The sequence below is a fragment of the Salvelinus fontinalis genome, chromosome 5, assembly GCF_029448725.1.
Source record: "Salvelinus fontinalis isolate EN_2023a chromosome 5, ASM2944872v1, whole genome shotgun sequence".
In the NCBI taxonomy this organism is placed as follows: domain Eukaryota; kingdom Metazoa; phylum Chordata; class Actinopteri; order Salmoniformes; family Salmonidae; genus Salvelinus; species Salvelinus fontinalis.
Window position 1 is genome coordinate 24224914 of NC_074669.1, and position 121310 is coordinate 24346223.

At 44.0% G+C, this 121310-nt stretch overlaps 3 protein-coding genes across 5 annotated transcripts; 1 reads left to right on the forward strand and 2 right to left on the reverse strand.

Moving 5' to 3' along the window:
* Positions 1-45650: 45650 nt before the first annotated feature.
* On the reverse strand, positions 45651-53405 carry bloc1s2 (biogenesis of lysosomal organelles complex-1, subunit 2). Its single transcript, XM_055922928.1, has 5 exons — positions 53191-53405; positions 47750-47857; positions 47389-47508; positions 47170-47274; positions 45651-46344 (listed from the first exon to the last, which is right to left on the reverse strand). Exons 1-5 carry the CDS (start codon positions 53360-53362, stop codon positions 46313-46315), a joined length of 537 nt encoding a protein of 178 aa, XP_055778903.1. The 5' UTR covers positions 53363-53405; the 3' UTR covers positions 45651-46312.
* Positions 53406-53912: 507 nt separating this feature from the next.
* LOC129855357 (ubiquitin carboxyl-terminal hydrolase 24-like) lies at positions 53913-102006 on the forward strand. Of its 3 annotated transcripts, none has more exons than XM_055922925.1 (55): positions 53913-54497; positions 58229-58397; positions 58536-58603; positions 58810-58953; positions 59064-59186; positions 59289-59324; positions 64418-64483; positions 64756-64821; positions 64926-65000; positions 65203-65361; positions 65549-65663; positions 65777-65988; positions 66887-67144; positions 67273-67371; positions 68199-68306; positions 68489-68641; positions 71052-71183; positions 71331-71442; positions 73268-73344; positions 75975-76115; positions 78240-78476; positions 78630-78839; positions 79017-79190; positions 79282-79367; positions 79447-79555; positions 79744-79899; positions 80010-80203; positions 81016-81238; positions 81337-81499; positions 81682-81843; positions 83668-83738; positions 83809-83969; positions 84838-84899; positions 84986-85177; positions 87876-88135; positions 89627-89872; positions 89987-90085; positions 90196-90278; positions 90436-90577; positions 90697-91025; positions 91134-91258; positions 91431-91572; positions 91659-91809; positions 92166-92261; positions 92367-92584; positions 96912-97209; positions 97360-97462; positions 97547-97665; positions 97970-98083; positions 98204-98269; positions 98404-98470; positions 98595-98673; positions 98867-98942; positions 99020-99217; positions 99413-102006. In XM_055922925.1, exons 1-55 carry the CDS (start codon positions 54225-54227, stop codon positions 99473-99475), a joined length of 7860 nt encoding a protein of 2619 aa, XP_055778900.1. In that variant the 5' UTR covers positions 53913-54224; the 3' UTR covers positions 99476-102006. The 3 variants fall into 3 exon arrangements, with proteins under 3 accessions (XP_055778900.1, XP_055778901.1, XP_055778902.1); XM_055922926.1 differs by having other exon boundaries at positions 53914-54497; positions 68492-68641; XM_055922927.1 differs by lacking the exon at positions 67273-67371 and having other exon boundaries at positions 53914-54497.
* Positions 102007-102087: 81 nt separating this feature from the next.
* bsnd (barttin CLCNK type accessory subunit beta) lies at positions 102088-103586 on the reverse strand. Its single transcript, XM_055921980.1, has 3 exons — positions 103410-103586; positions 102341-102420; positions 102088-102196 (listed from the first exon to the last, which is right to left on the reverse strand). The coding sequence occupies exons 1-3, from the start codon at positions 103584-103586 to the stop codon at positions 102088-102090; spliced, it is 366 nt and encodes a 121-aa protein (XP_055777955.1).
* Positions 103587-121310: the final 17724 nt, after the last annotated feature.

Here is a 121310-nt window from a genome sequence, read left to right on the forward strand (position 1 = left end):
TGCACTAATCTTTTGGTAAACTTCCCCATATCAGTGCCTCGACACAATCCTGTCTCAGAGCTCTATGGACAATTCCTAGGACCTTATGGCTTAGTTTTTGCTCTGACATGCACTGTAAACTGTGTGACCTCATATAGACAGGTGTGTGCCTTTCCAAATCATGTCCAATCAATTGAATTTACCACATGTGGACTCAAATCAAGTTTAAGAAACATCTCAAGGATGATCAATGGAAACTCAATTTCAAGTCTCACAGCAAACAGTCTGAATACTTATGTAAACAAGGTTTCTGCTTTTTATTTGTAATAAATTAGCAAAAATGTCTAAAACATGTTTTCACTTTGTCTTTATTGGGTATTGTGTGTAGATTGATGAAAACAATGATTTAATCAATTTTAGAAGAAGGCTGTAATGTAACAAAATGTTGAAAAAGGGAAGGGCTCTGAATACTTCCCAAATGCACTGTATGTGTGTGTGTGCGTTACATACAGCGCAGTGGCTTTATTTTGAGAATAATATACCCCTGGAATTTAATTTGGTGATTTAATTACTGGCTGCATCATGTGGGATCCCTGAGCACACCAACCATCAGACTTTTATAGGTGAACTGCTAAGTGGAATTATTTAATGCTTATGCACACGTGTTACTGACATCACGTTGCTTGTTTAGCGATTACCACTTGCCCCTGATTTGGCTCATACCTGGCTCGAACTCGGGACCTCTGCTTTGCTAACACACGTGATCGCCCTCCTTGACAAGCTATCCCATACTTTTTCATTTGTATAGAAGTTTTGCACAATTCCTAGATTGTTTTGGAAAATGTGACCATATGTTACTTTCTTCGTATGTATTGGCTGTTGAAATCAAATTGACCCATCTTAATCTTAACTTAAAAAAGACTGATACACTTGCAGTAAAAATACATTTAATATGAAGCGGTATCATGTTTATTGAAATCAAAGGGACACAGTAGATATCATTATTAATTCCTTGTTAATGTTCTGATAATAGAAAAAAACATTAAATGTGGGCAATACCTAGCCCAGCACAACCTGTTCTGAAATGTATAGAATACATTTAGCCATGCTTTAAAAACATTTTACTCTACTCAGAATCTTCTTTTCAGAATGTGGCTTTTCTATAATCGACGTGTTGACGTTAGTGTTTACATTAGTTTTGACCCTCGACACTGCTAGAACTCCTCCTGTCCCTCCTGACGCCACAGCTCCTACTACTCCACGTATTGCTCTACAGGTGTGAAAGCTAAGGCTGTTGCTGCTCCAGTAGCAATACCAGCTCCTGCGACTATAGCCCCTTTCTTTGCCATCGCCAATATCTCTTTTTTTTTATTTGTTGTACCTCTCTCTGGCTCTTCTTAAACACCTCACTGTTGTAGCCTTTTCTTCAATCATCTGCTCCATCATCCTCTACAGATTTGTAACCTGATCATGGTCTTCCATATTATCATTAGAATGCCTGATATCTATCCCCAAAGCACTTGTTGAGGGCTTTTAGAGTTAGATTGTTTTCCCAGAAAATCATCTATTGTTTGATCCTTAATCAGCTTCTTGATATGCCACACCTGTCAGGTGGATGGATTATGTTAGGCAAATGAGAATTGCTCACTAACAGGTATGTAAACACATTTGTGCAAAAAAACTTGAGAGAAATACGCTTTTTGTGCATATGGAACATTTCTGTAATATTTTATTTCAGTTCACTTTACATGTTGCATTTATATTTTTCTTATATTAAAATACCAGAACACAGTTATGAGGAGCACAAATAAAACATCACAAATCACCCAGAAAAACAGTTACATTCCTCCACAAATAAATCCCCAATCAATACCCGAATGGCAGCAGAATATCAAGATGAAATGCATTGTGAATTTTGTTCCAGCAATACGGTGCAATAAAACTAAAAGCAGATTTATCTAGCTTGGTGGAGACGCTAGGAACCTCAAGAATTAACCAATCCTGTGAACAGGTTAGGCAGTTCAGGTGTCTATGCTTCAACAGCAAAGTTAGATAAGATGGAAGTTATGAAGTAGGGCCTTGTAAACAAAAAAGAGAGTAGTGCAGAGATCTACGAGTCTTTAGCAAAGTCCAGCCAACCTTTTGGTACATGATGCAGTGATGAGTATCAAAATTGTAACAAAACGAAGGGCACTATTGTAGGTGGTATCCAAAGGTTTAAGAGTAGTAGCAGCTGCACTTTGATAAATAATATCACCACTTCATTCATACTGGCTATGTTTAGTATGAAGGAGTTAGCATGAAGGAGTGTTGCTAGCAGAGAGAGGAGTGGTCATTTACTCTTTTGTCTCATATTTTTATTTCGATTTAGGTCGTTAGCTTGATTACATTTATTTACGGTTAGAGATCCGTTTTAGGCTGGGGTTCAAAGCAATTTTGATAAACGACAAACTTATCAGATATACAGGAAACCACCGTAAGTCAACTCGATGTAGCCTACTCACCTGTACCACATGTCATTTCACTTCCCTCCAACATTAAATGAGCTGTTGAGAAAACATTTATAAGATTTACCCACATTGTCCCCCACTATTTCCATGGCAGAGCCAGTACATTCACAGGTCACACTTTATTTGGATAGTCCGGATTTTCCATCTATAGATCCTTTACAAATGGTCATATTATCAACAAACTATCCGTTGATAAGCAACTGCTTGCTAAGGTTACGGTTAGGTTAAGAATAAGGGTTATGGTTAGGCATACAAATAAACTTGCTTTTAATAATTTGTTGTTCAATGGCTCTGTTTCTGTGATTCAGTGACTACTTACTCACTTTTCATTCTGAGGATGAACACAATCAAATAAAATCTCATTTTATTAGTGACATGCGCCAAATACAACAGGTGTAGGTAGACCTTACGGTTAAATGCTTACTTACGAGCCCCTAACCAACAATGCAGTTTAAAAAATATATGAGTAAGAATAAGAAATAAAAGTAAAAAGTAGCAGAGTAAAATATCAATAGCGAGACTATACACAGGGGTACAGAATCAATGTGAGGAGACATCGGTTAGTTGAGGTAAAATGTACATGTAGGTAGAGTTATTAAAGTGACTATGCATAGATGATAACAACAGAAAGTGGCAGCGGTGTAAAAGAGGGGGGGGGGGGGCAATGCAAATAGCCTGGGTAGCCATTTGATTAAGTGTTCAGGAGTCTTATGGCTTGGGGGTAGAAGCTGTTAATAAGCCTCTTCGACCTAGGCTTCGCGCTCCGATACCGCTTGCCGTGTGGGAGCAGAGAGAACGGTCTATGACAAGGGTGGCTGGAGTCTTTGACAATTTTTAGGGCCTTCTTCTGACACCGCCTGGTGTAGAGATACTGGACGGCAGGAAGCTTGGCCCCAGTGATGTACTGGGCCGTACGCACTACCCTCTGTAGTGCCTTGCAGTGATGCAACCAGCCAGGATGCTCTCGATGGTGCAGCTGTAGAACCTTTTGAGGATCTGAGGACCAGTGCCAAATCTTTTCAGTCTCCTGAGGGAGAATAGGTTTTGTCGTGCACTCTTCAAGACTGTCTTGGTGTGCTTGGACCATGTTAGTTTGCTGGTGATGTGGACACCGAGGAAGCTCTCAACCTGCTCCACTACAGCCCCGTCGTGCTCGGTCCTCTTTTTCATGTAGTCCACAATCATCTCCTTTGTCTTGATCACTTGAGGGAGAGGTTGTTGTCCTGGCACCACACGGCCAGTTCTCTGACCTCCTCCCTATAGGCTGTCTCGTCGTTGTCGATAATCAGGACTACCACTGTTGTGTCATCGGCAAACTTAATGATGGTGTTGGAGTTGTGCCTGGCCATGCAGTCATGGGTGAACAGAGTGAACGCCGCCTCTAGGTGAGTGTTTTCCTGTTTACTTATGGCGGAATACAGCTCATTCATTGCTGTCTTAGTGCCAGCATCAGTCTGTGGTGGTATGTAGACAGCTACGAAAAATACAGATAAACTCTCTAGGTAGGTAGTGTGGTCTACAGCTTATCATGAGATACTCTACCTCAGGCGAGCAAAACCTTGAGACTTCCTTAGATATCGTGCATCAGCTGTTATTTACAAAAATACATAGTCCACCGCCCATTGTCTTACCAGACACCGCTGTTCTGTCCTGCCGATACAGCGTATAACCAGCCAGCTGTATGTTGATAATGTCTTCATTCAGCCACGACTCCGTGAAGCATAAGATATTACAGTTTTGAATATCCCGTCGGAAGTTTAATCTTCCGCATAGGTCATTGATTTTATTTTCCAAAGATTGCCTGTTTGCTAGCAGAATGGAAGGAAGTGGGGGTTTATTCGATCACCTACGAATTCTCAGAAGACAGCCATCTGGCCCCTTTTTCTCTGCCTTCTCTTCACACAAATGGCAGGGATCTGGGCCTGTTCCCAGTGAACCAGTATATCATTCACGTCGGGCTCGTCGGTCTCGTTAAAGGAAAAAAAAGATTCTGCCAGTCCGTGGTGAGTAATCTAAGTTAAATTTTTTGGGGTCATAAGAGATGGTAGCAGCAAAATGATGTACAAAATAAGTTTAAAAAATAAGTAACAAACAACGCAAAGAAACAAACAAAAAAACACAATTGGTTAGGAGTACGTAAAATGTCAGCCTTGTTCTCCGGCGCCATCAACAACATGTTTGGGAAATATATGTCAATGGAATCAGATCCACATGTGATCGTGAATCAAACCACCATTTACACTGATAGGAACACAACCCAGCTCTTTGGTTCTGCCTCCCCTCCCCTCCCCTCCCCTCCCCTCCCCTCGGCATTACAGTAATGAGTTTATCCATACTGTGGCCTCTAATTCAATACAGATGGACTAATGTCCATGTTTGCTTTATATATACTCTGTCCAAAGAAGACCTGAGGTGTGTGTGTGTGTGTGTGTGTGTGTGTGTGTGTGTGTGTGTGTGTGTGTGTGTGTGTGTGTGTGTGTGTGTGTGTGTGTGTGTGTGTGTGTGTGTGTGTGTGTGTGTGTGTGTGTGTGTGTGTGTGTGTGTGTGTGTGAGCGTGAATGCGTGTGTTTGTGTCTAACTTCTGACATTCTAAAAGAACTCTAAGAAGCTGACCTGCAAATGTAATTTAATTGAAAACCTTTCAGACATTCATTTATGGAGACAAATACAACACAGTCCCACTGCAACTTCATTCCCTGTCCCCCAAAGGCAGTAGTTGGAGTCCAAGCCAAGCTTTAACAGGATGTGCATGCGTGCATTTGTACTCTCAATATGTGTTTGGGAGATCTCTTTCAATTATTATTTTTCGATATCTCACAGTTGGATTAACCAGAATATGTAAGCAGCTCGAAGAATCAATCCCACACGTCTGTCAGAGACAGACAGGTTGAGTGGCAAATGAGGGAGCCCCTCCTCTCATACTAACCAGCCATTTGCCCGCCCTTTGATAATTCTCACCTCTCTTCCTCACAGAAAAGTTCTACTGAGCTCTCCTCAGCACGACTTGATCTGTTTCCTGTTCAACTGTTCACAGGTGTGCTGCGAGGTTACGCCCCGAGCACAGGCTTTTCAGCACTTGATTTTGGTGTTGGATGACTTTACCGAAAGAAAACTTTTTGCATCTGACATAGAACATGTGGACAACTATAAATACCTAGGTGTCTAGTTAGACTCTAAACTCTCCTTCCAGACTCACACTAAGCAACTCCAATCCTAAATCACATCTAGAATTGGCTTCCTATTTCGCAACAAAGCCTCCTTCACTCATGCTGCCAAACATACCCTCGTAAAACTGACTATGATACCGATCCTTGACTTTGGCGTTTTCATTTACAAAATAGCCTCCAACACTCTACTCAGCAAACTGGATGTAGTCTATCACAGTGCCATCCGTTTTGTCACCAAAGCCCCATATACTACCCATCTTTGCGACCTGTACAGGCGTGGCCAAAAGTTTTGAGAATGACAAAAATATAAATTTTTCACAAAGTTTGCTGCCTCAGTTTGTATGATGTCAATTTGCATATACTCCAGAATGTTATGAAGAGTGATCAGATGAATTGAAATTAATTGCAAAGTCCCTCGTTGTCATGCAAATGAACTGAATCCCCAAAAAACATTTCCACTGCATTTCAGCCCTGCCACAAAAGGACCAGCTGACATCATGTCAATGATTCTCTCGCTAACACAGGTGTGAGTGTTGACGAGGACAAGGCTGGAGATCACTCTGTCATGCTGATTGAGTTCGAATAACAGACTGGAAGCTTCAAAAGGAGGGTGGTGCTTGGAATCATTTTTCTTCCTCTGTCAACCATGGTTACCTGCAAGGACATACGTGCCGTCATCATTGCTTTGCACAAAAAGAGCTTCACAGGCAAGGATATTGCTGTGGTCAATCCTCAAGAGGCGGGTGGAAAAACAAAACCCCACAAATTCTGACAAACTCCAAGCATTGATTATGCAAGAATGGGCTGCCATCAGTCAGGATTTGGCCCAGAAGTTAATCGACAGCATGCCAGGGTGGATTGCAGAGGTCTTGAAAAAGAAGGGTCAACACTGCAAATATTGACTCTTTGCATCAACTTCATGTAATTGTCAATAAAAGCCTTTGATACTTATGAAAGGCTTGTAATTATACTTCAGTATTCCATAGTAACATCTGACAAAAATATCTAAAGACACTGAAGCAGCAAACTTTGTGGAAATTAATATTTGTGTCATTCTCAAAACTTTTGGCCAGCTCTCGTTGGCTGGCCCTCGCTACATATTTGTCACCAGACCCACTGGCTCCAGGTCATCTATGTCTTTGCTAGGTAAAGCCCCGCCTTATCTCAGCTCACTGGTCACCATAGCAACACCCACCCGTAGCACGCACTCCTTACAGTTCTATGCTGCCAATGACTGGAACGAATTGAAAAATTCACTGAAGCTGGAGACTTATATCTCCCTCTCTAACATTAAGCATCAGCTGTCAGAGAAGCTGACACTGATCACTGTACCTGTACACAGCCAATCTGTAAATAGCACACCCAACTACCTCATCCCCATATTGTCATTTATCATTTTACTATTTTGCACCCCAGTATCTCTACTTGCACATCATCATCTGCACATCTATCACTCCAGTGTTAATGCTAAATTGTAATTATTTCACCTCTATGGCCTACTTATTGCCTTACCTCCCTACTCTTCTACATTTGCATACACTGTACATAGATGTTTCTATTGTGTTATTGACTGTATGTTTGTTTATGTGTAACTCTGTGTTGTGGTTTTTGTTGCACTGCTTTGCTTTATCTTGGGCAGGTTGCAGTTGTAAATGAGAATTTGTTCTCAACTGGCCTACCTGGTTAAATAAAGTTGAAATAAATCAAATAAATAAAAAGTATCAGCTTTTCCACTTTTCCTCCGTTTGTCTTCTGTGGTTAGTTACTGGGACTTGGCTAGCTTACCTGCAAGACTTAGCTAACCTGGCTAGCTCGCCAAAAGACTAACTATCCTACTCAGTAGTTTTTATTCCTGGAAGGGTGTAATTACTAGGTCGCTCTTTCGTTTAGCTCAACCTATTGCAGTTCCACGTTGACTAGACTGACCATCCTAGCTTCACTGCTTTTCAGTCGAGAGCTACGCTTTTGTTCATCACCAGACCAACATAGTGCTAGCTTCCTTTGGCTAACATTGTGCTAACTAGCTAGGCTACTAGCCTGGGTCTCGAATGTGACGAAGGACCCCCCACATCTATGCTGCAATAGTCTATGTGCCGGGGGGCTAGAGTCAGTCTGTCCTGTCAGGTGTAATTCTCCGGTCTTATCTGGTGTCCTGTGTGATCTTAGGTATGCGCCCTCTAATTATTCCCTCTCCCCCTCCTCCCGAAGTACCTGAGCCCTACGATCATGCCTCGGGACTACCTGGCCTGACGATTCCTGGCTGTCCCCATCCCCAATCCGCTTGGTCATGCTGCTGATCCAGTTTCCACTGTTTTGCCTGTGCCAATGGAACCACATCTGCATTGCTTGCTCTTTGGGGTTTTAGGCTGGGTTTCTGTATAAGCACTTTCTGACAACTGCTGATGTAAAAAGGGCTTTAGAAATACATTTGAGAGATTAATTGATTGACTGAAGTAACGTTCGACGATCCCCAGTCGTCCATTATAGGGATTTTTCTGCTAACACTCTGTCTGAAAGTGCACAAGGCAGCCCAAAGGTTTGTCTTCTGTTCTGCCTTCAAGCGGGAGACTGCCTCACCTACCCAGCCATCATGGGTAGATGTTACCGAGGACCTTCACCCACTTTTCCAGGGCTTTGCCTCAGAGGAGGGGAAAGGGGACCTCGTCATCGACAACGTTTATGGCGAGGGCATGACAGACCACCTCCAGGAAGCGAAGGAGGAAGAGGACGAGGAGGCACAAACTGTTGCCCCTAGTCCCAGTTCCGCCCTTAGCGTGGCATCTGTGGCAGATTACAGATATTTGTTCATCGACGTTTTCATACAGGAAGCGGCCAGACTCAGAATCAAGCCAGTGGTGGTCGAGCAGTCACTGGCTAACCACCTCAACCCCAGTGCCTCGTCACTGACAGACAAACCGTTTCTCTGAGTCCATCTACCAAAAGGTTTACATGTCTGTCACAAATTCTGTATGGGCGTTGAACTGCCGGCTTACCAGGCTGATTTAAGGCTAGAGACACACAATCGCTTAGCTATCGACATGTCTAACCTAGACCTTTGGGATGAGATCTTTATAATCACAGACCTCCGAGCATCCAGGGGCACCATTCAAGGCTGTGGCTGTTCCATGAGCCTTGCGGTGGTTGGGGAGAGAGCCCTGTGGTCATGTTGTCCAGCCTGTCGGATAAGGAGAAAGCAGATTTCCTTGACGCTCCCGTCGAGCCAAAGGAATTGTTTCGGACAGCTGTCACCGCCATGCGGCAGAAAGGTGGACTTTGAAAATAAGAGAGTGAAGCCTTCAACTTCTACCTGCTCTGTAGACCCAGGAATCGTGGATACCCGGCCTAGCTCTCCATGAGTCAAGGCTTCGTGGCAGGGAGAAGGCAATTCGATGGCACCAGGGCTTTCCAGCAGGAATCCCCCAGCAACGCAGCAGGCATCAATCCCACGGATTGGATCCCCAAACAGAGGCCGACAGTGGGGAAAACGGTCCTTTGCTGCAGGCACATTGAGTTGCCTGATGAAGACCTAAGGGTCGAAATGTTGTTATAAATAAAATCACCTGGGAGCATGAGCAGCAGCGTGCAGCGTTTTCTTTTCTGTTTTGCATTGAGGTCCCACCCATTTCATCCCACTGCAGAGAAGAAGGAGCGCCCGACCTAGGGGTACGCCCCCTGTGGCAGAGAGGGGCAGCCAACAGTTCACCCCATCTTCTGGCCTGCCACCTCTCGGGTGGAGCACAGATCCCCACAATGGGGGAGACGCACGTTTGTGCACCTCCTAAAACCCTTCCCTTTGTGCAGCAATGCATTCTCATGTGTTCACTCTCAAGGAAGACGGAGGTGGTGTGGTGTGGGGGCTGTGCTTTGGCAAAGTGGGTGGGGTTGGGTGGGGTATCGTCGGATGGGGCCACAGTGTCTCCCGACCCCTCCTGTCTCAGCCTCCAGTATTTATGCTGCAGTAGTAATGTGTCGGGGGCTAGGGTCAGTCTATTATATCTGGAGTATTTCTCCTGTCTTATCCGGTGTCCTATGTGAATTTAAGTATGATCTCTATAATTCTTTCTCTCTCTCTCTCTCTCTTTCTTTCTTTCTTTCTTTCTTTCTTTCTTTCTTTCTTTCTTTCTTTCTCTCTCTCGGAGGACCTAGGACCATGTCTCAGGACTACCTGGCCTGATGACTCTTTGCTGTCCACCTGGCCGTGCTGCTGTTCCAGTTTCAACTGTTCTGCCTGCGGCTATGGAATTCTGACCTGTTCACCGGACGTGCTACCTGTCCCAGACCTGCTGTTTTCAACTCTCTAGAGACAGCAGGAGCGGCAGAGACACTGAATGATCGGCTATGAAAAGCCAACTGACATTTACTCCTGAGGTGCTGACCTGTTGCACCCTCGACATCCACTGTGATTATTATTATTTGACCCTGCTGGTCATCTATGAACATTTGAACATCTTGGCCATGTTCTGTTATAATCTCAACCCCGGCACAGCCAGAAGAGGCCTGGCCACCCCTCATAGTCTGGTTCCTTTCTAGGTTTCTTCCTAGGTTCTGGCCTTTCTAGGGAATTTTTCCTAGCCACCGTGCTTCTACACCTGCATTGCTTGCTGTTTGGGGTTTTAGGCTGGGTTTCTGTACAGCACTTTGAGATATCAGCTAATGTAAGAAGAGCTTTATAAATACATTTGATTTGATTTGAGGTAATCTACCCCCTATTGTCCTCCGTGCCATGGCTCTCCCTCTGGCTCTAGTTCAAGCAGCCTGGGCATGAAGACTAATTGTCAGTCGTCACCATGCACTGTCCCCATGTTCCAATGTGTCAACACTGCCCTTTTCAATAACAAAGTACTGCTGTATCCAGGCGTTTTGCTAAGGTCACAGAGCAAAATATAAATTGAAAAGGACACTTGCTCCATTGCCACCAGAGGATTCTCCAGCACTAACGGTGAGCGAGAGTCTACTGACCTGTGGACTACTCTCCACCAGAGCAGGGAACTTGCACGCACGCGTAGTCCAGCCCTGGGTCTGGTCCACAGTTACGAAGGGGTACAGACTGCAGTTCGTTCTGAGACCACACGTTTTTAACTTCATTTTGGAATCAGAAGCAACTGGCGACTCAGCATGCATACTAAAGCATCCTCTCTATTAAGCAAAGGGGCTATCAGGGCAATACCAGCGGACGAGAGCCACCTCGGCTTCTACTCCCCGTACTCTCTGGTTCCCAAGAAATGGGAAGTGTTCATCCCATTCCGGACCTACGGGGCTTAAACAGCTATCTGAAGAAGTTCACGTTCATCATGCTTAAGTTCAACGTGCTGTCTTGCTCTATTTGTTGAGGCGTCTGGTTCACAACAGTCGACCTGCAGGACACTTATTTTCACATAAGCATCCTGCCAGCACAAAGGAGGTTTCTAAAGTTTGCTTTTCAAGGCACAACCTATGAATACCTCACCGTCCCTTTCAGGCCAGCGCTAGCTCCCACACCTAAGCAAGTGTGTAGAGGCAAAATTCTCGAGCGACCGCATCACCAAATTCATAGGTAGAAATACATTCAACATGAAACATTGGCTTCAGAAACCACTAGAAGCTTCTGTTTACCACATAGAGTTTGATTCTATCTGTTTCCTGGCTGGCAAAGTACAAGGGTGTTGTCCCATGGTTTTGAATCTGAATTAGAGAACTACATTTTAAAACTGAATCTGAGTGCATCTGATAAACTTGAAATATTAGTTTATTGGTGCCTTTAGTAGTGGTTTATTTGCAGCAATTCGACCATGAAGGCCTGATTCACACAGTCTCCTCTTAACAGTTGATGTTGAATTGTCTGTTACTTGAACTCTGTGAAGCATTTATTTGGGCTGCAATCTGAAGTGCAGTTAACTCTGGGTCTTCCATTCCTGTGGTGGTCCACATGAGAGCCAGTTTCATCACAGCGCTTGATGTTTTTGCACTTGGAAGAAACTTTCAAAGTTCTTGAAATGTTCCGTATTGACTGACATCGTGTCTTAAAGTAACGATGGACTGTCGATTCTCTTTGCTTATTTGAGCTTTTCTTGATATAATATGTACTTTGTCTTTTACCAAATAAGGCTGTCTTCTGTATACCACCCCTACCTTGTCACAAAACAACTGATTGGCTCAAATGCATTAAGAAAGAAATACATTCTACAAATTAACTTTTAACAAGGCACACCTGTTAATTGAAATGCATTCCAGGGGACTACCTCATGAAGCTGGTTGAGAGAATGCCAATAATGTGCAAAGTGTGGCTACTTTGAAGAATCTCAAATCTCAAATATATTTGATTTGTTTAACACTTTCAGTTAGTACATGATTCCATATGTGTTTTTTCATAGTTTTGATGGCTTCACTGTTATTCCACAATGTAGAAAATAGTAACAATAAAGAAAACCCCTTGAATGAGTAGGTGTGTTCAAACTTTTGATTGGTACTGTATATTCAAATTTTGCCTCTCTATATTCCTTCTGCTCCCCTCCATCTCTCTTCCTCCCCCTCTCCCACACTCGGTCTCTCCCTCTCATCCTTCTCCTCCCTCTGTACTCTGAGTCATCTGCTGACCTGATTACTCCACATGCTGTTGGCAGTTTTAATGAGCCCTTCAAGAAACCTCCACATTACTACTTACTGTTGGAGATCATGACCACAGATCAACCACTCAATGGCCACACACACTGACCAACATCGACCACATCCTGGGGAGTGATGAGAGAATATGGACCGCATGGTCATCTGTGTAACTTCATCCAAAAAAATAAAACAGGGGAAAAAACTAGGTGAAACTTGTCCAATAAGAAACACTCTCTTTTTTTCTACATCGTGTCCTGCTGAACACACCCAGGTCACACAGCACAGTTGAGGAGGAGGAGATTCTCAAGGGAACAAGCATGTCTTCTTGCTCTGTGGTGTGGTTTTCAAGAGGTCAGGGGCCTTGAGGATTTAAAAGACACTCAACTTGAGCAGTTCAAGAATTGCCTTCATTTATGAGCACAACCCACTGGGCACAGACAACAACTCAAAGTCTATTCCACATTGGTTCAACGTAATTTAATTGAAGTGCCCTGGAAACAACATTGATTCAACCAGTGTTGGTCCAGCGAGAAGCATCTCACTCTGGAGAAAGCTGCAATCGTTGCAGATGAGTTTATGTTGACACAAAACTACAAACAAAGCACACAGTAGCTATCCCTACACAAAAAGCAATCCAGAGGTGTCACTTCCTACTACGAGGTTTCAGTCTTGTTCCGCAGTGCCCAAAGATAAGGATTGGCAAAAACAGTTTTTTTGTATCTGCCAGTTTGTCATTACTTACGTGAGAAAAGACACATTGTCTCTGTGTCCTAAGTTGAAACAGAAAAATTTGGGAGAAAAAAGCTATTTCTTCTTGTGGGAGCCCTCCAGACAGTTAAGGCTCTGGTTGGGAATGGATTATCTCCTAAACAAGAGTTTGGATCAGATGTGTATGAAGCCTTTGTTTCAGACGGGTTCGTGTCTCTGCAGAGTGGTGATGCTGTTGAACAGCCTGTGAAGATACTGCAAGACACTTGGGCAGCCCAATCCTTGATTTTGTTTATCCTTTGTCTGACACTTCAGCAACTGGTTACAGTGTGTTAGTTCAAGGCGTGGAGATGGGTTGCATGGAAGTTCCTTTCTATAATGTCAAACTCAAATCTGGTCTTGCTACTGGGTCGGTCCGTCGTCGTTGGAGTGAGCGAAGGGAGTCTCTTTAATTTTAGGCAACGATTTGGCTGGTGGGAAGGTCGTGCCAAGTCCTGTTACTTGTAAGGAACCCAGAGTAGAGGAACCTGATGTGTTATCAGAAAGGTACCCTAGAGTGTTCCCTGCGTGTGAGGTTACACATGCTGTCTAAGTAGAGCAAGTCTAGAGTTGAGGAGGACGTCAGCGATCCCACCATGTTCGATCTGTCTGAGACATTTATGTGTGGTTCTGATTTCAGTAGACCTCCTGAGTTGACCTCTCCTTTGAAAACACCAAATGTCAGCGAGTTTCTAGGACCTCTAAAAGAAGAGAGGGTCCCTACAGTTAACACTTCAATGTCTAGGAAGCAGCTGATTGCTGAACAGAGTAAATATGCTTCCCTCTCCCCTCTTTTTGCTGAGATGTGTCCAGAGGAGAAGTTTGATGAAATTCGTGTGGGTTACTTTGACAGAGATGGTGTTCTGATGAGGTGTTGGGGAACAGCAGGACAGTCTGCGGCTCTGCTGGTAATGTAAACATGACGTCATACACTGGACATTACAACAGCACAGCAGACAGGCTGGAGAATGGGTTATTGATAGACATGTGGCTCGCTCATGTGTTTCTGAATGGTGAGGAGAGATTGCCCAGGAAATTAAGCGATCAAGGGAGGGAGGGAGGGAGCGAGAGATGACAAAGAGGGGCAGATAACTCAGCCTTTAGTGTGGAGGAGAGAGAGAAGGGGGGATGGAGGCGGAGGGAGAAGGGAAGGTTAAATGAAAACCACATGCAGGTTGAATCTCTCTTATTGTCTTCAACTCAAACCAGCTGGCTGCTCCTGGCTTATCCTTCAATATAAACATCCCTGCAGTCTCCCTTGCACAAACACACATATACACACACACACTTACAGTATACATACACACACGAATGCACTCAGTGTTCTCAAGACCAGTGAACTTAAACAGCCAAGATCATATACTGCCTCATGTACCTGCATCCCCCTACACACTCTCTCTCTCATACACACACATACGCACGTTGGTGGGGGGGGGGGGTGGGGGGGGGAGGCAGGAAATAGCCTCTCCAGCTCCTCTCCTCTGCTGTTGATCTTGGCATGCTGCAAAGCATGCTGGGGGATGAACTGCAGCTGAGTGGACTAACAGGCCTGCCCTGGCTAACACACACACAGAGAATGTGGAGTGTGTTTTATGGATTATTGCTGAGTCACATATCGCTATTCTCCATTTCCTCCTCTTCGTCTCTGTTTCATCGTTCTCCTTCTTAGTGTTGCTCTCTCTCCCCCTCTCTCTCTTTATCGCTCTGTTTCGTAGACCTGACATCAGTTTATCGAGCCCTGACATACATCCGCATGCACACACACACAAATATGCATGTGTGTTATAACTTGTGTGTGGCAGGATTGTGGCCAGAGAGTTGATTGCTGTTTTCTCCCTCCAACAATAATGGCTAGTAGACCGACAGGTCGGAACAACTGAGAATAGAAAGAAAGGGTTGCAGCATGTTTTTGTTGTTGAGTCATTAGTCTGCCTGTTGTTTGTCCAAACATCAGACGCTTTCTGTTTATGACTGCTGGGGAGTGTGTGTGTGTGTGTGTGTGTGTGTGTGTGTGTGTGTGTGTGTGTGTGTGTGTGTGTGTGTGTGTGTGTGTGTGTGTGTGTGTGTGTGTGTGTGTGTGTGTGTGTGTGTGTGTGTGTGTGTGTGTGTGTGTGTGTGTGTGTGTGTGTGTGTGTGTGTGTGTGTGTGTGTGTGTGTGTGTGTACTGGACCCTATCCTCCTACCAGATGCTATTGATCTGAAGGTAACTACTAGTACAACTCTCTGTTCCTGAGCCAGGTACACATGCCAGCTCTCATTCTCTCTCTCTCTGTGTATGAGAGTGTTGTGCGTGCTTATGTGTGTGTTGGCAGGAGATGTGACAGCAGGAACAGTCATCAGCAGGACAGACTAAGGGGCCGGAGAGGGTCTACAGTTCATAGTTCAACATCGCAGATCTGTGATAGGCCAACGGTCCATAATGACCAGTAGGCTGGTAAGTATAACGGGACGGAACTATCATGGCCAACTCAGCTGTAGACACATCAAGGGTGTTCTCATTTCCTATATATGATGATGCCCCTATGAGAGAGTGGGTCAGTTAATGGCAGTGGGTGAGGAGGAAGAGGATGGTTGGGGAGGGATGAGGCTGACACAGACACAGATGTGTGTGTCTGTGGTCTGGTGCCACTCTGGCTCCTGGCACTCTCTAATGAGCTATTTCAGAACTGCTTCCGCACGCGCGCACACACACACACACACACACACACACACAATGGGTGGACTGTAAATAGCGCTGATGGACTCTTGATGATCTTTTTCCTGGAGAGAGAAGCAGGAAGAGGAGAGGAGATGAGACAGTAGGAGTTTGCTGCCATCTTGTTACTGCTACTGTGCACCTGAACACATACACACACACATACACTGTTTGAGTAATCAGTTTGAGTTTCTGCTTGAGTAATCAGCGTTTCCAGAGAGATTCCCGTCAGGCCCCAGGGTTATCCCTGGGGGAAGGATATCAGCACTCTGACCCACCCGGAGCTCTGAAGCACCGACTCTCTCTCTTCCTCTCTCTCTCTCTCACATCGTTGTTCTACTACTGGCTCCGAGTGTTTACTGGAAGCTTCATATTTACCTGGCTGAGTGAGGCAATTTCCACTGAGGAGAAAAGCATCTGTGTTTCCTCCGTTGAAAATCTGTGTGTGCAGTCTAGCACCTAAAAGGGTTCTTCGGTTGTTCCCATAGGAAAACCCTTTGAAGAACCCTTTTTCATTCCAAGTAAATGGAATCCAAAAGTATTTGACCTGTAACCAAGAAGGGTTCTCCTATGGGGACAGCTGAAGAACCCTTTTAGAACCCTTTTTTCTATACTGTACAATTCATTCACTACAACGCTTTACCAATATAACCTTTCACAGGATAGGGACAACTGCAGTGTTTTCATAATGTAACTGCAACCATTACATAATAGTTTCTTATTGACTGATACACTGACAGCTGAAACGCAGTGAGAACATGTCGCTAACGACCCCCAAGGAAAAATCTATCCCATAATGCTTATGGTGGTCTGGGGAAGAGTTTACTCTGTACAAGAGGTCAATCCTACATGAGCTGTACACCAGCAGAGAGGTGTGTGTAAGCATGCATGCGTAAAGGAAGTCACGCTGCTTGCTTAGCGAGTACCACTTCCTTCTGAATCAGCTCACACCGAGGCTCAAACCCAGGACCTCTGCCTTGCTAGCAAACATGACCACCCTCCTGGAGCATCTTACCAGTCGGCACCACGAAGAAAAGATAGACCACGCTTCTCTAAGATCTCTGAAATATGTGGGTCCTTTGCACCTGTAATGTCTAGAGCCAGGTGTTTTGGTTGTTTTTTGTGAGTTTTCTTTGACTGTTATTTCCAGCACTGGGTGTGCTGCAGTCCAAAAATCCTAGGAAACGCTCTTTAATTGACACAATTAGTCTCCTATCAATTATTTAATGTCTGGTTGTGCATGAGTGTTTGGTGGTGGGGGATTGCCTAAACTAGGGGAGGAATACTATTTGTAGATCAGTGATTCTGCACCTCACTTTGCTCAAGCTGATCCTCTCCAATAGACTCAATCCCTGATCATTGGAGGTTATAAGAATGGGCAATTAGGACAGTAAATGGGGAGAGACTAGGAATCCAACCAGAACCCAGCTAGCACAGAACATTCCTGTAACGTTTCCTAAAGGTTCTCTTTTGGTTCTTAGAAAAATAACTTTCACAGGGACCTTTGCTATTTTGGTAAGTTAGAAACACATTGTTCTGAGAACGTTCAAATAAAATAATGTTATTTTTTGGTCAATTAGAACTTTCACTTAACGTTCCCTGTGGTTCCCGTTTGGTTGATGGAAGAGAAAAAGTTCTGGGAACGGAGCATATCTAAGGGCCATATTGGATCAAACTGCTGAAAGAGGAGAGAAAGTGTGTGTGTGGAGGTGAGTGCACATCATTTTGTAAATAACTTGTTTTTTCTTCCACCCAAAAAAATTGGAAGAAAGTGGAGCATATTAAACATTACACATGCCTTCTGAAAGATCTGGTGAAGGTGATGGACAAGAAAAAAAGGAGAACAGAGGAAATGTTTATGAAGAAATATGGAATGAGGAACTTCACAGAACTTTTGGAAGAACTGAAGGAAATTGAGAGTGAGGCTGAATTAGATGTGAATCAGATTGCAGATTTCTCCGAACCAGTGATATACAACAAATTGATAACTGCAATTATAATTGTGTTAATAGTTCATATGTAATTGTGTAATCCCGGGTGTGTGTGTGTTCCCAACTTTGTAACTTTCCCAGAACGTTAAGAAAACCAAAATATGTTATCTGTGACAATAACAAAAATGTAAATTCACAATATCGAAGAAAAAAAAAGAGCGCTAATACCCCACTGGGACGCATTACAGACGAGAATATATTCTGCAAAACCTGCAATTTACTCTGAACAAAAATATAAACACAACATGTAAAGTGTTGGTCCTATTAGTCCTGAAATAAAAGATCACAGAAATGTTCCATACACACAAAAATAGTATTGTTCACAAAATTGTTTACATTGCTGTTAGTGAGCATTTCTCCTTTGCCAAGATAATCCATCCACCTGATAGGTGTAGCGTATCAAGAAGCTGATTAAACCGCATGATCATTACACAGGTGTACCTTGCACTGGGGACAATAAAAGGCCACTCTAAAATATGCAGTTTTGTCACACAACACAATGCCACAGATGTCTCAAGTTTTGAGGAAGCGTGCCAATGTCATGACGAATGCAGGAATGTCCGCCAGAGCTGTTGCCAGAGAATTTAATGTTACCTAATTTCTTTACCATAAGCCGCCTCCAGAGTCGTTTTAGAGATTTTGGCAGTTTGTCCTACCGGCCTCAAAACCGCAGACCACGTGTATGGCATCGTGTGGCTGAGAGGTTTGCTGATGCCAACGTTGTGAATAGAGTGCCCCATGGTGGCAGTGGGGTTATGGTATGGGCAGGCATAAGTTACAGACATTTTGAATGCAGGCAATTTGAATGCACAGAGCTACCGTGACAAGATCATGAAGCTCATTGTCGTGCTATTCATCTGCCGCCATCACCTCATGTTTCAGCATTATAATGAAAGGCCCCATGTTGCAAGGATCTGTACACAATTCCTGGAAGCTGAAATTGTCCCAATTCTTCCATGGCTTGCATACTCACCAGACCTGTCACCCATTGAGCGTGTTTGGGATGCTCTGGATCGACGTGTACGACAGCATGTTCCAATTCCCGCCAATATCCAGAAACTTCGCACTGAAGAGGAGTGAGATAACATTCCACAGGCCACAATCAACAGCCAGATCAATTCTGCGAAGGAGATGTGTCACACTGCATTAGGCAAATGGTGATCACACCAGATACTGACTGGTTTTCTGATCCACACCCTACTTCTTTTTATAAAGGTATCTGTGACCAATATCTTTATTCCCAGTCATGTGACATCCATAGATTAGGGCCTAATTTATTTATTTCAGTTGACTGATTTCCTTATATGAACTGTAACTCAGTGAAATCTTTTAAATTGTTGCATGTTGCTTTTACATTTTTGTTCAGTATATTTCCTCCCTTAGTTTCTGGCAATGGTTTTATCTAACGGACTGCTCAAATAAATCCAATCAGACCTCCTTAGATGGAATAATATCCCAGTTGATTTAAAATCGACAGAATATCTATTGTCAAAATTAATATATTACCATGGCTGAATTTCTGGCTATTGGGATAAAATTCATAGTGCAGTTTCAAAATGTATATGGCAAGGTAAACGATAACGAATACAATGTAACATACAAAGAGGAGAAGATGTAGGAGAACTATCCGTACCAAACTTGAAGTTGTATTTCCAGGCACTAGTATTTTGCCACATCTTGATACTCAGCCAGGGGCAGACGAATCATGTCTAAACCAATTATTGAAAAACATTGTAACTGGGAATCAAAATGACATGCTCATACTCCAATGTTTCACAATAATGCCTTGCGATCTGGAGCGCGGCTGTTTGCATCCCACCAGCGGTCAAAATGTGGAATCCGTACGCTTGCCAAAATTACGGACAGTAATGGGTTAAGAACATTCCAAGTTTTGAAAGATACATACACATTACCAGGCAACTCCTTTTTTCAGCATCACTGGCTTCTGGAGTCCTTTGGGTAACCCAACTACTGAACCATCCAATGATGGGATTTATAAATAAATTATCTGCGCTCCCAAAAGGTCTGATCGCTATAATATTTAAACAACCTTTTGAAAGTTTGTAATCTGAGCTAGCCATTAAAAGTACAACCCTTTAACTGGAACAGTATATGGAAAAATATGATCATGGCATCCCATAATCTGAAGCGTCAATTTATAAATTTTAAGTTTGTTCACAGATTGTATTTAACACAAAGGAAGATGTTACGATTAAATTGGCCCCAACTCCCAATTGTTCATATATGATTTTGATTTAAAAAAATATATATATATATTTATTTAACCAGGTAGGCTAGTTGAGAACAAGTTCTCATTTGCAACTGCGACCTGGCCAAGATAATGCATAGCAATTCGACACATACAACACAGAGTTACATATGGAATAAACAAAACATACAATCAATAATACAGTAGAGAGAAAAAAAAAAAAAAGTCTATATACAGTGAGTGCAAATGAGGTAAGGGAGTTAAGGCAATAAATAGGCCATGGTGGCAAAGTAATTACAATATACCAATTAAACACTGGAATGGTAGATGTGCAGAAGATGAATGTGCAAGTGGAGATACTTAGGTGCAAAAGAGCAAGATAAATAAATAAATACAGTATGGGGATGAGGTAGATATATGGGCTGTATACAGATGGACTATGTACAGGTGCAGTGATCAGTGAGCTGCTCTGACAGCTGGTGAGGGAGATATGAGTCTCCAGCTTCAGTGACTTTTTGCAGTTCGCTTCAGTCATTGGCAGCAGAGAACTGGAAGGAAAGGCGACCAAAGCAGGAATTGGCTTTGTGGGTGACCAGTGAGATATACCTGCTGGAGCGCATGCTACGAGTGGGTGCTGCTATGGTGACCAGTGAGCTGAGATAAGGCGGGGCTTTACCTAGCAGAGACTTGTAGATAACCTATAGCCAGTGGGTTTGGTGACGAGTATGAAGCCAGGGCCAACCAACGAGAGTGTACAGGTCACAGTGGTGGGTAGTGAATGGGGCTTTGGTGACAAAACGGATGGCAATGTGATAGACTGCATCCAATTTGTTGAGTAGAGTGTTGGATGCTATTTTATAGATGACATCGCCGAAGTCAAGGATCGGTAGGATGGCCAGATTTACGAGGGTATGTTTGGCAGCATGAGTGAAGGATGGAAGCCAATTCTAGATTAAATTTTGGATTGTAGATGCTAAATGTGAGTTTGGAAGGAGAGTTTAAAGTCTAACCAGACACTTAGAATATGTGGACAACTACAAATACCTAAGTCAGAGCCGTCCAGAGTAGTGATGCTGGACGGGCGGGCAGGTGCAGGCAGTGATCGATTGAATAGCATGCATTTAGTTTTACTTGCATTTAAGAACAGTTGGAGGCCACGGAAGGAGAGTACGGCATTAACGCTCGTTTGGAGGTTAGTTAACACAGTGTCCAAAGAGGGGCCAGAAGTATACAGAATGGTGTCATCTGCGTAGAGGTGGATCAGAGAATCACCAGCAGCAAGAGCAACATCATTGATGTATACAGAGAAGAGAGTCGGCCCGAGAATTGAACCCTGTGGCACCCCCCATAGAGACTGCCAGAGGTCCGGACAACAGGCCCTCCGATTTAACACACTGAACTCTATCTGAGAAGTAGTTGGTAAACCAAGCGAGGCAGTCATTTGAGAAACCAAGGCTGTCGAGTCTGCCAATAAGAATGCAGTGATTGACAGAGTCGAAAGAATTGGCCAGGTCGATGAAGACGGCTGCACAGTAATGTCTCTTATCGATGGCGGTTATGATGTCATTTAGGACCTTGAGCGTGGCTGAGGTGCACCCATGACCAGCTCTGAAACCAGATTGCATAGCGGAGAAGGTACGGTGGGATTCGAAATGGTCGGTAATCTGTTTGTTAACTTGGCTTTCGAAGACCTTAGAAAGGCAGGGTAGGATAGATATAGGTCTGTAGCAGTTTGGGTCTAGAGTGTCACCCCCTTTGAAGAGGGGGATGACCGCAGCAGCTTTCCAATCTTTGGGAATCTCAGAAGATACGAAAGAGAGGTTAAACAGTAATAGGGGTTGCAAAAATTTCGGCAGATCATTTTAGAAAGAGAGGGTCCAGATTGTCTGGCCCGGCTGATTTGTAGGGGTCCAGATTTTGCAGCTCTTTCAGAACATCAGCTATCGGGATTTGGGTGAAGGAGAAATGGTGGGGGCTTGGTCGGGTTGCTGTGGAGGGTGCCGGGCAGTTGACCGGGGAAGGGGTAGCCAGGTGGAAAGCATGGCCAGCCGTAGAGAAATGCTTATTGAAATTCTCAATTATAGTGGATTTATCGGTGGTAACAGTGTTTCCTAGCCTCAGAGCAGTGGGCAGCTGGGAGGAGGTGCTCTTATTCTCCATGGACTTTACAGTGTCCCAGAACTTTTTTGAGTTTGTACTACAGGATGCAAATTTCTGTTTGAAAAATCTAGCCTTAGCTTTCCTAACTGCCTGTGTATATTTGTTCCTAACTTCCCTGAAAAGTTGCATATCACGGGGGCTATTCGATGCTAATGCAGAACCCCACAGAATGTTTTTGTGCTGGTCAAGGGCAGACAGGTCTGGAGTGAACCAAGGACTATCTATTTCTGGTTCTACATTTTTTGAATGGAGCATGCTTGTTTAAGATGGTGAGGAAGGCACTTTTAAAGAATAACCAGGTATCCTCTACTGACGGGATGAGGTCAATGTCATTCCAGGATACCCCGGCCAGGTTGATTAGAAAGGCCTGCTCGCAGAAGTGTTTTAGGGAGTGTTTGACAGTGATGAGGGGTGGTCGTTTGATCGCAGACCCATTACGGATACAGGCAATGAGGCAGTGATCGCTGAGATCTTGATTGAAAACAGCAGAGGTTTATTTGGAGGGCGAGTTAGTTAGGATGATATCTATGATGGTGCCTGTGTTTATGGATTTGTGGTTGTACCTTGTAGGTTCATTGATAATTTGTGTGAGATTGAGGGCATCAAGCTTAGATTGTAGGTTGGCCGGGGTGTTAAGCATGTCCCAGTTTAGGTCTTCTAGTAGTACGAGCTCAGAAGATAGATGGGGGGCAATCAATTCACATATGGTGTTGAGGGGACAGCTGGGGGCAGAGGGTAGTCTATAGCAAGTGGTAACGGTGAGAGACTTGTTTCTGGAAAGGTGCGTTTTTAAAAGTAGAAGCTCAAATTGTTTGGGTACATTCCTGGGTAGTAAGACAGAACTCTGCAGGTTATCTTTGCAGTAGATTGCAACACCGCCCCCTTTGGCAGTTCTATCTTGGCGGAAAATGTTATAGTTAGGAATGGAGATTTCAGGGTTTTTGGTGGTTTTCCTAAGCCAGCATTCAGACACGGCTAAGACATCCTGGTTGGCAGAGTGTGCTAAAGCAGTGAGTAAAACAAACTTAGGGAGTAGGCTTCTAATGTTAACATGCATGAAACCAAGGCTTTTAAGGTTACATAAGTCAACAAATGAGAGCACCTGGGGAGTGGGAGTGGAGCTAGGCACTGCAAGACCTGGATTAACCTCTACATCACCAGAGGAACAGAGGAGAAGTAGGATAAGGGTACGGCTAAAGGCTATACGAACTGGCCTTCTAGCACATTCAGAACAGAGAGTGAAAGGAGCAGGTTTCTGGGCAGGATAGCATAGATTCAAGGCATAGTGTAGAGACAAAGGTAAGGTAGGATGTGAGTACATTGGAGGTAAACCTAGGCATTGAGTAATGATGAGAGAGATAGTCTCTAGAGACATTTAAACCAGGTGATGTCATCGCATATGTAAGAGGTGGAACAACATGGTTGGTGAAGGCATATTGAGCAGGGCTAGAGGCTCTACAGTGAAATAAGACAGTAATCACTAACCAGGACAGTAATGCATGAGGCATATGGATATTAGAGAGAGGCATGCATAGCCAAGTGATCATATGGGCCCAGTGAGTGGTTGGGCTGGCTGGGGACACGGCGATTCAGACAGTTAGCAGGCCGGGGCTAACAAGCCAGCAGTTAGTAGGCCGGGGCTAACAAGCTAGCAGTTAGCAGACCGGGGTTAGCAAGCAAGCTAGCAGTTAGCAGACCGGGGCTAGCAAGCAAGCTAGCAGTTAGCAGACCGGGGCTAGCAAGCAAGCTAGCAGTTAGCAGACCGGGGCTAGCAGGCTAGCAGAAGGGCCTTTGGGGGATGTCGCGATGGAGGAAAGTCTGTTTTTGCCTCCTCGTGCGGTGGCGTCGATAGACCAGTCGTGGATTAGTAGGGTTCCAAGTAGCTCTAGATAGCTAGCAGGCCGCGGTTAGCAGAATGGGCCTTCAGCGGACGTCGCGTCTGAGGGGCCTGTTGGAATCTTCGGGCAGAATATGTCGGTATTCCAGTCGTAGAGGATCGGCGGGGTTCCGTGCCCCGTACCGGCAGTAGAAGGGGTCCGGATATTGTAGCCCAGTAGTGGGCTTCGGTGGTAGCTTCAGGCAAATTGGTGCTTGCTCCGGGATGGAAACGATCGCCAGGAGTAGTCACCCGGGATTGCGGTTAGCTAGTTGTTAAGATCCAGATGAAAGTTTGCGGTTCAGAGTTTGCGGTAGGAATCCAGGGATATGGAGAGAAAAATAGATCGGTTATGCTCTGGTTTGAGTCAAATTGTACGAACTGGCGAGAGCTTTCCGAGCTATAGGTTAGCTGATGATCGCTAGCAGTGGTTTGCTGACTGATAGCTGGTAGCTTGTTAGCTGGCTAGCTTCAGTTGAGGGATTCCAGATCCTAAGTAAATAGAAATACTTTCTGGAGAAAAAAAGCAGATCCACGCCACATTGGGTGAGGCGGGTAGCAGGAGAGTATTTAGAAGTTGAGGTTTAGGAAAATATTTTTAAAAGATATGCGAAGAAAAATATGTAAAAATATATATACAAGGGACACGACAGGACACAGATGTCTGACTGCTACGCCATTTTGGATGCTTGGATGATATGGGAGTGTCCTAATGTTAAATGCTTCTAGAGCAAAGTTAGAAAATTATGTTACTTAACTATGATAGCTTCTTTACTCTCTCAATTAAAATCTGAGAATATTATTGCTGGCAGGCAGGACTGCCACAAAAAAAAAAACATGTTGGCTCTTAGATGGCACGTCAATCTCTCCAAATTCGCCATTGTATACAAATATTATTTGAAGTTATAACAAAATAATTTACAGCAAGAATGAATGGTGCTAGTCAAGGAACACTTGAGGACTGGAGAAATATACTTGATTCTGTAAAGAATAATCTCAGCTAAAGCCCAACACATACAAATAAACAATCCATAAATCCCAACACATACAACAAAAATATATATACCCATTTTAATATTTTGTATTTTATTTGTTTTCAGGCCCACAGAGAAAGGGTGGTATGGGGAAGGTTCTCTCTGGTCACCAGGATGGGGATGACTGGGAAACATGGTTTCTAGGGGTGGGTGAGGGGGAGTTGATGGAGACATGGGTGATGGGTGGGGTTGTGGGATGGGAGGTTGTGGGTGGAGACCCACTTATTATTGTTTTTCTTTTCCTGTTCATTCTTAATTTATTATTATTTAAACTCTGCATTTTAGTTTATTTATTTTGAGTGTACATGTTTTATAAATGTACACATTTAAATGGATAATGTAAATAGTAACCCCCCAACAAAAAATGACAAAACAAATAAAAACTTAGTCAAAAAGAACATAAATGGCTAGTCTATTTTCATTCGCTATAGAAATAACAACTTCTCTAACTCCGTTAACACCGCAGTATTTGGAGAGATACGCTTCTACGCCTCCACAATGCTCATGTAAAAGTGCAGGTACTCCGAATTATATTCTGACATTTGAATAGATCTCTGCCTGTAAATACACTCAGCCAGAACAACGGTAACGTCTTCACCCAGCTCTCCCACAAAATACAGTTTGAATAACATATTGGTATTGTGTGCAGCGGTGACCCACAGCCCAACCTGTTTAGCAAAAAAACGAAACATGTTATTTTATGTAAAAAATGCATTCCTGTTTTGAATGTTATTTTGGCATTAATACATGTCACATATCAGTTTTCAAACAATATTTAAAAAAAAATTATAATGATAATTGTTAGTTTGTTTTTTGCTTTCTTGAGTAAGGCAGCTCCAAAATGCAGGTGTTTCAACCTAGCTCGGTGCTCTCTGTGGTGGTGGTTCAGCCAGTAGAAAATATGGAGCGTAGGGGTAGGGAATCTTCTCTAGTTGCGCCGTGATTAGTTCAGTGTTCTGTCACTCATGGCGACACTACATCACCGCAAAATCTACAGGGAATAGCTTGAAAATTCAAGCCCCTTGGGTGCTGCCATAGAGTTACAATAGAAGTGCCCATCCAAGAAGGCTCAAGGTCATTGGGCACAGATAGAATGACATCAAATCACATTGTCAGCATCATACTTTTAAAATCTTAGCTAGCAAGCTAGCAGTCATCATCATGGATCAAGTCGACAATCTACTGGCAAATCCTTTTCAATCCTTGTCATATGAAGAGACATTATAGATAAAACGTATCGGTGCTCATCGGCCATAAACATTACACAACAAGTTGGAAATCGCAAATTCTACAATGAGCGGTTTGGAAGGAAACAGTGGGTAATTGCAAGCACTGCAAAGCAATCACTAGGTGTGTGGTCCAAGTCTGGGTTTAAGGGTCTCTTTCCCAAGCTTAAAAGGATAAACATTGGCCATGCTGTCAATCCAGAACTGGGAAATCTCAGACTTCAGTGAGTTCAAGACAACTGAGAACTCGGGAAAAAACTAGATCTGACTAGGAAATAAGTTTTGAACAGTCATCCAACTCGAAATTCCAAGTCGGGAACTTGGGCCTCTTTCAAGAGCTCCGACCTGAAGATCACTGATGTCATGATTTGACCTTGTTTTTTTCAGAGTTTCCAGTTGTCTTAAAAGCACCCTAATTCAGAGAATGCCAGGCATTGATAACAACATTTGCCCATGAAGGACCACCGCCACCTTCCTGATCAAGTGAGCACAGCACAACAAAGTGAGTCCAAAAATGTATTGTATGTTGCTTCATAAATTATGTAATATGCCTAGGAGATATGCATACTGTAGCTAAGAAAGTAATACCAAGTGTATTTTCTGTGGTAAACTGTTGGTAGCCCAAGTGCTTAACCCTAATAATTTGGTCCCTTTTCCCCATACCTTAGCCTACTGTTCAGACTTGGTTGTGCACATTTAGCCTATAGTCTGTCTTAAATGTAATCATTGGATATTGTAAGAGCTTTCATTGTCTGTATTTGCCACGTTTATTTATCCTACGGTTCTGACTTGGTGTACAGGGAGAATACTGTAAGAACGGCCCATGTTCTGAATTCTGTCGCTGTACATTTCAAAAGTGCTGACCAAATAGTTATATTGACTCAGTCCGTTCCGTTCATTAATGTCTAAATCGAAATGACCTATCCGTTCGTCGTCCCCTTATGCCATAGTTTGTACATCTCAATTGTCAGTAGAAACCACATTTGTTTAAGCAAGTCAGCCATATCAGCTCTATTTTTTTAAACGGCAGTAAATGAGGCTGAATGAATTGTTTTGCTGCCAGTCAGGTGTAGCAGTGGTAAGATGTTGGGACTGCTGTTGGGACAGCTTTATGTAGGCTCTAAGAGTTTTTGGGCACCGTTTGTCACTGTTATAGTGCAATTAATGTATTGTTTAGTGTTGTGGCTTTGCTGGCATGCATTTTTTTTTTTTTATTGAGTTTGCCCTTGTGCTAAAAATCACCACTGCTTGTGTATCAGTGGATTCATCTGTTATTATGGAGATGCTTTTAGTTTCTTTGACCAGACTGCACCTCTATTCTTTACATGGGTGTTAATGAATGCGCAGATTTTGGGATTGTCAATTTTTTCAGTATTTTCGTTTTTAAATATATATTTCTATAGCGAATGATAATTTCAATTTTATTTTGGAAATAGGCAAACTTTTCTTAGATAAAATGCATCTTAGTCCCATATGTTGATAACAGACAATTCAGAAATGCAATATTTATGTTGATAGTGTCCTTAAGATAGCGTAAATCACACAATTATTAGCCTAAAGCATAGACTGCTGATGAGAATAATTTTCGGCAAACAAGTCAATCCACATAGTTTGGAATTTATTTTGGACTAATTGGATAATTATGTTAGAAGATCATGGTATGCACACGTGACAATTAATTCACACATGGCATGAGAAGGTGCTATATCGGCCTCTCGAAGTCCAATGATTGAAATGCTGGGTAGGAAAAAAATATAAAAAACGCCTGGAACTATTAATGCCTGACTCTGGATCTAATTAAAAGGGACATTGAATTATGAAACATGATCCCAATGTTTAAATACCATATATACAGTGGGGAGAACAAGTATTACTGGTTGGTAGGTTGATACTGGTTAGTAGGTGATCAAATACGTATGTCATGCAATAAAATGCTAATTAATTACATAAAAAACATACAATGTGATTTTCTGGATTTTTGTTTTAGATTTCGTCTCTCACAGTTGAAGTGTACCTATGATAAAAATGACAGACCTCTACATGCTTTGTAAGTAGGAAAACCTGCAAAAATCGGCAGTGTATCAAATACTTCTTCTCCCCACTGTATATATAAAATATAAATAATATCAGAGGGGAAGACTCACACCCTTCCACATCCTTGCCTATTTCCATTTCCGTTCCTGTTTTCAGGACATACTTTATAGAGTATCAATTACACACATGCACACACACAGCCCGACGCCAGAGGAAACAGGGCTGTTGTGAACGTTGAAACAAAAAGACAATTTTAGAAAGTTCCTCCTGAGCGTGGAAACAAAGGGGGGAAGAGAGATGACGTCGCAACATCGAGAACTAGTGTCAACTTGTGGCATGTTTGACACACCCTGGGAACTCACAGTACAAGGTCTACACACACACACATTTTAATTACAAATGAAAAGCTGACATGTCTTGAGTCAATAAATATTCAACCCCTTTGTCAAGTCTAAAAAGTTCAGGAGTGAACATTTCCTTATCAAGTCACGTAATAAGTTGCATGGACTCACTAAAAGTACAATAATGCAATAACAGTGTTTAACATGATTTTTGAGCAACTACCTCTGTACCCCACACATACAATTATCTGTAAGGTCCCTCAGTAGAGCAGTGAATTTCAAACCAAGTTTCAAAGACAAGGGAGATTTTCCAAAGCCACGCAAAAGGCACCTATTGGTAGATGGGTTCAAAATTATTATGATTCTTTTTTAAATTAAGCAGACATTGAATATCACTTTGAACATGGTGAAGTTATTAATTACACTTTGGATGGTGTATCAATAAACCCAGTCACTACAAAGATACAGGTATCCTTCCTAAATCAGATGGTGGAGAGGAAGGAAACCACTCAGGGATTTTACCTTTAGAAAAGTTAGAGTTTAATGGCTGTGATAGGAGAACACTGAGGATGGATCAACAACATTGTAGTTACTCCACAAAACTAACCTAATTGACAGAGTGAAAAGATGGAAGCCTGTACAGAATAGAAATATTCAAAATCCTGCATCCTGATTACAACAAGGCACTAAAGTAATACTGCAAAAAATGTGGGAAAATAGTGGTGGCTGCATCATGTCATGGGTATGCTTGCATCCCTAAGACCGGGTGTGGTAACTCGTATGTCTAAAGTTTAGTAAAGATGTTCGGTACAGTGTGACTTTTAGGAAAGGGGCTTTATAAATGAAAACATAGCAATGTATCAACCTACGTGACATCAAAGAGGGCCAACCAACTTTCTGGTAGAGAATGCAGCCATGAGTACTAACATAGTCGTCTGTAATAAAGTGCAGTGCGCTATGATAAACTGAATCTGACAGCTTTAATGAAGTGGCAGCTGTGTTCATATAGATGTCACCGTAGACTAGGACCGATAGGAACATCGACTGAATTTGCTTTCTACTATTTAGCGAAGAAGCCCATTTTATTCTCAGTTTAACTAACTCATCAATATGATTTTTAAAAGACAGCTTTTCATCTATCCAGATATTTGTAAGCAGGGACACAACCAATATATACACTATCCAAAGTACATATGCCTAAATCAGAGTTATTTTATGCGCTCTAGAAAACATTCAATACTAATTTCAGGTCAATAAAGTTTTTCTGTAATACAATGAAGGCAGACTGTAGTTCAGTAGAGCCTGGTCAACCGTGGGGGCAATTGCATAGCCAACAGTATCATCAGCATGCAAGTGCAGGTTACAATTTTCTACAGGAAAGTTGATATTGTTCATGTAAACAGTAAAGCCCAGAATCGACCCCGGCGGGACACTTTTCGTGATATCCACGAAAACTGATTTAACACCATCAGTAGATACACATAGAGTTCTACAGTGTATTGCAAAAGTATTCACCCCCTTGTCATTTTTCCTATTTTGTTGCATTACAACCTGTAATTTAAAATTATTTTTATTTGGATTTCATGTAATGGACATACACAAGAGTCCAAATTGGTGAAGTAAAAAAATTTAATAAAACTTATATTCACCCCCTTTGCTATGGAGCCCCTAAATAAGATCTGGTGCAACCAATTACCTTCAGAAGTCACATAATTAGTTAAATAAAGTCCACCTGTGTGCAATCTAAGTGTCACATGATCTGTCACATGATCTCAGTATATATACACCTGTTCTGAAAGGCCCCAGAGTCCGCAACACCGCTAAGCAAGGGGCACCACCAAGCAAGCAGAACTATGAAGACCAAGGAGCTCTCCAAACAGGTCAGGGACAAAGTTGTGGAGAAGTACAGATCAGGGTTGGGTTATTAAAAAATATCTTAAACTTTGAACATCCCACAGAGCACCATTAAATCCATTATTAAAAAATGGAAAGAATATGGCACCACAACAAACCTGCCAAGAGAGGGCCGCCCACCAACACTCACAGACCAGGCAAGAAGGACATTAAATCAGAGACAACAAAGAGACCAAAGATGACCATGAAAGAGCTGCAAAGATCGACAGCAGAGATTGGAGTATGTCTCCATAGGACCACTTTAAGCCATACACTCCACAGAGCTGGGATTTATGGAAGAGTGGCCAGGAAAAAGCCATTGCTTAAAGAAAAAAATAAGCAAACATGTTTGGTGTTCGCCAAAAGGCATGTGGGAGACTCCCCAAACAAATGGAAGAAGGTACACTGGTCAGATGAGACTAAAATTGAGCTTTTTGGCCATCAAGGAAAACGCTATATCTGGCGCAAACCCAACACCTATCATCACCCCGAGAACCTCATCCCCACAGTGAAGAATGGTGGTGGCAGCATCATGCTGTGGGGATGTTTTTCCATCGTCAGGGACTGGGAAACTGGTCAGAATTGAAGCAATGATGGATGGCGCTAAACACAGGGAAATTCGAGGGAATTCTGTTTCAGTCTTCCAGAGATGTGAGATTGGGACAGAGGTTCACCTTTCAGCAGGACAATGACCCTAAGCATACTGCTAAAGCAGCACTTGAGTGGTTTAAGGGGAAACATTGAAATGTCTTGGAATGGCCTAGTCAAAGCCCAGATCTCAATCCAATTGAGAATCTGTAATATGACTTAAAGATTTCTGGAACCCATCCAACTTGAAGGAGCTGGAGCAGTTTTGCCTTGAAGAATGGGCAAAAATCCCAGTGGCTAGATGTGCCAAGATTATAGAGACATACCCCAAGAGACTTGCACCTGAAATTGCTACAAAAGGTGGCTCTACAAAGTATTGACTTTGGGGGGGGGGGGGGGGGGGGGGATAGTTATGCACGTTCAAGTTTTCTGTTTTGTCTTATTTCTGTTTTGTTTCACAAAAAAAATTATTTTGCATCTTCAAAGTGGTTGTGTAAATCAAATGATACAAACCCCTCAACATTCTATTTTAATTCCAGGTTGTAAGGCAACAAAATAGGAAAAATGCCAAGGGGGTGAATACTTTCGCAAGCTACTGTATTTGCAAGTCATTTTTTAAAAACATTTACGTGCAGCCCGGTCTAGGCCAATTGAGGAAAGCCTCTGAATTAGCAGTAAGTTATCAACACTATCAAAAACTTTTGACAGGTCAATGAAGAAGGCAGCACAATGTTGCCTTTTATCCTTACAGTTAAACACATAATGTATAAATAGGGATGCAGCAGAGATAGTAATATGACCTGGTCTAAAACCCGAATAATGTACATTTAGAATAAATTTCAAGGATAAGAAATATCTTAGCTGGGAATTAATCAAGGATTCTAATATTTTAGCTAGGCAAGAAAGTTTAGAAATAGGGCAATGATTATTTAGGTCTCTAGGGTCACCACCTTTGTGAAGGGGAAGTACATGGGCCACCTTCCAAACCTTGGGGATAGTACCATATATAATCGTCAGGTTAAAAATATGGGCTAATGATTCAGCAATCAGGGGGGCAGCGGGCTATCAATCAATCAAGTTTATTTTCTATAGCCCTTCATACATCAGCTAATATCTCGAAGTGCTGTACAGAGACCCAGCCTAAAACCCCAAACAGCTAGAATGCAGGTGAAGAAGCACTACAGCAAAAATGAATAAAGCATATCAGCCCCAGTGGATTTTTGAAATAATGCATGGCCCCATGTCGCAAGGATCTGTACACAATTTCTGGAAGCTGAAAATGTCCCAGTTCCATGGCCTGCATACTCACCATACATGTCACCCATTGAGCATGTTTGGGATGCTCTGTATCAACGTATATGACAGCGTGTTCCAGTTCCCACCAATATCCAGCAACTTCACACAGCCATTGAAGAGGAATAGGACAACGTTCCAAATGCCACAATCAACCGCCTGATCAACACTATGCAAAGGAGATGTGTTGTGCTGCATGAGGCAAATGGTAGCCCCTACTTTTAAAAAAAGGTCTTTGTGACCAACAGATGCATAGCTGTATTCCCAGTCATGTGAAATCCATAGATTAGGGTCTAATTCATTAATTTGAATGTAACGATTTCCTTATATGAACTGTAACTACGCAAAATATTTGCAATTGTTGTAGGTTGCGATTTATATTTATATATACGTATACACACTACCGATCAAAAGTGTTAGAACACCTATTCATTCAAGGGGTTTTATTTATACTATTTTCGACATTGTAGAATAATAGTGAATACATCAAAACTATGAAATAACACATATGGAAACATGTAGTAAACAAAAAAAGTATTAAACAAATCAAAATATAATTTATCTTTTAGATTCTACAAATAGCCACCCTTTACCTTGATGACATCTTTGCACACTCTTAGCATTCTCTCAAAAAGCTTTATGACGTAGTCACCTGGAATGCATTTCAATTAACAGGTGTGCCTTGTTAAAAGTGAATTAGTTTCCTTCTTAATGCGTTTGAGCCAATCAGTTGTGTTGTGACAAGGTAGGTGTGGTATACAGAAGATAGCTCTATTTGGTAAAAGACCACACTCATATTATGGCAAGAACAGCTCAAATAAGCAAAGGGAAACAACAGTCCATCATTACTTTAAGACAGGAAGGTCAGTCAATACGGAACATTTCAAGAACTTTGAAAGTTTTTTCAAGTGCAGTCGCAAAAAACATCAAGCGCTATGATGAAACTGGCTCTCATGAGGACCACCACAGGAATGGAAGACCCAGAGTTACCTCTGCTGCAGAGGATAAGTTCATTAGAGTTACGAGCCTCAGAAATTGCAGCCCAAATAAATGCTTCAGAGTTCAAGTAACAGACACATCAACATCAACTGTTCATTAGAGACTGGTGGGTGGCTATTTGAGACTGCGTGAAATCAGTCATTCATGGTCAAATTGCTGCAAAGAAAACACTACTAAAAGGACACCAATAAGAAGAAGAGACTTGCTTGGGCCAAGAAACACAAGCAATGGACATTAGACCGGTGGAAATGTGTCCTTTGGTCTGGAGCCCAAATTGGACATTTTTGGTTCCAACCGCCATGTCTTTGTGAGACGCGGTGTGGCTGAACGGATGATCTCTGCATGTGTATTTCCCACCGTAAAGCATGGAGGAGGTGGTGTTATGGTGTGGGGGTGCTTTGCGGGTGACACTGTCTGTGATTTATTTAGAATTCAAGGCACACTTAACCAGCATGGCTACCACAGCATTCTACAGCGATACATAGCACGCGCTCCAGCAGGTATATCTCACTAGTCACCCCCAAAGCCAATTCCTCATTTGGCCGCCTTTACTTTCACTTCTCTGCTGCCAATGACTGGAACAAACTGCAAAAATCACTGAAGCTGGAGACTCAGATCTCCCTCACTAGATTTAAGCACCAGCTGTCAGAGCAGCTCACAGATCACTGCACCTCTACAGTCATTGCCAAAAGTTTTGAGAATGACACACATATAAATTTCCACAAAAGTTTGCTGCTTCAGTGTCTTTAGATATTTTTGTCAGATGTTGCTATGGAATACTGAAGTATAATTACAAGCATTTCATAAGTGTCAAAGGCTTTTATTGACAATTACATGAAGTTGATGCAAAGAGACAATATTTACAGTGTTGACCCTTCTTTTTCAAGACCTTTGCAATCCGCCCTGGCATGTTGTCAATTAACTTCTGGGCCACATCCTGACTCATGGCAGCCCATTCTTGCATAATCAATGCTTGGAGTTTGTCAGAAATTGTTAGATTTTGTTTGTCCACCCGCCTCTTGAGGATTGACCACAAGTTCTCAATTGGATTAAGGTCTGGGGAGTTTCCTGGTCATGGACCCAAAATATCGATGTTTTGTTCCCCGAACCACTTAGTTGTCACTTTTGCCTAATGGCAAGGTGCTCCATCATGCTGGAAAAGGCATTGTTCGTCACCAAACTGTTCCTGGATGGTTGGGAGAAGTTGTTCTCGGAGGATGTGTTGGTACCATTCTTTATTCATGGCTGTGTTCTCAGGCAAAATTGTGAGTGAGCCCACTCCCTTGGCTGAGAAGCAACCCCACACATGAATGGTCTCAGTATGCTTTACTGTTTGCATGACACAGGACTGATGGTAGAGCTCACCTTATCTTCTTTGGACAAGCTTTTTTCCGGATGCCCCAAACAATCGGAAAGGGGATTCATCAGAGAAAATGACTTTACCCTAGTCCTCAGCAGTCCAATCCCTGTACCTTTTGCAGAATATCAGTCTGATGTTTTTCCTGGAGAGAAGTAGTTCTTTGCTGCCCTTCTTGACACCAGGCCATCCTCCAAAAGTCTTCACCTCACTGTGCATGCAGATGCACTCACACCTGCCTGCTGCCATTCCTGAGCAAGCTCTGTACTGGTGGTGCCCCGATCCCGCAGCTGAATCAACTTTAGGAGATGTTCCTGGCGCTTGCTGGACTTAGTTGGACGCTCTGAAGCCTTCTTCACAACATTTGAAACGCTCTCCTTGAAGTTCTTGATGATCTGATAAATGGTTGATTTAGGTGCAATCTTACTGGCAGCAATATCCTTGCCTGTGAAGCTCTTTTTGAGCAAAGCAATGATAACGGCTGTTTCATTGCAATGATGACGTGTTTCCTTGCAAGTAAACATGGTTAACAGAGGAAGAACAATGATTCCAAGCACCACCCTCCTTTTGAACCTTCCAGTCTGTTATTCGAACTCAATCAGCATGACAGAGTGATCTCCAGCCATGTCCTTGTCAACACTCACACCTGTGTTAATGAGAGAATCACCGACATGTCAGCTGGTCCTTTTGTGGCAGGGCTGAAATGCATTGGAAATGTTTTTGGGGGATTCAGTTCATTTGCATGGCAAAGAGGGACTTTGCAATTAATTGCAATTTATCTGATCACTCTTCATAACATTCTGGAGTATATGCAAATTGCCATCATTCAAACTGAGGCAGAAGACTTTGTGAAAATGTATATGTGTCATTCTCAAATTTTTGGGCCACAACTGTACATAACCCATCTGTAAATAGCCCATCCAACTACCTCATCCCCATACTGTAATTCTTTATTTATCTTTCTCCTTTGCACCCCAGTATTTCTACAGTATTTATATTTCTACATTCTCCTTCCGCACATCAATCACTCTCGTGTTTCTAATTGATATATTGTAATTACTTCGCCACCCTGGTCTATTTATTGCCTTACCTCCCTTATCTTACCTCATTTGCACACACTCGATGTAGACTTTTTCTACTGTATTATTGACTGTATGTTTGTTATTCCATGTGTAACTCTGTGTTGTTATTTGTGTCGAACTGCTTTGCTTTATTCTTGGCCAGATCGCAGTTGTAAATGATAACTTGTTCTCAACTAGTCTACCTGGTTAAATAAAGGTGAAATAAAATGTTAAAAAAATAAAAAACACCATCCCATCTGATTTGGGCTTAGTGGGACTATCATTTGTTTTTCAAAAGGACAATGACCCAACACACCTGCAGGCTGTGTAAGGTCTATTTTACCAAGAAGGAGAGTGATGGAGTGCTGCATCAGATGACCTGGCATCCACAATCCCCTGACCTCAACCAAATTGAGATGGTTTGGGATGAGTCGGACCGCAGAGTGAAGGAAAAGCAGCCAACAAGTGCTCAGCATATGTGAGAACTACTTCAAGACTGTTGGAAAAGCATTCCAGGTGAAGCTGGTTGAGAGAATGGCAAGAGTTGGCAAAGCTGTCATCAAGGCAAAGGGTGACTATTTGAAAAGTATAAAATATATTGATTTGTTTAAAAAAAAATGATTACATGATTTCATGTGTTATTTCATAGTTTTGATGTCTTCACTATTATTCTACAATGTTGAAAATAGTAAAAAAAAAAAAAGAAGAAAAACCCTTGAATGAGTAGGTGTTCTACACACGACAGTATTTGCGGACTGATATAGCTGTCTGGAGTGTTAACAACAACAAAAAATCGTGCCTGCCAGTGATAGGAGTGGAAACAGGTGTGGTCGGCTGCTGCAATTTCCCATCCGTGACAAGGACAGACGAGTTTAGCATTGTGTGCTCCGAGATGCTGTTCTGTACTACGCCTTTATTTGCCCGTTTGTGGCGGACCTGTTAGCTTGCACGATTCTTGCCATTCTCCTTCAACCTCTCATCAATGAGCTGTTTTCACCACAGAACTGCCGCTGACTGGATGCTTTTTGTTTGTCGCACCATTCTCGGTAAACCTTAGACACTGTCATGTGTGAAAAGCCCAGCAGGCCGGCCGTTTGAGACCTTGACGATAATACTTTTTTTGCCCATTCTAACGTTCAATAGAACAGTAACAGAATACCTCGTTGCCGGGATGTCTGATTCATATAGCAAACCATAGCCACGTGACTCTGTAGGAGCGAACCTTTTTTGTGAACTGGGTGCTGTACCCAATAAGTGTATATATATATATAGGGCTATATTTTAACAAACCTAATGCATTGGTAAATCTAAGATCAGGCTGTGCCTTACAGGTTCTAACGGCGAGTTGACGTTCTCTCTTTCTATTTATATTGGATCAATGTCCAGCAACTGTGAACAGTTTGGAGGCGCATAAACCCCCCATAGTCAGCTTTGTTTTAATATTATATGCCCACAGGGGGAAATTATGGTGCCTGTAAATCTGACATCGCCTATTTAAAGCAAGTTGTTTTGTTTAGCATTTGATTATAATTATTCATTCTATTTTTTTAGCCTTATCAATTATTAATTTAACCTTGCTTATTGACAATGTTTGTCATGTCCATGCTCAGCCATAATGCAATTTACAGTAGGTCTGGCCCCTATATCAGTGTGAATGCTATTGAAGCCATGCAATTACTTGGAACAATGTGGACTACAAATGCGTTAAAGATAGGTCTACATTTTGTTATTTCGTTTCTGTAAGCGATTTAACAAACTATAACGGACTAACATCGGAATTTGAGTTTATTCCGAGGCAAAGCATAAAAGACAGTTAATACACAGCTTGATGCAACCACATATTTCGCCATGGAGGACGTTCTGATTGGCCATTGAGGGGGCAAGCCTCTTCACACCCACAACTTGTTAATTCATCAAAACCCAGCCCTTTTGCGACAACGCTAGCAAGTGCGCCTATAATTGTGACAGGGACAGAGAGAGGAGGCATGGAGGTCTACAGTTAGTCAACCCCCCCCCCCCCCCCACCACACAAAACGTGGGTTCAGGAGTCACCCCATGGAGGTGGATGTTTTTGTGGTACACATACACACATCACTTATCTATCACAGCCACAATGTGAACCACATGGATGTAGTTGCTGGTAATGCCATCCAGCCTGGAGGAGGGCTGTGAAATGAGCAGAGCAGGGGTCCGGACTAGGGGAGGACACACACAGCAGGCATCTGGACCAGGTTAGATGTGCTCTATTTATTGTGTGTAAATATCTCTGAAGCTGGGGGCCCATGCCATCAATCAGAAGCATAGTGGTACACACACACATGCACGTACACACATACCCTGCTGTGGCCTGCAGGTAGGGGGAAGTATTTACCCCTAGCTAGCAGAGATAGAGTTAACAGCCTAACGCACAAAATTGGTTGGTTTATGACGTCATAGTCAGGTTGTATGACATTTTATTAACGTATTTAAAAAGAAAAATCAACAGAAATACCTAAATATTTAATCGCCATGAAAAAGATGCCTTTACCAATAGTTGTAATCTAGTTATGCCATCTTCTCAACCAGAAAACATATTTACAACCAGAAAATGTGCTCATTATGACACACACCAACTCTAAACTATGATCAATCGCCAAACTACTCAGATATTTTTATTCTCTTAGACAGGAAATTTGTGACTTGTTAATTTAACAAAGAAGTGCTCTGTCTCTCTCGGTCACCCATATGAAGTGTCAACCACAACGATGACCACTGACTGACCAGCACTCTATCGGGACAGAAGATAGCTGCTAGGTTCTGCAGGCCAAGTAAGGCACTATGCTGTTTACTCTGAAGTTAGTGGTGTTCAGTATTTATGTTGCGGTTTGTTGGTCTCTTTGCATGAGACAGTGTTTGGGGGTATTTATACTGAACAAAAATATAAACGCAACATGTAATTCATTGGTAACATGTTTCATGAGCTGAAATAAAAGATCCCAGAAATGTTCTTATTTCTCTCAAATTTTGTGCACAAATTAGTTTACATCCCGATAGGGAGAATTTCTCCTTTGTCAAGATAAGCCATCCACCTGACAGGTGTGGCATATGAAGAAAGGTGCACCTTGTGCTGGTGACCATAAAAGGCCACTAAAATGTGCAGTTCTGTCACACAACACAATGCCACAGATGTCTCAAGTTGAGGGAGTGTTCAATCGTCATGCTGACTGCAGGAATGTCCACCAGAGCTGTTGCCAGATGATTAAAAATGTATGTCTCTACCATAAGCCGCCTCCGACGTAATTTTAGAGAATTTGTCAACTGGCTTCACAATGGCAGACCACGTGTAACCACGCAGGCCCAGGACCTCAACATCTGGCTTGTTCACCTGCAGGATCATCTGAGACCTGTAAAATCTGAGATCTGTAAAATCATTGAAATTGTTGCATTTATATTTTTGATCAGCGTAGTTTCAAATCAAATCTTATTGGTCACATACACATGGTTAGCATATGTTAATGCGAGTATAGCGAAATGCTTGTGCTTCTAGTTCCGACTATGCAGTAATATCTAACAAGTAATCTAACAATTTCACAACTACCTTATACACACAAGTGTAAGGAATGAATAAGAATATGTACATGTAAATATATGGATGAGCGATGGCCGAACGGCATAGGCAAGATGCAGTAGATGGTATAGAGTACAGTATATACATATGAGATGAGTAATGTAGGGTATGTAAACATTATATAAAGTGGCATTGTTTAAGTGACTAGTGATACATTAATTACATCAAATTTTTAATTATTAAAGTGGCTAGAGATTTGAGTCAGTGTGTTGGCAGCAGCCACTCAATGTTAGTGATGGCTGTTTAACAGTCTGATGGCCTTGAGATAGAAGCTGTTTTACAGTCTCTCGGTCCCAGCTTTGATGCACCTATACTGACCTCGCCTTCTGGATGATAGCGGGGTGAACAGGCAGAGGCTCGGGTGGTTGTTGTCCTTGATGATCTTTTTGGCCTTCCTGTGACATCGGGTGGTGTAGGTGTCTTGGAGCACAGGTAGTTTTCCCCCAGTGATGCGTTGTGCAGACCTCACTACCCTCTGGAGAGCCTTGTGGTTGTGGGCGGAGCAGTTGCCGTACCAGGCGGTGATACAGCCCGACAGGATGCTCTCGATTGTGCATCTCTAAAAGTTTGTGAGTGTTTTTGGTGACAAGCCAAATTTCTTCAGCCTCCTGAGGTTGAAGAGGTGCTGTTGTGCCTTCTTCACCACGCTGTCTGTGTGGGTGGACCATTTCAGTTTGTCCGTGATGTGTACACCGAGGAACTTAAAACTTTCCACCTTCTCCACTACTGTGCCAACAATGTGGAGAGGGGGGTGCTGCCTCTGCTGTTTCCTGAAGTCCATGATCATCTCCTTTGTTTTGTTGATGTTGAGTGAGAGGTTGTTTTCCTGACACCACACTCCGAGGGCCCTCACCTCCTCCCTGTAGGCCGTCTCGTTGTTGGTAATCAAGCCTACCACTGTAGTGTCGTCTGCAAACTTGATTGAGTTGGAGGCGTGCATGGCCACGCAGTCATGGGTGAACAGGGAGTACAGGAGAAGGCTGAGATGCACCCTTGTGGGGCCCAAGTGATGAGGATCAGCGGGGTGGAGATGTTGTTTCCTTCCCTCACCATCTGGGGGCGGCCCATCAGAAAGTCCAGGACCCAGTTGCACAGGGCGGGATCGAGACCCAGGGTCTCGAGCTTAATGACGAGTTTGGAGGGTACTTTGGTGTTAAATGCTGAGCTGTAGTCGATGAACAGCATTCTTACATAGGTATTCCTCTTGTGCAGATGGGTTAGGGCAGTGTGCAGTGTGATTGCGATTGCGTCGTCTGTGAATCTATTGGGGCAGTAAGCAAATTGGAGTGGGTCTAGGGTCGAGGTGATATGATCCTTGACTAGTCTCTCAAAGCACTTCATGATGACGGAAGTGAGTGCTACGTCATTTAGCTCAGTTACCTTAGCTTTCTTGGGAACAGGAACAATGGTGGCCCTCTTGAAGCATGTGGGAACAGCAGACTGGGATAGGTATTGATTGAATATGTCCGTAAACACACCAGCCAGCGGGTCTGCGCATGCTCTGAGGACGCGGCTAGGAATGCCGTCTGGGCCGGCAGCCTTGCGAGGGTTAACCTCTATGGGATATGTGGGATGGTAGTGTCCCACCTAGCCAACATCCAGTGAAAATGCAGAGCGCCAAATTCAAATAAATTAAACTTTCATGAAATCACACATTCAATATACCAAATTAAAGCTACACTTGTTGTGAATCCAGCCAACGTGTCAGATTTCAAAAATGCTTTACGGCAAAAGCAAACAATGCTATTATCTAAGGATAGCACCCCAGCTAACAATCACAGACCATCATATTTCAACATTCGCGAAACAAAACGCAGAAATAACGATATAATTCATGCCTTACCTTTGACGAGCTTCTTCTGTTGGCACTCCAATATGTCCCATAAATATCACAAATGGTCATTTGTTCGATTAATTCCGTCGATATATATCCAAAATGTCCATTTATTTGGCGTGTTTGATTAAAAAAAAAACCACTAGTTCCAACTTCCACAACGGGACTACAAAATATCTCAAAAGTTACCTGTAAGCTTTGTCCAAACATTTCAAACTACTTTTGTAATACAACTTTAGGTATTTTTTAACGTAAATAATCGATAAAATTGAAGACGGGATGATCTGTGTTCAATACCGGAGGAAAACAATGTGTAGCATGCTTTCTGGTCACGCGCCTCTAACAAACAGTTACACTTCACTGGAGCCTCATTCTGAACATGACTACTTCATTTCTCAAAGGAAAAACCTCAACCAATTTCTAAAGACGGTTGACATCCAGTGGAAGCGATAGGAAATGCAGGAAGGTCCCTTAGAAATCTGGATTCCCAATGAAAACACATTGAAAAGAGTGACCTAAAAAAAAAGAAAATCTGAATGGTTTGTCCTCGGGGTTTTGCCTGCCAAATAAGTTCTGTTATAGTCACAGACATGATTCAAACAGTTTTAGAAACTTCAGAGTGTTTACTATCCAATACTAATAATAATATGCATATATTAGCATCTGGGACTGAGTAGGAGGCAGTTTACTCTGTACACACTTTTCATACAAACGTGAAAATACTGCTCCCTATCCTAGAGAAGTTAACACGTTTAAATGTTTTACTCAGGTTGGCTGCGTTGAAGGAGAGTCCACAGGTTTTGGTAGCGGGCCGTGTCGGTGGCACTGTATTGTCCTCAAAGCGAGCAAAGAATTTGTTTAGTTTGTCTGAGAGCAAGACATCGGGGTCCAAGACGGGGCTGGTTTTCTTTTTGTAGTCCGTGATTGACTGTAGACCCTGCCACACTCCTCTCGTGTCTGAGCCATTGAATTGCGACTCTACTTTGTCTCTATATTGACGTTTAGCTTGTTTGATTGCCTTGCGGAGGGAATAGCTACACTGTTAGTATTCGGTCATGATTCTGGTCGCCTTGCCCTGATTAAAAGCAGTGGTTCGCATTTTCAGTTTTGCGCGAATGCTGCCATCAATCCACGGTTTCTGGTGGGGGAAGGTTTAAATAGTCGTTGTTGGTACAACATCACCGATGCACTTGCTAATGAACTCGCTCAGCGTATACATCAATGTTGTTGTTCGACACTATCCGGAACATATCCCAGTCCATGTGATTGAAGCAATCTTGAAGCGTGGAATCATATTGGTCAGACCAGCATTGAACAGACCTCAGCACGGGCGTTTCCTGTTTTAGTTTCTGTCTATAGGCTGGGAGCAACAAAATGTAGTTGTGGTCAGATTTGCGGAAAGGAGGGCGAGGGATGGTTTTGCATGCATCTCGGAAGTTAGCGTAACAATGATCCACAATTTTCCCAGCCCGGGACGGACATTCGATATGCTGATTAAATTTAGGGAGCCTTGTTTTTAGATTAGCCTTGTTAAAATCCCCAGCTACAATAAATGCAGCCTCAGGATATGTGGTTTCAGGTTTACATAGAGTCCAATTAAGTTCTTTCAGGGCCGTCGAGGTGTCTGCTTGGGGGGGGGGGGTGTACACAACTTTGATTATAATCGAAGAGAATTCTCTTGGTCGATAATGCGGTCAGTTTCTGATAAGGAATTGTAGGTCAGGTCAACAAAAGGACTTCAGTTCCTGTATGTTGTTATGATTAACGAGTCGTGGTGTGATCATAAGACATACACCCCCGCCCTTCTTATCAGAGAGATGTTTGTCTCTGTCGGCCCGATACGTGGAAAAACGAGGTGGCTGTACCGACTCTGATAACGTATCCTGAGTGAGCCATGTTTCCGTGAAACAGAGAATGTTACAATCTCTGATGTCTCTCTGGAAGGCAACCCTTGCTCAGATTTCGTCTACCTTGTTGTCAAGAGACTGGACGTTGGCTAGTAGTATACTCGGGAGCGATGGGCGATGTACCCGTCTACAGAGCCTGACAAGAAGACCACTCCGTCTGCCCCTTCTGCGGCGCCGCTGTTTTGAGTCACCTGCTGGGATCCGATCCATTGTCCTGGGTGGTGGACCAAACAGAGGATCCGCTTCGGGAAAGTCGTATTCCTGGTCATAATGTTGGTAAGTTGACGTTGTTCTTATATCCAATAGTTCCTCCCAGCTGTATGTAATGAGACTTAATATTCCCTGGGGGGACAGTGTAAGAAATAATACATTAAAAAAACAATATACTGTGTAGTTTCCTAAGAACGCGAAGCGAAGATCTCTGTCGGCGGCGAAGATAAGATACATTGTCGTTCCTCTGACCCCTCACCAGTCTCCCCCATAGGGACTCGGGTGCCTGTAGGTCTGGGAGACAGTGGGACCGGCAGTGACCTGGTACCAGTTACACATGGTGCTGAGAACAGAGATGTACCACATATCAAAGGAGAAAATTGAAAAACACATACGCACTTCATGAATACAACTGAGCTTTTCCAGAACCCCTCACTTACTCAACAGTGTGGTGTGGCATCCTGCCCTGCTATTGTAATTGGCCATCTTGATTGATGTTTGATATTTCTCATATCATATTTCTCAAGGACTTTTGTGGTCAGTACCAGTAAGAACAGTCTGTGTGTACGCATAATATGTTTATGTGCCAATACTGGCTAGTGTCCCATCTATCTTTCTATCCATCTAGAGCAGGGGTTTTCAAACCTCTGCTCGGGGACCCCCAGCTGTTCCATGTATTTTAACTTATCGACAGCTAGCACATCTGATCAACTTGAACTAATCATCAAGCCCTTGAATAGGTGAATCAGGTGAGCTGGTTTAGGGCTACAACAAAATTGTCAAACATCTTGGGGTCCCAGAGGAGAGGTGGGAAAACCCCTGATCTAGAGTGTGTGATTGTCAGGCTTTATGTCGGTCTTTCAGTGGTTACAGATTCATATAATAAATCAGAGTAAACTGTATTGGCACTTGAAGGGACATCCTCAGGGAGCCTACAAATAGACTGTAGCAGGCCTCGATCACGCCTCCCTTTAAGACTCTTTGGGCCTCCTGAGTGGCGCGGCGGTCTAAGGAACTGCATCGCAGAGCTTGAGGCGTCACTACAGGCTGGGTTCGATCCCAGGCTGTGTCATAGCCGGCCGTGAGCAGGAGACCCATGAGGCGGTGCACAATTGGCCCAGCATCGTCCGGGCTAGGGGAAGGTTTGGCCGGCCGGGATGTCCTTGTCCCATCGCACTCTAGCAACTCCTTGTGGCGGGTCGGCGCCTGCAAGCTGACTTCGGGTTGCCAGTTGTACAATGTTTCCTCTGACACATTGGTGCGGGTTAAGCGAGCAGTGTGCTTCCGGGTTAAGCGAGCAGTGTGTCAAGAAGCAGTGTGGCTTAGCAGGGTCGTGTTTCGGAGGACACATGGCTCTCGACCTTCACCTCTCCCGAGTCCGTACGGGAGTTGCAGCAATGGGACAAGACTAACTACCAATTGGAGAGAAAAATGGGTAAAAGTACAAACATAAAAATAAGACTCTTTCTTTAGCAATAAAGAGTTGGATGATGGGGGAAAGAAACCAGAGCCTCATTTAATTCTCCCTCCCTTGTCCCATTCCCCTACGTATCGGATTTAACCCTACGTATCGGATTTAACACCGCATATGCAGCGTTACACCCATGATGCTGTCTCAGCGAGTTGACCGTCCTGTGGCGTGCAGACAACCTGAGTTCAAACCGAGTTTGTCATATATTGTACCCCCTGAAGATTGTAAGTTGTAGCAACAAGAGAAAACACCATGTTGAAGCATTTATCGACTAGGGGAGAAAGAGAGGGAGGAAGAGGTAAATAATGTTACATTATGAATAATGAGCTGGGCCTTCACTGGCCTAATGACAGAGACCTGCTTTAGATTAAGCCCCTACAAACAAACACACACACACACTCACAACCCCCATGCAGCCACTTACACACAGGAGAGCAGTGCAGGAGGCCGTATCGGCATCCGCTCTGATAATCTATTGCCCCTGGCAATGGGATCAGATTTGCTTTGCTCCAGGACAAAAGAGGGAGAGAAGGGAAGGGGATAAAGAGAACGACAGAGGGAGAATTGGGCCTGTAACCGAAAGTTACTGGTTCAAATCCCTGAGATGACTAGGTAAAAAATCTGTCAATGTGCCATTGAGCAAGGCTATTAACCCTAATTGCTCCTGTAAGTTGCTCTGGGTATGAGGGGGTTTGTGGTTAGTTAGGATGCAGAGGGGGTCTGTGTGTGTGTGGTTGGGGTCCGGGAGAATGTTTCAGTGGAAATGTGAATCAACAATGTTGACTGGGAGATCACACCCTAGTCTCACATACACAGCCAGCACTTCATTATGAACATGGAGTACCGCTTCCATCTGCTGGCCAAATGACAACACATCAGTTTCCTTCACAGATGTATTATTAGTTCAAAGTGAATGTTTTCAGAAGATACATTTTACACATGCTGCAATCAAACATGTATGGCAATGCTTTTAAGGGACATTAGTATACACAAGCAAAAAAGTATTATAAAGATTATAAAAAAGGTTTGAATTCAGTTCATGATTCCAGCAGAGGAAAACATTTAAAGACGCTAAAGTCCATCAGTAGAAAAGTGAATTTAGTTGTCATCTTCTTAGCTGTGTAACTTCAAGGTTAGAAGGAGGTTGGTGATTCTAGGGTAGTGTGCACCAAGGTAGGGGTCAATTCACTAAATCCAGGAAGTAAATTGTCATTGTGACAGGACGACACAGAGCGGCCTGGAATGTTGCTAACAGGAATATGGCCTCAATAAACAACCCAAAGCCCCATCTACAAGCAACTTTAATGAGCCAACAAAAATTATAATACTAGGTCTAACATCTGGGATATCCCTCCAACCAACCCCAGGCTACCTCACACCTCTCTATATAAGGCTGGTGTTGTAAAGATGTGGGTCTTGCTTCCTCAGATCAAATGGGTTAGTCTACAGACGGGGAGAAGGAGGACCAGTACCCCCTCAGGCCTCCTCCATCAACCCCTCTTCCTCCTTTCCTTATATTCTTCTTCCATATTTACTCTTCATCATCGCTTCTCCAGTTTCTTGAACTTGGCCTCTGCAGAGAGACAGACAGATTGACTGTGCAGGAAGGTTAGTTAGTCTCACACACACACACTTAGGAGTAGTGTCCAAGGGAAGTTAATTTTTAGCTGTTCATTTGGGACAGTGTGCTAGCGCTCTCTGCTGTTGGAGCTCAGGGTGTAGAGGTGAACTTAAACAGCAGAGGGCACCACAAGTACATTTTTAATATGACACTATGAGGTTGAAATAACACAGCCTGTTCAGGTGGGATGGAGTTTTCGGCCCAGATCATGACATCACAATCTGATCTGATTATAAAAGACCAATAACCGTTCATCAGGGTAAGCAGGTGGGCTCTAGATCATCCTATCAGCCAATCAGGGCTGTGTATGTGAATATCTTCAAATTTCTTTCCTAACGCCCACACGATCAGACTGAGCATTTCAATGGCTAAAAGAGGAACAGGGTAATAAATAACACAAATATATATTTAGGAGTTGTTTAAATAAACAGTGATTTATTACATATACAGTGAAGATGAAAAGAAATACATTAAAAACACTGCATGGGGCTTTAATGTTGAGCTGAACACTGCAGCACGGCTATTCTTAGCACATCTGCCATAGAGACTGCTAGCAGATTCTAATAGAGAAGCCTTAGTGACCGAGCTAACAGATATTTATTTCTATCTACCACTTTTCTCCCCCTGTCAGTCTGGTGAGGGTTAAGGTTACACACTGGAACTCAGTAGGCTCTTTTCCACTTACAGCCCTGGTATAAATATAGACTTGCAATATGAAGCTACGGTATGTGTTTCCACAGGCATGCCACTCTGTCTGTGTGTGTGTTTCTGTCTTACCAAGCTTCTTGGAGTAGGTGTCCAGTTTATAAGCAGCCTGCTCCAGAGACGACACTTGTTCCTCAATCTGGTTTATCTGGTCTAGATAGGGCTGGAGGCTGGCGTCTGTAACACACAAAACAATATATTTTTCAGTTAAATGAAGGTAAAAAACAACAACATAATTTTCATAAAGGGTCGCAAGCGTTCCCTTCATGTTTGAAAGGCTAATAAACATACACTTGAGGTTGAGGTCCTGCAGGTTCCTGCTGATATTAATGCTGATGTCTTTCATCTCCATGTACTTCAGACTGGTCAGCTTGTTCATATTCTCCAGCAGACGGTAGTCCTCACAGGTGCCTGGGAGAAGAGGGAAACGGGGGAGCATGAAACTTTCTCCACAACAGAAGATTATGACATTGTTGTTATGCTGAAGACATGACAGTATTCACTGAGTGTAATAAAACAACTCAATATTTGGAAGGTGTTCGTAATGTTTTGTACACTCAGCGTATACTAGTATGCAACTGTATAGACAATGTAGAGGGAGAGACAAAAGACAGTCAGGCATGCAGGAATACAGACAGATAGACAGGCACACCTGTGAGTTCTCCTTGTAGGAAGACCGCCATCTTATTGAACATGTCTGTACAGAGCTCATTGATGTCTGGTTCTACAGCCTCCTCTGCAGTCTCCACCCCACCGTCACCTACACACAGCAGTTACACACCATTGACATGTTGTAGAAACATCTCATCATCCGTACTCTGGAGGATTCAGTTGGCTCCTACCTCAGATGTAGGACCAATTTGCCAGTTCCTTGGCATGATGCTGTGATAGTCGGCTTAGCTACTGCATTCTAATGTAATAAAAGGTACTCATGGTCGACTCCAGGCATAAGCAGTTGCTTAATAAACTCTCAAATTGTGTGCATAAATTTGTTTACATCCCTGTTGGGGAGCATTTTTCCTTTGCCAGGATAATTCGTCCACCTGACAGGTGTGGCATGTCAAGAAGCTGATTAACCAGCATGATCATTACACAGGTGCACCTTGTGCCGGGGACAATATACAGTAAGGTCACTCTAAAATGGGCAGTTTTGTCATACAACACAATGCCACAGATGTCTCAAGTTGAGGGAGCGTGTAATTGACATGTTGACTGCAGGAATTTTCACCAGAGCTGTTACCAGATAATTGTATGTTTATTTCTCTACCATAAGCTGTCTCCAACGTAATTTTAGAAAATTTGGCAGTACGTCCAACCGGCCTCACAACTGCAGACCACTTGTAACCATGCCAGCCCAGGACCTCCCCATCCGGCTTCTTCACCTGCGGGATTATCCGAGACCAACCACCCAGACAGCTGATGAAACAGGAGTATTTATGTCTGTAATAAAGCTCTTCTTGGGAAAACTCATTCTGATTGGCTGGGCCTGGCGCATCAGTGGGTGAGCCTATGCCCACCCAGGGCTGCCCCCCTGCCTAGTCATGTCAAATCCATAGATTAGGGCCTAATTTATTTATTATTTCAATTGACTGATTTCCTTATATGAACTGTAACTCTGTAAACTCTTTGAAATTGTTGTATGTTGCATTTATATTTTTGTTCAGTATATACTCATAAATATATAAAAAGTATGTGGACAACCCTGCAAATTAGTGGATTCAGCTATTTCAGCCACACACCCATTGCTGCCAGGTTTATAAAAAACAAGCACACAGCCATGCAATCTCCATAGTCAAACATTGGCAGTAGAATGGCCTCACTGAAGAGCTCAGTGACTTTCAACGTGGCACCGTCATAGGATGCCAACAGTACACCAAGTCATTTTGTCACATTTCTGCCCAGGGCAACTGTAAGTGTTGTTATTGTGAAGTGGAAATGTCTAGGAGCAACAACGGCTCAGCCGTGAAGTGGTAGGCCACACAAGCTCACAGAGCGGGACCGCCGAGGTCTGAAGCATGTAAAAATAGTCTGTCCTCAGTTGCAACAATCACGACAGAGATCCAAACGGTTTCTGGAAGCAACATCAGCACAAGAACTGTTCATCGGGAGCTTCATGAAATGGGTTTCCATGGCCGAGCAGCCGCAAACAAGCCTAAGATGCGCAATGCCAAGCGACGTCTGGAGTGATGTCAAGCTCACCGCTATTGGACTCTGGAGCAGTGGAAACGCATTCTCTGGAGTGATGAATCACAATTCACCATCTGGCAGTCAGACGGACGAATCTGGGTTTGGCTGATGCCAGGAGAACGCTACCTGCCCCAATGCAGTGTCAACTGTAAAGTTTGGTGTTGGAGATAATGGTCTGTGGCTGTTTTTCATATTTCAGGTTAGGCCCCTTAGTTTCAGTGAAGGGAAATCTTAACACTACAGTATACAATGACACTCTAGACAATTCTGTGCTGCCAACATTGTGGCAACAGGTTGGGGAAGGCCCTTTCCTGTTTATGCATGACAGTGCCCCCCCGTGCACAAAGCAAGATCTATACAGAACTAGTTTGTCGAGATCGGTGTCGAAGAACTTGACTGGCTAGCACAGAGCCCTGACCTCAACCCCATCGAACACCTTTGGGCTGAATTGGAACGCTGACTACGAGCCAGTCCTAATCACCCATCAGTGCCAGACCTCACTAATGCACTTGTGTCTGAATGGAAGCAAGTCCCAAAAGCCACGTTTCTAGTGGGGGGGACCAACTCCATATTAATGCCCATGATTTTGGAATGTGATGTTCTACGAGCAGGTGTCCACATACATACATGACCAAAAGAGCATGTGCGTGTGTGTGTATACACACACACACACATATATACATACACACAGTCAAAAGTTTGGACACACCTACTCATGTATGTTTTTCTTTATTTGTACTAATTTTCTACATTGTAGACATCAAAACTATGAAATAAAATACTTTTTATTTCACCAGGTAGGCCAGTTGAGAACAAGTTCTCATTTACATCTGCGACCTGGCCAAGATAAAGCAAATCAGTGTGACAAAAACAACACAGAGTTACACATGGGATAAACAAACGTACAGTCAATAACACAATAGAAAAATCTATATACAGTGTGTGTAAATGGAGTAAGGAGGTAAGGCAATAAATAGGCCATAGTAGCGAAGTAATGACAATTTAGCAAATTAACACTGGAGTGATAGATGTGCAGATGATGTGAAAGTATCCATGTTGGCCGGGGTAGCCAGGAGAAAAGCATGGCCAGCCGTAGATAAATGCTTATTGAAATTCTCGATTATCGTGGATTTATCAGTGGTGACAGTGTTTCCTAGCCTCAGTGGGAGGAGGTGCTCTTATTCTCCATGGACTTTAGTGTCCCAAAACTTTTTGGAGTTAGAGCTACAGGATGCAAATTTCCATTTAAAAAAGCTAGCCTTTGCTTTCCTGTGTGTGTTGGTTCCTGACTTCCCTGAAAAGTTGCATATGGCGGGGACAATTCGATGCTAGTGCAGTACGCCACAGGATGTTTTTGTGCTGGTCGAGGGCAGTCAGGTCTGGAGTGAACCAAGGGCTACATCTGTTCTTTGTTCTACATTTTTTGAAAGGGGCATGCTTATCTAAGATGGTGAGGAAATTACTTTTAAAGAACCATCATGGAGTCATATAGTAAACAAAAAAAATAAAGTGTTAAACAAATCAAAATATATTTGAGATTCTTCAAAGTAGCCCCCCTTTGCCTTGATGACAGCTTTGCACACTCTTGGCCTCCTCTCAACCAGCTTCATGAGGTAGTCACGTGGAATGCATTTCAATTAACAGGTGTACCTTGTTAAAAGTGAATTTGTGAAATTTCTTTCCTTCTTAATGTGTTTGAGCCAATCAGTTGTGTTGTGACAAGGTAGGGGTGGTATACAGAAGATAATCTTATTTGGTAAAAGACCACGTCCATATTATGGCAAGAACAGCTCAAACAAGCAAAGAGAATCAACAGTGCATCATTACTTTAAGACAGGAAGGTCAGTCAATATTGAACATTAAGAATTTTGAAAGTTTCTTCAAGTGCAGTCGCAAAAACCATCAAGCGCTATGATAAAACTGGCTCTCATGAGACCCAGAGTTACCTCTGCTGTAGAGGATAAGTTAATTAGTTACCAGCCTCAGAAATTGCAGCCCAAATAAATGCTTCAGAGTTCAAGTAACAGACACATCTCAACATCAACTGTTCATAGGAGACTGTGTGAATGAGGCCTTCATGGTTGAATTGCTGCAAAGAAACCACTACTAAAGGACACCAATAAGAAGAAGAGACTTGCTTGGGCCAAGAAACACGAGCAATGGACATTAGACCGGTGGAAATTTGTCCTTTGCTGATGAGTCTGTGATATTTTTGGTTCCAACCGCTGTCTTTGTGAGACGCAGAGTAGATGAACGGATGATCTCTGCATGTGTGGTTCCAACAGTGAAGCATGGAGGAGGTGGTGGTGTGATGGTGCTTTGCTGGTGACACGGTATGTGATTTATTTAGAATTCAAAGCACATTTAACAAGCATGGCCACCACAGCATTCTGCAGTGATACGCCATCACATCTGGTTTGCGCTTATTGCGACTGTCATTTGTTTTTCAAGAGGACAATGACCCAACACACCTCCAGGCTGTGTAAGGACTATTTGACCAAGAAGGAGAGTGCTGCATCAGATGACCTGGCCTTCACAATCACCTGACCTTAACCCAATTGAGATGAGTTGGACCGCAGAGTGAAGGAAAGGCAGCCATCAAGTGCTCAGCACATGTGGGAACTCCTTCCAGGTGGATCTGGTTGAGAGAATGCCAAGTGTGCAAAGCTGTCATCAAGGCAAATGGTGATTAAAGATCCTAAAACATATTTTTACTTGTTTAACACTTTTTTGGTTACTACACGACTCCATGTGTGTTATTTCATAGTTTTGACGTCTTCACTATTATTCTACAATGTAGAAAATAGTAAAAATAAACCTTGAATGAGTAGGTGTGTTCAAACTTGACTGGTACCGTACATACACACACACACAAAAGTATGTGGACACCCCTTCCAATTAGCAGATTCACCTATTTCAGCTACATCTGTGCCGACACATCTATAAAATCGAGCACAGACATGCAATCTCCATAGACACACATTAGCAGTAAAATTGCCCGTACCGATGAGCTCAGGATGCCATCTTTGTCAGTTCATAAAATGTCTGCTCTGCTAGAGCTGCCCTGGTCAACTGTAAGTGCTGTTATTGTGAAGTTAAAACATCTAGGAGCAACAACGGCTCAGCCACGAAGTGGTAGGCCACACAAGCTCACAGAACGGGATGACCGAGTGCTGAAGCGCATAGAAATCGTCTGTCCTCAGGTTGCAACACTTGCTGAATGGAAGCTAGTCCCCACAGCAATGTTCCAACACCTAGTGGGAAGCTTTCCCAGAAAAGTGGAGGCTGTTATAGCAGCAAAGGGGGACCAACTCCATATTAATGCCCATGATTTTGGAATATGTTCAACGAGCAAGTGTCGACATACATTTGGTCATGTAGTGTATATATATTAACTCAGTTGGGGTCTCAACTTACTGTTTAGAGTTAGAATACACAAGGTGCAAGTTCAACATGTGGTTGTTACATCAGCAGTTTCTCTTGTTTTATCAGTCAGTCACTCAATTAGCCATGTCAGTTAACAATTTTTAGATTGGTATGTTAGTCTAGTCAGTTATCATGGCCAAATACCACCCAGGCGCACTAACCTCCATGGGAGCCCCATTGATTTTGTGAGTCACTCTCACTCAGAAACTGTATAATTAACATGGCATCATGGCAAAATGTGTAGAATTGCAGGTGCCCCTCACTTAGGGTCCCCAAAAGGCTAGAGTCGTCCCTTAAGGTACTAACGTCAGTCTAGTATCAGAAGATGGCCAGAGTAAACAACAAACAAAGTGTTAATCTTCTTGCTCTCAATAACTAAAATAGCGCATCAACTTGCAGCCAGGGCGTCTCCATTGGCCCATTTGTGTTTGTTGACCTGCTACGGCTAGCTGGAATTGGAAGCTAGCAAGCACCACTCACTGCTGCTGGTAGGCTTCTTGGGCGCAGCGGGCACAACCTGGCCGTCAGCAGCAGTCTCGCCAGGCTCTCCCCGGGTTTCGGAGCTCCCTCCCAGGCTGAGGACGGTAGGATGGGCCGGAGCTACTCTGGAGATGCTATCCATCGCAGCAGCCTCCTCTCCCGTGGCCGCCATCTTGCCTTTCCGTCAGTCACATGATGGAGTTTCACGTGACATTTATTGTCGTCTCTACCTTCTTGCCCTTTGTGCTGTTGTCTGTGGCCAATAATGTTTGCACCATGTTGTTGTCGTGTGTTGCAGCTATGCTATGTTGTTATCTTAGGTCCCTCTGTAGGTAGTGTTGTGGTGTCTCTCTTGTCATGATGTGTGTTTTGTCCTATATTTTTATTACATTTTGTAATGTTTAATCCCAGCCCCCGTTTCCGCAGTAGGCCTTTTGGTAGGCCGTCATTGTAAATACGAATTTGTTATTAACTGACTTGCCTAGTTAAATAAAGGTTAAATAAAAAAATAATAAAAGGTTAAATAAAATTATAAAAATTAATTATTCCCCCTCTTCTGAATTCGAGCTACACCAGTTTACTTGACAGGTGCGTGCTACGTCGTGTGGTTGTCAACACTCACCATCATCACACAAACAATATCACGATTCATTTATATTTTTCCTATTCATATTGATTGATAGTTTTATATTGTTTTGTCATTGTTCGAGTGTAGTGAGCTCGAGCTGTCCATGCTGTTATGCCTGTAGTCGTGTTGCATTATGAACCCTTCGAATCAGTGTGAAACATAATGTTAGTGTTTGCAGAGCGAACTAGTCAGCCTAATGTTAGATGTTTTGGGGTAAAAAAAAGAGGATCCTCAAGTCCTCTCTTCGGTTCATATGGGTGGGTCAGAGTGCTGACGTTCTACGCAGGAAGTGTCCAGTGAACCATCGTGACAGCCTGCGTGATTGTAAACATGGCGCCATGCTTCGCTACAGGACTGTGCTGTTTTACATCCCGTTTGTAGCTAGCCTGAGACACAAAACTTAACCATGGAGACAGAAGAGGAGCAACATATGACAACTCTCCTCTGCATGGGTTTCCCAGATGCAGTGGCGATACGCAAGGCGCTACGCCTGGCGAAGAACGACATCAACGAGGCTGTGGCGCTCCTGACCAACGAAAGCCCCGGTCTTGGGTATGGATATGAACCGATGGAGAGTGGCCCTGCCCCAGGCCCAAGTGGAGACGGGGAGTCCAGCGGGCGGACTGGAACTGGAGGGTTCGACCCACCTCCCGCATACCACGATGTGGTGGAGAGCGAGGTAAGGGTGAAGAAGGATAGTAACGTTAGTTCGCTGGCTTCGTAAGCTAGAACACAAGCTAGCTAACGTCGTTAGCGCTATCAAATCTAGCGATGATGATGGTTAGGTAGCCAGACAGGGCTCGCCCTACAATACTGCATAGCGAGCTCCGCTCATGCTTGGCTGTCAAAATATAGAAGGAAAATCCGCGGCATGCATAACTCAATTTACAGTTAGCTCAATCTCGGTCTGCATAAATTCGACACCCGGCTAGTTGAGTTGTAAATACAGCACTATATACTTTCATCATCAGTATTGACATTGGGTGCACACGAGCCACCATCCGAATCAGAATGTAGCTGTTGTTAGGTAGTTAGCGGGGAATGCGCGAATCTCTAACGTTACATGGGCAAACTTGCTAACCAACTAACTAGGGTTTGCAATAGTTATTAATAAAGCCGGCAGAGTGAATGTGGTCATATTAAGATCTTCGCATTCATTATCTTGGGGAAATGCACATCTGTATGCAGCTTAGCATAATGTAATGGCGCTAGTGATAATGCCCGAGAAGCCGGTGTTTGTTGGATATTGGCACCGGTGTTGTTAGGCCGGAGACGAAGTCCATAGGTAGCCTAGCGGTTAAGAGCGTTGGGCCAGTAACCGAAAGGTCACTGGTTGGAATCCCTGAGCCCACTACGTGAATAATCCGTCGATGAGCAAGGCACTTAACCCTAATTGCTCATGTATGGGCTCTGGATAAGAGCGTCTGTTAAATGACTAAAATGTAGCTAGCCAACGTTAGCTACGCGAACTAAGCTGGCTATAACTAGGTACATTAGAGAAGCTGAGATTTCGCAATCGCCCGTGAACCTGATGTGGCCATCTTGTGCTTTAAATATTGTCTAATAAAGAAAGTTATTTTAAATTGTTCATAGTCCAGTGACAACGTGATGTCTAACCCGTCTGAACTACATGATGTCTAACTAAACTCCAGCATACAGCAGCTGCAAGCTAGCTAGTGAGCATCAAGGAGGGGCAGGGCAAAACCGTTTTGGTGATTTGGGTATCATCAAAATAACTCAATCTTAGACGTTTTTGGTCTCATTCAGCGGTTTTTACCTGATTTAAGTAAAATACCATTGGACATTTTATGTTGAAAGATCAGTTTGTATTCCTAATACTTAAGTTGAAAATGATGCTGTTGCTGCTTCCTGTTAAGACTTAATGATAGTCCAATGTCAAAACAGTTTTAAAGTGTCCAAATCAAGAACCAATAACAGTTTGTGAGAATATTGAAAACATTAAATGTACCATCTACATATACATGTGCAACAATAGTAATCGTATGTTTTTTTTTTAAGGAGCTACTTATAAACTGCCCAAGCTCCAAAACCTTGTTGTTTTGTCAAGTGGCAATACATCACTCAACGATTGGGGTGGGGGTATGCACTGTTTAAACTACCACAACTCTAAAACCACATGGAACTGGATAGGCAGTATTTTTACATCACTGGTTAGAGGACAACCTCCAGAACAGTCAGCTACATTTGGGAATGTTGCACTTTGATAAGGGGGTCAGAAGCCAGGACAACAACCTCTCCCTCAACGTCAGCAAGACAAAGGAGCTGATCGTGGACTACAGGAAACAGAGGGTCGAGCACGCCCCCATTCACATCGACTGGGCTGTAGTGGAGGGGTCGAGAGCTTCAAGTTCTTCCGTGTCCACATCACTAAGGATCTATCATGGTCCACACACACCAACACAGTCTTGAAGAGGGCATGACAACACCTCTTCCCCCTCAGGAGGCTGAAAAGATTTGGCATGAGCCCTCAGATCCTTTTTTTATTTTTTATTTACAGCTGCATCATTGAGAGCATCTTGGCTGGCTGCATCACCGCTTGGTATGGCAACTGCTTGGCATCCGATTGTAAGGCGTATCTCTCTAGTCTAGCGGTTAGGGTACCATCTCCATTCTCTACACACAGCAGACTATGTCCTCTGTCTTCATTGCTGTGCGAAACCGTGTGCATGGTGACGTTGATCACCAGGGTGTGGGCGTGTGTGTGTGTGTGTCTGACACCCGGGTTGCATTCAGTAGGTCACAGCATTGCAAAATGTTTTCAAATGGACCCCATTTTCCAGGAACCGTCTGCATCAAAAGCAGCCCTGTTTTGTTTTTATATTGAAAACATGTATTTCAGGTTACATATTCAAATGGTTCACATTCACACCTTTGTGCCAGACAAATCTCTCCGGCTCACTCTTTCTCCTCCATCTCTCTCTCCAGCTTGTTTTTTGCGTCTCTGCTGTTCGAGCCTTAGGAGGCATGTCACGGTCTGTGGCCCTGCATTCTCATCCTAAATATAGCTCCACACACACAAACATCCCTACATTCTCATATGGTTACTTAGCTGCCCTGCGCAACATACGTACATAAACACAGCAGCACACACACTCATTAAAAACACACACACCAGAAAGACATAGACACACTAACAAACACACCACACCCTGTCCTCCTGAGAGAAGCCCAGAGCTCCAGTCCTCCCCTTAGGAGAAGCTCAGGCAGGAAAACAGCACTAGTACTGTTATTGTTACTGTGTTAATAATGCTTAGAGGAAACAGTGATAACTGCCTATTGGGTCTGACCTGTTAAGAGACAGGTCAACAGTTCATACTGTCTTCTTGACCTCAAAAAGAGGTCTCTGATTGGACTGTGCTGTTCAGAGGTTTCTGATTTAGTAGGTGCTCCTCAGCAGTGAAATGTTTGGCTGTTGACGTTTCTGTCTTAGAGAAACGCTCATCTCTGACTCCCTCCATCCACCCATCCATCTAGAGCTCATCTCTCTTTACTTTTTTTTCTATGAAGGAAGATAGCTGAAACCTGATGCTTCTCTCTCTCCCTCCTTCCCTCCCCCTTCATCCTTCCATCGATCATATATTGGTATGCTGTACTGAAAGGGCAGAGGGATTATAGAACACACACACACACCTCTCACAGCCTGTTGTGTTGTGTTCAAGACAACGAAAGCGAGACCGATTTTTATAGACTGGAGCAAATCGAGTCTGAGTCAAGACCGGGAGGGGGGCGAGTCAAGACAGAGATCAGAAAAATTAAGTCCAATTCAATACCATGATTGTAATTGTGTCAAATAACCACCATAATGAGTTTAAAATGTCCAGTATTTCTGTGTTTATATTTCAGACGAACATATTGATTCTTTAGACAGTCAGAATGGTGAGTGAATGCGTGCTGATGACAGAGAACCACTCTACAGATGATCACTAACCCAAGCAGGTCTCTAATAGATAGAGACAAAATATGTTCCAACTTCCCCGTCTCCCCAAATAATTGTGAGCGCACAACTTTCAAACATTCACCGCATTCATGCCAGCGAATCAAAGGACATTCTGTCGAGCGTGACAGTTTGAGGATATTTTTCAATGAAAGTGAAGGACAGTAATGTTACGAGTAAAGTAGGAAGCCCAGGTTTGAATAGGCGATAAGATGTTAATGTGTCGTGAAAGGAGGGTGGCTGTGTGGCTCGACCAAGCAGTTTTATACGCTGAGTCTGACTGAATGGGAGCTGGTAATTGAGTTTCTTACTCCGCTGGTCTCGAAGAAATTACGAGTCCTCAATGTCCGAGACGGAGTAATGTTATCTGAAACCTAGACAAGACCAAGACTCTCAAGACCGGTCTCGAGTACTACAACACTGGTCGAACTATAAAATGTTTCTGTGTGTTTCAGAGGAGTAATGATGAGAATGGGAATTGTTCGGGCAGCAGTATGGAGTTCCCCACCACTAACCTGTATGAACTGGAGAACAGAGTGTTCACTGACCACTGGTCCATCCCCTACAAGAGAGAGGAGTCACTGGGCAAATGTCTGGTCGCAGCCACCTGCCTCGCCAAACACGGTAAGAGAGAGCGAGTAAGTGTGTGGGGTGGGTTTGTTGTTGTGTGTTTTGTGACTTGTAACTGTAGGATGCTTTTCACACATTATTTTACACCCAGTTGTCTCTCTCTTTCTATCTCTCACTCTGTCTCTCTCTCAGGTCTGGCGGATGCGGATGAAAACTGTAAGCAGTTTATGGACAGGTGTATGCACGAGGCCTTTAAAAAGGTGAGTTGTGTGTATGCATGAATGAAGCCTTTAAGGGTGTGTTTGTGTATGTGTGCATAACATTTATAAGTGAGTGATGTACAACCTGTTTCAAACACAGTTCCCCTCATTTTCAAGAAAGGAGGCCTATTTGAACAGGACTTTTTGGTGGAATATTGACACGTTCACTCACTCTGCTTGCTCTCGCTCTTCCCATCCCTTTCTAGCTCCTGACCAGTAGTGCGGTCCATAAGTGGGGGACAGAGATCCATGAGGGGATCTACAACATGTTGATGTTACTGGTGGAGCTGGCGGCTGAGAGAGTCAAACGGGACCCCATACCTGTTGGCGTGATGGGTGTACTGACTATTGTGGGTACACACACAGACCTCATGCATACAGTAAACATACACACACACCACGTCACATGAAATAGCATTCACACACCTCGCCCCTTAAACCATTAGCTGTCTGTCTATAGGCCTTCAACCCAGACAATGAGTACCACTTTAAGAACCGTATGAAGACGTGTCAGAGGAACTGGAGCGAGGTGTTTGGAGAGGAAGCCATGTTTGCTGTGTCACCTAGCAACAGCTACCAAAAGGTGAGGCTGTAATATGGGTGTGGCTTTAAAGCACAAGTATAAAATAAAAAACAGAAAATCGATGTGTGACTGATCACGTGTGTGTGCCTTTTGTTTCTACAGGAGCCTCATGGCTGGCTGGTAGACCTGGTCAATCGGGTAAGTCCTCCCACACACACCTCTGTGATAGTTCAGGGCAGTTTCATGGTAACATAATTATTCTGAGAACTCATATTTTTCACTTTAAAATGTATACCAAAAAACCCCACTGATATCAAGGTTTAACAAACCATATATCTCTATGCACAATGACTACTTTTAAAGCCCCCCCCCAACCAACCAATCTGCAGTTCAAACCATAACAAAGATGTCATTCCGCTACTGTTTTGGTAATAAGATGATGGATGGAGAAATGTAACTACTCTCAAATTCCATCCACGATATCAACATTCTAGTTTAAACCACGTTTTGAGGTAATACAGTGTTGGTTTACATATACCACAAACCCTTGACATGCCTTATTGCTATTATAAACTGGATACCAACGTCATTAGAACAGTAAAAATAAAATGTTTTGTCATACCCGTGGTATACGGTCTGATATACCATGGCTGTCAGCCAATCAGCATTCAGGGCTGGAACCACACAGTTTAAAATCTTCAAGAATCAATGGCTATTTATAAATCATTTAAAAGCAACTTCAGATTTCCCTTTAACACCAAACATCAGTTCAACAACTGCAGAGTATATGCTTCTGTTTTTAAGACAGTACTTACTAGTGTTAATCAGGGCCCGGTTTCCCAAAAGCATCTCACAGCTAACTTGGTTATGAATGAAAGTTAAAAATAAGTCATTTTATAGGCATCTATTTTTGGGCGAAATCAAGGATGGTCCGGACCGGACCAAAAACCAATGTCCGTGGATGTGTGAATCAAGGCCGGTCCGGACTGCACCAAAAAAGTCCAAAAGGCACCGGCGTCAGACTGTACTTACTGAGGTGTAGCCTGAAATTGAATTTTATGAATGCCCATCTATGTGGTAAGCCTACCATTTGTAAAACACCCCAAAAAGACTTGCGGACAGAGGTGTAGCCTACAATGTCAGCCCTCGCTGGATTTTTATGAATTCCCATCCATGTGGTAGGCCCACTATTTAAGATCTGAATATCAGCTACCTAACTTTATCAGGAGTTTTTGTGAGCTTATTTTCAATGTGATTACACAGCGGGAAATGCAGAAGTATTTTCTTTTTCGCAATGAACAGCTTGTCAAGACTTCGCCACAGATTGCAACCACTGGCCTATCTTTGATTTCGCCATATATTTTCTCAAGTTTTGTCATCTCCCATAAATTGCGGCTGCGAATCCACCATAGAAATAGTTAGAAAAAATAACAGACCTGCCAACATGCACGCATTGTGCGTACCAGCTATGTAATTCTCTGTCCATGTACGAGATCCGAGTTATAAGTACGCAGAAATAAACGGGGCCTGATTTGTTTTTTTATTGTTAATGAATAAAAAGTGACTCTAACATCCTGATTCTCGAGCTGCAACACACAGACATGTACGGAGTTTGTGTCAACGGACATGCAGATTAATACATCATTATTCGACGTAGCTACCCCGTCTGCCCCGCCTCCTGTTTGTTGTGATGCTGAGTTTGCCGACTGTCAGCTGTACGTAAACATGTGGACAAATCCCTTTTCGACTCTGTGTGTTGTGGAAAGGTAAACACTAATTGTTTCAAGCTAACGTTAGCGAACTTAAGATGGACGTTCAGTGGGCTCTAAAGTGGCAGCAGTTCATTTGCAGGTGAAAGAAATTAAATGCAAATACTAAAAACAACTGGTCGCATTTGTGCGAGTGTGATATACATTTAATTCTGCGTCCCTTTAGTTGTATTTCCCACAACATTACGAAGATCATGCAACCTGATTGACTGTAACTGTAATTCTGATCCACGTCACAAAAAGTATCATCAAAAATAAATATAAACATCTTTGCATTAAATGGAGTGGGGAGTTTAGAAGAGTGAGCGATGAAGAATGAATGAGTGTCCGGTATTAGCTATAGAGGCAATGCTTCTAAAATACCGTTGCACTAGATTTGAGATTTTATCAATTTTGAAAATCTGAAATGATGTATGCACTGTAAAGAAATACAATAGGCACCTTTACATAGGCTGAAACACAGCCTACTTAAGCTTTGTGTATCCAGTGTGCGGTCTGTATTTATGCGATCATTAGTTTTTATGTTTTCAAAATGATTTTACTTTTAGTGTTGATTAGGAACCGTGTCTAAAAAAAAAAATCCAATACTAGTGACTGGCCCTGTTTGAGAGGTGACAAGCGTTCCTCTACTATAGAGACTGAACTTGGGTGCCAAGGCAAGTTGGATCTGAAGACCTATGCAGATGTCAGAAACTTATTTTCTTCTGCAGTAGACTGTTGCTGAAATTTCCATTTGGAGATGTGTTCCTCCAGCATGCAGTGGTCGCTGACATTGCCAACAGGCAGACTGCCAAGTTCTTATCCCTCAACTTTTTCATGGCACGCTTTCCCTGCATTATTCCTGAGGGAGCTTCTATTGATCTGGTGGAAGATGAAGTTAGACTCTCAGGCAACAACCTTTGAGCAGAGTCTGGTCAACATGCGCACGGATCAGGCCTGGAGAGAAATCGTCACAATGAAAAGGGGGGGCAGCCTGGTCTACTCCCACCTTTTGGCTGTGATGCTGGGCATATTGGTCATATTCCACCAACATCCCCAGCAATGCAGACTGTGAATGAATATTCAGTCTCGTTTCCAAGAACAAAACCCAGTACAGAGCCTCCCTCAGTACCGACATGCTGAGTGCCCTCGTTACCAAGAAGGTTTCTATGATTGCCAGAGGAACTGTTTTCCACAGAGAAGTCTGCCCTGCTGTGTAAGGCTAAATCTGCTAGCTACCAGGCAAATTTGTCTAGGAAATGATTTCCTGAACATTTGAAGGTCTCCAGAAGATTTGTTCTCACGCACTGTTTCCTATCATAGCGTTTTCGTTTTTACTATGGATAACATGTTTATTTGATACTGATGCTTTGCTTCAAACATTTGTTCTTATCATATCAGAGGTAAAAAATAAAAAATAAAAAGTTTTGAATTATCGTGCATAAGACGTTTGTACATGTTGTACCTAGACAAATAACTTATTTGTTTAATAACATTTTTTTTTAAACTCCAAGAATTAAGGCCCTTTGTGTGTTCTTTCTAATTAAATCTTGTTAGTGACTTTTACCATGTGTGTAAATGGAATGCTGTCAAGAAAAAGTATTCCAACCTTTTATAGACTTGATTTGGTACAATTCTATATTTGCGATCACTCACAAACAGCGTGCGGGCAGGCTTCGGCTGCGGTACAGCAAAAACAATGCTCATGGTTCTCATGGGAAGTGAAATGATAGGCTACAATGACTTTGCTCATGATCATGGTTACAAGTGCCATGTAACTAACTAAATTCCTTGAATTTTCTTTCGCGTGTGCCTTTTCGTTATCTGCATAGACACTTGTGGTTTCTAGCTATTGTTACACCAGTCAAGGCAGTGGAGCGTGTAGTGTAGCAAAACATGAGCGGTCAAAACCATTCATCTTGCGGCGACGGGGGAGCATGTTTTCAAAATGCTATCACATCACACAATTATACCATTTATAAAGGGGTGGCTAGTTTATTAGGTACACCCATCTAGTACTAGGTCGGATCCCCCTTTGCATCCAGAACAGCGTGAATTCTTCGGGGGATGGAAATGTTGCTCAATTGGTATCAAGGGACTTAACATGTGCCAGGAAAACATTCCCCACACCATTACACCACCAGCCTGTACCATTGACGCCAGGCAGGATGGGGCCATGGACTCTTACGCCAAATCCTGACTGCCATCAGCATGACGCAACAGGAACCGGGATTCGTCAGAACAGGCTGAAGTTTTTCCACTCATCAATTGTCCAGTGTTGGTGATCGCATGCCCAATGTGGCTGCTTCTTCTTGTTTTTGGCTGATAGGAGTGGAACCCAGTGTGGTCGTCTGCTGAAACAGCCCATCTGTGACAAGGACCAACGAGTTGTGCGTTCCGAGATGCTGTTCTGCACACCACTGTTGTACTGTGCAGTTATTTGTCTGTTTGTGGCCCGCCAGTTAGCTTGTATGATTCTTGCAATTCTCCTTCGAACCCTCATCAACGAGTTGTTTTCGCCCACAGGATTGCCCCTGACTGGATATTTTTTGTTTGTCGCACCATTTTCAGTAAACCGTAGACACTGTCCTGCGTGAAAAGCCAATGCCGGACGTTTCTGAGAAACTGGAGCCGACGTGCCTCTCACCGATGGTCATACCACGCTCTGTCGCTTAGGTCACTCGTTTTGCTCATTCTAACGTCCAATCGAACAGTAAATGAATGCCTCGACGCCTGTCTGCCTGCTTTTTCTAGCAAGCCACAACCACGTGACTCACTGTCTGTAAGAGGAAACCATTTTCGTGAACGGGGTGGTGTAACTAATAAACTGGCCGCTGTGTGTGTGTTTTTTTTTTTTATACTCTTGCTAACAAATCAGTGAACATTTGCAAGTGATCTAAAGGAATCTGATACATTTTTTGTTAAACAAGTTTGCACCCCTTATTTTAATTTGCTCCATGGCTCAGTGAACACAAGTCTGTTTGGATCATTTCAGTCGCGAAGAGGAATACAATTGCAGCTGTTTCTGATTAATATACAATGCCATGCTGGTGGGTGGTAATGTTAAAATAAAACCCAGTCCTGAAACAAATGTAGGCTGACAATAATGTGTATGTCATATCATAGGAAAAGATACTGCATTCATGTGGATTTACATGGAGTGCGCAGTTTGGATTTGTCACCTCAAGCCTAAATATACAGTATCATACTTTGACTAAAACGATAACTTATTGACTTAAATCGTTGTGCAACATCATGAGTAAGCTCTGGCCATCATCTTTCCGCTCAAAAAAGTGGATTTTACCATAATTATTTTACCACACTTTGCATCTGCAGTTTTTCCAGTAAATGTCTTTATAAAAAAATACATTTTTTTAAGTAGTCATTGTGCATAGAGCTGTATGGCATGTTCAACTTGGAAATCAGTGTTTTTTTGTTTGCCATTTTAAAGTGAAAATTCTGTGTTCCGTTAGTCGTATTGCCATTCATTTTTGTTTCTGTCTCTTCTTCTCTCAATGTCCTTTCCCTTCTTGCTCTCTCTAGTTTGGAGAGATGGGAGGGTTCACTGCTATCCAGGCTAAACTCAATACACAGGAGATAGAGATTGGGGTAAGGACACACATGCATACTTGTGTGGCTACTCTTAGATCTCCTTGTATGAGTCCTTCCTTTTGAAGATTCTAACCAGAACAACACACACATTGATCCCTTTCGCAGCAAAGACCATCTCCACCATTAGCATGTTAATCTCTCTCTTGCACTGGAGACTGTAGCTTCTCAAGCCCCCCCCCCCCCCCCCCCCACCCCCTCACCCTTGGGAGACAACCATTTAAAAAATGTTTTTAGAGTATGTGTGTATGCAACTGTCTGTCTCTCTGCAGTGTGTGTCTGCTCTGGTCCAGCCTCTATCTGTGTGTGCAGAATACCTCAACTCCAGCCTGGTACAGGTAAGACATTTCCCTCCAATACACACTAAGACACGCAACATATGGTACATCCTCAGCATGATGATTAGTTCATGAGACTAATAATAATGTCTGCGTGTTTGTAGCCCATGTTGGATCCTGTTATCCATAAGATGATCACCTATGTTCAGAACCTGGAGGAGAAGGACCTGAAAGACAAGGTACCACAATACCCCCCTGCCTTGTATACCCACAAGACTCTGCTCTACATGCCTTGGGATGCTCCTGGAAATGTTATAAATATCAGTGTCCAACGTCTAGAACTGTTCATTCAGAGCATAAAGTCTGAAACGAACAGTCAGACTGTACAGAGTTTCCTATGAACACAGCATCAGATGATGATTAATACCGTTTCTCCTGTAGAGGCTGGTGAGTATCCCAGAACTGCTGTCGGCCATAAAGCTGCTGTGTATGAGGTTCCAGACCACCCTGGTCACTGTGGTGGACGACCTGCGCCTGGACACTCTGCTACGCATGCTGAAGACTCCTCATTTCTCTACCAAGATGAACTCCCTCAAAGAGGTGAGAGGTCAGGGGTTACACGGTGAAAGGTTAGAGGTTAGGTTAAACTCAGGGGTAAAACAGGAAGCCTTTGCCAAAGTCAGCAGGACCAAGACAAACTGGTGTCGCTCTCCTTATTGTTATGCTATTGTCCATGTGGATGCTTCTTACTATAAACTGTATGAAATGTGTTTATGCGTGTGTCTAGGTGACTAAGCTGATTGAGGAGAGTACTGTGTCTAAGACGGTGAAGAATGCCATTGACACAGACAGACTGCTGGACTGGCTGGTGGAGAACTCTGTCCTCTCAATAGCACTGGAGGGTAAAGACAATGTTAATGTTAGCACTGGAACAACATATTTGTACTTTTATCTATCTTGACATGTGATTCCAGGTAACAGAAAGCAGTAATAGGTGTGTGTGTGTGTGTTCTAGGAAACATAGACCAGGCCCAGTATTGTGATCGAATAAAAGGCATCATTGAGTTGCTGGGCAGTAAACTGTCTCTGGACGAGCTCTCTAAGATCTGGATGATACAGGCAGGACAGTCGTCCACGGTGATTGAGAACATCCACACCATCATGGCTGCAGCTGCCGTCAAGTTCAAGTTAGACCAGCTCAGCCACCTGTTTGTCCTTATACAGAAGGTCTGTATGTGTGATTAGGAACAACTCTGTGTCTGTTCGTGTTCATTTTATGCCCTGCAAATATTACTAACACCCGCCAAATGCTGGTAGATTTAGCTATTGGCGGGTAAGAATGTCTAATGTTGGGGGGTGGTCAATTTGCAGGCTCTACACTGCACGCATTACATTCGCATTTGTTAATAAAAATAAGAGTCAGAAGTCAAGTATGAGCATGTGTGAGTTTTCTAAATATTTCTGCTGTTTTGTTTCGTAGCTGCTAATCGCACAAAGAAATACAAATCCTACATATGACTTCGCGCAGCAACAGCTTTGCGCACTGTGAGTGAAGTGCTGATAGATACAGTTTTGGAGGTGCTGGCACAGGCATAAATGTTGGTTTTAATTTACTCAAGTCAGCAAAGTGAGACTTTGTCCTGTTATTTCTTGGCTATTTACATTGTTTTGTTCACAAGCTCGGGTTGTTTTTCAATGTTCGTTTGAATCTGCTGCTTCAACTGATAGCAGAGATGCTGTAGATGCTGTCTACTACTAGTCACATCCCACATCTCACACAGACACAAGTGACATGATTCGAGTGGTCCGGTTACCACGGTAACCTGCCCTTAAAGGGGAAGTGGATTTTTTTTTAATCTGATATTTTGGGTAAAAGACTCTGGTCACAAAAAATGAAATGAAATTGAGCAATATTACCACATTTTCTAATACATTTCTTGTTTCGGAAAAATCACAAAGCGTGGTTGTTTATTTTTTTAAATGTAATTATAACAAAAATATTTTGTCTGGTAAAAACAATCTGATTGGCTGGTTGATTAAAAAAAAAAAAATGTTATCTACCAGCCATCATAGCTGGTGGAACAAAAAGTTAATTTTAGGCCCTGTGTGTGTGTGTGTGTTCCAGAGCTGGGAGGTAGAGAGTGACCGTGTGAGGCAGAAGCTGTTGAGTCTGATTGGGAGGATCGGTAGAGAAGCCCGGTCTGAGGCCACCACAGGGAAGGTGCTGGAGGTGCTGTGGGAGTTAGCCCACCTGCCCATCCTGCCTACCTCCCTGGTACAGCAGGCGTCTGAGGAACATCTGGCCATCCTCACTGACGCATATGCTGTGAAGGAGACTGTAAAGCGCTGCTACATCATCAAATGTATAGAAGACATCAAGAAGGTGAGAAACACCCACACTTTCTATTTCTCTGTAGGTTGAAGCGCTTTGTCACTCACAGCCTTTGAATATCAATGTATGTTTTTTTACACGCACGCACACGCCCTGAATAAGCCAGTTTATGTTTGTAGACTCAGACTGAGGAGCAGGGTAAAACCAGCGACATTCAGAGCTCGTTTCTTACTGGCTCCTGGGGCAAGAAGAAAGCCAAAGAAAACTCATTGGCCAAAGTAAGAGAAGCCCCTCCACTTCCAACTCTACTGACCAGTCAGCATTCACCTACAATCTTGTCAATGCTACACACCAACCAATTCTGGAGGAGTGCTGGATCACGGGGGGGATTTGATTGGTCACTGAAGGATTGCTGCACTTGATTTTAATGCTGCGTTCATAACCAAGTGGGAAAGTGGAAATTACAAGTTGTGAAGTCGTAAATACCAGTTGAATGCATTCACGTGCTTTGAACTCGTTGAGATACACAGATTGGCTAATGGCCAACAAGCTGCGTCAACCATTAACTAAAAGTGCAGCTATCATGCTTGTAAAGAAATTATAGGGTTCAATAACCATATTTATAGATTGCTTTGTTTTTGCATTTAACTGCCCAAAATGTTGTTATTGATGTAATTTACTTAGTTGTTGACGTCAGAGGTCAGCATGTGGAGAAGTCTGAGCTCAGGGATGATAGACGAGTTTCCCACTAGTAATTACAGGTTGGAGGGGCATTCAAGTGGATCCTTCCTAGGTGTATGTGGTAAATTCCACATTCCCACTTGGTTCCCACAGGGTAACATGAGCTGTTTCAGTACTACATCAGGTGTCTAATTTTCTGTGGAATGGGCCAGTCTTCATTGTGTGTGTTGGTGGGAAGTCCAGGTGTATGAGTCAAGGAGTGAGGTATTGATTGGATAAGGTTTGTGTTTGGGCATCAAGGTGTAAGGTGTGTGTGGGGGGTGGCTCTGGTGTTCTGTGTCATGTGATTGGATGAGCTGAAGGAATCTGACGCTACTGCTCATCTAGTGTGTGTGTGTGTGTGTGTGTGTGTGTGTGTATGTAGTCTTCACAGCAGGGCAGCCCCCAAGCGGTCTGGGTGGTTCCAGCTCTGCGGCAGCTCCATGAGATCACACGCTCCTTCATCAAACAGACCTACCAGAAACAGGACAAGGTACACACACACACACACACACACACACACACACACACACACACACACACACACACACTACCCCTGCAAGAGAGACCTTATCCAAGATGGCAGCAGTCGACAGCATTAAAAGTACATGAACACATTACGTGACACATTTTAAAATGTACAGACACATCTTCATAGCACATGTGCTTCCCCAGCAGAGCATCATCCAGGACTTGAAGAAGAACTTTGAAATCGTCAAATTGATCACAGGATCTTTGGTGGTCTGTCATCGATTGGCTGTGTCTGCAGCTGGGAGCAATGGACTGGCCGGATACACACTGGTAGATGGACGATACACCTACCAGGAGGTACTGCAGCGTGTCTGCTTGTGTCTGTGTGTGATTTGCTTTGATGTGTTGTAGAGCTTTGGTAGGAGTTTATGTGGCTGAGATTAGGGCTGTGACGATACCAGTATTGCAATAATTTTTCCATGGCAAAAAAGAACACCAAGCAGACAACTCTTTGGTCCTTAAAAAAGTCTGTTGCATGGCCTCCTGAGTGGCGCAGCGTTCTAAGGCACTGATTTGCAGTGTTGCAGCGTCACTACAGCCTTGGGTTCGATCCGGCCATGAATGGGAGTCCCATAGGGCGGCGCAAAATTTGTCCAGCGTCGTCCGGGTTAGGGGATGGTTTGGCCGGGGGGGCTTTACTTGGCTCATCGCGCTCTAGCGACTCCTTGTGGCAGGCCGGGTGCCTGCAGGCTGACTTCAGTTGTCAGTTGAATGGTGTTTCCTACACACATTGGTGTAGCTGGCTTCCGGGTTAAGTGAACGGGTGTTAAGAAGCGTGGCTCGGTTTCGTAAGACACATGACTCGACCTTCACCTCTTCCAGGCCCGTTGGGGATTTGCTGCGATGAGACAAGATCATAATCACGAAATTGGGGAGTAAAAATTACAACAACAACAAAGAATTCTGCTGAATGTAAAATATAGTGTGACATAGCTTGGAAAATATGTGACTGGATGACCACATAATGATGTTTGTTTCCAACATTGGGCTGTTTTTCTGAAGACGTTGAGTCTGCTTTCGTGTTTTGTTACCTTGTCACGATACTAATATCACGATACTCGTATCTTCCCGGCCCTAGTTGAGATGATGGACTGAGGATTTTGACCTCTGTGAGATTTTGACATTTTAATGTCACAAGTACAGCAAAAGGCATTTCTCGCATGTTCTAAACCAAACAATGCAATAATCAAAAACAATGTTTTACTAGAAAAAAGCACATGAGAAATAATAAATATGAAATACACAATTTTAATCAAGTAAGCATACTATATACAGGAAATATTTAAAAAGTCAGTTCCAATACCAAATTTTCATGTGCAGCGATACTGGAGTGAAGGAGGTATATATATGTACAGGGGTAAGGGGACTAGGCAACAGGATATAAGAAACAGAGTAGTAGCAGCAGCTTGCATGTGAGCTCGTGTGTAGAGTCAGTATAAATGTATATGCATATTATATGTGAATTAGCAAATGATGGAGTGAATGTTTGTGTGTAGGGCCCTGTGAGTGTGCAAAGAGACAAATATAAAGGTAAACTGTCCGTTTAGCTATTTTGTTAGCTATTTATCAGTCGTATTGCTTGGGGATAGAAGCTGTTCAAGAGCCTGTTGTTGTGAGACTTGATCCAACGGTACCTCTTGCCGTGCGGCAACAGAGAAAATTGTGTGGTTGCTTGGGTGGTTGTGGTCTTTGATTTTTCCGGGCCTTCTTTTCACATCGCCTGATATAGAGGTCCTGGATGGCAGGGAGCTCGGTCCCAGTGATGTACTGGGCTGTCCGCACAACCCTCTGTAGTGTCATGCGATTGAGGGCGGTGCTATTGCTATACCAAGCAGTAATGCAGCCAGTCAATGTGCTCTCAATGGTACAGCTGTAGATCCTTTTTAAGGATTTGAGGGCCCACTCCAAACTTTTTCAACCTCCTGAGGGGGAAGAGGCACTGTCGCGCCTTCAAGACTGCGTGTGTATTTGGAACATTTTAAGTCTTTAGTGGTTTCGACAACGAGGAACTTGAAGTTGTCTACCTGCTCCACTGCCACTCCGTGGATGGGGGTGTCCGTGCCCTCAGGTTTCTCTAGTCCACGATCAGCTCCTTGGTCATGCTGACGTTGAGGGAGAGATTGTTGCTCTGACCTTCACCCTGTAGGCTGACTCATTGTCGCCGGTGTTGGAGTTGTGCGTGGCCACACAGTCATGGGTGAACAAGGAGTACAGAAGGGGACTAAGCACACATCCCTGTGGGGCTCCTCTGTTAAGGGTCAGCCTGGTGGAGGTGATGTTGCCTACCCTCACCACCTCGTGACGGCCCGTCAGGAAGTCCAGGATCCAGTTGCAGAGGGAGGTGTTCAGACCCAGAGTCCTAAGCTTGGTGACAAGCTTGGAGGGGATAATGGTGTTGAATGCTGATCTGTAGTCAATGAACAGCATTCTCACATAGGTATTCTTATCTCAGTGGGTGAGGGCAGTGTGGAGACCAATTGAGATTGTTGGGGTGTTATGCAAATTCGAGTGGCTGGGATGGTGCCGTTAATGTGTGCCATAACCAGCTTCTCAAAGAACTTCACGTTTACAGAAGTGAGTGCTACAGGGTGGTAATCATTGTCGCATGAAGCCTTAGAGTTCCTCGGAACAGGGATGATTGTGGTCAGGGACGATTGTGGTTTGAAGTACATGCTAGCCTCTGACTCTTTCTGCCTCCCCTCCTCAGTATCTAGATGGCCACCTGAAGTTCCTGGCCTTCTTCCTCCAGGAAGCCAGCCTCTACCTGGTCTGGAACAGAGCCAAAGAACTATGGGACTGCCTGGTCTCTGGGCCCGAAGTCTGCGAGCTGGACAGAGAGGTACCTACACATGTTACATAGTCGTCTCTCTATCTCTCTCTCTGTCTCTCTCTGTGTGTAAATAAATAAAAAAAGGTATCTTTACTTGTACTCAAGTATGACAATGATGTACTTGTTCCACCAATCTGACTTTACCTGTGTGTGTAGATGTGTTTTGAGTGGTTCACTAAGGGCCAGCATGATCTGGAGAGTGATGTTCAGCAGCAGCTCTTCAAAGAGAAGATCCTCAAATTGGAGCCCTACGAGATTACTATGAATGGTGAGACACACACACACACACGCACACAATGTATCTTTTGTTTACATTTTTGTTGGCAGTCCACTCATTGACATAAAGTGCATTTGGAAAGTATTCAGACCCCTTCACTTTTTCCAAGTTTTGTTTAATCAATTCTAAAATTGATAAAACATGTATTTTCCTCATCAATCTACTCACAATACCCCACAATGACAAAGCAAAAACAGGTTTTTAGAAATTTTTGCATATTTATTACAAATAAAACACAGAACCTTATTTGCGTAAGTTTTCAGACCCTTCGCTATTAGACTCCAAATTGAGCTCAGGTGCATCCTGTTTCCATTGGTCATCCGTGAGATGTTTTTACAACTTAATTGGAGTCCACCTGTGGTAAATTCTATTGCTTGTACAATATTTAAAAGGCACACACCTGTCTAGATAAGCTCCCACAGTTGACAGTGCATGTCAGAGCAAAAACCAAGCCATGAGGTCTAATTAATTGTCCATAGATCTCCCAGACATGATTGTGTCGAGGCACAGATCTGGGGAAGGGTACCAAAAAATGTCTGCAGCATAGAAGGTCCCAAAGAACACAGTGGCCTCCATCATTCTTAAATGGAAGAAGTTTGGAACCACCAAGACTCTTCCAAGAGCTGGCTGCCCGGCCTAACTGAGCAATCGGGGGAGAAGAGTTTTGGTCAGGGAAGTGACCAAGAGCTCAAGAGTTCCTCTATGGAGATGGGAGAACCTTCCAGAAGGACAACCATCTCTGCAGCACTCCACCAATCAGACATTTATGGTAGAGTGGCGAGACGGAAGCCACTCTTCAGTAAAAAGCACATGACCGCTCGCTTGGAGTTTGCCAAAAGGCACCTAAAGGACTCTCAGACCATTAGAAACAAGATTCTCTGTTCTGATGAAACCAAGATTGAACTCTTTGGCCTGAATGCCAAGCGTCAGGTCTGGAGGAAACCTGGCAGCACCCCTACGGTGAAGCGTGGTGGCTGAGATTGCTGTGGTGATGTTTTTCAGCAGCAGGGACTGGGAGACTAGTCAGATGAACGGAGCAAAGAAAAAAATATAAAAAAAACTGCTCCAAAGTGCTCATGAGCTCAGACTGGGCCGAAGGTTCATCTTCCAACAGGACAACGACCCTAAGAACGCAGCCAAGACGATGCAGGAGTGACTTCGAGACAAGTCTTAATGTCCTTGAGTGGCCCAGCCAGAGCTGAGACTTCAACCCGATCGAACATCACTGGAGAGACCTGAAAATAGCTGTGCAGCGACGCTCCCCATCCAACCTGACAGAGCTTGAGAGGATCTGCAGAGAAGAACGGGAGAAACTCTCCAAATACAGGTTCGAGAAGACTCAAGGCTGTAAACACTGCCAAAGGTGCTTCAACAAAGTACTGAGTAAAGGGTCTGAATACTTATGTTTACAAACATTTCTTAAAAACAGTTTTTGCGTTGTCATATGGGGTATTGTGTGTAGATTGAGGACAATCAACAATTTAATCCATTCTACAATAAGGCTGTAACGTAACAAAATGTGGAAAAAGTCAAGGGGTCTGAATACTTTCCGAATGCACTGCATATAGATCTTACATAGTGGCTTTTGTTAACTCGAAATGACACAACGACAAGGTTCCAGTTTAACAAAGTTTACTCTACTATATGAACACACTACAAGGTAGCCATTACACTCCAGGCTAGGTCCAACAACGACTAGACTTCCTGCGCATGCGCACTCTTGACTGAGTGATAGCCCCGTAATAACAGAAATATAGGGATACTTAAAACATGAACTTAACAGCTTTAACCAGGGTTTTATTTGGGATTTTTTCAGGCTTCAATCTGTTCAAGACCTTTTTTGAGAACGTCAACCTGTGTGACCATCGCTTGAAACGCCAGGGGACTCAACTGGTGAGTCAGTACACGCACGCACAGTCTTGTTTTACTAACATTGTGGGGACACAATTGATTCTCATTCAAAATCCTATTTTCCCTAACCCTAAACTTAACCCCAAAACTTAATCCTAACCCTAATTCTAACCCTAACCCTAATTCTAGAAATTTGAGTTAAAGATCTGTCAGAAGTTTCATTTTAGCTTTTTTTTTTTTTAACTTTCGGTTTTGTACACCAGCTTCAAACAGCTGAAAATACAGTATTTTGGTTATGGAAAATATATTTCACAGCTGTTTAGATGGTACAATGAATCTCTACACTATACTTGCTTGTTTTGTCACTATCTGAAATTAAGCAAACAATTAGAATTTTAGAAACCAGGAAATGGCAGAGCGATATTTGCATTGTGCACCTTTAATAGGCATTAATAATACTTACTATAGTCCAGGTATACCCAAACTGGGGGTACGCGTAATGCCGTCAGGGGTACGCCAAATAAAAAGGTGATTCACATTTTTTTTACATTTAATTTCTAATTTTCAAACAGTACATTTATATTTTCCAATGGGACTATACATTTGGGTGAGTTTTTTTTTCTCTCGCCTGAGTAGCCTCGTTTCATTGGCAAAAATAAAATTAAACCATCTAGTGTTAAGCGAAGTAATACCATGTCAAATACAGTAGCCTAGTCAAATATTTAACATTCAAACACATGAACCATTACTCTCTTGCAGGAAACCTTCACTCTTGCGCAGACATTTAGAAACGAAACATGACAATTTGATAAATAAGCCACGGGAGTTTTTTGAGCGAGAATAAAGATGACTTTCGAGTAGTAAGACATGTATAAAAGCAACAGATACCATTAATAAGAAGGGGCTAGAAGCGCCTTATATGGTGAACTACCGAGTGGCTAGGACAGGCAAGCCCCATACTATTGTGGAGGACTTAATTCTTCCTGCTCCTGCGGATATGGCTAGGCCAATACTGTGGGAAAAGGGCAAAAAAAACTATACAGACAATGTCTCCATCAAACAACACTGTTTCACGACTCATCAGTGACGTGGCAGGAGATGTTTTGAAACAATTACTGCTTTGCATACAAGCCAGTGAATTATTATATGCGTTACAGCTGGATGAGTCAACAGACGTGTGTAACGTGTGCTGGGAGTCGGGAAGCAAGTTCAGGGAGTGAGTGTTTTTAATAAATAAACAACATAATACAAAACAAGAAACGCGAACAACGCACAGACATGAAACTGAAAAAATTACTCCTGGGGAAAGAACCAAAGGGAGTGACATTTTTAGGGCAGATAATCAAGGAGGGGATAGAGTCCAGGTGTCATAATGCACTGATGCACGTAACGATGGTGACAGGTGTGCGCCATAACGAGCAGCCTGGTGACCTAGAGGCTGGAGAGGGAGCACATGTGACAATGTGGCGGGCCTGGCACAGCTCCTGGTATATGTCCGTTACGTTTATGGGGTGTCAATTAAGGAAGACATCCTCTTCTGGAAACCAGAACAACATGAGATGATATTTTTAAAGTACTGGACAGCTTTGTGACATCAAATGGACTTTGGTGGTCAAGATGTGTTGGTATCTGTACTGATGGCGCAAAAGCCATGACGGAGACATGGTGGAGTGGTAACGCGCGTGCAAGCATTTGCCCCCGACACCACTTGGGTACACTGAAGCATCCATCGAGAGGCTCTTGCTGCCAAGGGAATGCCTGACAGCCTGAAATATGTTTTGCTTTAGCAAATCGCGCTGTTAAGACACTGATGCCCTTTGCAACCACATACCTACGTGAGAGTGGATTCTTGGCCCTCACTAGCATGAAAAGTAAATCCAGGCACAGAATGTGTGTGGAAAATAATTTAAGACAGACTCTCTCCAATACAACCCAACATTGCAGAGTTATGTGCATCCTTTCAAGCACACCCTTCTCATGAACCGGTGGTGAGTTATTCACAATGTTTGTTGAACAAATAAGGTTTTATATGTAAGATGGCTAAATAAAGTGCAATATTATTGATTATTATTATTTGTGTCCTGGTCCTATAAGAGTTCTTTGTCACTTTCCACGAGCCGGGTTGTGACAAATTCACTCATTCTTATGTTTAACAAATGTATCGTATAGTGTGTGGCAGGCTTACAATGATGGCAAAAAAACAGCATTTGAGAGGGTTGCTGACCCTGGTGTACGCAGCTGGAGGTTGAATGTTTGAAGGTGTACAGGACTATAAAAAAGTTTGGGAACCACTGCTATAATCTTTTTTTAAATGTATTGTAATTAACATTTATTATGTTGAACATATATGTGCTCTATATAACAATGTTAAAATGAGGCGAAATCAAAAGAAAAATCACCAAGTTACACATCTCAAAAGACACTGACATGGTGGAACGACCCCTTTTTATTAAATCATTTGGTTCATGACATGTCTAGACAGTCGTTCATCTCCATATCAGTATTAAGACATTATTTTCAGAGCTGGAAAATAATTTCTGGACTCCAACAATCTGACCAGTTTCTGTCAATTTATTCAGCATATGAGGCTAACACTAGCAAGACCGTTAGGATTAATGCACCTGTGGGGCCTAAACACCCCAACCCTTTTATCATTACGGTCCTGTGTGTAGTGTGTGGAGCGGCTGGACCTGTCTGGGATGGACTTTATCTGGCGCATCGCCATGGAAACGCCTGACGAGGAGATCGCTAACGAGGCCATCCAGCTCATCATCACCTACAGCTACACCAACCTCAACCCAAAGATGAAGAAGGTGTGTGTGTGCAGGGTTTTATGACTGATTACTTGAGAAAGGTAATCAGTTACTGATTAGAGATTACATGACAGTAAAAGTAATTAGTAATATAATACATTGGCATGAGTAACGCAATCTGATACTTTTGGATTACTGGGTTAGCCAGCATCTGCCACATCAGTTTATGCTGCAGACTGATGAGTGACCTCTCTGCCCACCTATCTCCCCTCTTGCCCACCCAGCTCACCAGCATCTTTGGGCAATTGCTGGCTCAGATGCCTGTTGCATCTTCTTGATGAAATGGCATCACTGCTAAAAAGTCAGCTTCACTGTCAAGTTGTAGGGAAAGCATACCCAACTCTCGTTTTTTGATTGTGGAGTTATAGGCCTACTGCACCCAGCCACCGAGCAGATAGTTCTCAGTAAAAGAGGAAATGGTCATTTGATTGTCTGGCCCACCTTTAACATAACAGTCTGGAACGATAAAGTAGTCATATGTAACGGATCCAAGATAAATCTGATTATTTCATGAGTTGGATGATCAATTGTACAAATATTCTGAATGTAGACTATTCTCAGTTTGCAAAAACACGTAGATCTGTCTGCCAAGGCTGACAGGTATATTTCAGTGTACTTATTTCCACTGAAACTAGAGGGTTAGCTGTGCAAGCAGCTGATTTGTCATGTGTGTCATCCCAGGGCTTAGGAAGTGAACAAACAGGATGGAGCTGTGTTAACTAAACTAAAGTGTCCTTTTGACATAACGATCCTTGTGAAATGGGGGATGATTTAGTGCTCAGTAAGTGGGGGTCTGATGTTTTTTTGTTTAAAGAAAGTTTCTGTGGAGACAACCAAGGAAAGTAATTTGGCAGTTTTGGAGATATTAAATAGATTCATACCACTGCTGGCTTGCTTCTGAAGCTAAGCAGGGTTGGTCCTGGTCAGTCCCTGGATGGGAGACCAGATGCTGCTGGAAGTGGTGTTGGAGGGCCAGTAGGAGGCACTCTTTCCTCTGGTCTAAACAATATCCCAATGCCCCAGGGCAGTGATTGGGGACACTGTCCTGTATAGGGTGCCGTCTTTCGGATGGGACGTTAAACGGGTGTCCTGACTCTCTGAGGTCATTAAAGATCCCATGGCACTTATCATAAGAGTAGGGGTGTTAACCCCGGTGTCCTGGCTAAATTCCCAATCTGGCCCTCAAACCATCATGGTCACCTAATAATCCCCAGTTTACAATTGGCTCATTCATCCCCCTCCTCTCCCCTGTAACTATTCCCCAGGTCGTTGCTGCAAATGAGAACGTGTTCTCAGTCAACTTACCTGGTAAAATAACGGTAAAATAAAAATAAATAAAAAATTCGAACAGGAAGGAGAAGTATCCATTTCCACTAAAAGGTGACTTACACTCAGCACAGCTCTCAAAAACCTGCAATTTCTATTGCAGCAAACATCTTGATATTAGATGAAGTAATACGTTGTTTTTAAGAATATAACTAATTTGATTACGCCATATTTATTTTAAGCAATCTGGGCTGGTAGTTACTTCATTTTTGTAATCCGATTACATAATCCCTGTTACATGCAATCCGTTAGTACCCAAACCTGTATGTGTGTGTGTGGGGGGTGGTCATGGTTACGATCTCTGCTATTGACTCTCAAATCAAATAAAATGTTATTTGTCACATACACATTGTTAGCAGATGTTAATGCGAGTGTAGCGAAATGCTTGTGCTTCTAGTTCCGACCGTGCAGTAATATCTAACAAGTAATCTAACCTAACAATTTCACAACCACTACCTTATACACACAAGTGTAAAGGAATGAATAAGAATATGTGCATAAAATATATGAATGAGTGATGGCCGAACGGCATAGGCAAGATGCAGTAGCTGGTATAGAGTACAGTATATACAAATGAGATGAGTAATGTAGGGTATATAAACATTATATAAAGTGGCATTGTTTAAAGTGGCTAGTGACACGTTTATTACATCAATTTTTCCATTATTAAAGTGGCTGGAGTTGAGTCAGTATGTTGGCAGAAGCCACTCAATGTTAGTGATGGCTATTTAACAGTCTGATGGCCTTGAGATAGAAGCTGTTTTTCAGTCTCTCGGTCCCCGCTGTGTGTGTCTGTAGGATTCTGTGTCTTTACACAAGAAGTTCATTGCTGATTGTTACAAGCGACTCGAGGCGGCCAGTTCAGCTCTAGGAGGCCCCACGTTGACTCATGCTGTTACCAGGGCAACCAAGATGCTGACGGCCACCGCCATGCCAACTGTTGCTACGTCGGTCCAATCACCTTCCAGGTCCACCAAACTGGTGATCATTGAGAGGCTGCTGCTATTGGCTGAGCGTTACGTCATCACTATCGAGGTAAGACCTCACACTGACCAAAATATGTAACACGTCATTTATAATTTTAGTTTAAACGTTAGACTACTCTCACCCGTATGTCGTTATAAACAATTCAATTTGGGGAATGAGAGCGTGACATGCAAAGATAGAAAAATGACTGTGTGTGTGTAGGATCTGTACTCTGTGCCTCGTACCATTCTACCTCACGGAGCTTCGTTCAACGGCCACCCTGTCTCTCTACACGTCACCTATGAGTCCACCAAAGACACCTTCACCCTGGAGGCCCACAGTAATGAAACTGTAGGCAGCATCCGCTGGAAGATCGCTGAGCACCTCAGCTGTCCAGTCGACAATGTCCAAATCTTTGCCAATGATAGCGTGGTGAGTGTGTGTGTGTGTGTGTGTGTGTGTGTGTGTGTGTGTGTGTGTTACTTGTGTGTCGATGACTGAACAGTGTGTGTGACAGCGTAGTAAGCCAAAGGATGGAAGTGTGTGTGTGACTGTGTATCATATGTATCTGTGTGTTTTGTTTAACTCTCTCTCTCTCTCGCTCTGTAGTTGACAATGAACCGGGACCAGAAGCTGCTGTCCCAGCTGGGGTTCAATGATGAGCAGTCTCTGACAGTGAAGAGCTCTGGCACCGGCACGCCCTCTGGTGGCAGCTCTGAATCCTCCGCCTCCGCATCCTCCTCTAGCTCTGCGGTCTTCAACTCCGCCTACGCTATGGAACAGGTAAACCACACACAATCACTCACTGACATGTATATACGAACACATTGAGTTCATGTTTGTGTCTGATTATGTGCTAACGGTGTGTTTGTAGGAGAAGTCCCTTCCAGGTGTTGTCATGGCGTTGGTGTGCAACGTGTTTGAGATGCTCTACCAGCTGGCCAACCTGGACGAACCCCGGTGAGTTGTGCACGAACACACACAGATCCTTCAAGGACCTGGACCTGAATGAATGACGTTCTGTGTGTGTGTGTTCCAGGATAACCCTGCGTGTGCGTAAGCTGCTGCTGCTGATCCCAACAGACCCAGAGGTTCAGGATGCTCTAGATAACTTTGTTCCCAAAGAGTCCAGTGTCTGGAGTCACCAGGTACATTTACATTAACTAGTTCTATAGCTACTAACCCTTCAGTACTATAATAATCTAACCCTGTACTAGCAACCATCAGGCCCGGTGGGTTAGTTTGTGTTTGGGTTGAAATGATGAGGACAGTTCAACCCCTCTGACCAGAGCCAGGGTGATAACATGTATGCGTTTCCTGTGTGTGTCTGCTGTAGAAGACGCTGTTCACCCTGGGTCAGGGGTCAGGCTCTCGGTCTCCGTCTCTGGGTTCTAAGCAGCAGCACCAGCCCAGTGCTGCCTCCATCTTGGAATCACTCTTCAGTTCCTCTGCTCCCGGGATGTCCACCTTCAGAGTCCTCTACAACCTAGAGGTACACACACATTCCTATACACACACACACACACACATTTGTCCACGGACACACTTCACACACTTCTTTCTGTGGCCTCTCTCTTCTCCTTTCTCTCTTTCTTTCTCAAGGTGTTGAGTTCTAAGTTGATGCCAACCTCAGATGATGAGATGGCTAAGACCAGTGTCAAGTCTTTCTGTGAGAACTTCCTGAAAGCTGGAGGTCTCAGTTTGGTGGTGAACGTGATGCAGCGAGACTCTATTCCCTCTGAGGTGGACTATGAGACCAGACAGGGAGTCTACTCCATCTGTCTACAACTGGCCAGGTACACAGACACAGACACAGGCAGACAGACAGACATACACAGTGGCGGTTCCAGCTTGTATGGCTCCCTGGGCGAATCCCCACCCACCATTCTGCACTAACTAATTTTTATTCAGACATTTGGAACAACACAAATAAATAATCATAAAATGTAAAACTATATAAATATAAAATATATACAAAAATAAGTAACAAAGACACTTTGGCACTCGAGCATCAATACATTACCCATCCCCCAACACTGTCAACCAAGAGTCAAGACTAAACCAATTCACCTTGGTGGTGTGCAGACTGGTTTTATATTATTCTTAACGATTTCGCTCAAACCAGAAAAAAATGCAACAATATGTCTGTGAAACTATATATTCACAGTATTATGAATGAATTGTAGTTTGTTTGGTAGCAATTCGTAGTGTGACTGATTGTACTAATTGCATTAGTACTGTACAACGTTAGAGGTGCGCTATTTGATAGATTCCCCGCTTCCCCTACCTCGGGCTTCCAGTGGGGAGCCCTGAGGTCAACCTACTCCCGCCCCCCTCCCCATCTCGTATTTCTGAGTGGGAGACCTTCCCAGGCAACTAGAATCAGGGCGCCCACTCCGACAAGGTTAATTGACCTTCAGTCCCACACGGTGACATGATATCATTGACGTGATGTGCAAATGAGCGATAGAAAACCGATCGCAAATGTCACCATTCTGAATTTGGGCGGCTGTCCATGTCGCCTATAACGAACTCCACCACTGCACACACACGTTTAGATAAGTTGTTTGAGAGGTTGAATGTGATTGGATCTTTCTTTCCCCTGCAGGTTCCTTTTGGTTGGCCAGAGTATGCCGTCGTTGCTGGATGATGATGTCATCCGAGAGGGCGACACGCTGTCTAGTCGGCCGTTCCGTAACGCGGGGCGACCGGGGAGGCAGCTGTCACTGTGTGGAACGCCAGAGAAGAGCTCCTATAGACAGATGTCTCTGTCTGAACGCTCCTCCATCAGAGTAGAGGAGATCATCCCTGCTGCACGCGTAGCTATACAGGTACACACACACACACACCCTAATGCATACCTAACAGAAACATGCACCTAATACACACACATCTTACACACACCTCTAACCATGTCTCTCCTCCATAGACGATGGAGGTGGGGGACTTCACCTCGACGTTGGCGTGCTTCATGCGTCTGACATGGGCAGCAGCCGCTGGCCGATTGGACCTCGTCGGCAGTCCACAGCCAATCAGACCTGAGCACAGCTCGCTCCTCCCACTTGGGGTCCGCACCCGTGTCAGCAGCACTGGTGAGACACACATACAAGGCACTGGTGGAATATGTTGACACACATGTAACAACATACACATCAGCCTGAATTGTGAGCAATGAAATGGATTGTCTGTTACTCTCTTCTGATTCTTTAGCCTTATGCTGAGGATTTCTCTCTCTCTCCTCTCTCTCTTTTTACTGCTCTCTCTCTCTTGACAGGAAGTAACTGCAGCTCCAGCAGTGAGGGCGAAGCGCCGCCCACAGCTCTGCATGCTGGGATATGCGTGAAGCAGCAGAGTGTTTCTATTAAAGACTGCATCATCGCTAGAGAGGCCCTGTCACTACTGGTCACCTGTCTACAGCTACGAACACAGCAGCTAGGTAACACACACACACACTCTGTCTCTACTGGTCACCTGTCTACAGCTACAAACACAGCAGCTAGGTAACACACACACACACTCTGTCTCTACTGCTCACCTGTCTACAGCTACGAACACAGCAGCTAGGTAACACACACACACACACACACTCTGTCGCTACTGCTCACCTGTCTACAGCTACGAACACTGCAGCTAGGTAACACACACTGACATTTTCAAACCCTGACCCAGTCTGTAATACCTACATGTTTCAAGGAGACCACCATAGTCCCTGTGCCCAATAATGCCAAGGTAACATGTTTAAATTACTATCGCCCCATAGCACTCACATCTGTAGCCATGAAATGCTTTGAAAGGCTGGTCATGGCTCATATCAACACCATCATCCCAGAAACCTAGACCCACTCCAATTCACATACTGCCCCAATAGATCCACAGATGACGCAATCTCTATTGCACTCCACACTGGCCTTTCCCACCTGGACAAAAGGAACACCTATGTGAGAATGCTGTTCATTGACTACAGCTCAGCGTTCAACACCATAGTGCCCTCCAAGCTCATCACTAAGTTAAGCTCCCTGGGACTGAACACCTCCCTCTGCATCTGGATCTGGGACTTCCTGATGAGCTGCCCCCAGGTGATGAGGGTAGGCAACAAAACATCTGCCATGCTGACCCTCACCGCGGTTGCCCCTCGGGTGCGTGGTTAGTCCCCTCCTGTACTCCCTGTTCACCCACGACTGCGTTGCCACGTACTACTTCAACACTCATTAAGTTTGCTGACGGCACGACAATGGTTGGCCTGATCATTGACGATGATGAGACAGCCTATAGGGAGGAGGTCAGAGACCTGGCAGTGTGGTGTCAGAACAATATCCTCTCTCTCAACGTCAGCAAGACAAAGGAGCTGATCGTGGACTACAGGAAACAGAGGGTCGAGCACGCCCCCATTCACATCGACGGGGCTGTATTGGAGGGGTCGAGAGCTTCAAGTTCCTCGGTGTCCACATCACTAAGGATCTATCATGGTCCACACACACCAACACAGTCTTGAAAAGGGCACGACAATGCCTCTTCCCCCTCAGGATGCTGAAAAGATTTGGCTTGGGCAGATCCTCAAAAAGTTATAGTGCTCAGAATTGAGAGCATCTTGACTGGCGGCATCACCGCTTGGTATTGCAACTGCTTGGCATCTGACCGCAAGGCCCTACAGAGGGTAGTGCGTATATCACTGGGGCCGAGCTCCCTGCCATCCAGGACCTGTATACCAGGCGGTGTCACAGGAAGGCCCTAAAAATGGTCATTTACTCCAGCCACACAAGTCATAGACTGTTCTCTCTGCTACTGTATGGCAAGTGGTACCGATGCACCGAGTCTGGAACCAACAGAACCCTGAACAGCTTCTACCCCCAAGCCATAGGACAGCTAAATAGTTTGGGTAGCTGTTTAACAAACTATCTGCATCGACCCTTTTTGCACCAACTTTTTTTTGTCTATTATCTGTGACTTTATTCTTAGTTCTATGTACATATCTACCTCAATTACCTCGTACCCCTGCACACCGACTCGGTATTGGTGCCCCGTGTGTAGAGCCAAGTTATCGCTGCTCATTGTGTATTTATTATTATGTGTTTTACTTTTCTATGATTTCTCTATTTTCTTTCTCTCTGCATTGTTGGGAAGTGCCCGTAAGTAAGCATTTCACTGTTAGTCTACATCTGTTGTTTACAAAGCATATGATGAATACAATGTGGCTTTGATTTGACACACAGACACTGTTTTGTAAAGACAGAATGCTAACCGTGTGTGTGTGTCTCTCCAGGCTCATTCTACATCCTCCCCTGTGTCAGCGACTTCATCATCGACATCCTGCTAGGATCAGCCAGTGGAGAGGTACCTAGGATGTGTGTTGGTGTGTGAGACTGAGTGTGTGTGTGTGGGTTCTAACCCGTGTCTCTGTCAGATCCGGCGCGTGGCATGTGACCAGCTGTACACTCTGAGCCAATCCGACAGCTCTGCGTTCCCTGAGATCGTCAAACCCAACGTGTTCCTGCTCCGAGTCGTCCTCGCCTCCCAGCTGCCTCTCTGGAGCCCCACGTCTGTCATGAGAGGAGTCAACCAGAGGTACACACACACGTGTTGTTGTCGTTGCTACTGGAAGGCAGTAGTAAGTTATGTTAAACAGCAGATGGCGCCAAATTACCCGTGACAGATGATAGATGGACTAACATGCTGACCACACCGCTTATAATGATTTGAATAACATACATGTTATTCAATCATTGCATCCAAACTGCTCGCGTGTGTCAATGAGCGTCTGCGTAGCCAGGCGCTAAAATAGAGCTTGGTTCTATTTGTGGCGCTTAATGCGCTGCAAGTCCCGTCTCTCCCATCTCCTCATTGGTTTTTAGGAGCATAGACCCACGTGGGTGATTGAAAGATGAACTGAGGTCCGCATTCCAGTCCAGTTGGTGGTGGTAATGCACCTAAAGTTGGTTGCCAACCACCATATAACGTCCAAAGAAGAAGACTGACGGCGGAATGATTACTAGCAACAAACTCGGTTTACCCTTTTATCTGTGGATTAATTGTTAGAGTAGAGGACCTTGTGCATTTCAGGTAAAATAACCTGAAGTTTATATCCCAGGAAAAATTTGTTGGCAACATCAATCTAGCTAGCTAAATTACCATGAATGTTTAATGCTTCTCAACCTGTCCCCAAATTAATATAGTTGGTTCAGAGTTTGTTTCAACCTGCGTGTCCTGATCGCGTCTGGACAAAATCAACATGCACGCGGATGCCTGCGCGCGCCTGGTCTAGTCAGCATGTAACTTGGAAAATATCACTTAAAAGCTGATGTACAGCGTCATATAGCTGTAGCTAGTTGTAAGTGTACATGGATGTATAGCGCCACGGCCTGTTTTGTTCTGTGTATTTTGTCCTGTCTGTTGTGTCTATATCTGAGTGTAATATATTGTTTTGTCTGTCCAGGTTGCTGTCACAGTGTACAGAGTACTTTGACCTGCGATGTCAACTACTGGATGACTTGACCAGTAAGTTTACACGCATGCACACACACACACACCAACATTTTTCCAACACTCATTGACACATGATGAATGCTCCTGTCCCACTCCAGGTTCGGAGATGGAGGTGTTGTCAGTGAGTGCGGTGGCCATGTTGGAAGATGAGATCAGCTGGTTGGATAACTTTGAGCCCAGCTGGAGCTCTGAGATGGAGACCAGCGAGGCTGACAACATCCTGCAGGCTGGACACCTCCGCCTCATCAAAACACTACTGTCACTCTGTGGCACAGAGAAGGAACAACTGGGTGAGTATACACACGTTCATATACCGTGTCTTCGGAAAGTATTCAGACCCCTTGACTTTTTCCACATTTTGTTATGTTACAGCCTTATTCTAAAATGTATTAAATAGTTTTCCCCCTCATCAATCTACACACAATACCCCATAATGACAAAGCAAAAAGAGTTTTTATGAATTTCTGCAAGTGTAAAAAAACAACAAAAAAACATAACATTTACATAGGTATTCAGACCCTTTACTCAGCACTTTGTTGAAGCACCATTGGCAGCGATTACAGCCTTGAGTCTTCTTGGGTATGAAGCTACAAGCTTGGCACACCTGTATTTGGGGAGTTTCTCCCATTCTCTGCAGATCCTCTCAATCTCTGTCAGGTTGGATGGGGAGCGTCGCTGCACAGCTATTTTCAGGTCTCTCCAGAGATGTTCGATGGCTTCAAGTCCGGGATCTGTCTGGGCCACTCAAGGACATTCAGAGACTTGTTCCGAAGCTGCTCCTGCGTTGTCTTGGCTTTGTGCTTGGGGTCGTTGTCCTGTTGGAAGGTGAACCTTCGCCCCAATCTGTCAAGGATCTCTCTGTACTTTGCTCCGTTTATCTTTCCCTCGATCCTGACTAATCTCCCAGTCAGTGCCGCTGGAAAGCATTCCCACAGCATGAGGCTGCCACCACCACCATGCTTCACCGTAGGGATGGTGCTTGGTTTCCTCCAGACGTGATGCTTGCCATTCAGGCCAAAGAGTTCAATCTTGGTTTCAGAGAGAATCTTGTTTCTCATGGTCATAGTCCTTTAGGTGCCTTTTGGCAAACTCCAACGGGGCGGTCATGTGCCTTTTTTACTGAAGAGCAGCTTCCGTCTGGCCACTCTACCATAAAGGCCTGATTGGTGAAGTGCTGCAGACATGGTTGTCCTTCTGGAAGTTTCTCCCATCTCCATAGATGAACTCTGGAGCTCTGTCAGAGTGACCATCGGGTTCTTGGTCACCTCCCTGACCCAGGCCCTTCTCCCCCGATTGCTCAGTTGGAGAGTCTTGGTGGTTCCAAACTTCTTCCATTTAATAATGATGGACTGCCACTGTCTTCTTGGCGACCTTCAATGCTGCAGACATTTTTTTGTACCCTTCCCTAGATCTGTGCCTCGACACAATCCTGTCTTGGAGCTCTACGGACAATTCCTTCGACCTAATGGCTTGGTTTTTGCGTTGACATGCACTGTCAACTGTGGGACCTTATATAAACAGGTCTGTGCCTTTCCAAATCAAAATGTGGAAGAAGTCAAGGGGTCTGAATACTTTCCCAATGCACTGTACATATACACCATCAGAACACAGTGTGTACACACACACACACACACACACACATCAGAACACAGGCAAGCCATACATACACACATATAGATCAGATCCTTTAGGTTACATTTCCCGAATGCTTTGCAGTGGTAGGGAGACGCTACAGCACAATTGCAAGTTACACTGAACAAAAATATAAACCACATATAAAGTGTTGGTCATGTGGTTCATAAGATTAAATAAATGATCCCAGAAATGTTCCTTACGCACAAAAAGCTTATTTCTCTCAAATTTTGTGCACAAATGTGTTTATCTCCATGTTAGTGAGCATTTCTCCTTTGTCAAGATAATCCATCCACATGAGGTGTGGCATATCAAGAAGCTGATTAAACTGGATGATCATTCCACAGGTGTGCTAGGGACAATTAAAGGCCACTCTAAAGTGGGCAGTTTTGTGTCACACAGCACAATGTCACAGATGTCTCAAGTTTTGAGGGAGTGTATAATTAGCATGAATGTCTAATGTTAATTTCTTTACCATAAGCCACCTCCAACGTTGTTTTAGAGAATTTGGCAGTACGTCCAACCGGCCTCACAACCGCAGACCCACATTTATGGCGTCGTGTTGGCGAGTGGATTGCTGATGTCAACATTGTGAACAGAGTGCCCCATGGTGGCGGTGCGGTTATTGTATGGGCAGACATAAGCCACGTAAAACAAACACAATGCATTTTATCGATGGCAATTTGAATGGCGAGATCCTGAGGCCCATTGTCGTGCCTGTCATCGGTCGCCATAACCTCATGTTTCAGCATGATAATGGACAACCCCATGTCGCAAGGATCTATACACAGTTCCTGGAAGCGAGAAAAATGTCCCAGTTCTTCCATGGCCTGCATACTCACCACACATGTCACCCATTCACCATGTTTGGGATACTCTGGATCGACGTGTACAACGGTCTTTTCCAGTTCCCGCCAATGTCCAGCAACTTTGCACAGCCATTGAAGAGGAGTGGGATAACATTCCACAGGCCACAATCAACAGCCTGATCAACTCTATGTGAAGGAGATGTGTCGGGCTGCATGAGGCAAATGGTCACACCAGATACTGACTGGTTTTCTGATCCACACCCCTACCTTTTCTTTTCAAGGTATCTGTGACCAACAGATGCATATCTGTTTTCCCAGTCATAGGAAATCTATAGATTTGGGCCTTATTTTTTTTTTTTATTGACTAATGTCCTTATATGAATTGTAACTGTATAATCTTAGACATTTTTGCATGTTGCATTTTTATATTTTTGTTCAGTATCATTTCCTGTCTTCTAACATTACAAGACAGTCCAGGCAGTTCGGATTTCAAAGTCGCTTAATACAAGACGTTCACATTTACAGCATGTGTGTGTTTTCTCCACAGGTCCCTCTCTGATCCAGCAGCTGTTAGATGACTTCCTCTTCCGAGCATCCCGCATCATCCTGAACACGTCTAACCCCGCCTCCAGCTCCCCCCCCAGCCACGACTTCTTCCCCAAGTGCAGTACGGCCAGCAGTAGACTGGCAGCCTACGAGGTGCTGGTGATGCTGGCAGACAGCTCTGTGGCCAACCTACAGCTCATCACCAGAGAACTGCTGTCCATGCACCACCAGTCAGACCCCTCGCTCAGCAAGGAGTTTGACGTGAGTCTCACACACATTTTTTCTCTCATGCGCGCGCGCGTTACACCCACACACAGATGGGTGTAACGGTTCACCAAACCCGCCGTTTGGTACGTTTTACGCTCACGTTTCACAATGTTCAGCATTCACAATGTTCCTGACGTTGTCTGTTGTGACTGGATTGTTATGTTGGGCCTCAAGTTTCCACTCTGATGCTGCATTTGTGGGAGGTGGGAGTTGACCAGTTATGAAGTCGTAAATACCAGTTGGATGCATTCATGTGATTTGAACTCTGTTTGAGAAACACCGATTGGCTAATGGCCAACACACTGCGTCAACCATAAACTAAAAGAACAGCTATCATGCTTGCAAACAAATTATAGAGTTCAAAAACCACATAAGTAGATAGCTTTTTCTTATAAATAATGTTTTGTTGCATTTAACTGCCGAAAATGCTGTTGTACATTTCTTTAGTTGGGGACGTCAGAGGTCAGCATGTGGGTGAAGTGGGTTCTCAGGATGATGTACTAGTTTCCCACTAGTAATTATGAGTTTGACGGCCGTTCAAGTGGATATTTTCCCTCAGTCGTATATGGTAAATTCCCTCTTCCATCTTAGTTACGAACGCACCGTGACACTGCCTCCTTCAGTGCCAGATGGGTACTTGTGACTCATAAAGGGAGCTTGTCTGTAGCATAATACATCTCCTTCCGGGGTAATGTGATAGGCATTAACTGTTAAGTAAGCCCAACACAGTGTACATTGGCCAATTCATGGAAAGCTTTGGCTTGCTTATATAGAGTGGGTAGTCTACTACCTGTTTGCTAAAATGGGTGCGAGAGGGAACTTCGTAACGTTGGCTCGAGTACTTTCAAGAAAAAAACTATTCTCAACCACAGAGAATAGCCTACCTATCGCTCTTGTAAGTTCTTTGGCTCTGTCACAATCAGCTGCCAAGGGCTGTTTGAATGCAGAGGAGGCGATGTGTTGTTTTCTTTGCGTTTCTGTCTCCGGTATACTGGGGTGATGTCGGCGTAAATGTGTCGACCATATTTGAGGCGTTGTCCATCATCGGTGTACTCTACTGGGAAGCCGAAATGTTCCCAAACGGGAGATTTAAACGATGGTGGTGGGAACGTCCAATCCTGGCTTATCGACCCCAGGACAGTTTGAAATGTGGCAATTAAGATTGGAATTTGGATTACAACGTGTCCATAGGCTCTAGTTGTGTTAACGGAATAGCCTGAAATATCTTTTCAGCTCAGATTTACTGGAGACATTGGCCTACCATGCAGCGTAGGCACAGCCTATAGGCCTAGTGTTTTTATGTATTCATTCGGGTGCACAGTGCGGAACAAACGGGGTCTCTGTACCGAACGGTTCTGTATGAATACGTGTGCCGTTACTCCCCTGGTGTGCGTGTAGGACTGAAGCGTTTACAGGTATGTAATGTTTCTACCTTCAGTGTCTAACTCTCTTCTCCTATTCCCTCCTTCCGTGCCCCTCTCCCAGTTCCTCCCGCCGGTGGACAGTCGCTCTGTGTCGGGGTTCGTAGGGTTAAAGAACGGTGGAGCCACCTGCTATATGAATGCTGTTTTCCAGCAGCTGTACATGCAGCCTGGCCTGGCTGAGGCCTTTCTGTCTATAGAGGATGACACGGAGCAGCCAGACGAGAGTGTTTTCTGTCAGGTCCAGTCTCTGTTCGGACACCTGATGGAGAGCAAGCTGCAGTACTACGTCCCTGAGAACTTCTGGAAGGTATCTGAACATGCGCGGACGTGCACACACACTCATTCAAGTACACTACACAGTACATACTCAACTAACTACCCGTGTTTCCTTTGAAAATAACTCATGTTTTTGTTTCTGTAGATCTTTAAGATGTGGAATAAGGAGCTGTATGTACGAGAGCAACAGGATGCTTATGAGTTCTTCACTTCACTGGTGGACCAGTTGGACGAGCACCTTAAGGTTTCACACACTCCACTATTCACATCTACTTATCACACATATTTGTACTATGATGTGACACACACCTTTTATGATTGACATATTGAGATGTTGTCCGTTTTGTTCTTTAGAAAATTGGCCGTGAGCAGTTCTTTAAGAACACTTTCCAGGGAATCTTCTCTGATCAGAAGATCTGCAAAGACTGTCCTCACCGGTGAGCTCACACATGCGTGTACACACACACACACACACACACACACACACACACACACACACACACACACACACACACACACACACACACACACACACACACACACTCAGCCATCACTTCTAAACCCCTAACTATAACCTCTGACCCCTGATCGTAGATATGAGCGAGAGGAGACGTTTATGGCGCTGAACCTGGGTGTGACTTCGTGTCAGAGTCTGGAGATCTCATTGGACCAGTTCGTCAGGGGGGAGGTGCTAGAAGGAACCAACGCCTACTATTGCGAGAAGTGCAAGGAGAAGGTGTGTGTGTGTGTGTTAATGTAGGCATAAAGAGAATGTGTGTGTAAACAGGATGTTTACTAAGTCGATGTCCAGTGTTAGTGTACATGTACGTTAACTTGGTGTGTGTATCTCTCCAGCGTACCACAGTGAAGCGCACCTGCATTAAGTCCCTGCCCAGTGTTCTCTGTATCCATCTGATGCGTTTCGGCTTCGACTGGGAGAGCGGACGCTCCATCAAATACGACGAGCAGATCAGGTTTCCCTGGGTGCTGAACATGGAGCCCTACACAGTGTCTGGCATGGCTCGTCAGGATGGGGGGGCGGAGGGGGGAGAGGGCCGGGGGGAGGCAGGTGGCTCACCCAGGAAGAAGGTCACTATCTCTGAGAACTACGAGCTGGTGGGAGTCGTAGTCCACAGCGGACAGGCACACGCTGGACATTACTACTCCTTCATAAAGGACCGACGGTGAGAGACTAACAATTAAGTGTTATAAACAAATATCATATTTTTAAGACAAGGAAATTACATTGATCATAAATAGTCACCTTACCATTCTGCTCTCCTCTCCTGTAGGGGAAGTGCTAGAGGAAGGTGGTATAAGTTTAATGACAATGTGGTCGAGGAGTTTGACATGAACGATGAGACACTGGAATACGAGTGCTTTGGAGGAGAGTACCGGCCTAAAGTCTACGATCAGTGTAAGTCCTATTTAGGTAGACCAAATAGTGGATGTAAATGGAACATTCACAGCGCTAACATTTTTAGGGTCCCTCTGGGTAGTGTCCTTGGTCCACTTTTTTTCAGTTCCTTCTGTACATTAATGACAAACTTATAAAATATCCAACCTAACATCACTTTGTTTGTGTGTAGCTAACCCCTACCCGGATGTGCGGCGGCGGTATTGGAACGCCTACATGTTGTTCTACCAGAGGATCAGTGACCAGAACTCTCCTGTTCTCCCTAAGAAGAGCAGAGTCAGCGTCATGAGGCAAGAGGCAGAAGACCTCACGCTGTGAGTCTCACACACACAGCCTACATACACACACCTCATGCACACACACACACAACTCACACTGTAACCCTCTCTCTTCCATGTAGTTCGGCGCCCTCTAGCCCAGACGTCAGTCCCCAGTCGTCCCCTCGCCCTGCCAGGGCCAACAATGACCGTCTCTCTGTCCTGACCCGCCTCGTACGGAAGGGAGAGAAGAAAGGACTGTTTGTGGAGAAGATGCCTGCAAGGATCTACCAGGTAACTACACTGGACTGGTTCGGTGGACCACATTTTGTAATCAGTCACCTTGCCTGAGACCTGAGGACTTTAAAAAAGCACCCTGTGTTAATGCCTAGGCTTTAGCCCAGTTCGCTAATCAAATGTTATTGGTCACATACACATATTTAGCGGATGTTATTCTGGGTGGAGCGAAATGCTTTTGTTCCTAGCTCCAACAGTGCAGTATAACACTGTCTTGTGGCACACAGACAAACTCCTCTCCCCTTCGCCCTCCATTTCTGTGTTTCTCTCTCTCTCTGTGTTTGTCTCTCTCTGTGTCTCTCTCTGTGTCCCTCTCTCTCTCTGTGTCTCTCTCTGTCTATACATCTCTATAGATGGTGAGAGATGAGAACCTGAAGTTTATGAAGAACAGAGATGTGTACAACAGCGACTACTTCAACTTCACTCTGTCACTGGCCTCCGTCAACGCGGTATGTGTTTGTGTGTGTGTAAGATAAACAGAGACGTGTCTGCATAATTCAAAGTTATGCCTGACTCTTTTAAAACTGTTCTTATAAGGTGTGTGTGTGTTGCAGACAAAGCTGAAGCACCCAGCCTATCAGGCCATGGCCAGAGTCAGTCTCCAGCTAGCAGTCCACTTCCTGTTCCACACCTACCTCCACACCAAAAAGAAGCTGCGGGTGGACACAGAGGAGTGGATGACTACGGTGGAGGTGCTTCTGTCTAAAAGCAGTGAAGCCTGTCACTGGATGGCTCAGTACCTGGTGGGACCTGAGGGACGAGAGATCACCAAGTCAGTACTACTATAGTACTGCTATTATACTACTATTCTACTACTTAGAGCTGTTGCGGTGACCGTATTACCGTCACACCGGCAGTCATGAGTTATGTGACCATTGAGTCACGGTAATCTCCTCTTATGCACTTTGAACATGTTGGTAGTACCCAGCTCCCTAACGACCGTCAGGTCATAATGGCCTGCTACTCAGGGCTCTATTGTTCCTCTAACCACTCTGACATCAATGCACATGAAATCAGAAATCACATCAAACACTTATCAAAACAGTATCATGCTTTTAAAACTCACCATTAGGCAAAAAATATTTACCTCACTGTGATCAATTTGAAGAAAGAAGTTCAACAACAGGTTGAAACTGAGTGGAGAATGTGGTCGTTGTGGATGTTTCAATGCCAAACGCAGTGACATGGACAGCCCTTTCTAAGGTGATGATTCAGTCCAAGTGTTTAAAATGTTGCATGTAGAACCTTCATTTGCATATTAGAGCTTATGCAAACTCTTTCAAATAGTCAATAGCCTATAGTCGCATCATGAAGCCCATTTTATGTTTTGATTCTGAAGACAGACAGGTTTGTATAATTCAAAACTAAATCTAGAGTATAAGACCTGTTTCAAATGATCACTTTTATGCTCAACGAAACCACTTCATATGCGCACTTGCTCCGGAATGGGATTTTTTATTTATTTAATTATATTCAATTATATTATTCTAACAAAAAAAATCGGATATAAAATAATGGGACTTATAGGCATATATTTTCTGCAAAATGAACTAGCCTACAGCCTATGGCATGGTGCATATCCAGAAAGCATACATTAGGCCGATTCCTATTCTGTTCTTCTGAATATATTTTCTTCATATCATAATGTTTATTTTAGACCAGACTAAAATAAATAATGGATTTATTGTGATGGTGTATATTAAATAGATTTATTCAACTTTTTGAATGTAGATGTTCCAAAGGCGCACATCGCCAGGTGGTAAGGGTAGGTAACAACACATCTGCCTCGCTGATCCTCAACATGGGGGTCCCTCAGGGGTGCGTGCTCAGTCCCTTCACCCATGCCTGAATGACCAAGCACAACTCCCAACACCAAGTTTTCCGACGACACAACAGTGGTAGGCCTGACAACGATGAGAAAGCCTATAGGGAGGTGGTCAGAGACGCCAGGATAACATCTCCCTCAACGTGATCAGGACAAAGGAGATGATCGTGGACTACAGGAAAATAAGGGCAGAGCACGCCCCCATTCTAAATCGACAGGGCTGTAGTGGCGCAGGTTGAGGGCTTCCAAGTTCCTTGGTGTCCACATCACCAACGAACGATCATGGTCCAAACACAACAAGACAGTTGTGAAGAGGGCACAACAATGATTATGGCCCCTCCGGATATTGAAAAGATTCAGCATGGGTCCTCAGATCCTCAAAAGGTTGTACAGCTGAACCATCGAGAGCATCCTGACTGATTGCGTCACCACCTGGTATGGCAACTGCTCGGCCTCCGACCGCAAGGTACTACAGAGGGTAGTGCATACGGCCCAGTACATCACTGGGACCAAGCTTCCTGCCATCCAGGACCTCTATACCAGGTGGTGTCAGAGGAAGGCCCTAAAAATTGTCAAAGACTCCAGCTAATCTAGTCATAGACTGTTTTCTCTGCTACCGCACGACAAGCGGTATCCGGAGCGCCAAGTCCAGGTCCAAGAGGCTTCTTAAGTTTCTACCCCCAAGCCATAAGACTCCTGAACAAACAATCAAATTGCTACCCGGACTATTTCCATTGCCCCCCCATTTTTACGCTGCTGCTACTCTGTTTATTGTCTATACATAGTCACATTACCTCTACGTACATATTGCCCTCAATTAATTTGACTAACCTGTGCCCCCGCACATTGACTCTGTACCGGTGTATATAGCCTCGCTACTGTTATTCTATTGTTGCTCTTTAATTATTTAAATTATTTTTATTTTTTACTTCAGTTAAAGTATTTACTAAAATACTTATTTTTCTGAACTGCGTTGTTGGTTAAGGGCTTGTAAGTAAGCATTTCAATGTAAGGTCCACACCTGTTGTATTCGGTGCATGTGACAAATAACATTTGATTTAATTTGTATGTGTAGAGACCTGAAGATGCCAAACAAATATTTGTTAATTAATGGTAAATTGCCAGCATTTCTCTATGGCTGGCCATGCTTTCCTCCTAGCTACCCCAACACCGGCCAACAGCTCCGCCCACCCGCAGCTACTTGCGCGAGCCTCCCCAGCTTCTCCTTCACCCAAATCCAGATAGCAGATGTTCTGAAAGAGCTGCAAAACCTGAACCCGTACAAATCAGCTGGGCTAGACAATCCAGACCCTCTCTTTCTAAAACTATCCGGCGCAATTGTTGCAACCCCTATTACCAGTCTGTTCAACCTCTCTTTCGTATCGTCCGAGATTCCTAAAGATTGGAAAGCTGCCACGGTCATCCCCCTCTTCAAAGGGGGTGACACTCTAGACCCAAACTGTTATAGACCTATAGCCGTCCTGCCCTGCCTTTCTAAAGTCTTCGAAAGCCAAGTTAATAAACAGATCACTGACCATTTCGAATCCCACCGTACCTTCTCCGCTGTGCAATCTGGTTTCCGAGCTGGTCACGGGTGCACCTCAGCCACGCTCAAGGTACTAAACGATATCATAACCGCCATCGATAAAAGACATTACTGTGCAGCTGTCTACATCGACCTGGCCAAGGCTTTCGACTCTGTCAATCACCGTATTCTTATCGGCAGACTCAATAGCCTTGGTTTCTCAAATGACTGCCTCGCCTGGTTCACCAACTAACTCGCAGATAGAGTTCAGTGTGTCAAATCGGAGGGCCTGTTGTCCGGACCTCTGGGAGTCTCTATGGGGGTACCACAGGGTACAATTCTCGGGCCGACTCTTTTCTCTGTATATATCAATGATGTCACTCTTGCTGCGGGTGATTCCCTGATCCACTTCTACGCAGACGACGCCATTCTGTATACGTCTGGCCCTTCTTTGGACACTGTGTTAACTAACCTCCAAACGAGCTTCCATGCCATACAACACTCCTTCCGTGGCCTCCAACTGCTCTTAAATGCTAGTAAAACCAAATGCATGCTTTTCAACCGTTCGCTACCCGCCCGCCCGACTAGCATCACTACCCTGGACGGTTCTGACCTAGAATATGTTTACAACTACAAATACCTAGGTGTCTGGCTAGACTGTAAACTCTCCTTCCAGACTCATATTAAACATCTCCAATCCAAAATCAAATCTAGAATCGGCTTTCTATTTCGCATCAAAGCCTCCTTCACTCGCGCCGCCAAACTTACCCTAGTAAAACTGATTATCCTACCGATCCTCGACTTCGGTGATGTCATCTACAAAATAGCATCCAATACTCTACTCGGCAAACTGGATGCAGTCTATCACAGTGCCATCCGTTTTGTTACCAAAGCCCCTTATACCACCCACCACTGCAACCTGTATGCTCTCGTCGGCTGGCCCTCGCTACATATTCGTCGCCAGTCCCACTGGCTCCAGGTCATCTATAAGTCTATGTTAGGTAAAGCTCCGCCTTATCTCAGCTCACTGGTCACTATAACAACACCCATCCGTAGCACGCGCTCCAGCAGGTATATCTCACTGGTCATCCCCAAAGCCAACACCTCCTTTGGCCGACTTTTCTTCCAGTTCTCTGCTGCCAGTGACTGGAACTAATTGCAAAAATCACTGAAGCTGGAGACTTATATTTACCTCAGTAACTTTAAACATCAGCAATGTGAGCAGCTAACCGATCGCTGCAGCTGTAAATAGTCCATCTGTAAATAGCCCACCCAATCTACCTACCTCATCCCCATATTGTTTTTATTTACTTTTCTGCTCTTTTGCACACCAGTATCTCTACTTGCACATCATCTCCTCATTTATCACTCCAGTGTTAATCTGCTAAATTGTAATTACTTCGCTGCTATGGCCTATTTATTGCCTACCTCCTCACGCCATTTGCACACACTGTATATAGACTTTCTTTTTTTTCTATTGTGTTATTGACTACGCTTGTTTAATCCATGTGTTGCACTGCTTTGCTTTATCTTGGCCAGGTCGCAGTTGTAAATGAGAACTTGTTCTCAACTAGCTTACCTGGTTAAATAAAGGTGAAATCATTTATTTATTTTAAATACTATAATACTACTACTCTACACAGAACCACTGTAGTACTACTACTTATATCTTACATTTCTACTCATCAATCTAACTGATCTTCTCTTTCTCTCCCTCACCTCTTCTTTTTCTCTCCTCCCCCCTTCCAGAGTGTGTCTGTTGGAGTGTGGGGTGAGGGAGGTGAGGGTCGTAGTGGCAGCCATCTTGGAGAAGACCTTAGAGAGTGCGCTCCACTTCGCTGACACTGGATTAGACAGCCTGACCGACGCGCTCCTCTCCCTATTGGACAAAGACGTTCCTGAGAACGTCAAACACTGCAACCAATACTTCAGCCTCTTCAGCAACTTTGCTCAGAGAGGCTCTGGTCCGTGCCATTTGTTGTTGAAACACTCAGCGTATCGCAGGATGCTCATCTTTCTCCTCGGACCCAACAGACAGAACAACCAGGTACTCACAGCACACACACTCAATTCTTACTCCGCTGCAGAGAAATGCATATGACAGGATGTTGATGGTTCTGGAAGTGAATGACCTTTTTTCCCACTCTCTCTCTCTGTCCCTCGCTCCCTGTTCCTGTGATTCCTTCTCCCACTCTAGAATCGCAGGTGGAGTCCAGCCCAGGCCAGAGAGTTCCTGCACCTCCACTCCACTCTGGCCCTGATGACTCTCTACTCAGACCTCAACACACAGCACACACATGGTAACACACTCGCCTTACCGCAGTTAGGATGGTTCCATAATACGCTGATGTGTGTAACCTGATGTGATTGTGTGTGTTTCTCAGATCAAGGTGTGTGTAAGCTGATTGTGAGCAGTATCCCTGCCTCCTCCCGCCTCCTCCCCCTCGACGCTGACATCATGGCCTCGCTCTTCAGCCCCGAGGGACAGCCTTACCTGCTAGAGGTAACATACACACGGTCTCACACACACGCACACTGAGGAGTATTTCTGTCTGTAATAAAGCCCTATTGTGGGGGAAAACTCATTCTGATTGGCTTGGACCGGCTCCCCAGTGGGTGCCCTCCCAGGCCCATCCCTAGCTGCGCCCTTGCCCAGTCATGTGAAATCCATAGATTAGTGCCTAATGAATTTATTTCAATTGACTTATTTCCTTTATATGAACTGTAACCCAGTAAAATCGTTGAAATTGTAATATTTTAGTTCAGTGTATATGGAAGAGGCAGTTATATATTTTGTGTGGCTGTAGGTGATGTTTGCGATGCGGGAGTTGTCCGGCCCTCTGACTGTGCTGATAGAGATGGTGATGTACTGCTCCTTCTGTAACGAACCCTTCTCCCTCGGAGTACTACAGCTGCTCAAGGTAAGAACTACCAGTTGTGAACAAATCCATTTCCACAGATGACTCCAAATCCCAGCACAAAACACATCATTACTATTCTGATCTGTGTGTGTGTGTGTGTGTGTACATTTATGTATATAGACCCAGTTGGAGACCGCTCCACCCCATGAGTTGAAGAACGTGTTCCAGCTGCTGCAAGAGCTGCTGGTGAGTGACCGCTGTCAATCAAACCTGTCTGTGCATTAGGGTTGAGCGATTTAACAGAAAATAATTTGTTTGGGATGGGGAATCCATGCCCCGACGACGCGGTGTAATACACACGGTGTAACGTGTGTTCTCAGGTGGTAGAGGACGCTCTCCAGACCCAGAGACTGAAGTACGCCTTTGAGTCAGAGAAAGGCCTGCTAGGTAGGCTACCTTCCACTGGAAGTGTGTGCAGGGCGTGTGTATTTGTAAGGCGTGTGCAGGGCGTGTGTATTTGTAAGGCGTGTGGAGAGCGTAAGTGTGTGTGATACTCTTCTCTTGTTTGCAGCATTGATGCACCAGAGTAACAACGTGGACAGCAGCCGCTGCTACCAGTGTGTCAAGTTCCTGGTTACCCTGGCACAGAAGTGAGTTCCTCCAGAGACCAGGAAATATGTTCATGTCGCCACCCTTTTGTCTCGGGCTGAAAATATTGAATGGAAGTAGATTTGAACGTTGCAGCAAGTACATGAAAGTAACAAAGAAATTTCAGTTCAGTTAAAACCTCTAATTTCATACTTCCTGATTTCACATCAAGTGTTTGTCTGTCTCTTTCTCCAGGTGTGCTCCTGCTAAGGACTATTTTAAAGATCTGTCTGGTCACTGGAGCTGGGCAGTGCAGTGGTTGCAGAAAAAGGCAAGCATCAAGCACACAATTTCAGATGTTTGTGTGTGTAGAGTATGGGTTAGTGTAACAGTGTGTGTTTCTGTCAGATGTCAGAACACTACTGGACTCCTCAGAGCAACGTGTCCAATGAGACGTCTACAGCCAAAACGTTCCAGCGCACCATCTCAGCCCAGGACACGCTGGCCTACGCCACAGCACTGCTCAACGAGAAGGAGCCATCTGGCAGCAGCAACGGCTCTGACGGCAGCCCAGCCAACGAGAACGCAGACCGCAGCCTCCGACAGGTACAGCTTCACAGAGAGGTAGCAAGTATGAAGAGCTCAGTAGCGGGCCTAGAATAGAGACTTGTCACTTCTCAGGACTGGGTTGAGCTCAAAATCTTGGCTGGAGAGTTTTGTATGAATCGGTTTCATAAAGATCTCTTACTCTGAGATGTCACGTCTCCTGTAATCTCTCTCTCCCCTCTTTCTATATCTCAGGGTTCCGAGTCTCCCATGATGCTCGGTGATTCAAAGAGTGATCTGGAGGATGTCGACCCTTAGCTCCTCCTACCAGACACAATCCCTCCAATGGAGAGAAGGCTCCAGACAGCCAATCAAAAGACTGCTTTTCACCTCTGATTGGCCAGAGTTTTGAGGGAGAGGCCCGCTACAGCCTGGTCGGCGGAGCGACAAAGGATGCGTGAAATATCTTGAGTGACTTCCGGCCAGACTAATGGAATCAGAGCTGGAGGAGAGTTTACAGACCAGACTAATGGAATCAGAGCTGGAGGAGAGTTTACAGACCAGATTAATGGAATCAGAGCTGGAGGAGAGTTTACAGACCAGATTAATGGAATCAGAGCTGGAGGAGAGTTTACAGACCAGATTAATGGAATCAGAGCTGGAGGAGAGTTTTGAGACCAGATTAATGGAATCAGAGCTGGAGGAGAGTTTTGAGACCAGACTAATGGAATCAGAGCTGGAGGAGAGTTTCGAGACCAGACTAATGGAATCAGAGCTGGAGGAGAGTTTTGAGACCAGACTAATGGAATCAGAGCTGGAGGAGAGTTTCGAGACCAGACTAATTGAATCGGAGCTGGAGGAGAGTTTTGAGACCAGACTAATGGGTTACAGTGCAGTTTATTATTTTACTGGCTGAGTCAGAAATGTCACCCCTTTGCCTTTGTAGTTCACTACTTTTGGCCAAAGGTTCAGTGACAGCTAGTGGTACTGAACTGTATAAGCCAAAGGTTCAGTGACAGCTAGTGGTACTGAACTGTATAGGCCAAAGGTTCAGTGACAGCTAGTGGTACTGAACTGTATAGGCAAAAGGGTGTCATTTCAGGTGTAGCCACTATTGTCTCACAAGGAAGGGATGGGTTTGTTTTGTAAGTTGTTGCTCATATTTGCCAATGTAACTAAACAGACCATATTCGTTATTGTAAAGATCTGTTCGATAGCTGTAATTTGAAATGTAAGATACTATTTTAAAGTCTCCTGTGCTCCACTCTGTAGAGGTGTGTATGTGTGAGCCCGCTGTATGACCTGCTCTGGAAGAACACACACGCACACATGCACACACATATGTTTAACCAGGGTTTTTAAGTATGCACTTTATAGTCCACCCCAGTCTATAGTGGAGTAGAGCAACAGTGATCAGGTCCGCTAGAGCAGCTTAACCATCCTCAACACACACACCATCACACGCACCTGTCTTTCTTTTGGTGTTAGCACTTCTTATCACATCAAACTGAGTTTTCAGCTTCTTACACACACACACACACACACACACACACACACACACACAGTACACATAGCCGATGCCATCGTAGAGAACACGGGCTCCTATGGCTATGTCTGTTGCTCCGGTAACCACAGTGGTATCTAGGATGACGCAGTCTACAGAGGATTCTAGAACACGAATGGAACCAAGCCAACCAACCATTCAGCGCTCTCCCTTCCCCTACAGCGAACCACAGCGCTGGATTTTAGGTATTTTAATTTCTTTGTTTTTGGTTTCTTCTGACGTCACTGTACTCATGCCTTATGCCGCCACCACCACTGCCCTGTGACACACACACACACACCAGAGAGAAGGTCATCGTGCCACCCAGAGGAGAGATCAGGAGCAAGTTTTACTTTGGGTGCCAATGAAATACACACACTGTCTTCCCCTCTTTTTTATTTATATATATATATATATACACACACACACACACCATACTCTCTGTGCTTTATCATTATTATTTGGCGCTGGGTTTTTCTTTTTTTGCCTTTTTATCTTTGTCTGTTCAGGTTTGCCTTTGAACACAGAGGGGCATAACCTCTGACCCCTAAGCTCTGATACCAAACCCCACCCCACCTGGACCTCTGACCGCTAACCTCTTGACCTAACCCAACTCCTGGGAGAATTCTAGTGCCTTCATCTCCCAACTCCCCTCACCTCTCTGAAATCAAATTTTATTGGTCACATACACGTGTTTAGCAGATGTTTTTGTGGGTGTAGTGAAATACAAAGTTTCCTAAGAGCTCGAAGCGAGGCATCCCTCTGTCGGTGCCATTTTTAAGCATCCCTCCTCCCCCTCACACTTCTCACCCTTGTCCATCTCACACCAATCCCCTACCTGGCAACAGATGACTTTCTATAATGAACTGTGTGTATGTTACCATGCTGCGTATTGACCAGCAGACTGACCGGCCCTAGTCCTGCTCTTAGAAGGCTGTGTCAGAGCTTTCAGGTGTGTTCTAGGTCTGGTGTGCCAGTGACACAGCACTCCTCACTCAGAGCCTACTGCTCAGTTTGACCCTCAACAGCATCTGTAGTACTTCTCAGAACAGTACCAACCAATCAATAATTTATTTGTATCTGTGGTGTGTAGTGGGGGGGTTAAGGGGGGGAGGGAGGGATGGAATTACGGAATGACATGGATCCAGGTTTTTATTCTGTCTCATTCTGCTTTGAGCGTCACTCCTGCTGAAGGCCAGTCCGAGGCAGGACCATTCATGTTGAAACCCAGTTTTCATTTGTACATCAGTTTGATTATGGGGAAATTTGATATAAAATAAACTGGAATGCCCAACTGTTTCGTAAACCTTGTCTTGTTCTTTGTGTGTCTGTGAAACAGGAGTGATCACAGTAAAATATAAAATCCATAAAAGATGTTTATTTCAGGTCAAGCCAGGTGTAGTATGGGACAGCTGTGGGAAGAGTGGAGCTGGAGGACCAGAGGGACAGACAGGGCAGGGCTGACCTTGTTATCATGGAAACCAGCCAGTGTAACTCTGAGAGAGAGAGAGAGAGAAGGGGGAGATACGTCAGTCTTGTATCTCAATGCTCAATCACAAATATACATTCATGATCACATTACTTCCTAGTAATACTACATATATATTATAGTATATTACTGGAGTGTGTGTATACAGCACCTGATGTTTTTCTCCCCTGCATCAGCATCCATGCTGTCCTTGGCTCCCCTCTCCTCCAGGCTCTGAGAGATCATCACCACCTGACACACAGAAACACAGATTTAATGACCATGTTTGTTTATTCCATGCACATGCTCATTCTGTGTTTATTATGGCTCTGGGAGACTACTATACTGAACAAAAAAATAAATGTAACATGCTACAATTTCAAAGATTTTACTGAGTTAGTTTGGAGAAGGAAATCAGTCAATTGAAATAAATGAATTAGGCCCTAATCTATGGATTTCACATGACTGGCAGGGGCGCAGCCATGGGTGGGAGTAGGCCATCCCACTGGGGATCCAGGCCCAGCCAATCAGAATGATTTTTCCCCCCACAAAAGGGCTTTATCAAAGACAGAAATACTCCTTAGCACTCTTCTCAGATGATCCTGCAGGTGAAGAAGCCGGATGTGGAGGTCCTGGGCTGGCGTGGTTACACATGGTCTGCGGTTGTACGGCCGGTTGGATGTACTGCCAAATCCTCTAAAATGACGTTGGAGGCGGCTTATGGTAGAGAAATGAACATTAAATTCGCTGGCAACAGCTCTATTGAACATTTCCGCAGTCAGCATGCCAATTGTACACTCCCTCAAAACTTGAGATGTCTGTGTGTGTGACAAAACTGCACATTTTAGAGAGTCCTTTTATTGTCACCATGATCATACTGTTTAATCATCTTCTTGATATGCCACACCTGTTAGGGGGAGGGATGATCTAGAAAAGGATAAATAATCACTAACAGGGATGTAAACATGCATATGGAACATTTCTGGGATCTTTTCTTTCAGCTCATGAACATGGTACCAACACTTTACATGTTACGTTCATAGTTTTGTTCAGTATAAATCACAGTTGTCCAAACCACCATCCTGTTCAACACACACATTAATACTTTATCTCTTTCATACACAGATGTAAGGTGGTTCGTGATTGCTTGATTGATAACCTTACCTGGGACCTGAAGACTTGCGTTGGCTGGCTCCCTGAGGTAAGTTTAAACTTGAACATACACACACACCTGTCCTTACCTTAGGGTAGCACTGGCAGAGGCTCCACGCGGTGCCAAGGGTGACCATGATGATCCCCAGAGAGCAGAGTGTTGCGTAGATGTGAGGTCGCTCCTGAGTCATAACGAACAGACCGACTAACAACACACACATCCCCGCCGCGATCAGACCATACCGGTACGGCTTACCCTCCGCCATGCGACCCTGACCAATGAAGTCTGAACCAAACCCACTCCCCCTTACTATGTAGCTTAGCTAAGGCTATGTTATGCTCTAGGTCAGATACTACTGAAGGTGAGGGAGAGAAGGAGGTTCAAGATTTGTAATTCAGCAACAGAGTTCCACTCTGTTGGTTATTACAGCCTGCAGACAGAATAAGGTGTGTGCATGTGGACGTTTATAACTATACTGTGGGGACCAGAAGTCCCCACAAGAATAGTAAACAAACAAAAATCTGACCAACTGGGGACATTTTGTTAGTCCCCACAAGGTCAAATGCTATTTCTAGGGTTGGGTTTTTGGGTTAGGGTTAGGGAAAATAGAATTTTGAATGGGACTGAATTGTTTGTCCCAACAAGGTCAGTTATACAAGACTGTGTGGTTTTAAACAAGTACAGTTCTGACAAGTGGGGATATTTTGCCAGTTCTCACAAGGAAAAATGCTATTTAAGGCTTAGGGTTAGTTTAAGGGTTAGGTTAGGGAAACTATGATTTTGAATGGGAATCAATTGTTTGGTCCCCACAAGAATAATAAAACGTTTGTGTGTGGTGGCCAGTGGTGGGTCACCTTGTCCTACCTCCAGTTCTACTTGAAGTAAATGCTTTCTCAAGGAGAGATGAAGGGGAGAAGGCTGTCATGGTGCCTCTGCTAGGAGGCCCACAACTCCTCCTTCTCCACCGTCCTATTTTCCTCTCCCTTTTATCTCTCTCTCTCTCTCTCTCTCTCTCTCTCTCTCCTTGAAAGCATTTACTTCAAGTGTAAATGAGGTTAGAACATAACAAAGAAACTGAGCAAACATACAGTGCATTTGGAAAGTATTCAGACCCCTTCACTTTTTCCACATTCTGTTACGTTACAGCCTTGTTCTAAAATGTATTAAATATTTTTTCCCTCATCAATCTACACACAATATCCTGTAATGACAAAGTGAAAACAGGTTTCAGAATTTTTTGCACACATTTATTTAAAAAAAAACTGAAATACCTTACTTACATAGGTATTCAGACCCTTTGGTATGAGACTCGACATTGAGCTCAGGTGCATCCTGTTTCCATTGATCATCCTTGAGATGTTTCTACAACTTGATTGGAGTCCACCTGTGGTAAATTCAATTGATTGACATGATTTGGAAAGGCACACACCTGTCTATATAAGGTCCCACAGTTGACAGTGAATGTCAGAGCAAAAACCAAGCCATTAGGTCAAAGGAATTGTCCGTAGAGCTCCGAGACAGGATTGTGTCGAGGCACAGTTCTGGAAAAGGGTACCAAAAAATGTTTTAAGCATTGAAGGTCCCCAAGAACACAGTGGCCTCCATCATTCTTAAATTTAAGAAGTTTGGAACGACAAAGACTCTTCCTACAGCTGGCCGCCTGGCCAAACTGAGCCATCGGGGGAGAAGGGCCTTAGTCAAGGTGGTGACCAAGAACCTGATGGTCACTCTGACAGAGCTCTAGAGTTCCTCTGTGGAGATGGGAGAACCTTCCAGAAGGACAACCATCTCTGCAGCACTCAACCAATCAGGGTTTTATGGTGGAGTGGTCAGACAGAAGCCACTCCTCAGTAAAAGGCACATGACAGCCTGCTTGGAATTTGCCAAAAGGCACCTAAAGGACTATCAGACCATGAGAAACAAGATTCTTTAGCCTGAATACCAAGCGTCACCTCTGGAGGAGACCTGGCACCAGCCCTACGGTGAAGCATGGTGGTGGCAGCCTCATGCTGTGGGGATGTTTTTCAACCGCAGGGACTGGGAGACTAGTCAGGATCGAGGGAAAGATGAGCAGAGCAAAGTACAGAGCGATCCTTGAGGAAAACCTGCACCAGAGCGCTCAGGACCTCAGACAGGAGGCGAAGGTTCACCTTCCAACCAGATAACGACCCTAAGCACACAGCCAAGACAAAGCAGGAATGTCTTCGGGACAAGTATCTAAATGTCCTTGAGTGGCCCAGCCAGAGCCCGGACTTGAACCCGATCTAAAATCTCTGGAGAGACCTGAAAATAGCTGTGCAACGACGCTCCCCATTCAACCTGAGAGTTTGAGAGGATCTGCAGAGAAGAATGGGAGCAACTCCCCAAATACAGGTGTGCCAAGCTTGTAGCGTCAAACCCAAGAAGACTCAAGGCTATAATCCCTGCCAAAGGTGCTTCAACAAAGTACTGAGTAAAGGGTCTGAATACTTACGTAAATGTATTCCGTTTTTTTTTATACATTTGGTCAAAATCTTTAAAAACCTGTTTGTCATTATGGGGTATTGTGTGTAGATTGATGAAAGGGAAAAAACGATTTAATCAATTTTAGAATAAGGCGGTAACGTACCAAAATGTAGAAAAAGTCAAGGGGTCTGAATACTTTCGAATGCACGGTATGCTATAACAATATCTTAACACTCACAACTGAGACACAAACAACTCAGAGATCTTTGGTTATTAATTTACTAAAGTTGATCATGACATCCCATTTAAAAAATGAAGAGAGAGGGGAAAAAAAACTGTTACAAGCGTTTACTACTGTAACAAGGCACTTCTGGTTGAAATCATCTCTGCCCACATTTTATTACATTGTCAAAAAAGCAAATCAGTGAAAATGATATTAATTTTAATATTGTACCTGTAAACCCACCAAAGGAAAAAAAAAATGAGAATCAGTGGTGCATACAAGACCACAGAAGCACACACACTCGCTACATCGCACTCACTCACATATACATACATACACACACACACCTTCTCACTCACACTAGGGAATGACACTTAACTCCCTCCACAGTCACAGCACACAGCTAATGGAGTCCAAGGCCGCAAGAAAGTCTGATTGGGGTTTTAAAGGCTGGCTCCATTGAGACTGGTAGTGAAGGCTTAGTGCTGGCGGTGTGCTGGGCTTGTCGCCTGGTGTAGCACGATGCCACTAAAAAGTCCAAATATATGGCTGCCGGGCAGTCTTAAACTAAAAAGTAACAGCAGCAACAACAATTTTAGGTGATGTAAAGTTGAAAAAAGTATTTATTTGTAAATGACTTAATAAGAGTGCAGTGTATTTACGCTGTAGTAGTCTTAATAGTAGCAATATAACGCACTCATTCTTCAAACAAGTATGTAAACAATGTTGGTGGGTTCAACCCCTTACTGCCTCTGCGTTCCCCTCCATTCCTGAACAATGTCTCTCCCAGCACGGGTGTGCTTTATTTAGCTCACTGTGTAATGGCAGCAAGGGAATGCAACAGAGTCAAAGAACAGTAGTCCCATCCTAGCCCTCAGAGGTCAGAAGGACCTCGGCTCTTCATGACAGAGTCGTAGGAGGGGGGTGCCTCCAGGTCCCAGGGAGGAGGGGTGGGGGGCAAGGGGAGGGGTAGAGAGGGGGTCACTTGCACAGAGTCCTCTGACATCTCTCTACGTATCCGGTCCAACCTCCTAGGGAGAGAGAGACGGATTATAAAGTATCTTGACATATAGTGACAAACTCCCATGTCGTTCAAATTGCATTGTTTCATTGTCTCCTGTCCATCCTGCTCACTGTTATTGACCGTTAATTAACAAACCCATTTAGCATCTCCAGGCCTTCACGCATACAAGCCGCTGATGCGCACCTTTGGAACATCTACATTTTTTTTAAGTATAATAAATCAATTTAATACACAACATCACAATAAATAAATAATTTATTTTAGTCAGGTCTAAAGAAACATTATGATATGGATATAATTTATTTAATTAGAACAGAATATGAGTTGGCCTACTATATGTTATCTGGCTATGTGCCATGCCATAGGCTTGTTCATTTAGCAGGTAAGATATGCTTGTAAATCCCGTGCCATTATTTTCATATTATACGATTTTATAGTAAAAATATAATTGATAATAGCTGCATAAAATAAAGGATATTTTTCCCATTTTGGAGCAATTGCGCATATTAAGTGGCTATATTGAGCATGAAAGTGATCATTTGAAACAGGTCCTATATGCTAGATTTAGAGATTTGACAACTTTAATTGTGAATGATACAACCTTAGAAATCAAAACAGAAACTCAGCAAAAACAGAAACGTCCTCTCACTGTCAACTGCGTTCATTTTCAGCAAACTTAACATGTGTAAATATTTGTATGACCATAACAAGATTCAACAACTGAGACATAAACTGAACAAGTTCCACAGAGGGCCCTAGCCCTCACCCTCCGATCCAACAGGTCCCAGACGTGCTCAATGGCATTGAGATCCGGGCTCTTCGCTGGCCATGGCAGAACACTGACATTCCTGTCTTGCAGGAAATCACTCACAGAACGAATAGTATGGCTGGTGGCATTGTCCTGCTTGAGGGTCATGTCAGGATGAGCCTGCAGGAAGGGTACCACATGAGGGAGGAGGATGTCTTCCCTGTAACGCACAGCGTTGAGATTGCCTGCAATGACAACAAGCTCAGTCCGATGACGCTGTGACACACCGCCCTAGACCATGACGGACCCTCCAACTCCAAATCAATCCCGCTCCAGAGTACAGGCCTCGGTGTAACGCTCATTCCTTCGACGATAAACGCAAATCCGACCATCATCCCTGGTGAGACAAAACCGCGACTCGTCAGTGAAGAGCACTTTTTGCCAATCCTGTCTGGTCCAGCGACGGTGGGTTTGTGCCCATAGGCGACGTTGTTGCCGGTGATGTCCGGGGAGGATCTGCCTTACCACAGGCCTAGAAGCCCTCAGTCCAGCCTCTCTCAGCCTATTGCGGACAGTCTGAGCACTGATGGCGGGATTGTGCGTTCCTGGTGTAACCTGGGCAATTGTTGTTGCCATCCTGTACCTGTCCCGCAGGTGTGATGTTCAGATGTACCGATCCTGTGCAGGTGTTGTTACACGTGGTCTGCCACTGCGACGATGATCAGCTGTACGTCCTGTCTCCCTGTAGCGCTGTCTTAGGCGTCTCACAGTACGGACATTGCAATTTATTGCCCAGGCCACATCTGCAGTCCTCGTGCCTCCTTTTAGCATGCCTAAGGCACGTTCACGCAGATGAGCAGGGACCCTGGGCATCTTCTTTTGGTGTTTTTCAGAGTCAGTAGAAAGGCCTCTTTAGTGTCCTACGTTTTCATAACTGTGACCTTAATTGCCTACCGTCTGTAAGCTGTTAGTGTCTTAACGACCGTTCCACAGGTGCCTGTTCATCAATTGTTTATGGTTCATTGAACAAGCATGGTAAACAGTGTTTGAACCCTTTACAATGGATTTTTACGAATTATCTTTGAAAGACAGGGTCCTGAAAAGGGATGTTTCTTTTTGTGCTGAGTTTATATTGGCTGCATGATGTGCCTATAGGCTATTGATGATTTGAGAAAGTCACAAAAAAAAGCTTGTGCTCTGTTCCTTGTCTCAGGCTGCACAGCTGTTATCTCATCAAGTGGTCATATTTTCAATTTAATCTTGTCTTTACTAATATGTAAAATTCGTTTAGATTTAGATTGGCCCATTATCAAATAGGCAAGAACAGACGCAGAGGGAAAAAGACATTCACTCTGTATGCACTGGAATAGTGAATGGAGGCCACTTTCCTGCTGGTTTGTTTTTCAATCAGGAAGGGTAAACTACTCTGGTTATTTGAATCCTTCCATCAACCACTGTTTGAGGCTCATGCAGCCTCCCGACAGGTGATATTCTACCCAGTACTCTGTCTGCCATGGGCTCTCAAACCCTGTTCCTGCAGCTACCCAGTACTCTGTCTGCCATGGGCTCTCAAACCCTGTTCCTGCAGCTACCCAGTACTCTGTATGCCATGGGCTCTCAAACCCTGTTCCTGCAGCTACCCAGTACTCTGTATGCCATGGGCTCTCAAACCCTGTTCCTGCAGCTACCCAGTACTCTGTATGCCATGAGCTCTCAAACCCTGTTCCTGCAGCTACCCAGTGCTCTGTATGCCATGGGCTCTCAAACCGTGTTCCTGCAGCTACCCAGTGCTTCATTTGGGAAACCAAGTGAAATCTGTTCGGGAACATTGATAGTAACATGTTGTCACAGCTAAAAATATTTAATTAAACTGTTGACAGCCCCTATGCGTGCTCGGAAAGGAAAATGTCCAATACAATTTCACTATAATTGTAAGCTAACTCTGTAAACCACCCTGCACAATCAATGAACCAACCGCATCGCTTAGGCCTATACATTTTTTCCCAGACTCATGGATAGATAGTTTAGAGCGTAGCGTAAGGTAACCAGTCCATCTATCAGGTATCAAGGTAAGACCCAGATGCAGACCGTGTCAAAGTAACAATGTTTATTACAGCAGCAGGGGCAAAAGGTACAGGACAGCAGGCAGGGTCAGCTCAGGAAGAGGTCGGTAATCCAGAGGTGGGGCAAAGGTACAGGACAGCAGGCTCAGGCGGGTGGGTACAGGGTCAGGACAGGCAAGGGTCAAAAACCAGGAGGATGAGAAAGGAGACACTGAGGAAAAGCAGGACCTGACAAAAAAAATGCTGGTTGGCTTGACAAACAAGATGAAATGGCAACAGAGAAAACAGGTATAAATACACAGGGTATAACGGGAAAGATGGGCGACACCTGGACGGGGGTGGAGACAATCACAAAGACAGGTGAAACAGATCAGGGTGACACCATCCAGTATGCATAATAATACAGTCCACACTCAAAGGCGATTACTAGAATTTGTTTGATTTTGGAGTATAGGCTCGACCAATTATGTACCAAAGACATCTTAAATCTGTTTTTTTGTTATGTTTTTCTGCTGTGCGTAATAAGGCATTATGTAACGGACGGCACAATTATTATTTTAATTTGGGGGGGTTCAGGCTTGGGCTCATATATAGGCCTATGTATATGCATAACCTCTAATATACGTATGTATGTTTTTAATTAATCCTCACCTTAGAAAGGGCTGTCCATTTCCTTGTGTTAGGCTTTGAAAGCACACCCAAATGGACCATGTTTTCCACTCAGTTTCAACCCATTGTTGAACTTCTATCTTCAAATTGATCATCACATTGAGGTGAGTTTTAAACGCACAATACTGTTTTGATGATGAGTTTGATGTGATTTTTGATTGCATATGCATTGATGTCAGAGTGGTTACAGGTACAATAAAGTACCAGGCCATTAGGACCTGATGGTCGTTAGTGTGTTTGGTACTACCAATGCATGTTAAATCAAATCAAATCAAAAAATATATTTGTCACATGCTTCCTAAACAACAGGTGAAGACTAACAGTAAAATGCTTACTTACGGGCCCTTCCCAACAATGCAGGGAGAGAAAAAAAGATGAAAAATAGACAACACGAGGAGTGCATAAGAGGAGATTGGTCCCGTGTGGCTCAGTTGGTAGAGCATGGCGCTTGCAACGCTAGGGTTGTGGGCTCATTCCCCACGGGGGGACCAGGATGAATATGTATGAACTTTCCAATTTGTAAGTCGCTCTGGATAAGAGCGTCTGCTAAATGACTTAAATGTAATGTAAATGAGATTACCATGACTCAACGGTCACGTGAAATTTTACTGCGGTCATGACTCATGACTGCCGTAACAGCCCAGTGTGTGTGTGTTTACCTCTGGATGGCCAGGGCCTGGTGTGGGCTGTAGCGTGTTCCTGTGCGGGGGTGTAACAGGAAGTGTCCAGGTACGTCCAACACCTGTAGCGTGGTCATGACAATACAGAGTCCCGCGGTGGACAGTGTTGCTCCGGTAACAGCCATCAGCACCCCCAGCCAGAGGGCTGGACCTTGCAGAGTCAGGAAACCCCCTACTACCTACATACATACATACATACATACATACATACATACATACATACATACATACATACATACATACATACATACACACATACATATATACATACATACATACACACATACATACATACAGTAAGCCAGGACACCATCTTTATACTTGTTAACAAAATAAACACACACACAGCTAGAATGCTGCACCCTCCTACCATCATCACTGGGCCTATAGATAGCAGCATGCCCTGGGGAGATGGCCTCCTTCTCTCCCCCTGTCTGCCTGGAGTTACTCCCTGACTTGGCTCACATACACTACACTCCTCCTGCAACACCATCATACACAATCTGCAGGAGAGAGAGAAAGATGAATGAGTGTAATGTTTACTGTTCATTTTGTATTGTTTATTTCCCATTTGTTTCTTGTCAATTTCACTTGCTTTGGCAATGTAAACATATGCTTTCCATGCCAATAAAGCCATTTAAATTGAATTTAAATTGAGATATCAAAGAAGAGGGTTAGAGAGTTATCAGATGATCACTTGTTGATTGAACTAGGGCATACTATTTTACTACTTTACCTTCTGAAGAGGCTTCCAGTTGCCCAGCCGGGGATAAAGGAAGGAGATGATTATTTAGTTTCTAAACATCTCCGTTGTTTTTTTTTTACTAATCTCTTCTTCAACTAGTTTAACTTCCTTTATGCTTTCCATGTGGCATGCGGGGTTGTGGTTGTTATCTAAACAAAAATTAAGAATCTCCAGAATCAAATGATTCTACTCGAACGAGACATATCATTTAAAACTCATCCCGCTTGCTTTGCCAGAGGTAATCTTTATCGATCCTTTAAATCCGTTATAACGTTGCATCGCGGTCGACATTGAATGTGTGTCGAGTTGTGGGCAGGGCAGGACACTCGCCCCCGGTAGTCACACAGCCCCTGTGCGTGGTAAAAGGAAGTCGGTTTCTGAATGTTATTCGGTGACCGTAGGGGGAAAAGATCAAGACAGCGAGAGGGGGCGGGAACGGAGAGAGACAGGGTGGGGCAGAGAAGAGAAAGATCTGGATATCGTCAGTGTTTTATCAGAAACATGTTTGGCTGTTGATTAATCTAGACGAAGCTGTGTGAGGAGGGGGGAGGATATATGCCATTCCTATTGTGTGGTGTAATTAATTATCCATAGACTAGTTTTAAATTAGTTGGACAATGTAGGTTATTATCTCTGAAGCAGATCACTTTGGTTCAAATTGTTTCAGTGAACAAGCAAACCTATAATCTTCAATGATTAAAATGTGATGATTGACTGGCCAGTCAGTCATCTCTATTACCAGAATGTGTTGATCGAGAGAGCCTAACCTGGAGCCTCATTTATCAATGTAACGTTGCGTAGAAACTATTCTAAAATACTACTTCCGAACGGTATTTAGAACGTACATATGCATATAACATTTATGATTTATCAAACAATCCTACGAGCGTTGTACGCACACCAGAAGGAGATAACCATTGATAAATAACAATTGTTCTTAGCCTCAGTGGTTGTGCACGACCTTGGCTAGTTGCATTTCGAAACCTCCCAAATGAACCATATTTGGTCAAAATCTTCCTTTTAAAGCTTCCAGATTGTTGGGTCCCTTACGGGACGGTTGAGCTGACTTAGGCTAAAGCAATTAGCATGAGGTTGTAAGTAACATGAACATTTCCCAGGACATAGACATAACTGATATTGGCAGAAAGCTTACGTTCTTGTTAATCTAACTGCACTGTCCAATTTACAGTAGCTATTAAAGTGAAATAATACCATGCTATTGTTTGAGGAGAGTGCACTGTTTTGAACATGAAAAGATATAAACAAATTAGGCACAGTTGGGCAGTCTTGATGCAAAATTCTGAACAGAAATGCAATGGTTCATTGGATCAGTCTGAAACTTTGTACAGACACTGCTGCCATCTAGTGGCCAAAATCTAAATCGCACCTGGGCTGGAATAATACATTATGGCCTTTCACTTGCAGTTCAAAGATGATGGTACCATGAAATTGAAAAAAAACGCTTGTTTTTCTCTTTGTATTATCTTTTACCAGATCTAATGTGTTATATTCTCTGACATTCCTTTCACATTTCCACAAAAGTAAGTGTTCCCTTTCAAATGGTACCAAGAATATGCATATCCTGAGCTACTGGCAGTTCGATTTGGGTATGTCATTTTAGGCAATCATTTAAAAAAGGGTCCGATCCTTAAGAGATTTTTAAAGCCCAAGGGGAGTATACAACGTTGTTCCATGAAATTCAACGCGCAACCAAACAAAGTGAAGAAAAAACACTTCCCAGACTGAAATAAAGGTGCTACTGTCAGAGATTGAGTAAAATCAACAACAACAAAATTGGCTCGCTCAGTTGTGGCGCGACCAGTAAAAATAAAAACATGCTAACATTGCTGTTCTGTAGAATGACCGAGTAGTGCGTTCCACCTGGCCACCACATTCAGCAGCGTCTTTTTGCGCATCACATAACCTATCACTTGCACATTAAGCATGGAAACCTGTTCACATAGTTGAAATTGTTTGAGGATATACAGTTGAAGTCGGAAGATGACATACACTTATGTTGGAGTCATTAAAACTCATTTTTCAACCACTCCACAAATTAACAAACTATAGTTTTGGCATGTCAGTTAGGACATCTACTTTGTGCATGACACAAGTAATTTTTCCAACAATTGTTTATAGACACAGTGAATCATAAGTGAAATAATCTATCCCAATTCCAGTGGGTTAGAAGATTACATACACTAAATTGACTGTGCTTTTAAACAGCTTGGAAAATGCCAGAAAATTATGTCATGGCTTTAGAAGCTTCTGATGGGTAAATTGACATCATTTGAGTCAATTGGAGTACCTGTGTACCTGTGGATGTATTTCAAGGCCTACCTTCAAACTCAGTGCCTCTTTGCTTGACATCATGGGAAAATCCAAATAAATCAGCCAAGACCTCAGAAAAAAAAATGGTGGACCTCAAAGTCGAGTTCACCATTGGGAGCAATTTCCAAATGCTTGAAGGTACCACGTTCATCAGTACAAACAATAGTACGCAAGTATAAACATGGGACCACGCAGCCGCCATACCGCTCAGGAAGGAGACACGTTCTGTCTCCTAGAGATGAACGTACTTTGGTGCGGAAAGTGCAAATCAATCCCAGAACAACAGCAAAGGACCATGTGAAGATGCTGGAGGAAACGGGTACAAAAGTATCTAAACTCAGCAAAAAAGAAACTTCCCTTTTTCAGAACCCTGTATTTCAAAGATAATTCGTAAAATCCAAATAACTTCACATATCTTCATTGTAAAGGGTTTAAACACTGCTTCCCATGCTTGTTCAATGAACCATAAACAATTAATGAACATGCACCTGTGGAACGGTTGTTAAGACACTAACAGCTTGCAGACGGTAGGAAATTAAGGTCACAGTTATGAAAACTTAGGACACTAAAGAAGCCTTTCTAATGACTCAGAAAAACACCAAAAGAAAGATGCTCAGGATCCCTGCTCACCTGCGTGAACGTGCCTTAGGCATGCTGCAAGGAGGCATGAGGACTGCAGATGTGGCCAGGGCAATAAATTGCAATGTCCGTACTGTGAGACACCTAAGACAGCGCTACAGGGAGACAGGACGGACAGCTGATCGTCGACACAGTGGCAGACCACGTGTAACAACACCTGCACAGGATCGGTACATCCGAACATCACACCTGCGGGACAGGTACAGGATGGCAACAACAACAGCCTGGGTTACACCAGGAACGCACAATCCCTCCATCAGTGTTCAGACTATCCGCAATAGGCTGAGAGAGGCTGGACTGAGGGCTTGTAGGCCTGTTGTAAGGCAAGTCCTCACCAGACATCACCGGCAACAACTTCAGGCACAAACCCACCGTCGCTGGACCAGACAGGACTGGCAAAAACTGCTCTTCACTGACAAGTCACGGTTTTGTCTCACCAGGGGTGATGGTCGGATTCGCGTTTATCGTCGAAGGAATGAACGTTAGACCGAGGCCTGTACTCTGAGTGGGATCGATTTGGAGGTGGAGCGTCCGTCATGGTCTGGGGCAGTGTGTCACAGCATCATCGGACTGAGCTTGTTGTCATTGCAGGCAATCTCAACGCTGTGCGTTACAGGGAAGACATTCTCCTCCTTCATGTGGTACCCTCCTGCAGGCTCAACCTGAAATGACCCTCCAGCATGACAATGCCATCACGCACAGAACGAGCAGTATGGCTGATTTCCTTGGCCAGCGAAGAGCCCGGATCTCAATACCTTTGAGCACATCTGGGACCTGTTGGATCGGAGGGTGAGGGCTAGGGCCATTCCTCCCAGAAATGTCTGGGAACTTGCAGGTGCCTTGGTGGAAGAGTGGGGTAACATCTCACGACAAGAACTGGTAAATCTGGTGCAGTCCATGAGGAGGAGATGCACTGCATTACTTAATGAAGCTGGTGGCCACCAGACACTGACTGTTACTTTTGATTTTGACCCCCCCCCCCCCCCCCCCCCACACACACACACACTTTGTTCAGGGACACATTATTCCATTTCTGTTAGTCACATGTCTGTGGAACTTGTTCAGTTTATGTCTCAGTTGTTGAATCTTAACACATGTTAAGTTTGCTGAAAATAAACACAGTTGACAGTGAGAGGACATTTATTTTTTTTGCTCAGTTTATATCCACAGTAAAACGAGTCCTATATCAACATAACCTGAAAGGCTGCTCAGCAAGGAAGAAGCCACTGCTCCAAAACCGCCATAAAAATGCCGGACTATGGTTTGCAACTGCACATGGGGACAAGATCGTACTTTTTGGAGAAATGTCCTCTGGTCTGATGAAACAAAAATAGAACTGTTTGGCCATAATGACCATCATTATGTTTGGAGGAAAAAGGGGGAGGCTTGCAAGCCGAAGAACACCATCCCAACCGTGAAGCACGGGGATGGCAGCATCATGTTGTGGGGGTGCTTTGTTGTAGGAGGGACTGGTGCACTTCACAAAATAGATGGCATAATGAGGAAAGAAAATTATGTGGATATATTGAAGCAACATCTCAAGACATCAGTCAGGAAGTTAAAGAAAGGTTGCAAATGGGTCTTCCAAATGGACAGTGACCCCAAGCATACTTCCAAAAATGGCTTAAGAACAACGAAGTCAAGTTATTGGAGTGCCATCACAAAGCCCTGACCTCAATCCTATAGAAGATTTGTGGGCAGAACTGAAAAAGCGTGTGCGAGCAAGGAGGCCTACAAACCTGACTCAGTTACAGCAGCTCTGACAGGAGGAATGGGCCAGAATTCACCCAACTTATTGTGGGAAGCTTGTGGAATACTACCTGAAACACTTGTCCCAAGATCAACCATTTAAAGGCAATGCTACCAACACTAATTGAGTGTATGTAAACTTCTGACTAACTGGGAATGTGATGAAAGAAATACAAGCTGAAATAAATCATTCTCTCTACTATTATTCTGACATTTCACATTCTTAAAATAAAGTGGTGATCCTAACTGACCTAAGGCCGTGGAATTTTTACTAGGATTAAATGTCAGGAATCGTGAAAAACTGAGTTTAAATGTATTTGGCTAAGGTGTATGTAAACTTCCAACTTCAACTGTATTTTATGTGGGTGCGTCATTGCTCCGTTCATATTTGGGAACCCATCTTTGCAAATAAATCTCTTGACTTCAAAATCAAATCAAATGTATTTATATAGCCCTTCTTACATCAGCTGATATCTCAAAGTGCTGTACAGAAACCCAGCCTAAAACCCCAAACAGCAAGCAATGCAGGTGTAGAAGCACGGTGGCTAGGAAAAACTCCCTAGAAAGGCCAAAACCTAGGAAGAAACCTAGAGAGGAACCAGGCTATGAGGGGTGGCCAGTCCTCTTCTGGCTGTGCCGGGTGGAGATTATAACAGAACATGGTCAAGATGTTCAAATGTTCATAAATTACCAGCATGGTCAAATAATAATAATCACAGTAGTTGTTGAGGGTGCAGCAAGTCAGCACCTCAGGAGTAAATGTCAGTTGGCTTTTCATAGCCGATCATTAAGAGTATCTCTACCGCTCCTGCTGTCTCTAGAGAGTTGAAAACAGCAGGTCTGGGACAGGTAGCACGTCCGGTGAACAGGTCAGGGTTCGATAGCCGCAGGCAGAACAGTTGAAACTGGAGCAGCAGTATGGCCAGGTGGACTGGGGACAGCAAGGAGTCATCATGCCAGGTAGTCCTGAGGCATGGTCCTAGGGCTCAGGTCCTCCGAGAGAGAGAAAGAAAGAAAGAGAGAAAGAGAGAACATACTTAAATTCACACAGGACACCGGATAAGACAGGAGAAGTACTCCAGATATAACAAACTGACCCTAGCCCCCCGACACAAACTACTGCAGCATAAATACTGGAGGCTGAGACAGGAGGGGTCAGGAGACACTGTGGCCCCATCGATGATACCCCCAGACAAGGCCAAGCAGGAAGGATATAACCCCCCCTTCCTTTACCAAAGCACAGCCCCCACACCACTAGAGGGATATCTTCAACCACCAACTTACCATCCTGAGACAAGGCCGAATATAGCCCACAAAGATCTCCGCCACGGCACAACCCAAGGGGGGGCGCCAACCCAGACAGGAAGATCACGTCAGTGACTCAACCCACTCAAGTAACGCACCCCTCCTAGGGACGGCATGAAAGAGCACCAGTAAGCCAGTGACTGGTATGTGTTACTGTTCGTTTTGCTGATGATTGCATACAAAACATTGGCTCATCGCGTGCTGTGAGATGCCGATCAGCAAGCTCCCGCTGAAAAGTGCCTGTTTTGAAAAGTGCCTGTTGTCGATAGCACTTGGATGTACACCGGAATGGCATATGTTTGCCTTTTTTAATGTAGGTCTTAAATCCCCGCATTTAATGTAGGTCTTAAATCCTATAACATTGGTTTTGGGAAACAATATCTGATGAGCCAATCTGTACTTTGTAGAAAAACTCCCACCTGTCTCAAAAAATGAGCTCTCTGGAAAATGCAGCATGTGCCAAATCTTCCAAAAGCAAAATCAGCCATCTCTCATTCGATTACCCATTATCTCAGTATTTTATAGTATTTCAACAATAGTTCAGTTTCACACACAGGCCTACCTCTAATTTAACAAATTCTGCTTTATATGGATTGTTATCTTAACAAATGCACTGATGTGGTCAAATTATAGGCTATAGCAGGTCAAGATACTTTTGTATATATAGTGTATGTGGACACCCCTTCAAATGAGTGGATTTGGCTATTTCAAATCAAATTTTATTGGTCACATAAGTGTTTAGCAGATGTTATTGCGGGTGTCGCGAAATGCCTGTGTTTCTAGCAATAGTGAAGTAATATCTAACAATTTCACAACATATAGCCAATACACACAAATCTAAGTAAAGTAATGGAATTAAGCAAATATAAATATATGGACAAGCAATGTCAGAGCGGCATAGACTAAGATACATTAGAATAGAATACAGTATATACATATGAGATGAGTAATGCAAAATATGTAAACATAATTAAAGTGACTAGTGTTCAATTTATTAAAGTGGCCAGTGATTTCAAGTCTATGAAGGCTGAGCACGCACCCTTGTGGGTCCCAGTGTTGAGGATCAACGAAGTGGAGGTGTTGTTTCCTACCTTCACCACCTGGGGGCGGCCCGTCAGGAATTCCAGGACCCAGTTGCGCAGGGCAGGCTTCAGAGCCAGGACCTCAAGCTTAATGATGAGCTTGGAAGGTACTATGGTGTTGAATGCTGAGCTATAGTCAATAAACAGCATTCTTACATATGTATTCCTCTTGTCCAGATGGGATAGGGAAGTGCGATGGTGATTGCATTGTCTGTGGATTTATTGGGGTGGTAAGCAAATTGAAGTGGGTCTAGGGTGACGTCAGCCACGGAGAAGGAGAGCCCACAGTCCCTGGTAGTGGGCCGCTGCCATCTATCCATGGTTTCTGGTTAGGGTAGGTTTTAATAGTCACAGTGGGTACAACATCACCTATACACTTCCTGACAAACTCAGTCACCGTCTAATTATATTCGTTAATGTTATTGTCGAAGGGTACCCGGAACATATCCCAGTCCGCGTGATCAAAACAATCTTGAAGCGTGGATTCCGATTGGTCAGACAAGCGTATAATAGTCCTTAGCACGGGTAATTACTGTTTGATGATATGGTCGACATTTGATTGAGGTATTCTAGGTCGGGTGAACAAAAGGACTTGAGTTCCTGTATGTTATCACAATCACACAATGAGTCGTTAATCATGAAACATACACCCCCGCCCTTCTTCTTCCTGGAGAGATATTTATTCCTGTCTGCGTGATTGGACTGGGTCAAACAGTATATCCCGAGAGAGCCATGTTTCTGTGAAACAGAGTATGTTACAATCCCTGATGTCTCTCTGGAAAGAAATCATCGCCCTGAGTTCGTCAACTTTATTATCCAGAGACTGAACATTAGCAAGTAATATTCTCGGAAGCGGTGGGTGGTGTGCGCGCCTCCTAAGTCGGACTAGAAGACCACTCCGAGTACCTCTTCCAGCAGTGTTTTGGGTGGGCCTCTGGAATCAGTTAATTTGCCCTGGGGGGTGCGAACAAAGGATCCGATTCAGGAAAGTCGTGTTCCTGGTCGTAATGCTGGTAGAGCTGGTGAGTTACAGCTGCTCTGGTATCCAATAGTTCTTCCCGGCTGTATGTGATAACACCAAGAAATAATAAATTATAAAAACGAAAAACAGCAAAGTTTCCTAAGAGCTAGAAGCACGGCAACCCTCTCTGTCGGCACCATTTCATTGTTATTTCAGCCACACCCGTTGCTGACAGGAGTATAAAGTCGAGCACACCGCCATGCAATCTCCATAGACAAACATTTGCAGTAGAATGATCTTACTGAAGAGCTCAATGACTTTCAACATGGCACCGTCATAGCCGCCACCAATGCCACCTTTCCAACAAGTAAGTTCACCCAATTTCTGCCCTGCTAGAGCTCCCCCGGTCAACTGTAAGTGCTGTTATTGTGAAGTGGAAACTTCTAGGAGCAACAACGGCTCAGCTGGGAAGTGGTAGGGCACACAGCTCACAGAAAGGGACCTCTGAGTGCTGAAGCGCGTAGTGCGGAAAAATCATCTGTCCTCCGTTGCAACACTCACTACCGAGTTCCAAACTGCCTCTGGAAGCAACGTCAGCACAAGAACTGTTCATCGGGAGCTTCATGAGATGTCTTTCCATGGCCCGAGCAGCCGCACACATGCCTAAGATCACCATGTGCAATGCCAAGCATTGGTTGGAGTGGTGTAAAGCTCACTGTCATTGGACTTTGGAGCAGTGGAAACGAGTTCACTCGAGTGATAAATCACGCTTCACCATCTGGCATTCCTGGTTCAGGGAATTCATATTTTTATTTGAACCTTTATTTAACTAGGCCGGCCAAACCCTCCCCTAACCCAGACGATGCTGAGCCAATTGTGTGCCACCCTATGGGACTCACGATCCCGGCCGGTTTTGATACAGCCCAGGATCGAACCAGGGTCTGTAGTGATGCTTCTAGCACTGAGATGCAGTGCCTTAGACTTCTGCGCCACTCGGGAGCACTAAAAGATAGTTATGGCTAGGCCCCTTCGTTCCAGTGAAGGGAAATCTTAATGCTACAGTATACAATGACATTCTGTGCTTCCAGCTTTATGGCAACAGTTTGGGGGAGGCCCCTTTCCTGTTCCAGCATGACAATGCCCCTGTCCATACAGAAAGTGTTTGTCGAGATCGGTGTGGAAGAACTTGACTAGCCTGCACAGAGCCGTGACCTCAACCCTATCGAACACCGTTGGGATGAATTGGAACACACCAGGCCTAATCGCCCGACCTCACTAATCATCATGGCTGAATGGAAGCAAGTCCCTGCAGCAATGTTCCAACA

Coding starts and splice junctions, on each gene's coding strand:
- bloc1s2 (XM_055922928.1), bottom strand. CDS start 53,362: ATGGCGGCCACGGGAGAGGAGGCTGCTGCGATGGATAGCATCTCCAGA. Junction 47,858..53,190: donor CAAGAAGCCTACCAGCAGCA/GTGAGTGGTGCT, acceptor TGCTGTGTGTAG/GTGACGGTGGGGTGGAGACT. Junction 47,509..47,749: donor CCTACAAGGAGAACTCACAG/GTGTGCCTGTCT, acceptor CTCTTCTCCCAG/GCACCTGTGAGGACTACCGT.
- LOC129855357 (XM_055922925.1), top strand. CDS start 54,225: ATGGAGACAGAAGAGGAGCAACATATGACAACTCTCCTCTGCATGGGT. Junction 67,372..68,198: donor AAGAAAACTCATTGGCCAAA/GTAAGAGAAGCC, acceptor GTGTGTATGTAG/TCTTCACAGCAGGGCAGCCC. Junction 83,970..84,837: donor ATGAGAGGAGTCAACCAGAG/GTACACACACAC, acceptor TTGTCTGTCCAG/GTTGCTGTCACAGTGTACAG.
- bsnd (XM_055921980.1), bottom strand. CDS start 103,586: ATGGCGGAGGGTAAGCCGTACCGGTATGGTCTGATCGCGGCGGGGATG. Junction 102,421..103,409: donor TCTGCCAGTGCTACCCTAAG/GTAAGGACAGGT, acceptor TCTGTGTGTCAG/GTGGTGATGATCTCTCAGAG. Junction 102,197..102,340: donor GCAGGGGAGAAAAACATCAG/GTGCTGTATACA, acceptor TCTCTCTCTCAG/AGTTACACTGGCTGGTTTCC.